At 50.5% G+C, this 139,709-nt stretch overlaps 1 protein-coding gene across 3 annotated transcripts; it reads right to left on the bottom strand.

The window, feature by feature from the left end:
• Positions 1-12,899: 12,899 nt before the first annotated feature.
• Positions 12,900-108,511, bottom strand: CSPG5 (chondroitin sulfate proteoglycan 5). Of its 3 annotated transcripts, XM_075315838.1 has the most exons (6): positions 108,279-108,511; positions 97,974-99,444; positions 41,153-41,341; positions 36,592-36,748; positions 15,924-15,972; positions 14,884-14,947 (listed from the first exon to the last, which is right to left on the bottom strand). In XM_075315838.1, exons 1-5 carry the CDS (start codon positions 108,349-108,351, stop codon positions 15,970-15,972), a joined length of 1,893 nt encoding a protein of 630 aa, XP_075171953.1. In that variant the 5' UTR covers positions 108,352-108,511; the 3' UTR covers positions 14,884-14,947; positions 15,924-15,969. The 3 variants fall into 3 exon arrangements, with proteins under 3 accessions (XP_075171952.1, XP_075171951.1, XP_075171953.1); XM_075315837.1 differs by lacking the exon at positions 15,924-15,972 and having other exon boundaries at positions 12,900-14,947; positions 36,673-36,748; XM_075315836.1 differs by lacking the exon at positions 15,924-15,972 and having other exon boundaries at positions 12,900-14,947.
• Positions 108,512-139,709: the final 31,198 nt, after the last annotated feature.

The raw sequence follows: 139,709 nt of genomic DNA on the forward strand, positions 1-139,709 counted from the left end.
AGTGCCCCAGTCCCTGGTGTCTAGTGGTTTAGTGCCCCAGTCCCAGGTGTCTGGTGGTTTAGTGCCTCAGTTCCTGGTTTCTACTAGTTTAGTGCCCCAGTCCCTGGTGTCTAGTGGTTTAGTGCCCCAGTCCCAGGTGTCTGGTGGTTTAGTGCCTCAGTTCCTGGTTTCAACTAGTTTAGTGCCCCAGTCCCTGGTGTCTAGTGGTTTAGTGCCCCAGTCCCAGGTGTCTGGTGGTTTAGTGCCTCAGTTCCTGGTTTCTAGTGGTTTAGTGCCTCAGTCCCTGGTCTCTAGTGGTTTAGTGTTCCACTCCCTGATGTCTGGTGGTTTAGTGCCCCAGTCCCTGGTGTCTGGTGGTTTAGTGCTCCAGTCCCTGGTGTCTAGTGGTTTAGTGTTCTAGTCCCTGGTGTCTAGTGGTTTAGTGTTCCAGTCCCTGGTGTCTAGTGGTTTAGTGTTCCAGTCCCTGGTTTCTAGTGGTTTAGTGTTCCAGTCCCTGGTGTCTAGTGGTTTAGTGTTCCAGTCCCTGGTTTCTAGTGGTTTAGTGCTCCAGTCCCTGGTGTCTGGTGGTTTAGTGCTCCAGTCCTTAGTGTCTAGTGGTTTAGTGCTCCAGTCCCTGGTGTCTGGTGGTTTAGTGCTGCAGTCCCCGGTGTCTAGTGGTTTAGTGTTCCAGTCCCTGGTGTCTAGTGGTTTAGTGCTCCAGTCTCTGGTGTCTAGTGGTTTAGTGCCCCAGTCCCTGGTGTCTGGTGGTTTAGTGCTCCAGTCCCTAGTGTCTAGTGGTTTAGTGCCCCAGTCCCCGGTGTCTAGTGGTTTAGTTCCCCAGTCCCTGGTGTCTAGGGGTTTAGTGTTCCACTCCCTGGTGTCTGGTGGTTTAGTGCCCCAGTCCCTGGTGTCTAGTGGTTTAGTTCTCCAGTCCCTGGTGTCTAGTGGTTTATTGCCCCAGTCCCTGGTTTCTAGTAGTTTAGTGCCCCACTCCCTGGTGTCTAGTGGTTAGTGTTCCAGTCCCTGATGTCTGGTGGTTTAGTGTCTCAGTCCCTGGTGTCTGGTGGTTTAGTGCTCCAGTCCCTGGTTTCTAGTGGTTTAGTTCCCCAGTCCCTGGTGTCTAGTGGTTTAGTGCCTCAGTCCCTGGTGTCTAGTGGTTTAGTGTTCCAGTCTCTAGTTTCTAGTGGTTTAGTGTTCCAGTCCCTGGTGTCTAGTGGTTTAGTGTTCCGGTCCCTGGTGTCTAGTGGTTTAGTTCCCCAGTCCCTGGTGTCTAGTGGTTTCGTGCTCCAGTCCCTGGTGTCTAGTGGTTTTGTGCTCCAGTCCCTGGTGTCTAGTGGTTTAGTGCTCCAGTCCCTGGTGTCTAGTGGTTTAATTCCCCAGTCCCTGGTGTCTAGTGGTTTCGTGCTTCAGTCGCTGGTTTCTAGTAGTTTAGTTCCCCAGTCCCTGGTGTCTAGTGGTTTAGTGCTCGAGTTCCTGGTGTCTGGTGGTTTCGTGCTCCAGTCCCTGGTGTCTAGTGGTTTAGTGCTCCAGTCCCTGGTGTCTAGTGGTTTAGTGCTCCAGTCCCTGGTGTCTAGAGCTTAGTGCTCCAGTCCCTGGTGTCTAGTGGTTTAGTGTCCCAGTCCCCGGTGTCTGGTGGTTTAGTGCTCGAGTCCCTGGTGTCTGGTGGTTTGGTGCTCCAGTCCCTGGTGTCTAGTGGTTTAGTGCTCCAGTCCCTGGTGTCTGGTGGTTTAGTGCTCGAGTCCCTGGTGTCTGGTGGTTTCGTGCTTTAGTCCCTGGTGTCTAGTGGTTTAGTGCTCCAGTCCCTGGTGTCTGGTGGTTTAGTGCTCCAGTCCCTGGTGTCTGGTGGTTTAGTGCTCCAGTCCCTGGTGTCTGGTGGTTTAGTGTTCCAGTCCCCGGTGTCTAGTGGTTTAGTGCTCCAGTCCCTGGTTTCTAGTGGTTTAGTGCTCCAGTCCCTGGTGTCTGGTGGTTTTGTGCTCCAGTCCCTGGTGTCTAGTGGTTTAGTGCTCCAGTCCCTGGTGTCTGGTGGTTTAGTGTTCCAGTCCCCGGTGTCTAGTGGTTTAGTGCTCCAGTCCCTGGTTTCTAGTGGTTTAGTGCTCCAGTCCCTGGTGTCTGGTGGTTTCGTGCTCCAGTCCCTGGTGTCTAGTGGTTTAGTGCTCCAGTCCCTGGTGTCTGTTGGTTTTGTGCTCCAGTCCCTGGTGTCTAGTAGTTTAGTGCTCCAGTCCCTGGTGTCTAGTGGTTTAGTGTCCCAGTCCCCGGTGTCTAGTGGTTTAGTGATCGAGTCCCTGGTGTCTGGTGGTTTAGTGTCCCAGTCCCCGGTGTCTAGTGGTTTAGTGTTCGAGTCCCTGGTGTCTAGTGGTTTAGTGTCCCAGTCCCCGGTGTCTGGTGGTTTCGTGCTCCAGTCTCTGGTGTCTGGTGGTTTCGTGCTCCAGTCCCCGGTATCTGGTGGTTTAGTGCTCCAGTCCCTGGTGTCTGGTGGTTTCATGCTTCAGTCCCTGGTGTCTGGTGGTTTCGTGCTCCAGTCCCCGGTGTCTGGTGGTTTAGTGCTCCAGTCCCCGGTGTCTGGTGGTTTAGTGCTCCAGTCCCTGGTGTCTGGTGGTTTCGTGCCCCAGTCCCTGGTGTCTAGTGGTTTAGTAGCACAGTGCCTGGTATCTGGTGGTTTAGTGCTCCAGTCCCCGGTGTCTGGTGGTTTAGTGCTCCAGTCCCTGGTGTCTAGTGGTTTAGTGCTCCAGTCCCTGGTGTCTGGTGGTTTAGTGCTCCAGTCCCCGGTGTCTGGTGGTTTAGTGCTCCAGTCCCTGGTGTCTGGTGGTTTAGTGCTCCAGTCCCCGGTGTCTGGTGGTTTATTGCCCCAGTCCCTGGTGTGTGGTGGTTTAGTAGCACAGTGCCTGGTGTCTGGTGGTTTCGTGCTCCAGTCCCTGGTGTCTAGTGGTTTAGTGCTCCAGTCCCCGGTGTCTGGTGGTTTATTGCCCCAGTCCCTGGTGTGTGGTGGTTTAGTAGCACAGTGCCTGGTGTCTGGTGGTTTTGTGCTCCAGTCCCCGGTGTCTGGTGGTTTCGTGCCCCAGTCCCTGGTGTCTGGTGGTTTCGTGCTCCAGTCCCTGGTGTCTGGTGGTTTCGTGCCCCAGTCCCTGGTGTCTGGTGGTTTCGTGCCCCAGTCCCTGGTGTCTAGTGGTTTCGTGCTCCAGTCCCTGGTGTCTGGTGGTTTCGTGTTCCAGTCCCTGGTGTCTGGTGGTTTCATGCCCCAGTCCCTGGTGTCTGTTGGTTTCGTGTTCCAGTCCCTGGTGTCTGGTGGTTTAGCGCCCAAGTCCCTGGTGTCTAGTGGTTTAGTGCCCCAGTCCCTGGTGTCTGGTGGTTTCGTGCCCCAGTCCCTGGTGTCTGGTGGTTTCGTGCTCCAGTCCCTGGTGTCTAGTGGTTTCGTGCTCCAGTCCCTGGTGTCTGGTGGTTTCATGCCCCAGTCCCTGGTGTCTGTTGGTTTCGTGTTCCAGTCCCTGGTGTCTGGTGGTTTCGTGCTCCAGTCCCTGGTGTCTAGTGGTTTAGTGCCCCAGTCCCTGGTGTCTAGTGGTTTAGTGTTCCAGTCCCTGGTGTCTGGTGATTTAGTGCCCCAGTCCATGGTGTCTAGTGGTTTAGTTCTCCAGTCCCTGGTGTCTGGTGGTTTCGTGCTCCAGTCCCTGGTTTCTAGTGGTTTAGTGTCACAGTCCCTGGTGTCTAGTGGTTTAGTGTTCCAGTCCCTGGTGTCTAGTGGTTTAGTGTTCCAGTCCCTGGTTTCTAGTGGTTAGTGTTCCAGTCCCTGGTGTCTGGTGGTTTCGTGCTCCAGTCCCTGGTGTCTAGTGGTTTCGTGCTCCAGTCCCTGGTGTCTGGTGGTTTCATGCCCCAGTCCCTGGTGTCTGTTGGTTTCGTGTTCCAGTCCCTGGTGTCTGGTGGTTTCGTGCTCCAGTCCCTGGTGTCTAGTGGTTTAGTGCCCCAGTCCCTGGTGTCTAGTGGTTTAGTGTTCCAGTCCCTGGTGTCTGGTGGTTTAGTGCCCCAGTCCATGGTGTCTAGTGGTTTAGTTCTCCAGTCCCTGGTGTCTGGTGGTTTCGTGCTCCAGTCCCTGGTTTCTAGTGGTTTAGTGTCACAGTCCCTGGTGTCTAGTGGTTTAGTGTTCCAGTCCCTGGTGTCTAGTGGTTTAGTGTTCCAGTCCCTGGTGTCTAGTGGTTAGTGTTCCAGTCCCTGGTGTCTGGTGGTTTCGTGCTCCAGTCCCTGGTGTCTAGTGGTTAGTGTTCCAGTCCCTGGTGTCTGGTGGTTTCGTGCTCCAGTCCCTGGTGTCTAGTGGTTAGTGTTCCAGTCCCTGGTGTCTAGTGGTTAGTGTTCCAGTTCCTGGTGTCTGGTGGTTTCGTGCTCCAGTCCCTGGTGTCTGGTGGTTTCGTGCTCCAGTCCCTGGTGTCTAGTGGTTTAGTGCCCCAGTCCCTGGTGTCTAGTGGTTTCGTGCTCCAGTCCCTGGTGTCTAGTGGTTTAGTGCCCCAGTCCCTGGTGTCTAGTGGTTTCGTGCTCCAGTCCCTGGTGTCTAGTGGTTTAGTGCCCCAGTCCCTGGTGTCTAGTGGTTTAGTGTTCCAGTCCCTGGTGTCTAGTGGTTTCGTGCCCCAGTCCCTGGTGTCTAGTGGTTTAGTGCTCCAGTCCCCGGTGTCTGGTGGTTTATTGCCCCAGTCCCTGGTGTGTGGTGGTTTAGTAGCACAGTGCCTGGTGTCTGGTGGTTTCGTGCTCCAGTCCCCGGTGTCTGGTGGTTTCGTGCCCCAGTCCCTGGTGTCTGGTGGTTTCGTGCTCCAGTCCCTGGTGTCTGGTGGTTTCGTGCCCCAGTCCCTGGTGTCTGGTGGTTTCGTGCCCCAGTCCCTGGTGTCTAGTGGTTTCGTGCTCCAGTCCCTGGTGTCTGGTGGTTTCGTGCTCCAGTCCCTGGTGTCTGGTGGTTTCATGCCCCAGTCCCTGGTGTCTGTTGGTTTCGTGTTCCAGTCCCTGGTGTCTGGTGGTTTAGTGCCCCAGTCCCTGGTGTCTAGTGGTTTAGTGCCCCAGTCCCTGGTGTCTGGTGGTTTCATGCCCCAGTCCCTGGTGTCTGGTGGTTTCGTGCTCCAGTCCCTGGTGTCTAGTGGTTTCGTGCTCCAGTCCCTGGTGTCTAGTGGTTTCGTGCTCCAGTCCCTGGTGTCTGGTGGTTTCATGCCCCAGTCCCTGGTGTCTGTTGGTTTCGTGTTCCAGTCCCTGGTGTCTGGTGGTTTCGTGCTCCAGTCCCTGGTGTCTAGTGGTTTAGTGCCCCAGTCCCTGGTGTCTAGTGGTTTAGTGTTCCAGTCCCTGGTGTCTGGTGGTTTAGTGCCCCAGTCCATGGTGTCTAGTGGTTTAGTTCTCCAGTCCCTGGTGTCTGGTGGTTTCGTGCTCCAGTCCCTGGTGTCTAGTGGTTTAGTGTTCCAGTCCTTGGTGTCTAGTGGTTTAGTGTTCCAGTCCCTGGTGTCTAGTGGTTAGTGTTCCAGTCCCTGGTGTCTGGTGGTTTCGTGCTCCAGTCCCTGGTGTCTAGTGGTTAGTGTTCCAGTCCCTGGTGTCTGGTGGTTTCGTGCTCCAGTCCCTGGTGTCTAGTGGTTAGTGTTCCAGTCCCTGGTGTCTGGTGGTTTCGTGCTCCAGTCCCTGGTGTCTGGTGGTTTCGTGCTCCAGTCCCTGGTGTCTAGTGGTTTAGTGCCCCAGTCCCTGGTGTCTAGTGGTTTCGTGCTCCAGTCCCTGGTGTCTAGTGGTTTAGTGCCCCAGTCCCTGGTGTCTAGTGGTTTCGTGCTCCAGTCCCTGGTGTCTAGTGGTTTAGTGCCCCAGTCCCTGGTGTCTAGTGGTTTAGTGTTCCAGTCCCTGGTGTCTAGTGGTTTCGTGCCCCAGTCCCTGGTGTCTAGTGGTTTAGTGTTCCAGTCCCTGGTGTCTAGTGGTTTAGTGTTCCAGTCCTTGGTGTCTAGTGGTTTCGTGCCCCAGTCCCTGGTGTCTAGTGGTTTAGTGCTCCAGTCCCTGGTGTCTAGTGGTTAGTGTTCCAGTCCCTGGTGTCTGGTGGTTTAGTTTTCCAGTCCCTGGTGTCTGGTGGTTTCGTGCCCCAGTCCCTGGTGTCTGGTGGCTTCGTGTTCCAGTCCCTGGTGTCTAGTGGTTTAGTGCTCCAGTCCCTGGTGTCTAGTGGTTTCGTGCCCCTGTCCCTGGTGTCTGGTGGTTTCGTGCTCCAGTCCCTGGTGTCTAGTGGTTTAGTGCTCCAGTCCCTGGTGTCTGGTGGTTTCGTGCTCCAGTCCCTGGTATCTGGTGGTTAGTGCTCCAGTCCCTGGTGTCTGGTGGTTTCATGCTCCAGTCCCTGGTGTCTAGTGGTTTCATGCTCCAGTCCCTGGTGTCTAGTGGTTTAGTGCCCCAGTCCCTGGTGTCTAGTGGTTTCGTGCTCCAGTCCCTGGTGTCTAGTGGTTAGTGTTCCAGTCCCTGGTGTCTGGTGGTTTAGTTTTCCAGTCCCTGGTGTCTGGTGGTTTCGTGCCCCAGTCCCTGGTGTCTGGTGGCTTCGTGCTCCAGTCCCTGGTGTCTAGTGGTTTCGTGCTCCAGTCCCTGGTGTCTAGTGGTTTCGTGCTCCAGTCACTGGTGTCTGGTGGTTTCGTGCCCCAGTCCCTCGTGTCTGGTGGCTTCGTGCTCCAGTCCCTGGTGTCTAGTGGTTTAGTGCTCCAGTCCCTGGTGTCTAGTGGTTTCGTGCCCCTGTCCCTGGTGTCTGGTGGTTTCGTGCTCCAGTCCCTGGTGTCTAGTGGTTTAGTGCTCCAGTCCCTGGTGTCTGGTGCTTTCGTGCTCCAGTCCCTGGTGTCTGGTGGTTAGTGCCCCAGTCCCTGGTGTCTGGTGGTTAGTGCCCCAGTCCCTGGTGTCTGGTGGTTAGTGCTCCAGTCCCTGGTGTCTGGTGGTTAGTGGTCCAGTCCCTGGTGTCTAGTGGTTAGTGCTCCAGTCCCTGGTGTCTAGTGGTTTCGTGCGCCGTCCTTTGTGTGCTGAATCCTCCAGGTGTTTTGCTCTTCACATCGCGGTCGGTTTTATCTCTTCTGGACCAAAAGTTCTGATAAAATATTTCCTGTCTTATAGGAACAAGCAGTGAAAATATCAGAACATGATGGGACTTGTAGTCCACCTGGTGGCGGCAATGATGAGGCACGTGCTGTGCTGGTCCTGTAGAGTGTCAGCTCTTGGGGTGACACATTAGTGCACGTGATATTATCTATTTTTTCTTGGTGTCTCCTCCCGCGCAGGGCTATCGGGGGTCTCCTTCTGCTCGGGTCTGTCGAGGGTAGCACCTGTTTGGGGGGATGCCGCAGTCGGGGGTCGTCCTGTCACCTCACATTATGGCTCAGTCCCCATTATAATGTCCTCTGGTCCTGATGCAGGAAGCGCGCGGCTGCACCGGCTCCAGCTGCGCTCATCCACATCTCCTGCCTGTCGCCATGGAAACTTGGTATTTGTCCGACCTTGAAACAGCCCCATTTATGCAAACGGCAGCGCAAACCCCGAGCAATGGATGAGGCTGGAATACCAGAAAGACCCCAAAAGCGGTGACCCCCCCACACGAAGCCGCGTACCCCGAGCAATGGATGAGGCTGGAATATCAGAAAGACCCCAAAAGCGGTGACCCCCCCACACACGAAGCCGCGTACCCCGAGCAATGGATGAGGCTGGAATATCAGAAAGACCCCAAAAGCGGTGACCCCCCCACACACGAAGCCGCGTACCCCAAGCAATGGATGAGGCTGGAATATCAGAAAGACCCCAAAAGCGGTGACCCCCCCACACACGAAGCCGCGTACCCCGAGCAATGGATGAGGCTGGAATATCAGAAAGACCCCAAAAGAGGTGACCCCCCACACACGAAGCCGCGTACCCCGAGCAATGGATGAGGCTGGAATATCAGAAAGACCCCAAAAGAGGTGACCCCCCACACACGAAGCCGCGTACCCCGAGCAATGGATGAGACTGGAATATCAGAAAGACCCCAAAAGAGGTGACCCCCCACACACGAAGCCGCGTACCCCGAGCACACCCCAACACGAAGCCGCGCACCCTCACACCGCATATAGGGTCAGCAGTCCAGTGACCCCGCACACACTGATCCTTTACTCAGTGACCCCGCACACGCTCGCCCCGCACACACTGACCCCGCACACACTGACCCCGCACACACTCGCTCCGCACACACTGACCCTGCACACGCTCTTCCCGCACATGCTGACCCGGTACACGCTCGCTCCGCACACAGTCACCCCGGACACGCTCGCCCCACACACTGACCACGCGCACACGCTCGCCCCGCACACACTGACCACGCACATGCTCGCCCTGCACACGCTTTCCCCCGCACACACTCGCACCGCACACGCTCTTCCCGCACACGCTGACCCCGCACACGCTGAACCTGCACACGCTTGCTCCACACACGCTCGCCCCACACACTGACCCTGCGCACACGCTCACCCGGCACACGCTGACCCCGCACATGCTCGCCCTGCACACACTGACCCTGCACATGCTCACCCTGCACACAATGACACCGCACACGCTCGCCCTGCACACAATGACACCGCACACGCTCGCCCTGCACACTCTCTTCCCGCACACGCTGACCCCGCACACGCTTGCTCCGCACACACTTACCCCGTACACGCTCGCCCCGCACACGCTGAGCCCGCATATGCTCTTCCCGCACACGCACTTCCCGCACACGCTGACCCCGCACACGCTGACCTTGCACACGCTCGCTCCGCACACGCTGACCCCGCGCACACGCTCGCGCCACACATGCTTGCCCCGCATGCGCTGACCCCGCACACGCTCACCCTGCACAGTGACCCCGCACACGCTGACCCCGCACACGCTCTTCCTGCACACGCTGACCCGCACACACTGACCCCGCGCACACGCTCGCGCCACACACGCTCGCCCCGCATGCGCTGACCCCGCACACGCTCGCCCTGCACACAGTGACCCCGCACACGCTCGCCCTGCACACGCTGACCCCGCACACGCTGACCCCGCACACGCTCGCCACGCACACGCTCGCCCCGCACACGCTCGCCCCGCACACGCTGACCGCGCACACGCTCGCCCCGCACATGCTGACCCCGCACACGCTCGCCCCGCACACGCTGACCACGCACACGCTCGCCCCGCACACGCTGACCCCGCACATGCTCGCCCCGCACACGCTGACCACGCACACGCTGACCGCGCACACGCTCGCCCCGCACACGCTGACCCCGCACACGCTCGCCCCACACACTGTAGTGCCCGCACACGCTCGCCACTCACACGCTGACCCCGCACGCGCTCGCCATGCACACGCTCACCCCGCACAGTCGCCTTATTGCTGTGTCGTCCGGTGATTAGTGAATTCATGGAGTCATAAGTTTAAAAACATTTTATTTTGATTGAATTTTTCTTTTATTCTTTTTATTTTACAATATTTCCAAAAAAAGTTGGGTGAAAGTACAAAAAAATTTGGCTGCGCACAGCGAAGGTTTCATTGTTTTATCATCTTAAAAATCACACATGGCAGTAATACAAGGGCCGACTCAAGCGGAAAAACGGAACACGCAGGGCACACGCACACCGACAACACTCCTCACATGTCCAATGCCCGTCTACGTCTCTGAGGGTGCGGGACGGGGGCCGGGCCGGGGGGCCAGGACGGGGGGCTGGGACGGGGGGCTGGGCCGGGGGGCTGGGACGGGGGGCCGGGACGGGGGGCCAGGACGGGGGGCCGGGACGGGGGGCCGGGACGGGGGGCCGGGACGGGAGGCCGGGACGGGAAGGCCGGGGGGACGGGACGGGGGGCCAGGACGGGGGCCGGGACGGGGGGCGAGCCGCTGGAATAGCGCTGTCTTACTGGGCTCCCCGTCACATTGTGTCATAAGAGGAAACGTTACTAAGGGGCATTCTGGGCCAGTCCTGGCGTCTCACCCGCACAGTGCCCTCTGTGAGGAGAAGATACGCTGGAGATCACTAATCGAGGCTTCAAACTAATCAATTAATGTCCTGCCCAACAGCCAATCACCAGCAGGGATCTCAACCCATTGTTAGGCCAATTATCAGCAGTGATCACTACCTATTGTCCTGTCCTGTGGCCAATCACAACCATAGATCACTACACAATGTCCTGCCCAGCCACCAATCACCAGCAGTGATCTTATCCCAGTGTTAAGTCCAGAAGCCAATCACCAGGAGTGATCGCTGCCCAACAACCAACAGTGAATCACGATCAATCAACACAATCCTTTCTGGTAGCCAATCACCAGCGGTAATCATTACCCAATGTCCATGCACCAATCCATTCAGTTGCGATCATTGACCACTACCCCATGCCCACTGGCCAATCATCAACCCAACCATTACTAAAGTCCTATCAACAAGCCGATCATTGATGATGGTCACTACTAGTGATGAGCGGGCACTACCATGCGCGGGTGCTTTGTACACGTAACTAGTGATGAGCGGGCACTACCATGCTCGGGTACTGAGTACTCGTAACTAGTGATGAGCGGGCACTACCATGCTCGGGTACTGAGTACTCGTAACTAGTGATGAGCGGGCACTACCATACTCGGGTACTGAGTACTCGTAACTAGTGATGAGCGGGCACTACCATGCTCAGGTGCTCAGTACTGGTAACTAGTGATGAGTGGGCACTACCATGCTCGGGTACTGAGTACTCGTAACTAGTGATGAGCGGGCACTACCATGCTCAGGTGCTCAGTACTGGTAACTAGTGATGAGCGGGCACTACCATGCTCGGGTGCTCAGTACTCGTAACTAGTGATGAGCGGGCACTACCATGCTCAGGTGCTCAGTACTGGTAACTAGTGATGAGCGGGCACTACCATGCTCAGGTGCTCAGTACTGGTAACTAGTGATGAGTGGGCACTACCATGCTCGGGTGCTCTGTACTCGTAACTAGTGATGAGTGGGCACTACCATGCTCAGGTGCTCAGTACTGGTAACTAGTGATGAGTGGGCACTACCATGCTCAGGTGCTCAGTACTGGTAACTAGTGATGAGCGGGCACTACCATGCTCAGGTGCTCTGTACTCGTAACTAGTGATGAGTGGGCACTACCATGCTCTGGTGCTCAGTACTGGTAACTAGTGATGAGTGGGCACTATCATGCTCGGGTGCTAAGTACTCGTAACTAGCGATGAATGGGCACCACCATGCTCGGGTGCTCTGTACTCGTAACTAGTGATGAGTGGGCACTACCATGCTCAGATGCTCAGTACTGGTAACTAGTGATGAGCGGGCACTACTATGCTCGGATGCTCAGTACTGGTAACTAGTGATGAGCGGGCACTACCATGCTCAGTACTGGTAACTAGTGATGAGCGGGCACTACCATGCTCGGGTGCTAAGTACTCGTAACTAGTGATGAATGGGCACTACCATGCTCGGGTGCTCTGTACTCGTAACTAGTGATGAGTGGGCACTACCATGCTCAGATGCTCAGTACTGGTAACTAGTGATGAGCGGGCACTACTATGCTCGGGTGCTCAGTACTGGTAACTAGTGATGAGCGGGCACTACTATGCTCGGGTGCTCAGTACTTGTAACTAGTGATGAGTGAGCACTACCATGCTCGGGTGCTCGTTCCCCATTGACTTTAATTATACTCGAGTACTCAAGTTGCGCCCATCGGAGCATGCAACTGCTCTTAACAAGTACTGAGTACCCGAGCATGGTAGTGCTCACTCATCACTAGCTACGAGTACCGAGCACCCGAGCATGGTAGTGCCCGCTCATCATTAGTTGCGAGTACTGAGCACCCGAGCATGGTAGTGCCCGCTCATCACTAGTTACCTGTACTGAGCACCCGAGCATGGTAGTGCCCGCTCATCACTAGTTACCAGTACTAAGGACCTGAGCATGGTAGTGCCCGCTCATCACTAGTTACCAGTACTGAGCACCCGAGCATGGTAGTGCCCGCTCATCACTAGTTACCAGTACTGAGCACCCGAGCATGGTAGTGCCCACTCATCACTAGTTACCAGTACTGAGTACCTGAGCATGGTAGTGCTCACTCATCACTAGTTACGAGTACAGAGCACCCGAGCATGGTAGTGCTCACTCATCACTAGTTACGAGTACTGAGTACCTGAGCATGGTAGTGCCCGCTCATCACTAGTTACCAGTACTGAGCACCTGAGCATGGTAGTGCCTGCTCATCACTAGTTACCAGTACTGAGTACCCGAGCATGGTAGTGCCCGCTCATCACTAGTTACCAGTACTGAGCACCTGAGCATGGTAGTGCCCACTCATCACTAGTTACGAGTACTGAGTACCTGAGCATGGTAGTGCCCGCTCATCACTAGTTACCAGTACTGAGCACCCGAGCATGGAAGTGCCCGCTCATCACTAGTTACGAGTACTGAACACCCGAGCATGGTAGTGCCCGCTCATCACTAGTTACCAGTACTGAACACCCGAGCATGGTAGTGCCCACTCATCACTAGTTACAAGTACTGAACACCCGAGCATGGTAGTGCCCGCTCATCACTAGTTACGAGTACTGAACACCCGAGCATGGTAGTGCCCGCTCATCACTAGTTACCAGTACTGAGCACCCGAGCATGGTAGTGCCCGCTCATCACTAGTTACCTGTACTGAGCACCCGAGCATGGTAGTGCCCGCTCATCACTAGTTACCAGTACTGAGCACCCGAGCATGGTAGTGCCCGCTCATCACTAGTTACCTGTACTGAGCACCCGAGCATGGTAGTGCCCGCTCATCACTAGTTGCGAGTACTGAGCACCCGAGCATGGTAGTGCCCGCTCATCAGTAGTTGCGAGTACTGAGCACCCGAGCATGGTAGTGCCCGCTCATCACTAGTTGCGAGTACTGAGCACCCGAGCATGGTAGTGCCCGCTCATCACTAGTTACCAGTACTGAGCACCCGAGCATGGTAGTGCCCGCTCATCACTAGTTACCTGTACTGAGCACCCGAGCATGGTAGTGCACGCTCATCACTAGTTGCGAGTACTGAGCACCCGAGCATGGTAGTGCCCGCTCATCAGTAGTTGCGAGTACTGAGCACCCGAGCATGGTAGTGCCCGCTCATCACTAATCACTCAGTACCAATCTTCATGTCAATCAATAATATTGATCACTTGTAGACTTCATATCATTAGTCCCTACTAATCCCTACCTATCATGGCCACTATCAGCATGCACAGTAGCCCGAGCCTCCTCCTCTCCAGTCCGGTAGACACTCACTTCCCGAATCCTGATAATGCCCGGTCCTAATATAAGGCCATAAAATACCCGGCCACAGACTCCCAGCTTACAAGTCTCTGCTGGAGGAACAGACTGACCCCTCTTATCTGTCCCAATCCAGAAAAGAGGATTAGCCGGAAATAGGAGCGGTCACCTCAACACTCTGCACTCCTTAAGGTAACATGGTCGCCGGCTGCAGATTACGGCTTATCCTCGTCTCTGCAGTCAGACATATCTTGTGTGGACCATAAGCCGCCTTCCCGTAGAGCATTAGTCTCCGACCTGTGACCGCAGGCGCTCAGCATGCTGGAAATTATAGTTCTACAACTGCAAAGCTACAGGTTGGCCAACACTGCTATAGACTAAGGATGAGCCATATACAGGATAGATCCTGGGGCCACATGCAGCTTTTCTGGGGCCCCCAGCATCAGAACATAACACTTCTGGGGCCCCTGCTATCATAAGCCACTTCACGCTTCCCATTTTCAGCTGGGGGCCCATGAAAAGGACAGAGGGTTGGGGAAGCCAAGTACGACTGGACCCTGTTGTCCCAGAATGGTAGGTACAAGGGTGGGGTAGTCTTTGGGCCCATTGCAGCCCCTGCACCCCCTATAGCTTTTCCTCTAAATCACATAAAAACAAAAGGCTGATGGTAGGCCTAACTCCCTCCTCTAATGTAAATGGGGCTAGGAAGGCCAAGAACTGGACCCTGCTGTCCCGGGATGGTAGGCACAGGGGTAAAGTAGCTTTGGGCCCTATTGTAACCATTGCAGCGCCTTTAGCAATGCACCTGTGGGCCCATAATAAGGAAAGGCTCGGGATAGCTCACAATCCATTCTGTACTGGAAAGGAGGTCAGGAAGGCCAAGGGAAACCCAACCCTAAGGTTTGGGGATAATAGGCACAAGGGTAGTGTAGCCTTTGGATCCAAATGCAACCTCTGCACTCCCTATAGCTTTGCACCTGGGGCCCATGAAAAGGAAAAGCAGAACTCACTGAGATTCCACTGTAAACTCCAATTACCTAAAAAGCAAACATTGCAGCTGCGCCATAAGTCACCGGACGAAGCGATGATGGGGTTAGTGCATGTGATCAGATCATGTAAGCGCACATGCTGGATGCACTGTGATGTCATTGGGGACGGTGACATCACAGACGTCAGTCTTGTATTGGATCTACTTTCACATTTAGTGTATTAGTAATGTCATCAGATCTTGGAGACAATGACGTCATCATGGGAGCGGGATGCACCGTCATCTACATCAGTTTCCATCTTGTATGATTTCTCCAGTCTACACCCGTTCATCACACACTGGGATCGTTCCTTAAAAATCACAGTTCCATCTTTTTTTTTTGTTTTTTTGCATATCTCTGTACAAAATACACCAAAGCATGCCAAGGAATGGGGGGGCACATTAGAGGGGCGGCGTGGTTATGAATCATGTAACCCCTGTCAGTGCTGGAGGAGACGCTGATCAGCTTCATTCACCAGCTCCTCCAGCACTGGAGAGGTTCAGAGAAGATGACTCTCGCATCTTCTAGGTCCTGTCTCTCCATTCGACTCTCCTCATGTTAGATTGTTAAGGACACAGTTGACATCCACAATATCCGGATCTCCTTTACCACTCTCGTGTTTGGGTGATAGAGAGTTCTGTATGTTGAAAGGTTCCTCATCCTTCAGGCAAGCCTTGGGCAGATCCTGCACCTTCTGAGGAACATTGGGATCCTCCTGTAAAACAGACACATTCTGTAAGTTGAAATATTGAAGAAAGTGGGGTTGGGTTTGAACCCATGGCGGTCCCCACAAATCATTGAAGGAAGTGGGGTTGGGCTTGAACCCATGGTAGTCCCCACAAATCATTGAAGGAAGTGGGGTTGGGCTTGAACCCATGGCGGTCCCCACAAATCATTGAAGGAAGTGGGGTTGGGCTTGAACCCATGACGGTCCCCACAAATCATTGAAGGCAGTGGGGTTGGGATTGAACCCATGGCGGTTCCCACAAATCAGATATTCTCATGTGCTGAACGTGATACAAAATCAGCTCAAAACAATGATACATTTTACTTATACGTGGAAATCTAAGTAAAGCTACAATGTGATATCTGATATACAGTGTATCTTGTGATATGTGAGTTATAATGTGGTATCTAACATATAATGTATCATATATGGGTTCTATCACTGACACTAATGGTCCAGCCGTAAACCAGTGTAACCAGTAAAAGTAGAGTTCATAGAAGGATGATTGAATGATCCTTGAAGAGGAAACCAATCTAAAGGAGGCAGAAATGTATCATTAATAGTTATGATGTTTCTATTTCAGAGATGCCAGCACCAGTCTGATGGTTACAGGTCTCCTTTACCATGGACAGAATTTGCATGCTATTTTGATAAAGAGGAGATAAGCAGCTGCCAGATAGACACGAGCCACTCATCTGGTACTTTACTGCCAGTTCTCATTTCTTCCTCCTCAGCCAAGGATCCTTGGATTGACCTATAGGGGCAATAGAATTAGGAGGCAGAGACCCCCAGGGCCGTCCGTGGAGTGTTAGGAGTGAGGACTTAAAGGGATTCTCCTCTTAAATCCAAGCTGTATTTTACATGGCAGTGGGGGAGGGGGGCATGCAATGAATCAACCACAATGTGGGCAATCACACGATGACGCCGCTTATCTCTAGCATACAGTTTGCCGGTGTGTACTTACTTTCCATAAGAATTTTTTTATTTTTTTTCTTGCTGGATATGAAAATTTACTGCAGTCAATAAGAAAAACAATTTGTGAGCAAATAGTACAATGTCACCGGCGCAGAAGCTGGGGGGGAGGGGAGCGGCCATCTACAAAGCCCACACTATAGAGCAAGCAGCGGAGGAGAAACAAGCAGAGATTGGCACCTCTCCTAATCGGGGGGCAGCTGCCTCTATACATGACCCCCTCCCCGATACAGACCATCACATTAGGCTATTATCAGGGTGGTCAATAGATGGGACGCAGCCAATGGGAACGTCACGCACAGCGGCGCGCCCTGCGGAATATCAATAGTAAAGCCATTGTGTGATCCGGACTGGAGAGCTAATCTATAAAGTATGAAGGACTTAAAGGGGAAGTCCACGGAAGAGTCAGCCGGCATACAATGTAACCAACACCGAAGCCTCCAATACTTACAGCCTTTAAAATATTACCACTGTGCTGTCAGGTTTTTTCATCCCTGCACTTGAAATGTCCCTTCGGGGATCTCTTACTGATACTGCTCATGCGCAGACTTACGTGGATTTCCGTATGTACAAAGTGACTTGCGTTACTTATCTAGCACATATGTACTACCTGTTTCGCAGGCATAGTGTACAATACATATGTCTTTTGTATACCTATTTTACTATACCAAGGGTTTGTTAATCGTGCTTGTGGCGCTGATATTACTGCGCTTGCGTTCGGGCTGTGACGTTTGCCTGCAAAAAGGGACCACATGATTTGATCACATGATTTACAATGGCGGCGCCCATCGGCGTCTTCAGGTTGCATAGCGACCTTGCACAGGAGTTTGCGTTTGGGCTGTGACGTTTGCCTGTAAAAAAAAAAAAAAAAAAAGGGATCACATGATTTAATCACATGACTCACAATGGCAGCGCCCATCGGCATCTTTAGGTTGCATAGCGACCTCTCCCTCCTCCTCCTTGCCCATGCTGGTAAGCAATCTTCTTTGATTATAATGGCTATTTAAGACATACCTACCATAGTGTGCCTCACTTTCCCCTGAGGAAGCTACAACTCCTTGTAGCGATACGCGTGGGGTTTCCACCCCACCCTTCTCATGATATTTGCTCTGCCATTTACCCCGTGCAGGACCCCTGGGTATGTGATTTGCCTTATACTGGTTCCAGACATTTGTTTTCAGGGCAGATTACTTTCATGCGGCTTTGAGGTACTTGGATGCAGCAATTGTCCTTCTGCCTGCTATTGTCTCATTTAGCATGCCGTGTTCACTGCCTGTCATTGATTGAACAAGGTTTTTTGGCTATCACACTCACTCTGACTTATCATGTGGGGTTTCTCTTTGGCTTGCTGAGAGGGTGGGGTGTATTTTGGTGGCTCATATTATTGGCACCAAATGTATGTACAAGCTTTTTGCTTTTTTAATTGTTTTTAATGAACATCTGTGTGTTTGTATGTCCTTTTTGATTAATAAATTGATATTACATGGTCATTTCTGGTGATCCCACTTGTTGCACATTTTCTTTTTCTCTTGTGTACCTAATAGCCGGCATACAATGTAACCAACACCGAAGCCTCCAATACTTACAGCCTTTATAAAGCCTAGAAACCCCCTTTAATATAGAGCGGACCCCCCAAATCATTCTGGACCCCTATACTGTCTGGTGTTTGTTGGGGGAATCTGTGAAGGAGGCTTCAATGCAGATTAATCCGCTCCGGACCCCAGACTTTAGACCCCATTAACTGCTTCCCTCCCCAATCCGGGCCCTTCTTCTGTGCTGCTGGGTCCTCCTTGGCCCTGGTCCCCTCACACATGTCCTGGCAGCTGTGCATGCACCTAACGTCACATGATCTGACATCACACTCCTGATTGGCTGCTCAGACCGGCACGTGTCACAGATAAAAGAAATGCAAACATGCACTAGGACCCAGGACGGCGGTGCACGGACCCTAAGGAACAGGTGGCTCATAGAAGGTATATGCCTCACGTCACATGATCTGACACCACACTCCTGATTGGCTGCTCAGACCGGCACCTGTCACAGATAAAAGAAATGCAAACATGCACTAGGACCCAGGACGGCGGTGCACGGACCCTAAGGAACAGGTGGCTCATAGAAGGTATATGCCTCACGTCACATGATCTGACACCACACTCCTGATTGGCTGCTCAGACCGGCACCTGTCACAGAAGAAAGAAGTGTATTGGAATGTACCACTTCAGTCATTAATAGGGGGAGGTATAAAGGGCTGTTTTTCTGCTTTACAAAATAGAAATCTTTTGGGGGAACAAAAATAAAATTATTGATAAAAAATAATCTGCAGCCGGGACTTTCACTCGCCACAAAGTAAAAATTCCAGAAATGAGCTGAGATTCCGCCAAAGCCAGAGCGGCGGATTAATGCGGCCAGTTCACTCAGACGGTAATTGTTGTCCCTGGGCCTTTTTCCCGCCTGGAGCCCGGATCTGGTTGCCTAGCAACAGCCGTCTCGGCACACAACGGTCCAGTGAGCATCCCTCGCACAGCGCGAGCCCCCCGGAGTCACCGCCATGGAGGGATATTCATCCCGACCACACTGCAGGATTACAGGGCGGACGCGCTCTCAGGACCCACCGCGGCTTAGTAACAACACAATTCACCCCCCTGTACTGATACACTGTGACGAGGCTTCAGCTGTGTGAGCAGCACCAGGTGATATTACCCTCCTGTCCTGATACACTGTGACGAGGCCTCAGCTGTGTGAGCAGCACCAGGTGATATTACCCTCCTGTCTTGATACACTGTGACGAGGCCTCAGCTGTGTGACTAGCACCAGGTGATATTACCCTCCTGTCCTGATACACTGTGACGAGGCCTCAGCTGTGTGAGCAGCACCAGGTGATATTATCCTCCTGTCCTGATACACTGTGACGAGGCCTCAGCTGTGTGAGCAGCACCAGGTGATATTACCCTCCTGTCCTGATACACTGTGACGAGGCCTCAGCTGTGTGAGCAGCACCAGGTGATATTATTCTCCTATCCTGATACACTGTGACGAGGCCTCAGCTGTGTGAGCAGCACCAGGTGATATTACCCTCCTGTCTTGATACACTGTGACGAGGCCTCAGCTGTGTGAGCAGCACCAGGTGATATTATCCTCCTGTCTTGATACACTGTGACGAGGCCTCAGCTGTGTGAGCAGCACCAGGTGATATTACCCTCCTGTCCTGATACACTGTGACGAGGCCTCAGCTGTGTGAGCAGCACCAGGTGATATTACCCTCCTGTCTTGATACACTGTGACGAGGCCTCAGCTGTGTGACTAGCACCAGGTGATATTACCCTCCTGTCCTGATACACTGTGACGAGGCCTCAGCTGTGTGAGCAGCACCAGGTGATATTACCCTCCTGTCCTGATACACTGTGACGAGGCCTCAGCTGTGTGAGCAGCACCAGGTGATATTATTCTCCTATCCTGATACACTGTGACGAGGCCTCAGCTGTGTGAGCAGCACCAGGTGATATTACCCTCCTGTCTTGATACACTGTGACGAGGCCTCAGCTGTGTGACTAGCACCAGGTGATATTACCCTCCTGTCCTGATACACTGTGACGAGGCCTCAGCTGTGTGAGCAGCACCAGGTGATATTACCCTCCTGTCCTGATACACTGTGACGAGGCCTCAGCTGTGTGAGCAGCACCAGGTGATATTACCCTCCTGTCCTGATACACTGTGACGAGGCTTCAGCTGTGTGAGCAGCACCAGGTGATATTATTCTCCTGTCCTGATACACTGTGACGAGGCCTCAGCTGTGTGAGCAGCACCAGGTGATATTACCCTCCTGTCCTGATACACTGTGACGAGGCCTCAGCTGTGTGAGCAGCACCAGGTGATATTATTCTCCTGTCCTGATACACTGTGACGAGGCCTCAGCTGTGTGAGCAGCACCAGGTGATATTATTCTCCGGTCCTGATACACAGTGACGAGGCTTCAGCTGTGTGACTAGCACCAGGTGATATTACCCTCCTGTCCTGATACACTGTGACGAGGCCTCAGCTGTGTGAGCAGCACCAGGTGATATTACCCTCCTGTCTTGATACACTGTGACGAGGCCTCAGCTGTGTGACTAGCACCAGGTGATATTACCCTCCTGTCCTGATACACTGTGACGAGGCCTCAGCTGTGTGAGCAGCACCAGGTGATATTACCCTCCTGTCCTGATACACTGTGACGAGGCCTCAGCTGTGTGAGCAGCACCAGGTGATATTACCCTCCTGCCCTGATACACTGTGACGAGGCTTCAGCTGTGTGAGCAGCACCAGGTGATATTACCCTCCTGTCCTGATACACAGTGACGAGGCTTCAGCTGTGTGAGCAGCACCAGGTGATATTACCCTCCTGTCCTGATACACTGTGACGAGGCCTCAGCTGTGTGAGCAGCACCAGGTGATATTACCCTCCTGTCCTGATACACAGTGACGAGGCTTCAGCTGTGTGAGCAGCACCAGGTGATATTACCCTCCTGTCCTGATACACTGTGACGAGGCTTCAGCTGTGTGAGCAGCACCAGGTGATATTATCCTCCTGTCCTGATACACTGTGACGAGGCTTCAGCTGTGTGAGCAGCACCAGGTGATATTACCCTCCTGTCCTGATACACAGTGACGAGGCTTCAGCTGTGTGAGCAGCACCAGGTGATATTACCCTCCTGTCCTGATACACTGTGACGAGGCCTCAGCTGTGTGAGCAGCACCAGGTGATATTATTCTCCTGTCTTGATACACTGTGACGAGGCCTCAGCTGTGTGAGCAGCACCAGGTGATATTACCCTCCTGTCTTGATACACTGTGACGAGGCCTCAGCTGTGTGAGCAGCACCAGGTGATATTATTCTCCTGTCCTGATACACTGTGACGAGGCCTCAGCTGTGTGAGCAGCACCAGGTGATATTACCCTCCTGTCCTGATACACTGTGACGAGGCCTCAGCTGTGTGAGCAGCACCAGGTGATATTACCCTCCTGTCCTGATACACTGTGACGAGGCCTCAGCTGTGTGAGCAGCACCAGGTGATATTATTCTCCTGTCTTGATACACTGTGACGAGGCCTCAGCTGTGTGAGCAGCACCAGGTGATATTACCCTCCTGTCCTGATACACTGTGACGAGGCCTCAGCTGTGTGAGAAGCACCAGGTGATATTACCCTCCTGTCCTGATACACTGTGACGAGGCCTCAGCTGTGTGAGCAGCACCAGGTGATATTACCCTCCTGTCCTGATACACTGTGACGAGGCCTCAGCTGTGTGAGCAGCACCAGGTGATATTACCCTCCTGTCCTGATACACTGTGACGAGGCCTCAGCTGTGTGAGCAGCACCAGGTGATATTATTCTCCTGTCCTGATACACTGTGACGAGGCCTCAGCTGTGTGAGCAGCACCAGGTGATATTATCCTCCTGTCCTGATACACTGTGACGAGGCCTCAGCTGTGTGAGCAGCACCAGGTGATATTACCCTCCTGTCCTGATACACCGTGACGAGGCCTCAGCTGTGTGAGCAGCACCAGGTGATATTACCCTCCTCTCCTGATACACCGTGACGAGGCCTCAGCTGTGTGAGCAGCACCAGGTGATATTACCCTCCTGTCCTGATACACTGTGACGAGGCCTCAGCTGTGTGAGCAGCACCAGGTGATATTAGGCTGCTTTCACACCTCCGGTTTCTGCAATGCGGCACACTCCGGCACTTTGCAGGAAAATCGCAACCGTTTTTTTTTGCTGCCGGTTGCGTTTTTTCTGCATAGACTTTAATTAGTGCCGCATTGTGCCGCATGGCCTTGCGTTCCATCCGGTTTTTGCCGCATGCGTCAGATTTAGCCGATGCGGCGGCCGGATGGAACGTTGCCTAGCACGTTTTTTCGTGCGGCAAAAAAAAACCGCATCGCGCCGCATTCGGCCGATGCGGCGCATTGTTCAATGCATGCCTATGGTGGCCGGATGCGGCGCGATGCGGCAAAAACCGCATCTGGCTGCTGCATGCGGTTTTTGCCACTGCGCATGCTCAGTAGCATGCCGCAAGCGGCAAAAACCAGACGGGCCGCAAGGGAAAAACTTATGCAAAGGATGCGGTGTTTTCACCGCATCCGTTGCATAGCTTGCACAGCCGGATTGAGCCACAGAGCTCAAGCTGGATGTGTGAAAGCAGCCTTACCCTCCTGTCCTGATACACTGTGACGAGGCCTCAGCTGTGTGACTAGCACCAGGTGATATTACCCTCCTGTCCTGATACACTGTGACGAGGCCTCAGCTGTGTGAGCAGCACCAGGTGATATTATCCTCCTGTCCTGATACACTGTGACGAGGCCTCAGCTGTGTGAGCAGCACCAGGTGATATTATCCTCCTGTCCTGATACACTGTGACGAGGCCTCAGCTGTGTGACTAGCACCAGGTGATATTACCCTCCTGTCCTGATACACTGTGACGAGGCCTCAGCTGTGTGAGCAGCACCAGGTGATATTATCCTCCTGTCCTGATACACTGTGACGAGGCCTCAGCTGTGTGAGCAGCACCAGGTGATATTATCCTCCTGTCCTGATACACTGTGACGAGGCCTCAGCTGTGTGAGCAGCACCAGGTGATATTATCCTCCTGTCCTGATACACTGTGACGAGGCCTCAGCTGTGTGAGCAGCAGCAGGTGATAAGCCCTTTGGTGGGAGGTACAGTGTGGCTTCCACTGCTGAGGGTTTGTTACAATGTATCAGTGCCCCCCCCTCTGGTGTTGGCGGTCCTCGGGTTATTCCAGGATGCCGGCCGCGGCGCCCAGCTGCTTCCAGTCGCGTGAAGGGATAAATGTCGGCTTTAAGCGCAGACTTGGCAGGAGGCCGCGGACGCCGTCTTTTCTACTGTAACCATATTGCTGCATGCAGAACTTTCTTAACCCTTCACGCTCCGCCGCTATTTACAGCAGAAACGGTTAAAAAATACAGAAATCTGCCTCTGGTCTCGTCAGTCATGTTCCATGTCCTTGACATGCTTTACAATGCAGCTTTGCTCTCCTTGACTCCCATGTCTTATCAAACAATTGGCAAGCTTTTCTGTCCTGTTCATGCTTTACACTGCAGCTTTGCTCTCTTTCAGTCAGCTATGTTCAGGGTCTATTGGAGTAATGTGTAGTCTGTACTCTTGTCTGTAGGTGCTGCTATTTCCCCCTTGCTTTACACTGCAGCTTTGCTCTTTTTGGCTCAGGTAAGTTCAGTGTTTATTGGAGCAATGTGTAAGTTGTACTCTAGTCTGTAGGTGCTGCTCTTTCCCCCCTTGCTTTACACTGCAGCTTTGCTCTCTTTCAGTCAGCTATGTTCAGGGTCTATTAAAGCAATGTGTAGTCTGTACTCTTGTCTGTAGGTGCTGCTCTTTCCCCCTTGCTTTACACTGCAGCTTTGCTCTTTTTTGCTCAGCTAAGTTCAGGGTCTATTGGAGCAATGTGTAGTCTGTACTCTTGTCTGTAGGTGCTGCTATTTCCCCCTTGCTTTACACTGCAGCTTTGCTCTTTTTGGCTCAGCTAAGTTCAGTGTTTATTGGAGCAATGTGTAAGTTGTACTCTAGTCTGTAGGTGCTGCTCTTTCCCCCCTTGCTTTACACTGCAGCTTTGCTCTCTTTCAGTCAGCTATGTTCAGGGTCTATTGGAGCAATGTGTAAGTTGTACTCTAGTCTGTAGGTGCTGCTCTTTCCCCCCTTGCTTTACACTGCAGCTTTGCTCTCTTTCAGTCAGCTATGTTCAGGGTCTATTGGAGCAATGTGTAGACTGTAATCTTGTCTGTAGGTGCTGCTCTTCCCCCCTTTGCTTTACACTGCAGCTTTGCTCTCTTTCAGTCAGCTATGTTCAGGGTCTATTGGAGCAATGTGTAAGTTGTACTCTAGTCTGTAGGTGCTGCTCTTTCCCCCCTTGCTTTACACTGCAGCTTTGCTCTCTTTCAGTCAGCTATGTTCAGGGTCTATTGGAGCAATGTGTAGACTGTAATCTTGTCTGTAGGTGCTGTTCTTCCCCCCTTTGCTTTACACTGCAGCTTTGCTCTCTTTCAGTCAGCTATGTTAAGGGTCTATTGGAGCAATGTGTAGACTGTAATCTTGTCTGTAGGTGCTGTTCTTCCCCCCTTTGCTTTACACTGCAGCTTTGCTCTCTTTCAGTCAGCTATGTTCAGGGTCTATTGGAGCAATATGTAGTCTGTACTCTTGTCTGTAGGTGCTGCTCTTTCCCCCTTGCTTTACACTGCAGCTTTGCTCTCTTTCAGTCAGCTATGTTCAGGGTCTATTGGAGCAATATGTAGTCTGTACTCTTGTCTGTAGGTGCTGCTCTTTCCCCCTTGCTTTACACTGCAGCTTTGCTCTTTTTGGCTCAGCTAAGTTCAGGGTCTATTGGAGCAATGTGTAGACTGTAATCTTGTCTGTAGGTGCTGCTCTTTCCCCCTTGCTTTACACTGCAGCTTTGCTCTCTTTCAGTCAGCTATGTTCAGGGTCTATTGGAGCAATGTGTAGTCTGTAATCTTGTCTGTAGGTGCTGCTCTTTCCCCTTTGCTTTACACTGCAGCTTTGCTCTCTTTCAGTCAGCTATGTTCAGGGTCTATTGGAGCAATGTGTAGACTGTACTCTTGTCTGTAGGTGCTGTTCTTCCCCCCTTTGCTTTACACTGCAGCTTTGCTCTCTTTCAGTCAGCTATGTTCAGGGTCTATTGGAGCAATGTGTAGTCTGTAATCTTGTCTGTAGGTGCTGCTCTTCCCCCCTTTGCTTTACACTGCAGCTTTGCTCTCTTTCAGTCAGCTATGTTCAGGGTCTATTGGAGCAATGTGTAGACTGTAATCTTGTCTGTAGGTGCTGCTCTTCCCCCCTTTGCTTTACACTGCAGCTTTGCTCTCTTTCAGTCAGCTATGTTCAGGGTCTATTGGAGCAATGTGTAGACTGTACTCTTGTCTGTAGGTGCTGCTCTTCCCCCCTTTGCTTTACACTGCAGCTTTGCTCTCTTTCAGTCAGCTATGTTCAGGGTCTATTGGAGCAATGTGTAGACTGTAATCTTGTCTGTAGGTGCTGCTCTTCCCCCCTTTGCTTTACACTGCAGCTTTGCTCTCTTTCAGTCAGCTATGTTCAGGGTCTATTGGAGCAATGTGTAGACTGTACTCTTGTCTGTAGGTGCTGTTCTTCCCCCCTTTGCTTTACACTGCAGCCCTGATTATTCTGATTAGTTGTGTATAAACATAAGCAAATACAATTCTATAAAAACAGAATATTTTACACTAACAGTAACAAAACCATCAGTGTGACAACGGAAAAAAACAGAAACTGCAGCGATAGCATAGGGGAGGAGCCTCAAGGGGAGGGGCTTAAATAAGAGGAGGGTCTCAAAAAAGGGGAGGGGATTCAACTTCAGCTGTTTTCTAGACTGTACATCGGACACTTGATAATGTCTGGACCGGTCTCTAAACAAACTGTTCCCATAAATGAAGCCGAAACCCTGAACCAGGGAACAGCAATAAATAATGTCACATAAAGTCCATTGTGATCACTGATAAACTCCAGAACAGACATAAAGGAAAACCGGTCACTGATAATCCACAATAGAGCCCTGAGTCACATGCTCCATAAATAAGGAATAACGTTTGGAACTCCATTCTAAGTCTGAACTGGGTGCAAAAACCTAAAAAAACATCACTATATGGAGATAAGGTATGCACACCAGTGACTATGGAAGAATGAAATGGGTACGTTTTTTAACTGCATGAGAGGACACACACAAGCTCGGGACCCCAACGTGGAGAAATACTTTGGCGTAGTGTTGGGCTCTATTGCATTGATCAATTCAGTAGCTAAATTTCTCTTTATTCATATATTCAAGGCAGTAATGCAGGTTCCATTTTTCCCATTTCATTCTTACATATAGCTATTGAATTTTAATGTCAGTATTCACACAGCAGTTTCTGCTATTACATGTATTCCCCTTACATAGTCACTGGTGTGCATACATGCTCCATAAAGGCATACTCCGGAGCTGCACTCACTATTCTGCTGGTGCAGTCTCTGTGTACATACATTACATTACTGATCCTGAGTTACCTCCTGTGTTATACTCCAGAGCTGCACTCACTATTCTGCTGGTGCAGTCACTGTGTACATACATTACTGATCCTGAGTTACCTCCTGTATTATATTCCAGAGCTGCACTCACTATTCTGCTGCTGCAGACACTGTGTACATACATTACATATCCTGTACTGATCCTGAGTTACCTCCTGTATTATACTCCAGAGCTGCCTCACTATTCTGCTGCTGCAGTCACTGTGTACATACATTACTGATCCTGAGCTATATCCTGTATTATACTCCAGAGCTGCACTCACTATTCTGCTGGTGCATGTTCTTGCTGCCTGTATTGTTGCTGGCCATGTAGTGATTATTCCATACAGTGGGACACACACGGTGATGATGATCCTGATATTGATGGGTGACAGGAGGGTGTGGGACATAGAGAACATCAAGCAGAGAGCGGTGCAGCGGGGACATCACTGTGGAGGGGGGTTCAGAGGGCTCCCGTATATATCAGTGTATACAGCTCAGTCCCGGCTGCAGGAGGACGTGAATGTGAATCCCCGACACTGTGCACTGCATTGTGTCTCCGAATAATAGCACGCTGTGTATACTGTCTGCAGTGCGAGGACGCGGCAATGACGCGGAGGAGGTCGGGGTCGGTATAAGCGTTCTACACAACAGAGATCACAATACAGCAGAGGAAAACAATAACAAACATCACAGACGGAGCAAAGAGATCGAGGAGATGAGGAGACAAAAGAATACGAGACAGGCGATAGAGACGAGGAGACACAGGAGATGGAGACGAGGAGACACAGGCGATAGAGACGAGGAGACAGGAGATGGAGACGAGGAGACACAGGAGATGGGAGACGAGGAGACACAGGAGATGGGAGACGAGGAGACGCAGGAGATGGAGACGAGGAGACACAGGAGATAGAGACGAGGAGACGCAGGAGATGGAGACGAGGAGACACAGGCGATAGAGACGAGGAGACAGGAGATGGAGACGAGGAGACACAGGAGATGGAGACGAGGAGACGCAGGAGATGGAGACGAGGAGACACAGGCGATAGAGACGAGGAGACACAGGAGATAGAGACGAGGAGACCCAGGCGATAGAGACGAGGAGACAGGAGATGGAGACGAGGAGACACAGGAGATGGGAGACGAGGAGACACAGGAGATGGGAGACGAGGAGACACAGGAGATGGAGACGAGGAGACACAGGCGATAGAGACGAGGAGACAGGAGATGGAGACGAGGAGACACAGGAGATGGGAGACGAGGAGACACAGGAGATGGGAGACGAGGAGACACAGGAGATAGAGACGAGGAGACACAGGAGATGGAGACGAGGAGACACAGGCGATAGAGACGAGGAGACAGGAGATGGAGACGAGGAGACACAGGAGATGGGAGACGAGGAGACACAGGAGATGGGAGACGAGGAGACACAGGAGATGGAGACGAGGAGACACAGGAGATGGAGACGAGGAGACACAGGAGATGGAGACGAGGAGACACAGGAGATGGAGACGAGGAGACACAGGAGATGGAGACGAGGAGACACAGGAGATGGAGACGAGGAGACACAGGAGATGGAGACGAGGAGACACAGGAGATAGAGACGAGGAGACAGGAGATGGAGACGAGGAGACACAGGAGATGGAGACGAGGAGACACAGGCGATAGAGACGAGGAGACACAGGAGATAGAGACGAGGAGACAGGAGATGGAGACGAGGAGACACAGGAGATGGAGACGAGGAGACACAGGCGATAGAGACGAGGAGACACAGGAGATAGAGACGAGGGGACAGGCGATAGAGACGAGGAGACACAGGCGATAGAGACGAGGAGACACAAGAGATGGAGACGAGGAGACACAGGAGATGGAGACGAGGAGACACAGGAGATGGAGACGAGGAGACACAGAAGATGGAGACGAGGAGACACAGGCGATAGAGACGAGGAGACACAAGAGATGGAGACGAGGAGACACAGGAGATGGAGACGAGAAGACACAGGCGAAAGAGACGAGGAGACACAGGCGATAGAGACGAGAAGACACAGGCGAAAGAGACGAGGAGACACAGGCGATAGAGACGAGAAGACACAGGCGAAAGAGACGAGGAGACACAGGAGATGGAGACGAGGAGACACAAGAGATGGAGACGAGGAGACACAGGAGATGGAGACGAGGAGACACAGGAGATGGAGACGAGGAGACACAGGAGATGGAGACAAGGAGACACAGGCGAAAGAGACGAGGAGACACAGGAGATGGAGACGAGGAGACACAGGAGATGGAGACGAGGAGACACAGGAGATGGGAGACGAGGAGATGGAGACGAGGAGACACAGGAGATGGAGACGAGGAGACACAGGAGATGGAGACGAGGAGACACAGGAGATGGGAGACGAGGAGACACAGGAGATGGGAGACGAGGAGACACAGGAGATGGAGACGAGGAGACACAGGAGATGGAGACGAGGAGACACAGGAGATGGGAGACGAGGAGACACAGGAGATGGAGACGAGGAGACACAGGAGATGGGAGACGAGGAGACACAGGAGATGGAAACGAGGAGACACAGGAGATGGAGACGAGGAGACACAGGAGATGGGAGACGAGGAGACACAGGCGATAGAGACGAGGAGACACAGGAGATGGAGACGAGGAGACACAGGAGATGGAGACGAGGAGACACAGGAGATGGAGACGAGGAGACACAGGAGATGGAGACGAGGAGACACAGGAGATGGGAGACGACGAGATGGGATACGAGGAGACACAGGAGATGGAGACGAGGAGACACAGGAGATGGGAGACGAGGAGACACAGGAGATGAAGACGAGGAGACACAGGAGATGGAAACGAGGAGACACAGGAGATGAAGAAGAGGAGACACAGGAGATGGAGACGAGGAGACACAGGAGATGGAGACGAGGAGACACAGGAGATGGGAGACGAGGAGACACAGGAGATGGGAGACGAGGAGACACAGGCGATAGAGACGAGGAGACACAGGAGATGGAGACGAGGAGACACAGGAGATGGGAGACGAGGAGATGGGAGACGAGGAGACACAGGAGATGGAGACGAGGAGACACAGGAGATGGAGACGAGGAGACACAGGAGATGGGAGATGAGGAGACACAGGAGATGGGAGACGAGGAGACACAGGAGATGGGAGACGAGGAGACACAGGAGATGGAGACGAGGAGACACAGGAGATGGGAGACGAGGAGACACAGGCGATAGAGACGAGGAGACACAGGAGATGGAGACGAGGAGACACAGGAGATGGAGACAAGGAGACACAGGAGATGGGAGACGAGGAGATGGGAGACGAGGAGACACAGGAGATGGAGACGAGGAGACACAGGAGATGGAGACGAGGAGACACAGGAGATGGGAGACGAGGAGACACAGGAGATGGGAGACGAGGAGACACAGGAGATGGAGACGAGGAGACACAGGAGATGGGAGACGAGGAGACACAGGAGATGGGAGACGAGGAGACACAGGAGATGGAGACGAGGAGACACAGGAGATGGACAAGAGGAGACACAGGAGATGGAGATGAGGAGACACAAAAAATGGGAACGAAGAGACATAAGAGGTGAAGAAGAGGAGACACAAAAGATGGAGACGAGGAGACTCCAGAGATGGACAAAAGGAGACAGAGGAGATGGAAACTAGACACTACAGAACAGAAGAAAGACCGGGGGATTCTGGTTACAAATAAGCTGAGCAGCAGCACTCAATGTCAGGCAGCAGCTGCTAAAGCAAACAAGATTTTAGGGTGTATAAAAAGAAAGATTAGATCCAGCGATCCCAACGTATTGTTACCCCTCTATAAATCACTTGTAAGGCCACATCTAGAATATGGGATCCAGTTTTGGGCTCCACATTTTAAAAAAGGACATTCAGAAGTTAGTCCGTTCTATGGTGGGCATATGGAGCCACCCATACGATGAGAGGCTGGAAAAGTTGGGCTTGTTTAGCTTAGAGAAAAACAAAAACATCTCAGAGGAGATCTCATTTATATGTATAAATACATGTGTGGTCAATATAAAGGACTGGCACATGACTTATTTCTTCCAAAGACAATACTAAGGACCAGGGGGCACTCACTGCGAGTGGAAGAAAAGCGATTCCGGCAGCTAAATAGGAAGGGTTCTTTACAGTTAGAGCAGTCAGACTGTGGAATGCGACCACAAGAGGTAGTAATGGCAGATGCTATAACAGCTTTATATCAGGGCTGGAGGATTTCCTCACACAACATAGTCTGTTATAGATAATTTAGTGACAAAAAATGTATAATTGGTGGTTGAGTGTGATGGACCTCAGTCTTATTAAAACCTTTGCAACTATGAGGTACAAGAGAAAAAAATAGATACAAGAGATGGAGACGAGAAAGCAGAGATGGAGATGAGATGCAAGAGATGGAGATGAGGAGACACAAGAGATGGAGACGAGGAGACACAGGAGATGGAGACGAGGAGACACAGGAGATGGAGACGAGGAGACACAGGAGATGGAGACGAGGAGACACAGGAGATGGAGACGAGGAGACACAGGAGATGGAGACAAGGAGACACAGGAGATGGAGACGAGGAGACACAGGAGATGGAGACGAGGAGACACAGGAGATGGGAGACGAGGAGACACAGGAGATGGAGAGGAGGAGACACAGGAGATGGAGACGAGGAGACACAGGAGATGGAGATGAGATGCAAGAGATGGAGATGAGGAGACACAGGAGATGGAGACGAGGAGACACAGGAGATGGAGACGAGGAGACACAGGAGATGGAGACAAGGAGACACAGGAGATGGAGACGAGGAGACACAGGAGATGGAGACGAGGAGACACAGGAGATAGAGACGAGGAGACACAGGAGATGGAGACGAGGAGACACAGGAGATGGAGACGAGGAGACACAGGAGATGGAGACGAGGAGACACAGGAGATGGAGACAAGGAGACACAGGAGATGGAGACGAGGAGACACAGGAGATGGAGACGAGGAGACACAGGAGATGGAGACGAGGAGACACAGGAGATGGAGACGAGGAGACACAGGAGATGGAGACGAGGAGACACAGGAGATGGAGATGAGGAGACACAGGAGATGGAGACGAGGAGACACAGGAGATGGAGACGAGGAGACACAGGAGATGGAGACAAGGAGACACAGGAGATAGAGACGAGGAGACACAGGAGATGGAGACGAGGGGACACAGGAGATGGAGACGAGGAGACACAGGAGATGAAGACGAGGAGACACAGGAGATGAAGACGAGGAGACACAGGAGATAGAGACGAGGAGACACAGGAGATGAAGACGAGGAGACACAGGAGATGGAGACGAGGAGACACAGGAGATGAAGACGAGGAGACACAGGAGATGGAGACGAGGAGACACAGGAGATAGAGACGAGGAGACACAGGAGATGAAGACGAGGAGACAGGAGATGGAGACGAGGAGACACAGGGGATGGAGACGAGGAGACACAGGCGATGGAGATGAGGAGACACAAGAGATGAAGACGAGGAGACAGGAGATGGAGATGAGGAGACACAGGAGATGGAGACGAGGAGACACAGGAGATGGAGACGAGGAGACACAGGAGATGGAGACGAGGAGACACAGGAGATGGAGACGAGGAGACACAGGAGATGGAGACGAGGAGACACAGGAGATGGAGACGAGGAGACACAGGAGATGGAGACGAGGAGACACAGGAGATGGAGACGAGGAGACAGGAGATGGAGACGAGGAGACACAGGAGATGGGAGACGAGGAGACACAGGAGATGGAGACGAGGAGACACAGGCGATAGAGACGAGGAGACACAGGAGATAGAGACGAGGAGACAGGAGATGGAGACGAGGAGACACAGGAGATGGAGACGAGGAGACACAGGCGATAGAGACGAGGAGACACAGGAGATAGAGACGAGGGGACAGGCGATAGAGACGAGGAGACACAGGCGATAGAGACGAGGAGACACAAGAGATGGAGACGAGGAGACACAGGAGATGGAGACGAGGAGACACAGGCGATAGAGACGAGGAGACACAAGAGATGGAGACGAGGAGACACAGGAGATGGAGACGAGAAGACACAGGCGAAAGAGACGAGGAGACACAGGCGATAGAGACGAGAAGACACAGGCGAAAGAGACGAGGAGACACAGGCGATAGAGACGAGAAGACACAGGCGAAAGAGACGAGAAGACACAGGCGAAAGAGACGAGGAGACACAGGAGATGGAGACGAGGAGACACAGGAGATGGAGACGAGGAGACACAGGAGATGGAGACGAGGAGACACAGGAGATGGAGACAAGGAGACACAGGCGAAAGAGACGAGGAGACACAGGAGATGGAGACGAGGAGACACAGGAGATGGAGACGAGGAGACACAGGAGATGGAGACGAGGAGACACAGGAGATGGAGACGAGGAGACACAGGAGATGGAGACGAGGAGACACAGGCGATAGAGACGAGGAGACACAGGAGATGAAGACGAGGAGACACAAGAGATGGAGACGAGGAGACACAGGAGATGGAGACGAGGAGACACAGGAGATGGAGACCAGGAGACACAGGAGATGAAGACGAGGAGACACAGGAGATGAAGACGAGGAGACACAGGAGATGGAGACGAGGAGACACAGGAGATGGAGACGAGGAGACACAGGAGATGGAGACGAGGAGACACAGGAGATGGAGACGAGGAGACACAGGAGATGGAGACGAGGAGACACAGGAGATGGGAGACGAGGAGACACAGGAGATGGAGACGAGGAGACACAGGAGATGAAGACGAGGAGACACAGGAGATGGAGACGAGGAGACACAGGAGATGGAGACGAGGAGACACAGGAGATGAAGACGAGGAGACACAGGAGATGGAGACGAGGAGACACAGGAGATGGAGACGAGGAGACACAGGAGATGGAGACAAGGAGACACAGGAGATGGAGACGAGGAGACACAGGAGATGGAGACGAGGAGACACAGGAGATGGAGACGAGGAGACACAGGAGATGGAGACGAGGAGACACAGGAGATGGAGACGAGGAAACACAGGAGATGGAGACGAGGAGACACAGGAGATGGAGACGAGGAGACACAGGAGATGGACAAGAGGAGACACAGGAGATGGAGACGAGGAGACACAGGAGATGGGAGACGAGGAGATGGAGACGAGGAGACACAGGAGATGGAGACGAGGAGACACAGGAGATGGAGACGAGGAGACACAGGAGATGGGAGATGAGGAGACACAGGAGATGGGAGACGAGGAGACACAGGAGATGGAGACGAGGAGACACAGGAGATGGAGACGAGGAGACACAGGAGATGGGAGACGAGGAGACACAGGAGATGGAAACGAGGAGACACAGGAGATGGAGACGAGGAGACACAGGAGATGGAGACGAGGAGACACAGGAGATGAAGACGAGGAGACACAGGAGATGAAGACGAGGAGACACAGGAGATGGAGACAAGGAGACACAGGCGAAAGAGACGAGGAGACACAGGAGATGGAGACGAGGAGACACAGGAGATGGAGACGAGGAGACACAGGAGATGGGAGACGAGGAGACACAGGAGATGGAAATGAGGAGACACAGGCGATAGAGACGAGGAGACACAGGAGATGGAGACGAGGAGACACAGGAGATGGAGACGAGGAGACACAGGAGATGGAGACAAGGAGACACAGGAGATGGAGACAAGGAGACACAGGAGATGGAGACGAGGAGACACAGGAGATGGAGACGAGGAGACACAGGAGATGGGAGACGAGGAGACACAGGAGATGGAAACGAGGAGACACAGGAGATGGAGACGAGGAGACACAGGAGATGGAGACGAGGAGACACAGGAGATGGAGACGAGGAGACACAGGAGATGGACAAGAGGAGACACAGGAGATGGAGACGAGGAGACACAGGAGATGGGAGACGAGGAGATGGAGACGAGGAGACACAGGAGATGGAGACGAGGAGACACAGGAGATGGAGACGAGGAGACACAGGAGATGGGAGACGAGGAGACACAGGAGATGGGAGACGAGGAGACACAGGAGATGGAGACGAGGAGACACAGGAGATGGAGACGAGGAGACACAGGAGATGGGAGACGAGGAGACACAGGAGATGGAGACGAGGAGACACAGGAGATGGGAGACGAGGAGACACAGGAGATGGAAACGAGGAGACACAGGAGATGGAGACGAGGAGACACAGGAGATGGGAGACGAGGAGACACAGGCGATAGAGACGAGGAGACACAGGAGATGGAGACGAGGAGACACAGGAGATGGAGACGAGGAGACACAGGAGATGGAGACGAGGAGACACAGGAGATGGAGACGAGGAGACACAGGAGATGGAGACGAGGAGACACAGGAGATGGGAGACGAGGAGATGGGAGACGAGGAGACACAGGAGATGGAGACGAGGAGACACAGGAGATGGGAGACGAGGAGACACAGGAGATGAAGACGAGGAGACACAGGAGATGGAAACGAGGAGACACAGGAGATGAAGAAGAGGAGACACAGGAGATGGAGACGAGGAGACACAGGAGATGGAGACGAGGAGACACAGGAGATGGGAGACGAGGAGACACAGGAGATGGGAGACGAGGAGACACAGGCGATAGAGACGAGGAGACACAGGAGATGGAGACGAGGAGACACAGGAGATGGGAGACGAGGAGATGGGAGACGAGGAGACACAGGAGATGGAGACGAGGAGACACAGGAGATGGAGACGAGGAGACACAGGAGATGGGAGACGAGGAGACACAGGAGATGGGAGACGAGGAGACACAGGAGATGGGAGACGAGGAGACACAGGAGATGGAGACGAGGAGACACAGGAGATGGGAGACGAGGAGACACAGGAGATAGAGATGAGGAGACACAGGAGATAGAGATGAGGAGACACAGGAGATAGAGATGAGGAGACACAGGAGATGGAGATGAGGAGACACAGGAGATGGAGATGAGGAGACACAGGAGATGGAGATGAGGAGACACAGGAGATGCAGATGAGGAGACACAGGAGATGGAGATGAGGAGACACAGGAGATGGAGATGAGGAGACACAGGACATAGAGATGAGGAGACACAGGAGATAGAGATGAGGAGACACAGAATATGGAGATGAGGAGACACAGGAGATGAAGACGAGAAGACACAGGAGATGGAGACAAGGAGATACAGGAGATAGAGATGAGGAGACACAGGAGATGGAGATGAGTAACTAAAAGAGATGGAGACGAGGAGACACAGGAGATGGAGACGAGGAGACACAGGAGATGGAGACGAGGAGACACAGGAGATAGAGATGAGGAGACACAGGAGATGGAGACGAGGAGACACAGGAGATGGAGACGAGGAGACACAGGAGATGGAGACGAGGAGACACAGGAGATGGAGACGAGGAGACACAGGAGATGGAGACGAGGAGACACAGGAGATGGAGACGAGGAGACACAGGAGATGGAGACGAGGAGACACAGGAGATGGAGACGAGGAGACACAGGAGATGGAGACGAGGAGACACAGGAGATGGAGAGGAGGAGACACAGGAGATGAAGATGAGGAGACACAGGAGATGGAGACGAGGAGACACAGGAGATGGAGACGAGGAGACACAGGAGATGAAGACGAGGAGTCACAGGAGATGAAGACGAGGAGACACAGGAGATGAAGAAGAGGAGACACAGGAGATGGAGACGAGGAGACACAGGAGATGGAGACGAGGAGACACAGGAGATGGAGATGGGGAGACACAAGATGGAGATGAGGAGACAAGAAGGAGAAGAAGAGACACAAGAGGAGACACACAAGATGGAGATGAGGAAATGTAGAAGATAGAGATAAGGCGACAAGGAGACGCAGGAGATGGAGATGAGGAGTAGAGAGGATACAAGAGGTGGAGAGGGGGAGACGCATGAGATGAAGATGACTTATAGTAGGAGACACGAGATGGAGACAAGGAGTTACAGGAGATGAAGACAAGGAAACACAAGAGAGTGAGACGAGGAGACACCAGAAATGGAAGTGAGAGGATACAAGAGATGGAGACAAAGAAACACAAGAGATGGAGATGAGGAGATAAAAGAGATGGAGATGAAGAGACACAGAAATAGAGATGAGATTGAAGAGATTGAGACAAGGAGACACAAGAGATGGAGACACAAGAGATGGAGACACAAGAGATGGAGACACAAGAGATGGAGATGAGGAAACAAAGGAGAAGACACAAGAGTTGGAGACAAGAGGATACAAGAGATTGAGTCAAGGAGACACATGGAGCAGACGCGCTCTTGGAGTTTCGCAGTCATCATGCAGCATTCACGGCTCCATCGCAGGCAGGGAGACCTTTACTCCGGCTTTGTTCCCTTGTCTATCAGTGTATTTGGTGATTGCCCAGGTGGAGTCATGCTGGGGGGGTTTTGGGGTCCCGGCATACAGTGGGGTGTCGTGTCCCTGCTCTCTGAACCCTCCCTGCTCAGTGCGGGAAGCTTGCAGCATGCAGAAGGGTAGACATGAAACAGACGAGTTACCTGACAGATAACGTTATCATAGTAAGCCATTGCACGGACATGGGGGGACAGTTTAGATGGAGTGTCGCATAGTTTTCTTACATTTGGGTGTGACCCTTCCGCAATGGTGGAGAGCGAGAAATTATCATTGTGGAGCTCAGAGGGAGTCCGGTACCTGCTGCAAGAGAAGAGGCCACAGATTAATACAGGGTGTTTATATCATCACTACACAGCTATTACTCTCTGTTATCAGCCAGCTGTGATCACTCCACTACAAAATCGCTGAAAATCCTCTTAAAGGGGAAGTGTGGGGGAAGGAAATCGATTACTTAATGCAATGTGACGGCTCCAGACTAACGAGCCCTTGGGCCGCATCATGTCGATGGCCCTTTAGAGACCTCTCCATGAAGAACCGCCACACTGTGCAGATCACACGGTGCAAATGGAACAATGGTGCAGTGGCTCTTTAAGATGCCAGCAGGGCGCATCATTCCGGTGCAGGTTGGGTTGGCACAGGGTCATCGGGTCCCTCTGAAGCTTGTGATGCAGCCCCCACCGCCCGCACATCGGTTACCTCCGCCTGACAGATCACCCACAATACAAGTGTACGCCCCCCACATTCAGCGGATCTGTAAAGCCCGCGGACAGCTGCTGCCCGGCGGGGGCTCCTTATTCCTGCGCCCGACAGATGGGGCTTTGTCCGGAGCAGCCATGAAAAAGTCACAGCAACAACCAGCGGACACAGCGGACTACAAAGACCAGAACGGCCACCACCGAGGAAAACTCCACTGCCCTAGCTACAGGATGGGGGTACTACTGGATCAGATATAGGACCGGGGTACTGCTGGATCAGATATAGGATGGGGGGGTGCTGCTGGATCAGATATAGGATGGGGGTAATGCTGGATCAGATACAGGATGGGGGTACTGCTGGATCAGATACAGGATGGGGGGGTACTGCTGGATCAGATATAGGATGGGGGGGTGCTGCTGGATCAGATATAGGATGGGGGGGTGCTGCTGGATCAGATATAGGATGGGGGGGTACTGCTGGATTAGATACAGGATGGGGGTACTGCTGGATCAGATACAGGATGGGGGTACTGCTGGATCAGATATAGGATGGGGGGGTGCTGCTGGATCAGATATAGGATGGGGGTACTGCTGGATCAGATATAGGATGGGGGTACTGCTGGATCAGATACAGGATGGGGATACTGCTGGATCAGATATAGGATGGAGGGGTGCTGCTGGATCAGATACAGGATGGGGGTACTGCTGCATCAGATATAGGATGGGGGGTACTGCTGGATCAGATATAGGATTGGGGGTATAGCTGGATCAGATATAGGATGGGGGGTACTGCTGCATCAGATATAGGATGGGGGTACTGCTGGATCAGATACAGGATGGGGGGTACTGCTGGATCAGATACAGGATGGGGGGGTACTGCTGGATCAGGTATAGGATGGGGGGTACTGCTGGATTAGATACAGGATGGGGGGGTACTGCTGGATCAGATACAGGATGGGGGGGTACTGCTGGATCAGGTATAGGATGGGGGGTACTGCTGGATCAGATATAGGATGGGGGTACTGCTGCATCAGATATAGGATGGGGGTACTGCTGGATCAGATACAGGATGGGGGGTACTGCTGGATCAGATACAGGATGGGGGGGTACTGCTGGATCAGATATAGGATGGGGGGTACTGCTGGATCAGATATAGGATGGGGATACTGCTGGATCAGATACAGGATGGGGGGTACTGCTGGATCAGATACAGGATGGGGGGGTACTGCTGGATCAGATATAGGATGGGGGGTACTGCTGGATCAGATACAGGATGGGGGGGTACTGCTGGATCAGATATAGGATGGGGGTACTGCTGGATCAGATACAGGATGGGGGGTGTCACAAACCACCGGGGGGGTCACTCAGAAATCCCCCGCGCTGGCTACCAGTACGTCACAATCGGGGGGTAACAAGTGGGGGTCACCCCTCCTTTATACCTCCCGACCGACAGACAGAGCACGTGACGCGCTCTCTAGCGCCCCTCTTATAGTCAGGCCAATTATGGAATTGCCCGACCATAAGCAAGGAGGCCGCTATACTACTTATGCCGATTATTGAAGGGTCCCCGGTGAGAGTAAGGTATATATTCCCCCGACCTCCGCGGGCGGAATATATAAAATCTCCCCGAATCTCACTGGCCTCCCCACAATAATCCTTGGCACAATTCGCTGCCACCAACCGATTTACGGTAACTATTAGCCGAACACACAGACGTGGGATTCAAGATCGAGATAACAGAACAGCCCAAGATTAATTATATAATTTAATCAGCCTAAAGCACACTAGAACTACAATATATACAATAGGGAATCTACAGAATATACATATGTCAGAGTACAGTTACAATCAAAGCATGGGTTACAAACAGGCATACACAGTTCCAGCAGTTACCTTGTTGCGTCTGGCCACAGGGGGGCGCTGTAGACCAGGTTTCCAGGAACTCCCTCACAGGTCTTTCCCAACCAGGCCCCCGAGCAGAAGAACACTGGAAAATGGCCGAAGTAGGGTTATCAACCTGGGCAGATCCAGGTCCCCTCCTACCTTAGTGACCTCACAGGGAAGCACTGCCACTCCCCCTGCATGGATCAGAATTATCCAGCAAGGGGATATTGGCCATAACTTTGCCTGGGAGCGTCGTAGGCGGACGCCAATGCTCTCATTGTGACAGTTATGAATTTAGCTACAGAACGAGGGGACTCATGACCTGTCTGCCAGTTCCCCATTGGCTGATATCACGCCTGGGGCATTTCCCAATGTCCTGCTCCCATAAAAAGGGGGTGCCGGCATCGTCCACATGCGGAGACACCATTTTTATGGTTGCCATATTTATCGGAAATATGGCTTGCGAGATATGAACCATTTTTTACTGGAGTCGTTCTGTCTGGCTATTTCCATAGCCTTGCTAACTAGCTAGCAGCTCCTACTACAGGGTGACGGCAGGGAGTCATCCTGTGTCCATTGTTCCCACACCACCTAATTTCCATATCACAGGACATGGCCATGGGATTTGTTGCTAAACCAGTTGTGTGAAGGAAAGGGGGGGTGACACCAGGAGAGGGCTTCCTGACATACTTGAATATCATGATTTATCGTCATATCTCCGGATTTACCTCACAGGGGGGGTGCTGCTGGATCAGATATAGGATGGGGGTACTGCTGGATCAGATATAGGATGGGGGGTACTGCTGGATCAGATATAGGATGGGGGGTACTGCTGGATCAGATATAGGATGGGGGGTACTGCTGGATCAGATATAGGATGGAGGTACTGCTGGATCAGATATAGGATGGGGGTACTGCTGGATCAGATATAGGATGGGCAGTACTGCTGGATCAGATATAGGATGGGGGGTACTGCTGGATCAGATATAGGATTGGGGGTATAGCTGGATCAGATATAGGATGGGGGGTACTGCTGGATCAGATATAGGATGGGGGGTACTGCTGGATCAGATACAAGATGGGAAGTACTGCTGGATCAGATACAGGATGGTGGGTACTGCTGGATCACATACAGGATGGGGGTACTGCTGGATCAGATATAGGATGTGGGTACTGCTGGATCAGATATAGGATGGGGGGTACTGCTGGATCAGATACAGAATGGAGGTACTGGCGGATCAGATACAGGATGGAGGTACTGCTGGATCAGATACAAGATGGGGGGTACTGCTGGATTAGATATAGGATGGGGGGTACTGCTGGATTAGATACAGGATGGGGGTACTGCTGGATCAGATATAAGATGGGGGGTACTGCTGGATTAGATACAGGATGGGGATACTGCTGGATCAGATACAGGATGGGGGGTACTGCTGGATCAGATACAAGATGGGGGGTACTGCTGGATCAGATACAAGATGGGTGGTACTGCTGGATCAGATATAGGATGGGGGGTACTGCTGGATCAGATATAGGATGGGAGTACTGCTGGATCAGATACAGGATGGGGGGTACTGCTGGATCAGATATAGGATAGGAGTACTCCTAGATCAGATACAGGATGGGGGGTACAGCTGGATCAGATATAGGATGGGGGTACTGCTGGATCAGATATAGGATGGGGGGTACTGCTGGATCAGATATAGGATAGGGGTACTCCTAGATCAGATACAGGATGGGGGGTACAGCTGGATCAGATATAGGATGGGGGTACTGCTGGATCAGATATAGGATGGGAGTACTGCTGGATCAGATACAGGATGGGGGGTACTGCTGGATCAGATATAGGATAGGGGTACTCCTAGATCAGATACAGGATGGGGGGTACAGCTGGATCAGATATAGGATGGGGGTACTGCTGGATCAGATATAGGATGGGGGGTACTGTTGGATCAGATGCACAGCTCTGCAGTTAGAACCACACAGAAACAATTAGATACACAACTAAGGAAACAGTATCACACAGGATAGGATTGGATACACGGCTCAGTGGTCAGCATCACACGTCATGCTTAGATACACTGGTTATACAGGACAGACATTCACCTTGCAGGGGGTCACTTACTTTCTTTTGCGCAGTTTGTAGTTCTCGGTTTTGAGCAGATAGAGTTTTTTGGCAAAGAAGACGGTCATCATAAAGAGGAGGAGGACGACGAGCGCGGCGGTGCCGACTGCCACACACATCACCTGGAAGTCGGTGATGATGGACTCGCAGCGCAGACCCTTGTGCCATATGTAGTCCTGTGTGTTACACCTGCAAAGAGGACAAGAGCGTGAGTGACAGCTGGATGGACGAAGTGAGGAGAGGTGAGGGGTCTGTGCAGGGAGGCAGGACCCCCATTGATCACCAATGACAGCCACTGACCACCAGGGCCGCCATCAGGGCATTACAACCGTGACTCCTGTAAGGGGCCCCGTGAGCAGAAGCCAGGAGGGGGGCCTGGCCCGTCTCATTCCTCTGCTCACCGGACCCCAGGGGGTGGGTCCGCCATCACAGCAATGAGGGGGCCCAGGTCGCTCATAGAGAGCTGCTCTGCACTGATTTATGTGATCGGTCCTACAGAGCAGGACAGTAAATGTACTACAGAGGCTGAGGTGAAGGACCTGTCAGGTCATCTGACTAATCATGTGCCTGATCACATGACCGGTAAAGTGGCAGGTCCTGTTGTTCAGCTGCTGCAGCCTCCGTGCAGGTCCCAGCGGCTCCTCTCCTGCTCTGCACCGATCAAGAGCTGCAAGATGAGGTAATGTATAGTGTGTGTAACTGTACATGTAGTCTGTCTCTCCCATTCCGTCAGTCTCGCTCTCTTTCCCTGTCTCTCTCTCTTTCCCTGTCTGTCTTTCTCTCTCTTTCCCTGTCTGTCTTTCTCTCTCTTTCCCTGTCTCTTTGTCTCTCTCTTTCCCTGTCTCTCTCTCTTTCCCTGTCTGTCTTTCTCTCTCTTTCCCTGTCTCTTTGTCTCTCTCTTTCCCTGTCTGTCTCTCGCTCTCTTTCCCTGTCTCTTTGTCTCTCTCTTTCCCTGTCTGTCTCTCTCTTTCCCTGTCTCTCTCTCTTTCCCTGTCTGTCTTTCTCTCTCTTTCCCTGTCAGCCTCCCTTTCCTGTCTCTCTCTCTCATTCCCTGTCTGTCTCTGTCTCCCCACCAACATCATATTACCTCACACATAAGCTTCTTATACTATGAATGACCTTCCTTGCCTATAGCAACCAATCACAGCTCTTATTAATGACCTGCAATTCGCAGCTCCATTGACTTTAATGTAAACAGGTTTTTTGGTGAATAACTGTAAAGTGTGGGGTTAAATTTTCCCATCAAAACATAGTCTATGACGTTCCCTGAGACACATGAGGCGTCTGTGCAAAATTTTGTGATTGTAAATGAGACGGTGCAGATTTCTTTAGCGGACACATACATACACACATACTCAGCTTTATATATTACTAACTGTAGTACCCAGGCGTTGCCCAGGATAGTAACTGTCACTGTGTCTCTCCCAGTCTGTCTGTGTGTCTCTGTCTGTCTCTTTCCTTCTCTGTCTGTGTCTATGTTTCTATTTGTCTGTTTCTATCTCTCTGTCTCTGTATCTGTATCAGTCTGTCTGTCTCTATCTCTGTGTCTGTCTGTCTCTCTATCTCTGTGTCTGCCTCTGTCTTTCCCCGTCTGTCTCTTGCCCCATCTGTCTCTTGCCCTGTCTGTCTCTTGCCCTGTCTGTCTCTTGCCCTGTCTGTCTCTTTACCTGTCTGTCTCTTTACCTGTCTGTCTCTGTCTTAGTCTGTTTCTTTCCCCATCTGTTTCTGTCTGTCTCTTTCCCAGTCTGTCTCTTTCCCCATCTGTCTCTGTCTGTCTCTTTCCCCATCTGTCTCTTTCCCCGTCTGTCTCTTTCCCCGTCTGTCTCTTTTCCCGTCTGTCTCTTTTCCCGTCTGTCTCTTTTCCCGTCTGTCTCTTTTCCCGTCTGTCTCTTTTCCCGTCTGTCTCTTTCCCCGTCTGTCTCTTTCCCCGTCTGTCTCTTTCCCCGTCTGTCTCTTTCCCCGTCTGTCTCTTTCCCCGTCTGTCTCTTTCCCCGTCTGTCTCTTTCCCCGTCTGTCTCTTTCCCCGTCTGTCTCTTTTCCCGTCTGCCTCTTTTCCCGTCTGCCTCTTTTCCCGTCTGCCTCTTTTCCCGTCTGCCTCTTTTCCCGTCTGTTTCTTTTCCCATATGACTCTTTTCCCGTCTGTTTCTTTTCCCATCTGTCTGTCTCTTTCCCCATCTGTTTCTTTCCCCATCTGTCTCTGTCTCTTTCCCCGTCTGTCTGTCTGTCTGTCTCTTTTACCGTCTGTCTCTGTGTCTGTCTCTGGCTGTCTGTTTCTTTCTGTCTCCCCACTGACATCATATCACCTCACACATAAGCTTGTTATACTATGAATGTCCTTTGTTCCTATTGTAACCAATCACAGCTGCTATTAAAACCAGTAGTTCCAGGCTCCATTCACTTTAATGTAGGCAGGTTTTTTGAAGAGTAAGTGTAAAGCGCAGGGTTAAATTTTCCCGGCCAAACATAGTCTATGACGTTCCCTGAGTCACATGAGGCATCTGTGCAAAATTTCGTGATTGTAAATGCGACAGTGTGGATTCCTTTAGCGGGGACACACACACACACACACACATACATACACACATACATACACACACTCAGCTTTATATATAACTAGCTGTAGTACCCGGGCATTGCCAGTGATAGTAACTGTCTCTCTGTCTCTGTCCAAGTCTCTGTCTGTGTGTCGCTGTCTGTCTGTCTCTCTGTCTGTCTCTTTCCTTGTCTGTCTGTGTCTATGTCTCTGTCTGACTATTTGTGTGTGTCTGTCTGTGTCTTTCCCCGTCTGTCTCTTTTCCGTCTGTCTTGGTCTGTCTCTTTCCAGGTTTGTCTCTTTCCCTGTCTGTCTCTTTCCCCGTCTGTCTCTTTCCCCGTCTGTCTCTTTCCCCGTCTGTCTCTTTCCCCGTCTGTCTCTTTCCCCGTCTGTCTCTTCCCAGGGCTGTCTCTTTGCCCGTCTGTCTCTTTACCGTCTGTCTCTTTCCAGGACTGTTTCTTTCCAGGGCTGTCTTTTTCCAGGTCTGTCTCTTTCTCCGTCTGTCTCTTTCCCGGTCTGTCTCTTTCCCAGTCTGTCTCTTTCCCAGTCTGTCTCTTTCCCAGTCTGTCTCTTTCCCAGTCTGTCTCTTTCCCAGTCTGTCTCTTTCCTGGTCTGTCTCTTTTCCGGTCTGTCTCGTTCTCGGTCTGTCTCTTTCCCCGTCTGTCTCTTTCCCCGTCTGTCTCTTTCCCCGTCTGTCTCTTTCCCCGTCTGTCTCTTTCCCCGTCTGTCTCTTTCCCCGTCTGTCTCTTTCCCCGTCTGTCTCTTTCCCCGTCTGTCTCTTTCCAGGGTTGTCTCTTTCCCCGGCTGTCTCTTTCCCCGTCTGTCTCTTTCTAGGCCTGTTTCTTTCCAGGTCTGTCTCTTTGCCCGTCTGTCTCCTTCTAGGTCTGTCTCTTTCCCCGTCTGTCTCTTTCCAGGGCTGTCTCTTTCCAGGTCTGTCTCTTTGCCCGTCTGTCTCTTTCCAGGGCTGTCTCTTTGCCCATCTGTCTCTTTCCTGGGCTGTCTCTTTGCCCGTCTGTCTCTTTTCAGGTCTGTCTCTTTCCAGGTCTGTCTCTTTCCAGGTCTGTCTCTCTGACCGGCTGTCTCTTTCTAGGTCTGTCTCTTTGACCGTCTGTCTCTTTCCAGGTCTGTCTCTTTGCCCGTCTGTCTCTTTCCAGGTCTGTCTCTTTGCCCGTTTGTCTCTTTCCAGGGCTGTCTCTTTGCTCGTCTGTCTCTTTCCAGGTCTGTCTCTTTGCCCGTCTGTCTCTTTCCCCGTCTGTCTCTTTCCAGGTCTGTCTCTTTCCAGGTCTGTCTCTTTCCAGGTCTGTCTTTTTGCCCGTCTATCTCTTTCCAGGTCTGTCTCTTTGCCCATCTGTCTCTTTCCAGGGCTGTCTCTTTCCAGGTCTGTCTCTTTGCCCATCTGTCTCTTTCCAGGGCTGTCTCTTTCCCCCTCTGTCTGTGTCTCTGTCTGTCTTTTTCTGTCTCTCTATCCGTCTCACCACTGACCTCATATAACCTCACGCATAAGCTTCTTATACTAACAGTTTATTTTGTTCATATAGCAACCACTGACAGTTGCTATTAATAACCTATAGCTCCCACCTCCATTCAGTTTAATGGCGGCAGGATTTTAGAGACTAACTGTAAAGCACGGGGTTAAATTTGTCTGTCAAAACATTGTCTACGACGCTCCCTGGGTCCCATGGGGCGTCTGTGCAAAATTTCGTGATTGTAAATGCGATGGTGCGGATTCCTTTAGCGGACATACATACATACACACACACATACAGACACACACACATACACACACATACACACACTATATACATACACACACATACAGACACACACATACACACACATACACACACACACACACACACACACACACACACACTATACACACACACACACACACACATACACACATATACACACACACACACATACACACACATACACACACACATACACACACATACACACACACACACACTATATACACACACACACACACACACACACCGTCTCTGGGGGACGGTGCAGGGGGGTCAGCTCCATGTTCAAAGAGGCAAAGTCCAGCAATAAAAAAAAGTAGTTTGCAGCGTCACATCCAAGAAATAAGGTGAAAAACCAATTTTATTCCATAATATGCAAATCTAAAAGGATATGTCTAAGACTAATGTGCCCACGGGACTCTGTACCCGGGAATATATACGCAGGTACGGCCGCAGTTTTCCCGCAGCTGATCCCTGGAACCCGCAGCTATACATTGCTGCGGGATTCCAGCGAAATACAGTACAGACCAAAAGTTTGGACACACCTTCTCATCTCTAGAACAGCTGTTAAGAGGAGACTTTGTGCAGCAGCCTTCATGGTAAAATAGCTGCTAGGAAACCCCTGCTAAGGACAGGCAACAAGCAGAAGAGACTTGTTTGGGTAAAGAGCACAAGGAATGGACATTAGACCAGTGGAAATCTGTGCTTTGGTCTGAGGAGTCCAAATTTCAGATCTTTGGATCCAACCACCGTGTCTTTGTAGAAAAGGTGAACGGATGGACTCTACATGGCTGGTTCCCACCGTGAAGCATGGAGGAGGAGGTGTGATGGTGTGGGGGGGGGCTTTGCTGGTGACACTGTTGGGGATTTATTCAAAATTGAAGGCATACAGAACCAGCATGGCTACCACAGCATCTTGCAGCGGCATGCTATTCCATCCGGTTTGCGTTTAGTTGGACCATCATTTATTTTTCAACAGGACAATGACCCCAAACACACCTCCAGGCTGTGTAAGGGCTATTTGACTAAGAAGGAGAGTGATGGGGTGCTACGCCAGATGACCTGGCCTCCACAGTCACCAGATCTGAACCCAATCGAGATGGTTTGGGGTGAGCTGGACCGCAGAGTGAAGGCAAAAGGGCCAACAGGTGCTAAGCATCTCTGGGAACTCCTTCAAGACTGTTGGAAAACCATTTCCGGTGACTACCTCGTGAAGCTCATCAAGAAAATGCCAAGAGTGTGCAAAGCAGTAATCAAAGCAAAAGGTGGCTACTGTGAAGACCCTAGAATATAAGACATATTTTCAGCTGTTTCACACTTTTTAAGTATTTCATTCCACATGTGGTAATTCATAGTTTTGATGCCTTCAATGTGAATCTACAATTTTTAGAGTCATGAAAATAAAGAAAACTCTTTGAATGAGAAGGTGTGTCCAAACTTTTGATCTGTACTGTATCTGCGGTAAACCTGTGGCCGTACCTGTGGAAGTCACGGCCTCTATCTCCATAGTGGAGGGCCGGGATTTCCGCAGGTATTTCCGCAGGAATAATTGACATGCAGTTACGTGCGGCTGCGGGACATCCACAGCATTGATACAGCACTCCCCAAATCCCATAGGGTAACATGGGGAGTGTCTGTGCTTAGCGTAAACCTGCAGATTTATCTAGAAAATCCAGATAAATCTGCAGGTTTTCTGCGGCAAAATCCGCGGGTACAGAGTCCCGTGGGAACATAGTCTAAGAACCTCTTTTAGGTGTGAAACGCGTCAGCCTTTGTCTTATACTCTGTGGACGTCCATCCAGCCTAGTGTTGGTTTTAACCTTAGGGAATAAAATTGGTTTTTAACCTCATTTCTTGGACGTGATGCTGGAAACAACTTTTTTCTATTGCCAAAGGTTCGAGGGATAGAAGTGGAGCTGTGGGCGGAGCTGTAGTGGAGGCGGAGTCTGAATGGGGCCCGAAAATTTTGGCAGTATGGGGCCCTGAAATTCCTGGTGGCAGCCCTGCTGATCACCACTGACACCCACTCACCACCAATGACCACCACTGACCACCATTGACCATCACTAGCACCACACACTGCAATACTCCCGGATTCTAACCATTAACAGCGGGCAGATTACGTCCAGCACATGAAAGGTTAATACTGCACTATCACTGGGGTCACTGCTGAGCATGTGGGGGCAAAATGTCCACATAGAGGAACTGTACAGGTACAACAAGCAGAAGATCACATACACAGTGTGTTTGACTTCCTGAGCTGAAATACTTTGTGCTGCTGTGAATCTGATAATCTGTGTTATTTGGGGTGTGCGGCATTGTGACCCCAGATCATCCCCCGTACAGCCTTTCTCATGAATGCAGCAGGTTCAGGAGATCAATGGACAGCGCCCTCTGACTGCATTGGTGGAGGATCAGGAGGAGATCCCTGCGGAGAATCCGACGTCTCTTATCCCGGTCAGTGGGAGATCCCTGCGGAGAATCCGCCGTCTCTTATCCCGGTCAGTGGGATCCCTGCGGAGAATCCGCCGTCTCTTATCCCGGTCAGTGGGACATCCCTGCGGAGAATCCGCTGTCTCTTATCCCGGTCAGTGGGAGATCCCTGCGGAGGATCCGCCGTCTCTTATCCCGGTCAGTGGGATCCCTGCGGAGAATCCGCCATCTCTTATCCCGGTCAGTGGGAGATCTCTGCGGAGAATCCGCCATCTCTTATCCCGGTCAGTGGGAGATCCCTGCGGAGAATCCGCTGTCTCTTATCCCGGTCAGTGGGAGATCCCTGCGGAGAATCCGCTGTCTCTTATCCCGGTCAGTGGGAGATCCCTGCGGAGAATCCGCTGTCTCTTATCCCGGTCAGTGGGAGATCCCTGCGGAGAATCCGACGTCTCTTATCCCGGTCAGTGGGAGATCCCTGCGGAGAATCCGCCGTCTCTTATCCCGGTCAGTGGGATCCCTGCGGAGAATCCGACGTCTCTTATCCCGGTCAGTGGGAGATCCCTGCGGAGAATCCGCCGTCTCTTATCCCGGTCAGTGGGACATCCCTGCGGAGAATCCGCTGTCTCTTATCCCGGTCAGTGGGAGATCCCTGCGGAGGATCCGCCGTCTCTTATCCCGGTCAGTGGGATCCCTGCGGAGAATCCGCCATCTCTTATCCCGGTCAGTGGGAGATCTCTGCGGAGAATCCGCCATCTCTTATCCCGGTCAGTGGGAGATCCCTGCGGAGAATCCTCTGTCTCTTATCCCGGTCAGTGGGAGATCCCTGCGGAGAATCCGCTGTCTCTTATCCCGGTCAGTGGGAGATCCCTGCGGAGAATCCGCTGTCTCTTATCCCGGTCAGTGGGAGATCCCTGCGGAGAATCCGCTGTCTCTTATCCCGGTCAGTGGGAGATCCCTGCGGAGGATCCGCCGTCTCTTATCCCGGTCAGTGGGATCCCTGCGGAGAATCCGCCATCTCTTATCCCGGTCAGTGGGAGATCTCTGCGGAGAATCCGCCATCTCTTATCCCGGTCAGTGGGAGATCCCTGCGGAGAATCCGCTGTTTCTTATCCCGGTCAGTGGGAGATCCCTGTGGAGAATCCGCTGTCTCTTATCCCGGTCAGTGGGAGATCCCTGCTCTTCAGGAGAAGTTTTTGCCTCTTGAATAAATCATACTGTCACATAAGGAAGGAGAGAAAGATGGAGGCCGCTCGGCTCAGTCATGCATGGTATGGTTGGCCGGCGCGCTCGCACGGAACAGCAACAGCCATTAAATATGAAGAAGATGAAGACATCCTACAGTATGCTGTATACTCATATATATACATCAGCCCGTATTCTGGGGACACCCAAGAAGACCAGCAATATACCGGGAACACCCCACAAGACCCTCCGTATACCGGGAACACCCCACCAGACCTGCCGTATACAGGGAACACCCCACAAGACCCTCCGTATACAGGGAACACCCCACAAGACCCTCCGTATACCGGGAACACCCCACCAGACCTGACGTATACCGGGAACACCCCACAAGACCCTCCGTATACAGGGAACGCCCCACAAGACCCTCCGTATACCGGGAACACCCCACAAGACCCTCCGTATACCGGGAACACCCCACCAGACCTGCCGTATACCGGGAACATCCCACAAGACCCTCCGTATACCGGGAACACCCCACAAGACCTGCCATACACCGGGAACACCCCACAAGACCCTCCGTATACCGGGAACACCCCACAAGACCCTCCGTATACAGGGAACGCCCCACAAGACCCTCCGTATACCGGGAACAGCCCACCAGACCTGCCGTATACCGGGAACACCCCACAACACCCTCTGTATACCGGGAACACCCCACAAGACCCTCCGTATACAGGGAACGCCCCACAAGACCTGCCGTACACCGGGAACACCCCACAAGACCCTCCGTATACCGGGAACACCCCACAAGACCCTCTGTATACCGGGAACACCCCACAAGACCCTCCGTATACCGGGAACACCCCACAAGACCCTCTGTATACCGGGAACACCCCACAAGACCCTCTGTATACCGGGAACACCCCACAAGACCCTCCGTATACCGGGAACACCCCACAAGACCCTCTGTATACCGGGAACACCCCACAAGACCCTCTGTATGCCGGGAACAGCCCACAAGATCCTCCGTATACAGAGAACACCCCAGAAGACCCTCCGTATACAGAGAACACCCCACAAGACCCTCCGTATACCGGGAACACCTCACAAGACCCGCCGTATGCCAGAAACACCCCACAAGAACTGCCATATACCAGGAACACTCTACAAGACCCTCCGTATACGAAGAATACCCCACAAGACCTGCAGTATACCGGAAACACCACACAAGAGCCGCCGCATATCAGGAAGACTCCACAAGACCCTCCATATACCGGGAACACCCCACAAGACCCTCCGTATACCGGGAACACCCCACAAGACCCTCCATATATTTCGGGAACACCCCACAAGACCCTCCGTATACCGGGAACACCCCACAAGACCCTCCGTATACCGGGAACACCCCACAAGACCCTCCGTATACCGGGAACACCCCACAAGACCCGCCGTATGCCAGAAACACCCCACAAATCTCACCATATAGGGAGAACACCCCACAAGAACTGCCATATACCAGGAACACTCTACAAGACCCTCCGTATACGAAGAATACCCCACAAGACCTGCAGTATACCGGGAACACCCCACAAGACCCTCCGTATACCGGGAACAGCCCACAAGACCCTCCATATATTTCGGGAACACCCCACAAGACCCTCCGTATACCGGGAACACCCCACAAGACCCTCCATATATTTCGGGAACACCCCACAAGACCCTCCGTATACCGGGAACACCCCACAAGACCCTCCGTATACAGGGAACACCCCACAAGACCCTCCGTATACAGGAAACACCCCACAAGACCCTCCGTATACAGGGAACACCCCACAAGACCCGCTGAATACCGGGAACACCTCACAAGACCCGCTGAATACCGGGAACACCCCACAAGACCCGCTGAATACCGGGAACACCTCACAAGACCCGCTGAATACCGGGAACACCCCACAAGACCCTCTGTATACAGGGAACACTCCATAAGAGCCGCTGCATACTGGGAACACTCTATAAGACCCTCTGTATGCCAGAAACACCCCACGAGACCCTCCGTATACCGGCAACACTCTACAAGACCTGCTGTATACCGGGAACACCCAACAACACACGCTGTATACGGGGAACACTCTACAAGACCTGCTGTATACCGGGAACACCCAACAACACACGCTGTATACGGGGAACACTCTACAAGACCTGCTGTGTACAGGAAACACCTCACAAGAGCCCCCATATAATGGGAACATCTCACAACACTCTCCATATACTGAGAACACCCCACAAGAGCCGCCATATTTCGGGAACACTCTACAAAACCCACCGTACACCGGGAGCACCTCACTAGATCCTCTATATACCGGTAACACCCCACCAGACCCACTGTATACCGGAGGCACCCCACCTGTCGCATAAGGCCCGCCATTTTTGGAGGCGCTGTGACAACTCTGGCTGCTCAGATCATTACATTTCCCTTTTTCCTGATTCCTTTCTGACTGAGCCCAAGCTCAGTGACTGGAAGGGGGCTACGTACCCAGAAATACTCACAGCCAAGGACCCCCATTACACAGGGTCCAGAGTGAGGCAGATACCATGAGAGGGACCCCCAGACCACTACGGCCCTATTGGTGCACAAGCAACTTCTGCTCAAGGAGGACACTGCTGGGGGAAAGGTGGAAGACGTCCGACATCCACTCTGCAATGCTTGTATGATGTATAAAGGGCCGGTGTGCAGACTACAGGAGAATCTACGAATCCGGTAGGCGCAGGCAGTCTCTGCTATAGCACCAGGCTCAATAGGAAGCCATACACATATCTGCCAAAAGATGATGGTACGTGGGAGCCCATAAAAGCAAGACCACCACCTTGGTTGCGCTGCTGACAGGCACAGCCTGGATTTGGGGAGGGATGTTCCTCCAGACTCTCCTCCTGGCACTTAATAAATGACCCAACAAGTAATAAAAGCCGCACAGACTCGGCACCGCACGCGGCACAGCCGGACCCCCGATCACCCAGATTGCGGCTCTGCCAAAGCAAACTGCTTCTATAAAAAGATTCTGCTTCCTCTGCAGGAACCTCGCAACCCAAACCCGTGTGTTTTGCATCATGAATATTTATGGCGACGTTCACACAGGAAACCGAGGAGGAGCGGAGACTCGATAAGAGATTCAGAAGACCCTCAAGGTGATTGCGATGAGAAAACAAACTGATTTATCCAGGGAGGGAAGGAAAGAAGATGAAAAGACAAGGGCAGGAGGAAGACGGGAGGGGTCCTGCTTCATCCTCCGCAAAACCAACACCACGTCCTCGTAATGTCCCCGAGTGACCCTCAGTGATCACCCCCCCGATAATTACACAGATATCTGCACCTTCCCGAATACTCAGATACCCAGGAAGAAGATACATGGCCAGAGAGTAAGGAGTGTGATACACAATACAAGGAAGGCAGTATTATAGCAGTTATATTCTTATACATAGCGGGCAGTATTATAGTAGTTATATTCTTGTACACAGAGGCAGTATTATTGTAGTTATATTCTTGTACATAGGGGCAGTATTATTGTAGTTATATTCTTGTACATGGGGCAGTATTATAGCAGTTATATTCTTATACATAGCGGGCAGTATTATAGTAGTTATATTCTTGTACATAGGGACAGTATTATAGTAGTTATATTCTTGTACATAGGGGGCAGTATTATAGTAGTTATATTCTTGTACATAGCGGGCAGTATTATTGTAGTTATATTCTTGTACATAGGGGGCAGTATTATAGTAGTTATAGTCTTGTATGTAGGGGCAGTATTATAGTAGGTATATTCTTGTACATAGGAGCAGTATTATAGTAGTTATATTCTTGTACATAGGGGGCAGTATTATAGTAGATATATTCTTGTACATAGGGGCAGTAATATAGTAGTTATATTCTTGTACATAGGGGGCAGTATTATAGTAGTTATATTCTTGTACATAGGGGGCAGTATTATAGTAGATATATTCTTGTACATAGGGAGCAGTATTATAGTAGTTATATTCTTGTACATAGGGGGCAGTATTATAGTAGTTATATTCTTGTACATAGGAGCAGTATTATAGTAGATATATTCTTGTACATAGAGGGCAGTATTATTGTAGTTATATTCTTGTACGTAGGGGGCAGTATTATCGTAGTTATATTCTTGTATATAGGGGCAGTATTATAGTAAGTATATTCTTATATATAGGGGCAGTATTATAGTAGGTATATTCTTGTACATAGGAGCAGTATTATAGTAGGTATATTCTTGTACATAGGGGCAGTATTATAGTAGTTATATTCTTGTACATAGAGGGCAGTATTATTGTAGTTATATTCTTGTACGTAGGGGGCAGTATTATCGTAGTTATATTCTTGTATATAGGGGCAGTATTATAGTAAGTATATTCTTATATATAGGGGCAGTATTATAGTAGGTATATTCTTGTACATAGGAGCAGTATTATAGTAGGTATATTCTTGTACATAGGGGCAGTATTATAGTAGTTATATTCTTGTACATAGGGAGCAGTATTATAGTAGTTATATTCTTGTATATAGGGGCAGTATTATAGTAGTTATATTCTTGTACATAGGAGCAGTATTATAGTAGTTATATTCTTGTACATAGGAGCAGTATTATAGTAGGTATATTCTTGTACATAGGGGCAGTATTATAGTAGTTATATTCTTGTACAAAGAGGCAGTATTATAGTAGTTATATTCTTGTACATAGAGGCATTATTATAGTAGTTATATTCTTGTACATAGGGGCAGTATTATAGTAGTTATATTCTTGTACATAGGGGCAGGGCCGTATTTACCATTAGGCACCCGTAGTCCCGTGCCTAGGGCGGCAGGATGCAGGGGGCGGCACCTTCTAGCAGTAAAAAAAAAAATTTTTTTTTACACATTCATTAAATCCGCTGTATTTTCGGAGGGGGAGAGGCGCACCTTTATTTATTTGTATCCGCGTCAATTAAGACGCGAATGCAGACAAACTGCGGCGGCCGGGCACAGAGAGCTGATTGACCCCGGAACTGCCGGCGCCTGCACTTCCGGGGTCACAGGCGCACCAATCAGCTCCTTCATCTGTGCTGCGTCCAATGCTGTGTGGATTTCACATGCAGAGCTCACAGCAGGACGCCGCGATGGAAGCCGGTGTCAGAAGAGGATACTCACGTGAGCCAGGAAGATGACGGCGGGCCCTGGATCAGGTAAGTGCTCGCAGAGCTGAAGATTCATAAGGAGCGTGGGGGTGTCTCTAATGCAGACTGGAGATCTGCGTATGGGGTGGGAGGAGAGAGGCTGATACTGTGGGAGACTTGGGGGAAGAGAAGCTGATACTGGGGGAGGCTGGGAGGAGAGAGTCTGATGCTGGGGGAGGCTGGGAGGGGGGAGGCTGATGTTGCGGAAGGCTGGGATGGGGGGAGGCTGATGCTGGGGGAGGCTGGGAGGAGGGAGGCTGATGCTGAGGGAGGCTGATGCTGGGGGAGGCTGGGAGGAGAGAGGCTGATGCTGGGGGAGGCTGGGAGGAAAGAGGCTGATGCTGGGGGAAGCTGATGCTGGGGGAGGCTGGGAAGAGGGAGGCTGATGCTGAGGGAGGCTGATGCTGGGGGAGGCTGGGAGGAGAGAGGCTGATGCTGAGGGAGGCTGATGATGGGGGAGGCTGGGAGGAGAGAGGGGGAGGCTGGGAGGAGAGAGGCTGATGCTGGGGGAGGCTGATGCTGGGAGAGTTTGGGAGGAGAGAGGAGGAGGCTGGGAGGAGAGAGGCTGGTGCTGGGGGAGGCTGATGCTGGGGGAGGCTGGGAGGAGGGAGGCTGATGCTGGGGGAGGCTGGGAGGAGGGAGGCTGGGAGGAGAGAGGCTGATGCTGGGGGAGGCTGGGAGGAGAGAGGCTGATGCTGAGGGAGGCTGATGCTGGGGGAGGCTGGGAGGAGAGAGGCTGATGCTGGGAGAGGCTGGGAGGAGAGAGGCTGATGCTGCGGGAGGCTCGGAGGAGAGAGGCTGATGCTGAGGGAGGCTGATGCTGAGGGAGGCTGGGAGGAGAGAGGCTGATGCTGGGGGCGGCTAGGAGGGGGGAGGCTGATGCTGAGGGAGGCTGATGCTGGGGGAGGCTGGGAGGAGAGAGGCTGATGCTGGGGGAGGCTGGTGCTGGGGGAGGCTGATGCTGGGGGAGGCTGGGAGGAGGGAGGCTGATGCTGAGGGAGTCTGGGAGGGGGGAGACTGGGAGGAGAGAGGCTGATGCTGGAGGACGCTGGGAGGAAAGAGGCTGATGCTGAGGGAGGCTGATGCTGGGAGAGGCTGATGCTTCGGGAGGCTGGGAGGAGAGAGGCTGATGCTGGGAGAGGCTGGGAGGAGAGAGGCTGATGCTTCGGGAGGCTCGGAGGAGAGAGGCTGATGCTGAGGGAGGCTGATGCTGGGGGAGACTGGGAGCAGAGAGGCTGATGCTGGGGGAGGCTAGGAGGGGGGAGGCTGATGCTGGGGGAGGCTGGGAGAAGAGAGGCTGATGCTGGGGGCATAGAGGCTGATGCTGGGGGAAGCTGGGGTGGAGAGGCTGATGCTGTGATGCTGAGGGAAGCTGGGGGAGAGAGGCTGATGCTGGGGGAAGCTGGGAGAGAGAGGCTGATGCTGGGGGAAGCTGGGGAAGAGAGGCTGAGGCTGGGGGAGGCTGGGGGGAGAGAGGCTGAAGCTGGGGGACGCTGGGGGGGGAGAGGTTGATGCTGGGGGGGCTGGGGGGAGAGAGGCTGATGCTGGGGGAGAGGCTGCTGGTGAAGGCAGGGGAGAGCGGCTGCTGCTGGGGGAATGGGAGAGAGGGGCCAATCCTAGAGACAGAGGACAAGGGTTGAGGGATAGTGCAATGACAAAATTGATAGGGGGAGTATAAGGACTCAGAATGAGAGGGGGGCAGCATTGGGAGCTCATTATGGAGAAGGAGCAGCATGTGTGGGCTCAGTATGGAGTGGAGCAATGTAGGGGAGTCAATATCAAGAGTGGGGTAGTGTGTGTGTGTGTGTGGGGGGTGCCTCAGCATAAGCGTTAGTGTGGTGGTCTTAGTATGATGAATGGGGCAGCATGGAGGTGTCATTATGGAAAAGAGGAAGGCAGCATTAGGAGCTCATGGAGAGGGGCAGCATGCATGGGACATTGTGAGGAGGGGGCAGCATGCATGGGAAACTGTGAGGAGGGAGCAGCATGCATGGGACATTGTGAGGAGGGGGCAGCATGCATGGGAAACTGTGAGGAGGGAGCAGCATGCATGGGACATTGTGAGGAGGGGGCAGCATGCATGGGACATTGTGAGGAGGGGGCAGCATGCATGGGACATTGTGAGGAGGGGGCAGCATGCATGGGAAACTGTGAGGAGGGAGCAGCATGCATGGGACATTGTGAGGAGGGGGCAGCATGCATGGGAAACTGTGAGGAGGGAGCAGCATGCATGGGACATTGTGAGGAGGGGGCAGCATGCATGGGACATTGTGAGGAGGGGGAAGCATGCATGGGACATTGTGAGGAGGGGGCAGCATGCATGGGACATTGTGAGGAGGGGGAAGCATGCATGGGACATTGTGAGGAGGGGGCAGCATGCATGGGAAACTGTGAGGAGGGAGCACCATGCATGGGACATTGGGAGGAGGGGCAACATGCATGGGACATTGTGAGGAGGGAGCAGCATGCATGGGACACTGTGAGGAGGGGGCAGCATGCATGGGACATTGTGAGGAGGGGGCAGCATGCATGGGACATTGTGAGGAGGGGGAAGCATGCATGGGACATTGTGAGGAGGGAGCAGCATGCATGGGACATTGGGAGGAGGGGCAACATGCATGGGACATTGTGAGGAGGGAGCAGCATGCATGGGACACTGTGAGGAGGGGGCAGCATGCATGGGACATTGTGAGGAGGGGGCAGCATGCATGGGACACTGTGAGGAGGGAGCAGCTTTCATGGGACATTGTGAGGAGGGGGCAGCATGCATGGGACATTGTGAGGAGGGGGCAGCATGCATGGGACACTGTGAGGAAGGGGCAGCATGCATGGGACATTGGGAGGAGGGGGCAGCATGCATGGGACATTGTGAGGAGGGGGCAGCATGCATGGGACATTGTGAGGAGGGGGCAGCATGCATGGGACATTGTGAGGAGGGGGCAGCATGCATGGGACACTGTGAGGAGGGGGCAGCATGCATGGGACATTGGGAGGAGGGGGAAGCATGCATGGGACATTGTGAGGAGGGGGCAGCATGCATGGGACATTGTGAGGAGGGGGCAGCATACATGGGACATTGTGAGGAAGGGGCAGCATGCATGGGACATTGTGAGGAGGGGGCAGCATGCATGGGACATTGTGAGGAGGGGGCAGCATGCATGGGACATTGTGAGGAGGGGGCAGCATGCATGGGACACTGTGAGGAGGGGGCAGGATGCATGGGACATTGTGAGGAGGGGGCAGCATGCATGGGACATTGTGAGGAGGGGGAAGCATGCATGGGACATTGTGAGAAGGGGGCAGCATGCATGCGACATTGTGAGGAGGGGGCAGCATGCATGGGACATTGTGAGGAGGGGGAACCATGTATGGGACATTGTGAGGAGGGGGCAGCATGCATGCGACATTGTGAGGAGGGGGCAGCATGATGTGAGGTCAATGTGCAGATCATATTTCATAATTGAGGAAGGTGTGGGGGGTATAATTTATAAGGGAGGGCAGTGTGTAGTTTATTAGGGGCAGTGTGACAGTCACAGTATATAAGTGGGGACGGTGTGGTGGGAATATTTTATACTCATGCTATGTTTTGATGTGCCCGTGGTGATCCCCATTGGGGGGGGGGGGTTAGTGCCCTTCGTTGCTCATTGATACTTTTTCAAGTGTTTTACAGAGTAGATCTGCCTTAAACAGATGTCGTGTGCGAAAACTCAGTGTTACGTTGTCACTAAGGGGCGCGACCACTTAAAGTGCCTAGGGCAGCACGAAGGCAAAATACAGCCCTGCATAGGGGACAGTTTTATAGTAGTTATATTCTTGTACATTGGGCAGTATTATAGTGGTTATATTCTTGTACATTGGGCAGTATTATAGTGGTTATATTCTTGTACATAGGAGCAGTATTATAGTAGTTATATTCTTGTACATAGGGGCAGTATTATAGTAGTTATATTCTTGTACATAGGGACAGTATTATAGTAGTTATATTCTTGTACATTGGGCAGTATTATAGTGGTTATATTCTTGTACATTGGGCAGTATTATAGTGGTTATATTCTTGTACATAGGAGCAGTATTATAGTAGTTATATTCTTGTACATAGGGGCAGTATTATAGCAGTTATATTCTTGTACATAGGGGGCAGTATTATAGTAGTTATATTCTTGTACATAGGGGCAGTATTATAGTAGTTATATTCTTGTACATAGGGGCAGTATTATAGTAGTTATATTCTTGTACATAGGAACAGTATTATAGTAGTTATATTCTTGTACATAGGAACAGTATTATAGTAGTTATATTCTTGTACATAGGGGCAGTATTATAGTAGTTATATTCTTGTACATAGGGGCAGTATTATAGTAGTTATATTCTTGTACATAGGGGGCAGTATTATAGTAGTTATATTCTTGTACATAGGGGCAGTATTATAGTAGTTATATTCTTGTACATAGGGACAGTATTATAATAGTTATATTCTTGTACATAGGGGGCAGTATTATAGTAGTTATATTCTTGTACATAGGGGCAGTATTATAGTAGTTATATTCTTGTACATAGGGACAGTATTATAGTAGTTATATTCTTGTACATAGGGGCAGTATTATAGTAGCTATATTCTTGTACATAGGAGGCAGTATTATAGTAGGTATATTCTTGTACATAGGAGCAGTATTATAGCTGTTGTATTCTTGTACATAGGGGGCAGTATTATAGTAGTTATATTCTTGTACATAGAGGGCAGTATTATAGTAGTTATATTCTTATACATAGGGTCAGTATTATAGTAGTTATATTCTTGTACATAGGGGGCAGTATTATAGTAGTTATATTCTTGTACATAGGGGCAGTATTATAGTAGTTATATTCTTGTACATAGGGGCAGTATTATAGTAGTTATATTCTTGTACATAGGGGCAGTATTATAGTAGTTATATTCTTGTACATAGGGGCAGTATTATAGTAGTTATATTCTTGTACATAGGGACAGTATTATAGTAGTTATATTCTTGTACATAGGAGCAGTATTATAGTAGTTATATTCTTGTACATAGGGGCAGTATTATAGTAGTTATATTCTTGTACATAGGGGCAGTATTATAGTAGTTATATTCTTGTATATAGGGGCAGTATTATAGTAGTTATATTCTTGTACATAGGGGCAGTATTATAGTAGTTATATTCTTGTACATAGGAGCAGTATTATAGTAGTTATATTCTTGTACATAGGGGCAGTATTATAGTAGTTATATTCTTGTATATAGGGGCAGTATTATAGTAGTTATATTCTTGTACATAGGGGCAGTATTATAGTAGTTATATTCTTGTATATAGGAGCAGTATTATAGTAGTTATATTCTTGTACATAGGCGCAGTATTATAGTAGTTATATTCTTGTACATAGGGGGCAGTATTATAGTAGTTATATTCTTGTACATAGGGGGCAGTATTACAGTAGTTATATTCTTGCACATAGGCGCAGTGTTTCTTCTCGTGCCTATGTCCCCACCCTGCATTAATACTGACATCACTTGTTGCTCATTAATATTTATCATACTGTGCTTGCTGGGACTTGTAGTTCTCCAGCGGTGAATTCCCCATTGATCACACTTTCTATCCCAGGATGATTTCTGGTTCTCGGTGATTCAGATGCCTCTTGTGTAATGGGGGAGGGGTGGTGATTTGCATTACAAAACTTCCGGAGCCTCTTGCAGTTGGAGCTGGGACTCTCCTGTGTTTCATGGCGGCTCCTGTTACAGGGAGGGATGAGCGGCCGGGGTCTTGCCAAATGCGATTAGTGTGTTGGCAGCGGCAGTGGTGAGAGCTCTGGGGTCAGGGTAAATCTGCACTGATTAGCTGGCTTTGAGGCCGCCATCCCCACAATGCCGGTCTGTCTCCGGTACAATGCCGCTGGGACCCCTTTCATTCCGCGGCCCCCGTGTAGTCGGAACAAGTCCAAAGTGACCCGCGCTATCACCAGGGAGAAAAAGGCTCAGCGACAAAACAGAGACCGCGGAGAAGAGGACAGACGATGAGGGGACGAGGACGAGGCGTAGACCATGGACCGCGCGGACATGAGAATGTTACATGGAGCGGTATGGCCATATCACTGGTCCCAACCACCGACACCCACTGACCGGCTGCGGTGCCAGCATCACTGGTCCCAACCACCACCACCACCACCCACTGACCGGCTGCGGTGCCAGCATCACTGGTCCGAACAACCACCACCCACTGACCAGCTGCGGTGCCAGCATCACTGGTCCCAACAACCACCACCCACTGACCAGCTGCGGTGCCAGCATCACTGGTCCCAACAACCACCACCCACTGACCGGCTGCGGTGCCAGCATCACTGGTCCCAACAACCACCACCCACTGACCAGCTGCGGTGCCAGCATCACTGGTCCCAACAACCACCACCCACTGACCGGCTGCGGTGCCAGCATCACTGGTCCCAACAACCACCACCCACTGACCAGCTGCGGTGCCAGCATCACTGGTCCCAACAACCACCACCCACTGACCAGCTGCGGTGCCAGCATCACTGGTCCCAACAACCACCACCCACTGACCAGCTGCGGTGCCAGCATCACTGGTCCCAACAACCACCACCCACTGACCAGCTGCGGTGCCAGCATCACTGGTCCCAACAACCACCACCCACTGACCAGCTGCGGTGCCAGCATCACTGGTCCCAACAACCACCACCCACTGACCGGCTGCGGTGCCAGCATCACTGGTCCCAACAATCACCACCCACTGACCGGCTGCGGTGCCAGCATCACTGGTCCCAACCACCACCACCACCCACTGACCGCCTGCGGTGCCAGCATCACTGGTCCCAACAACCACCACCCACTGACCAGCTACGGTGCCAGCATCACTGGTCCCAACCACCACCACCCACTGACCAGCTGCGGTGCCAGCATCACTGGTCCCAACAACCACCACCCACTGACCGGCTGCAGTGCCAGCATCACTGGTCCCAACAACCACCACCACCCACTGACCGGCTGCGGTGCCAGCATCACTGGTCCCAACCACCACCCACTGACCGGCTGCAGTGCCAGCATCACTGGTCCCAACAACCACCACCCACTGACCGGCTGCAGTGCCAGCATCACTGGTCCCAACAACCACCACCACCCACTGACCGGCTGCGGTGCCAGCATCACTGGTCCCAACCACCGGCACCCACTGACCGGCTGCGGTGCCAGCATCACTGGTCCCAACCACCGGCACCCACTGACCGGCTGCGGTGCCAGCATCACTGGTCCCAACCACCGGGACCCACTGACCGGCTGCGGTGCCAGCATCACTGGTCCCAACAACCACCACCCACTGACCGGCTGCGGTGCCAGCATCACTGGTCCCAACAACCACCACCCACTGACCGGCTGCGGTGCCAGCATCACTGGTCCCAACAACCACTACCCACTGACCGGCTGCGGTGCCAGCATCACTGGCATGTCTTATTTAATTTCAGTTACTGATGAAGGCCATGTTTGGGCCGCAACGCTTAACTGCACTGAATAGTGAATAAATTAATTATTTTCACTTAATCTGGGAGTGCCTCGTGTGGAGACACGGGGGTCAGTGGGTGCTCTCTTGTGGAGACATGGGGGTCAGTGGGTGCTCTCTTGTGGAGACACGGGGGTCAGTGGGTGCTCTCTTGTGGAGACACGGGGGTCAGTGGGTGCTCTCCTGTGGAGACATGGGGGTCAGTGGGTGCTCTCGTCCGCTGGTCCGGCCGCCTTTAGAAAGACAGCGTGGCTCAGGGCTCATCCCAACTGAATGCCGGCCTCCTTAACCGTGGGTGTAACACTACTCAGACAACACAGGGTGAGGGAACCACAATAATTAGACTTTATTGGATCCCCAAACAAGTAACGGCACATAACACATAACCAGCAAAACACACAAATGTAACCGGCAACAGAGTCTCCCCCTTCCGCTGCTCACCAGGGATTAGAAGGTCCATGCCTCAGAGGTTCCAGGGCTACTTACTCCAATCCAGCAGCACCCCGCTTTCGGCGGGCACCCACCGAGACTGGAATAACACCAGATTTAGGAAGCTGGCTGAGGTCTGCAAAGTCTGTAGCCAGGTGACCAAATTGTCCCAACCTGGGTTTCTTCCTTAAGTAGTCTCTGGTATGATGATGTGATATAATCCTGGCAGCCGGAGTCGAAATCCCTAGACTGTGATACGGTCTCCAATCGGAATCGGAATCCCTAGACTGAAGCCATGTAGCCAAGTGATCCTCTAATCGGAGCCAAAGTCGCTAGACCGAGTCCACAAGGCATCCTGATTCTGATCCCCTAGCCAGCTCCTAAGAGCTTAGACTGGATCATGCAGCATCCATCAACAACCTGGTGACTCCAAGAAGTCCCCTTTTATAGCCATGGCCTTCCCTTAGGATATACTGTGCCCTTATCGGATTGGTTGTACAAGATTGCTTCTCTTATTGGATGAATTTCAAGCTATATTTAAATATCCAGAGACAAGGGTGAGACAGGTAAGTTACATCACATCTAGCAATTCACTTAGTAATACAATGGGAAGTTGGCATAATTGAGTTATCTGGGTGTCTGGCCTTCAGTGGCCAAAACAATTACATGAGTCAACAAAAACTTCAATACTAAACTCCCAAGAGTCTTGTAGACCAATGAGGGATTATCCCCCATCTATAAACAAACTGTCTTCATGTCTGGCTGAATGTTAAAAAAGTTAACCCATGCCAGGCACTCAGAGTCCATGTCGTCACACCTCGTATCTATTATTACTACATATGGTTTGGAAACCTACGTGAGCACCCAAGCAACGGAACTCTGTGGAAGTGCCTTATCCTATTGGACAACATCACTGGTCCCATCCATCAGCACCTACTGACAAGCTACGGTGCCAGCATTACTGATCCTATTTACTGACTGACTGCGGTGCCAACCCCATGTGCCCCGTGGTCGACACTGATAGGGAGAAGAGAACGGACGACGGGAGGATGATGACGAGTCGTAGACCATGGACCACGCGGACATGAGAATGTTACATGGAGTGGTACGACCGTATCACTGGGGTGTATCTGGCTGACAATGCTAAGTATTGGGGGATACAGACAGGGGCCCGATGCAGGGAGGGAACATTGGTGTCTACACAGTGTGCAGAATTATTAGGCAAGTTGTATTTTAGAGGATTTTTTTATTATTGATCAACAACTATGTTCTCAAGTAACCCAAAAGACTCATAAATATCAAAGTTAATATTTTTGGCAGTTGGAGGGGTTTTTAGATTTGGCGATCTTAGGAGGATCTGTTTGTGCAGGTCACTATTACTGTGCAGAATTATTGGGCAACTTAATAAAAACCAAATCTATTCCCAGCTCACTTGTTTATTGTCACCAGGTAAACCAATATAACTGCACAACATTTAGAAATAAAACATTTCTGACATGCAAAAACAAAACCCAAAAAAATGAGTGCCCAATATCGCCCCCTTTCTTTCTGATGACACTCAGCAGCCACCATCCATAGATTCTGTCATTGCTTGATCTGTTTACGCTCAGCATTGCGTGCAGCAGCCACCACAGCCTCCAGACACCACAGCCTCCAGACACTGCTCCCAGAGGTGACTGTTTTCCCTCCTTGTAGATCTCACATTTTACGAGGGACCACAGGTTCTCTATGGGGTTCAGATCAGGTGAACAAGGGGGCCATGTCATTATTTTTACATCTTTTAGACCTTTACTGGCCAGCCACGCTGTGGAGTAGTTGGATGCATGTGATGGAGCATTGTCCTGCATGACAATCATGTTTTTCTTGAGCGATAGCGACTTCTTCCTGTACCACTGCTTGAAGAAGTTGTCTTCCAGAAACTGGCAGTAGGTCTGGGAGTTGAGCTTCACTCCATCCTCAACCCAAAAAGGTCCCACAAGTTGATCTTTGATGACCCCAGCCCATACCAGTGCCCACCTCCACCTTGCTGGCGTCTGAGTCGGAGTGGAGCTCTCTGCCCTTTACTGATCCAGCCTCTGGCCCATCCATCTGCCCATCAAGAGTCACTCTCATTTCATCAGTCCATAAAACCTGTGAAGAATCAGTCTTAGATATTTCTTGGCCCAGTCTTGAGGTTTTATCTTATGTTTCTTGGTCAGAGGTGGTGGTTTTCAGCCTTCCTTACCTTGGCCTGTCCCTGAGTATGGCACACCTTGTGCTTCTTGATACTCCAGTAACGTTGCAGCTCTGAAATATGGACAAACTGGTGGCAAATGGCATCTTGGCAGCTTCACGCTTGATTTTCCTCAATTCATGGGCAGTTATTTTGCGCCTTTTTTGCCCAGCACGCTTCTTGCGACCCTGTTGGCTATTTGCCATGAAACGCTTGATTGTTCGGTGATCACGCTTCAAACGTTTGGCAATTTCAAGACTGCTGCGTCCCTCTGCAAGACATCGCACAATATGGACTTTTCAGAGCCCGTCACATCTCTCTTCTGACCCATTTTACCAAAGGAAAGGAAGTTGCCTAATAATGAAGCACCCCTTATATAGGGTGTTGATGTCATTACACCGCACCCCTCCTCATTACAGAGAGGCACATCACCTGATTTACTTCATTGGTAGTTGGCTCTCAGCCCATACAGCTTGGAGTAGGACGACATGTATAACAAGCATCATGTGATCAAAATACTCATTTGCCTAATAATTCTGCACACAGTGTATAGGATGTAAAGTGCCACCAGCCCTGGAGATGGAGGTGACCACTCACCCTGGGCCCTATGCGGCTGCTCCAATGGTGGGTCTGCTGCTGCCAGTACGGGGCGCTATGACTTTTAGGTGGGCGGCGTGGCTGGCACTTTATAGGAGCACATTTTATAGGGACATGAGACCGACCCTATTACAGGGGGGTCGCTATGACTTTTTAGTGGGCGGTGTAGCTGGCACTTTATAGCAGCACATTGTATAGGAACATGAGACCAACCCTGTTATGGGGCGTTATGACTTTTTGGCTGGCGGCGTGGCTGGCACTTTATAGGAGCACATTGTTAGCGGCATGGTTTCTGGCACTGTTGTAGGGGGTGTCTGTGACAATGTTATGCTGTTTGGTGACTATAATGAGCAGGATTCTATTATGGTGGGTGTTTTACAGCGACGCTTTATTAGAGAACATTAGGGGAATCGTGGCTGGAAGTGTTATAGGGGCTTTGAGGACGGCACTATTGTGCACACCAAGGCTGACACTAGGGTCCATCTGGAGACCTCGGGGCAGAACATCTGCAGGGGCCCGCATACACGAGCTGGCGCTGAATAGCGGGTGGCTGTGTATATCCTCTGTGCGGCTGTGTGTATCCCCGTGCGGCTGTGTGTATCCCCTGTGCGGCTGTGCGTATCCCCTGTGCGGCTGTGCGTATCCCCGTGCGGCTGTGTGTATCCCCTGTGCGGCTGTGTGTATCCCCGTGTGGCTGTGTGTATCCCCTGTGAGGCTGTGTGTATCCCCGTGTGGCTGTGTGTATCCCCTGTGCGGCTGTGCGTATCCCCTGTGCGGCTGTGCGTATCCCCTGTGCGGCTGTGTGTATCCCCTGTGTGGCTGTGTGTATCCTCTGTGCGGCTGTGTGTATCCCCGTGTGGCTGTGTGTATCCCCTGTGTGGCTGTGTGTATCCTCTGTGGGGCTGTGCGTATCCCCTGTGCGGCTGTGCATATCCCCTGTGCGGCTGTGCATATCCCCTGTGCGGCTGTGTGTATCCCCTGTGCGGCTGTGTGTATCCTCTGTGCGGCTGTGTGTATCCCCATGCGGCTGTGTGTATCCCCTGTGCGGCTGTGTGTATCCCCTGTGCGGCTGTGTGTATCCCCTGTGCGGCTGTGTGTATCCCCTGTGCGGCTGTGTGTATCCCCTGTGCGGCTGTGTGTATCCCCTCTGTGGCTGTGTGTATCCTCTGTGCGGCTGTGTGTATCCTCTGTGCGGTTGTGTGTATCCCCTCTGCAGCTATGTATATCCTCTGTGCGGCTGTGTGTATCTCCGTGCGGCTGTGTGTATTCCGTGCGGCTGTGTGTATCCTCTGTGCGGCTGTGTGTATCCTCTGTGCGGCTGTGCGTATCCCCTGTGCGGCTGTGCGTATCCCCTGTGCGGCTGTGCGTATCCCCTGTGCGGCTGTGTGTATCCCCTGTGCGGCTGTGTGTATCTCCTGTGTGGCTGTGTGTATCCCCTGTGTGGCTGTGTGTATCCCCTGTGTGGCTGTGTGTATCCCCTGTGCGGCTGTGTGTATCCTCTGTGCGGCTGTGTGTATCCCCTGTGCGGCTGTGTGTATCCCCTGTGCGGCTGTGTGTATCCTCTGTGTGCGGCTGTGGGTATCCTCTGCAGTTGTGTGTATCCCCTCTGCAGCTATGTATATCCTCTGTGCGGCTGTGTGTATCCCCTGTGTGGCTGTGTGTATCCCCTGTGCGGCTGTGGGTATCCTCTGCAGTTGTGTGTATCCCCTGTGCGGCTGTGTGTATCCCCTGTGCGGCTGTGCGTATGCCCTGTGCGGCTATGCGTATCTCCTGTGCGGCTGTGTGTATCCTCTGTGCGGCTGTGTGTATCCCCTGTGCGGCTGTGCGTATCCCCTGTGCGGCTGTGGGTATCCTCTGCGTGCGGCTGTGGGTATCCTCTGCAGTTGTGTGTATCCCCTCTGCAGCTATGTATATCCTCTGTGCGGCTGTGTGTATCCCCTGTGTGGCTCTGTGTATCCCCTGTGCGGCTGTGGGTATCCTCTGCAGTTGTGTGTATCCCCTGTGCGGCTGTGTGTATCCCCTGTGTGGCTGTGCGTATGCCCTGTGCGGCTATGCGTATCTCCTGTGTGGCTGTGTGTATCCTCTGTGCGGCTGTGTGTATCCCCTGTGCGGCTGTGCGTATCCCCTGTGCGGCTGTGGGTATCCTCTGCGTGCGGCTGTGGGTATCCTCTGCAGTTGTGTGTATCCCCTCTGCAGCTATGTATATCCTCTGTGCGGCTGTGTGTATCCCCTGTGTGGCTGTGTGTATCCCCTGTGCGGCTGTGTGTATACCCTGTGCGGCTGTGGGTATCCTCTGCAGTTGTGTGTATCCCCTGTGTGGCTGTGTGTATCCCCTGTGCGGCTGTGCGTATCTCCTGTGCGGCTGTGCGTATCCTCTGTGCGGCTGTGCGTATCCCCTGTGCGGCTGTGTGTATCCCCTGTGCGGCTGTGTGTATCCCCTGTACGGCTGTGTGTATCCCCTGTGCGGCTGTGTGTATCCCCTGTGCGGCTGTGTGTATCCTCTTGGTGATGTACGGCTCGGCATTGTGCTTGGTGATGTACGGCTCAGCATTGTGCTTGGTGATGTACGGCTCGGCATTGTGCTTGGTGATATATGGCTGGACATTGTGCTTGGTGATGTACGGCTCAGCATTGTGCTTGGTGATGTAAGGCTCAGCATTGTGCTTGGTGATGTACGGCTCAGCATTGTGCTTGGTGATGTACGGCTCGGCATTGTGCTTGGTGATGTACGGCTCAGCATTGTGCTTGGTGATGTACGGCTCGGCATTGTGCTTGGTGATGTACGGCTCAGCATTGTGCTTGGTGATGTACGGCTCGGCATTGTGCTTGGTGATGTACGGCTCAGCATTGTGCTTGGTGATGTTCGGCTCGGCATTGTGCTTGGTGATGTATGGCTCGGCATTGTGCTTGGTGATGTATGGCTCAGCATTGTGCTTGGTGATGTATGGCTCAGCATTGTGCTTGGTGATGTGTGGCTCGGCATTGTGCTTGGTGATGTATGGCTCGGCATTGTGCTTGGTGATGTATGGCTCAGCATTGTGCTTGGTGATGTACGGCTCAGCATTGTGCTTGGTGATGTGTGGCTCGGCATTGTGCTTGGTGTTGTACGGCTCGGCATTGTGCTTGGTGATGTATGGCTCGGCATTGTGCTTGGTGATGTATGGCTCGGCATTGTGCTTGGTGATGTATGGCTCAGCATTGTGCTTGGTGAAGTACGGCTCAGCATTGTGCTTGGTGATGTACGGCTCGGCATTGTGCTTGGTGATGTACGGCTCGGCATTGTGCTTGGTGATGTACGGCTCAGCATTGTGCTTGGTGATGTACGGCTCAGCATTGTGCTTGGTGATGTACGGCTCGGCATTGTGCTTGGTGATGTACGGCTCAGCATTGTGCTTGGTGATGTATGGCTCAGCATTGTGCTTGGTGATGTATGGCTCGGCATTGTGCTTGGTGATGTACGGCTCGGCATTGTGCTTGGTGATGTACGGCTCGGCATTGTGCTTGGTGATGTACGGCTCAGCATTGTGCTTGGTGATGTACGGCTCGGCATTGTGCTTGGTGATGTATGGCTCAGCATTGTGCTTGGTGATGTATAGCTCAGCATTGTGCTTGGTGATGTACGGCTCAGCATTGTGCTTGGTGATGTACGGCTCGGCATTGTGCTTGGTGATGTACGGCTCAGCATTGTGCTTGGTGATGTACGGCTCGGCATTGTGCTTGGTGATGTACGGCTCGGCATTGTGCTTGGTGATGTACGGCTCGGCATTGTGCTTGGTGATGTACGGCTCAGCATTGTGCTTGGGGATGTACGGCTCGGCATTGTGCTTGGTGATGTATGGCTCAGCATTGTGCTTGGTGATGTACGGCTCGGCATTGTGCTTGGTGATGTACGGCTCGGCATTGTGCTTGGTGATGTACGGCTCGGCATTGTGCTTGGTGATGTACGGCTCGGCATTGTGCTTGGTGATGTACGGCTCGGCATTGTGCTTGGTGATGTACGGCTCGGCATTGTGCTTGGTGATGTACGGCTGCAGCTGCTCGGCCACGAAGCTCCTGGCAGGAGGTATGGACTTTGCAGTTATGGGGTCAGCAGAGCGGTGGGGACATTTTGTTGCCCTCTGCTCCTCAGCACTCGCTCCCCGCTCTGTAACATTACGGGGTCTCCACTTAGTGGCAGAAGTTGCTGCGATTCTTTCCACTTCTCAATAATATCACTCACATGTGATGGGGAAGATTCAGGAGGAGAAATATATAAAAAACGGATTTGTTACCCCGGTGGCTCCTATTACAGAACTATAGGGACTACAGGGATGGGAATAAAGGGCTGATGAGTGATTGAACAGTAATGGACTTCCAGGAGGACCTGGCACCGGTGGAGAGCGACAATCTGACATCTTAGAAGCTGCGCAGCTCAAAAGTGACACGAGAGGCGGAAGGAAATCTGGTTATAATCGCTGGCAGAGGACGGGCATAAAACGTGCAGCCAGAGAGCAGCGTGACCACGGAAATCCTCCACATCCGGGGGAATAATACATAACACATGACGACAGATACACGAGGATCATCTGCGTCTGACCCAAATATACGAGATCAGCGGTGACATCACTGAGAACACCTCCTATCCATCACCAGAGATCAGCGGTGACATCACGGAGAACACCGCCTATCCATCACCAGAGATCAGCGGTGACATCACTGAGAACACCTCCTATCCATCACCAGAGATCAGCAGTGACATCACTGAGAACACCGCCTATCCATCACCAGAGATCAGCAGTGACATCACTGAGAACACCTCCTATCCATCACCAGAGATCAGCGGTGACATCACTGAGAACACCTCCTATCCATCACCAGAGATCAGAGGTGACCTCACCGAGAACACCTCCTATCCATCACCAGAGATCAGCGGTGACATCACTGAGAACACCGCCTATCCATCACCAGAGATCAGCGGTGACATCACTGAGAACACCACCTATCCATCACTAGAGATCAGAGGTGACCTCACCGAGATCACCTCCTATCCATCACCAGAGATCAGCAGTGACATCACTGAGAACACCTCCTATCCATCACCAGAGATCAGCGGTGACATCACTGAGAACACCTCCTATCCATCACCAGAGATCAGCGGTGACATCACTGAGAACACCGCCTATCCATCACCAGAGATCAGCGGTGACCTCACCGAGAACACCTCCTATCCATCACCAGAGATCAGCGGTGACATCACCGAGAACACCACCTATCCATCACCAGAGATCAGCGGTGACATCACTGAGATCACCGCCTATAAATCACCAGAGATCAGCGGTGACCTCACAGAGAACACCTCCTATCCATCACCAGAGATCAGCAGTGACATCACTGAGAACACCTCCTATCCATCACAAGAGATCAGCGGTGACATCACTGAGAACACGACCTATCCATCACCAGAGATCAGCGGTGACATCACTGAGAACACCGCCTATCCATCACCAGAGATCAGCAGTGACATCACTGAGAACACTGCCTATCCATCACCAGAGATCAGCAGTGACATCACTGAGAACACCGCCTATCCATCACCAGAGATCAGCAGTGACATCACTGAGAACACCTCCTATCCATCACCAGAGATCAGCGGTGACCTCACTGAGAACACCACCTATCCATCACCAGAGATCAGCAGTGACATCACTGAGAACACCGCCTATCTATCACCAGAGATCAGCAGTGACATCACCGAGAACACCGCCTATCCATCACCAGAGATCAGCGGTGACATCACTGAGAACAACGCCTATCCATGACCAGAGATCAGCGGTGACATCACTGAGATCACCGCCTATCCATCACCAGAGATCAGTGGTGACCTCACCGAGAACACCTCCTATCCATCACCAGAGATCAGCAGTGACATCACCGAGAACACCTCCTATCCATCACCAGAGATCAGCGGTGACATCACTGAGAACACCACCTATCCATCACCAGAGATCAGCGGTGACATCACTGAGATCACCGCCTATCCATCACCAGAGATCAGCGGTGACCTCACCGAGAACACCTCCTATCCATCACCAGAGATCAGCAGTGACATCACCGAGAACACCGCCTATCCATCACCAGAGATCAGCGGTGACATCACTGAGAACACCACCTATCCATCACCAGAGATCAGTGCACTCAGAACCCCGCCTATCCATCACCAGAGCTCAGCGGTGACATCACTGAGAACACCGCCTATCCATCACCAGAGATCAGCGGTGACATCACTGAGAACACCTCCTATCCATCACCAGAGATCAGCAGTCACATCACTGAGAACGCCGCCTATCACCAGGGATCAGCAGTGACATCACTGAGAACACCTCCTATCCATCACCAGAGATCAGCGGTGACATCACTGAGAACACCTCCTATCCATCACCAGAGATCAGCAGTCACATCACTGAGAACGCCGCCTATCACCAGGGATCAGCAGTGACATCACTGAGAACACCTCCTATCCATCACCAGAGAACAGCGGTGACATCACTGAGAACACCTCCTATCCATCACCAGAGATCAGCATTAACATCACTGAGAACACCGCCTATCCATCACCAGAGCTCAGCAGTGACATCACTGAGAACACCGCCTATCCATCACCAGAGATCAGCAGTGACATCACTGAGAACACCTCCTTTCCATCACCAGAGATCAGCGGTGACATCACTGAGAACACCGCCTATCCATCACCAGAGATCAGCGGTGACATCACTGAGAACACCTCCTATCCATCACCAGAGATCAACGGTGGCATCACTGAGAACGCCGCCTATCACCAGAGATCAGCGGTGACATCACTGAGAACACCTCCTATCCATCACCAGAGATCAGCAGTGACATCACTGAGAACGCCGCTGTCACAAACCACCGGGGGGGTCACTCAGAAATCCCCCGCGCTGGCTACCAGTACGTCACAATCGGGGGGTAACAAGTGGGGTCACCCCTCCTTTATACCTCCCGACCGACAGACAGAGCACGTGACGCGCTCTCTAGCGCCCCTCTTATAGTCAGGCCAATTATGGAATTGCCCGACAATAAGCAAGGAGGCCGCTATACTACTTATGCCGATTATTGAAGGGTCCCCGGTGAGAGTAGGGTATATATTCCCCCGACCTCCGCGGGCGGAATATATAAAACCTCCCTGAATCTCACTGGCCTCCCCACAATAATCCTTGGCACAACTCGCTGCCACCAACCGATTTACGGTAACTATTAGCCGAACACACAGACGTGGGATTCAAGATCGAGATAACAGAACAGCCCAAGATTAATTATATAATTTAATCAGCCTAAAGCACACTAGAAACTACAATATATACAATAGGGAATCTACAGAATATACATATGTCAGAGTACAGTTACAATCAAAGCATGGGTTACAAACAGGCATACACAGTTCCAGCAGTTACCTTGTTGCGTCTGGCCACAGGGGGGCGCTGTAGACCAGGTTTCCAGGAACTCCCTCACAGGTCTTTCCCAACCAGGCCCCCGAGCAGAAGAACACTGGAAAATGGCCGAAGTAGGGTTATCAACCTGGGCAATCCAGGTCCCCTCCTACCTTAGTGACCTCACAGGGAAGCACTGCCACTCCCCCTGCATGGATCAGAATTATCCAGCAAAGGGGATATTGGCCATAACTTTGCCTGGGAGCGTCGTAGGCAGACGCCAATGCTCTCATTGTGACAGTTATGAATTTAGCTACAGAACGAGGGGACTCATGACCTGTCTGCCAGTTCCCCATTGGCTGATATCACGCCTGGGGCATTTCCCAATGTCCTGCTCCCATAAAAAGGGGGTGCCGGCATCGTCCACATGCGGAGACACCATTTTTATGGTTGCCATATTTATCGGAAATATGGCTTGCGAGATATGAACCATTTTTTACTGGAGTCGTTCTGTCTGGCTATTTCCATAGCCTTGCTAACTAGCTAGCAGCTCCTACTACAGGGTGACGGCAGGGAGTCATCCTGTGTCCATTGTCCTAAAGCCACCTAATTTCCATATCACAGGACATGGCCATGGGATTTGTTGCTAAACCAGTTGTGTGAAGGAAAGGGGGGGTGACACCAGGAGAGGGCTTCCTGACATACTTGAATATCATGATTTATCGTCATATCTCCGGATTTACCTCACACCTCCCCCCTTTTGAGGGCGCTAGGGGGCAGCACACTCCGGTGTTCCCCCGTGCGCCCGTCCGCGACCTCTCCTTGTCGGGACAGCCCGTCTGCGTTACCGTGGTCACGGCCCCTTTTGTGGCGAATGGTGAAGTTGTATTGCTGGAGCGCAAGGCTCCATCGCAACAATCTCCCATTCGTCCCAGAGACGGTGTGCAACCAGCTGAGGGGATTGTGGTCCGTCTCCACGATGAAGTGGCGCCCGTATAGATAGGGTTGCAGACGCTGCAGGGCCCACACTATGGCCAGGCACTCCTTCTCCATCGTGGAATAGGCAACTTCCCTTGGTAACAGCTTCCTGCTCAGGTACAAGACCGGGTGCTCTTGGCTCGCAGAGTCCACCTGGCTGAGCACCGCACCGAGGCCGAAGTCACTGGCGTCGGTCTGTACTACAAACGGCCGCGTGAAGTCGGCTGCCTGTAGCACGGGCGGGCTGGACAGGGCGTCCTTTAGGGCCCGGAAGGCTGTCTCGCAGTCCATTGTCCAATCGACTGCAGAGGGCAGCTTCTTCTTGGTGAGGTCCGTCAAGGGCTTTGCCAGGCTACTATAGCATGGAACAAACCTCCTATAGTACCCAGCGGTCCACAAGAAGGACATCACCTGCTTCTTGGTCCTGGGGGTGGGCCAGGATGCGATGGCTTCCACTTTCTCAGGCTCGGGCTTCAGTGTTCTCCCACCTACCCGGTGACCGAGGTACTGGACCTCGCTCATGGCCAGCTGACACTTTCCCGGCTTGATGGTCAAACCTGCCCGGTGGATCCGCCTGAGCACCTGTGCTAGATGCTCTAGGTGGTCCTCCCAGGTGGGACTGAAGACGGCAATGTCATCCAGGTACGCGGCCGCGTACCCTTCAAGTCCCTTGAGCAGGGTGTTGACCATCCGCTGGAAAGTGGCAGGGGCATTCCTCATCCCGAATGGCATCACCGTGGACTCGTACAGTCCAAATGGGGTAATAAAGGCAGAGCGTTCCCTGGCCTTGCGAGTCAGGGGGATCTGCCAATATCCCCGGCTCAGATCCATGATGGTCAGGTACTGAGCCCCGGCCAACTGATCGAGCAGGTCATCGATGCGTGGCATTGGGTACGCATCGGCGACCGTGACCGCATTGAGCCCCCTGTAGTCCACGCAGAACCGAGTGGTTCGGTCCTTCTTAGGGACGAGGACTACCGGCGAGGCCCAAGCGCTGTTGGATGCCTGGATCACCCCCAGCTTCAGCATCTCGTCAATCTCCTGGCGCATGTGTTGCTGCACCTCCAGGGAGACCCGATATGCTGAACGCCGGATCGGGGGATGATCCCCAGTGTCCACGTGATGGACAGCCAAGTCAGTCCTTCCGGGCTGGTTGGTAAACAACCCCCGGAAGGGGTGTAGGGTGGCCCACAGCTGGGACCGTTGGTCCTCCAAGAGCTGGTGGCCAACCTCCACATCCTCAATGGATCCGCCTGCCCTAACCTGGGCTAGCATATCCAAGAGGGTTTCCGCTTCTCCCTCCTCGGGCAGGTTGCACACGGGGAGCGCACATGCTTCCCGCTCATGATGTGCCTTCATCATGTTCACATGGAAGGGCTTCCGCCTTCCACGGGCAGGGTCCAGGGTGACCAGGTACGTCACAGGGTTGAGCTGCTGGTACACGAGGTATGGGCCTTCCCAGGCTGCCTGAAGCTTGTCCTGTGGTACGGGGACCAGTACCCACACCTTTTGACCCACTTGGTAGGTCCTCTCACAAGCGTTCTGGTCGTACCAACGCTTCTGATCGGCCTGGGCTTGAGCCATATTGTCGTGTACCAGTTGCGTCAAGGCCTGCATTTTGTCCCGGAAGCGCATGACATACTCGATAACCGACACTCCAGGGGTGGCCAAATCCCCTTCCCAAGCCTCTTTCACCAGAGCCAGGGGGCCCCGCACACGTCGCCCGTACAGGAGCTCAAACGGTGAGAATCCTGTTGAGGCCTGTGGAACCTCCCGGTAAGCAAATAACAGGTGTGGGAGATACCGCTCCCAGTCACGCCCATGGGAGTCGACCAACATCTTAAGCATCTGCTTTAAGGTGCCATTGAACCGCTCGCACAGGCCATTAGTCTGTGGATGGTACGGGCTGGCCACCAGATGTCGCACCTGGACTTGCTTACAGAGGGCCTCCATCAGCTGGGACATGAATTGGGTCCCCCGGTCAGTGAGCATTTCCTGGGGAAAACCCACTCGGGAGAAAATCTCCAGCAATGCGGTGGCCACCTTGTCAGCCCGAATGGACGACAAGGCCACTGCTTCTGGGTACCGGGTGGCATAGTCCACTACCGTCAGTATGAAGCGTTTCCCGGAGCTGCTGGGGATGGCCAGCGGGCCGACCAGATCCACAGCCACCCTCCTGAAAGGCTCATCGATGATTGGCAGAGATACCAGTGGGGCTTTGGGGCGTGGCCCCGCCTTCCCCACTCTCTGGCAGGTTTCACACGAACGGCAGTAGGCAGCCACATCGGCCCCCATTTTTGGCCAGTAGAAATGCTGGTTTAACCTGGCCTTGGTCTTAGCGATCCCTAGGTGTCCGGCCATCGGAATCTCATGTGCGATCCGCAACAACTCCATCCGGAACGGATAGGGTACCACCAACTGTCGGTCCCTGGGCCACGCCTCCGGTGAACCCTGCTGGACCGTGGCCCGGTACAGCCGTCCTTGGTCCCAGACCACTCGCTCCGGGTCCGAGTCCGAGGGAGGCTGTGCCGCCTGCTCCTTAAGAGCTTTCAGGCTGTCGTCAGCTTCTAACGCTGCCTGAAACCCCTGACTAGATGTGGCCAGAATCGACGAGACTGTCACATCTTCAGTCAGTACCCCGGGACCTGTGTCCTGGCCTCCACCTGACTCGGCTGCCACTTGGTCAGAAGGGGAAGAGCTATCGGACCTCCGGGAGGCCCCTTGGCTCCCAGCACTCCCACTGCGGGTGACAGCGGCCACAGCCGCTGCGACCGTGGGTCGTGCCTGCTCCTCCTCCGTTCCTGACCAAGTCGCCGGTTCAGGCAGACCTACCTGGCTTCCTGACACCCCGGTTGTGGGGGAACCATGCACCGAGATCTTACCTGGGAGCACTTCCGCTCCTGGACCGGCCCCAATCTCACCTGCCTGTTCCCCTCCTGCAGCAACAGAACCCCGCTGTGAAATCTCTGGGGACCCCACATTTGCTGTGGTAGCCCCCACCCCACACACTGGTCCTCCCCCTGCAGCACCCTGCTCTCTGCTTATCCCTGCAGAGGGCAACAGATCCCAGCTCACAGGCTGGTTACTTGTAGAGGCATTGTCACACCTTTCTCTGACCCCCTCCCCTGTCACAGCTGCAGCTGAGTGTGTGTCTAGGGTGTCTATGCAAGCAGAAATATCAGAGTTCACTCCCTCCTCCCTTACATCATTCATAGATAACACATTAACATTGTCCGGAGGCATGTCAGTACTGGCTGAAGGTTCAGCCCTTGGTTGGGGCCCAAACTGGGAGGTTATCTGCCCCAAATCTGTCCCAAGTAGCACGTTTGCGGGGATCCGATCAGTTACCCCCACCTCCCTCACCCCTCGCCCTGCGCCCCAGTCCACATAAATGTCAGCAACAGGCAGCGCCGGGTCAATGCCTCCAATCCCGGAGACAGCGAGGGTTTTTCCAGGGATCAAGTCTTGGGGGGACACCATCTCAGGCCGCACCAGAGTCACCTCCGAGGCGCTGTCTCGCAGTCCTATGGTCACAGACCGGCCGACGGTGACAGGTTGGAAGCTGTCCAGGGACCTACCACCACCCCCACCCACACAATACACCTTGGGCGGCCCTTGGGACGGGGACGGAGCCGGGGCCTTGGGACGCTGAGGGCACATGGCCTTGAAGTGTCCAGGTAGGTTGCACTGGTGGCACCGTCTTGGTTCTGCCACGGGCCTGGAGAGGGGAGTTGAGGGGGACACCCCCTGCAGTCTAGGGGCAGGTGGGGCAGTCGCAGAGTTCATCTTACCCCCTCTCCAGGTGCTGCTGGTGGCTGCTCTCCTGGCTTCAGGAGCCCGATTGTTGGTGTAGTCATCGGCCAGGGCAGCTGTAGCCGTGGACCCCTTTGGCTTCTGGTCTCGGATGAACTGGCGGAGATCCTCAGGGCAGTTCCACAAGAGTTGCTCCGTGATGAACAAGTCCAGGATCTCCGGTCCGGTGGAAAGCTGCAGGCCTTGGGTCCAGTGGTCGGCAGCTCGGGCAAGTGCCCGCCGGTGGTCAGCCCAGGAGTCCTTTGGTCCCTTCTGTAGGCTCCGGAACTTCTTGCGGTAGGACTCTGGAGTGAGGTTGTACTGTTGGATCAGGGCCCGCTTGATGGTGTCGTAGCCCTGATCTGCCTCAGCAGGCAAGTCCCCAAGGACATCTAGGGCCTTACCCCTTAAACGGGGGGTCAGGTATTTGGCCCACTGGTCCTTGTCCAGATGGTGCTGCAAGCAAGTCCGTTCAAAAGCAGTCAAGAAAGAGTCCAAGTCTCCATCCTTCTCCAGCACTGGGAAGTCCTCAACACGGACCTTTGGAAGTTTGGTGTCTCGAAGGTCACGTGTGGCTGATGAGGGCCGGAGCTGAGCTAGCTGCAGCTGGTAGTCACGGTCTGCCTGTCGCTCTCGCTCTTCACGCGCTGCCTGCCGCTCTCGCTCCGCAGCCTCACGCTCTGCGTGCCGCTCCGCAGCCTCAGCGTCACGCGCTGCCTGCCGCTCTGCCCTGCGCTCTGCCAGGAGTTCCTTGTAGCCCTTCTGGTCTCCAGCCTGGAGAAGGGCCATAGCCATTTGAAGAAGGCTATCCGAGCCTCCCAGGCTCGGTGGAATGGCACGTGGTGATCTGCGGCACGCTGCAGAGCTAGGCGATTCACTGTCCCTTTCAGAGCGGAGGGCTGGCATCTGGCTCGTTGAGGAACCTTGGGTGAGCTCCTCCTCATCTTGTCCAGCAGTGCCAGGTTGCGCAATGTCCTCGGCAGAACGGTTTTCTGGCGTCGAGCTCCTGGAGGACTCGTGGGCAACCTCCTCATTGCTGTCCACAGCACCGTCCTCCCTCTCTTCGGCTCCTGCCTTAGCATTGGCCAGTTGCATAGCTCTGCTCCTGGTGCCATCAGCCATTCTTGCAGACTTTTGGTCACTGACACAGAACTGACACCTGATGCCTCCACACACCTTACAGTATCTGCACTCTGACACTCTAGTGTTGAGCTAGTCTGAAGACCCCAGCAGCCACAGCTGCTGCAGGCAGTCTTTAGTGTCTGGGAGTATGGGTCTCACACTCACACACACTATTATCTCGATCCCACCGCTATGCCACCAATATGTCACAAACCACCGGGGGGGGTGTCACTCAGAAATCCCCCGCGCTGGCTACCAGTACGTCACAATCGGGGGGTAACAAGTGGGGTCACCCCTCCTTTATACCTCCCGACCGACAGACAGAGCACGTGACGCGCTCTCTAGCGCCCCTCTTATAGTCAGGCCAATTATGGAATTGCCCGACAATAAGCAAGGAGGCCGCTATACTACTTATGCCGATTATTGAAGGGTCCCCGGTGAGAGTAGGGTATATATTCCCCCGACCTCCGCGGGCGGAATATATAAAACCTCCCTGAATCTCACTGGCCTCCCCACAATAATCCTTGGCACAACTCGCTGCCACCAACCGATTTACGGTAACTATTAGCCGAACACACAGACGTGGGATTCAAGATCGAGATAACAGAACAGCCCAAGATTAATTATATAATTTAATCAGCCTAAAGCACACTAGAAACTACAATATATACAATAGGGAATCTACAGAATATACATATGTCAGAGTACAGTTACAATCAAAGCATGGGTTACAAACAGGCATACACAGTTCCAGCAGTTACCTTGTTGCGTCTGGCCACAGGGGGGCGCTGTAGACCAGGTTTCCAGGAACTCCCTCACAGGTCTTTCCCAACCAGGCCCCCGAGCAGAAGAACACTGGAAAATGGCCGAAGTAGGGTTATCAACCTGGGCAATCCAGGTCCCCTCCTACCTTAGTGACCTCACAGGGAAGCACTGCCACTCCCCCTGCATGGATCAGAATTATCCAGCAAAGGGGATATTGGCCATAACTTTGCCTGGGAGCGTCGTAGGCAGACGCCAATGCTCTCATTGTGACAGTTATGAATTTAGCTACAGAACGAGGGGACTCATGACCTGTCTGCCAGTTCCCCATTGGCTGATATCACGCCTGGGGCATTTCCCAATGTCCTGCTCCCATAAAAAGGGGGTGCCGGCATCGTCCACATGCGGAGACACCATTTTTATGGTTGCCATATTTATCGGAAATATGGCTTGCGAGATATGAACCATTTTTTACTGGAGTCGTTCTGTCTGGCTATTTCCATAGCCTTGCTAACTAGCTAGCAGCTCCTACTACAGGGTGACGGCAGGGAGTCATCCTGTGTCCATTGTCCTAAAGCCACCTAATTTCCATATCACAGGACATGGCCATGGGATTTGTTGCTAAACCAGTTGTGTGAAGGAAAGGGGGGGTGACACCAGGAGAGGGCTTCCTGACATACTTGAATATCATGATTTATCGTCATATCTCCGGATTTACCTCACAGCCGCCTATCACCAGAGATCAGCGGTGACATCACTGAGAACACCGCCTATCCATCAACAGAGATCAGCGCACTTAGAAGGCCGCATATCCATCACCAGGGATCAGCGGTGACATCACTGACAACACCGCCTATCCATCACCAGAGATCAGCAGTGACATCACTGAGAACACCTCCTATCCATCACCAGAGATCAGCGGTGACATCACTGAGAACACCGCCTATCCATCACCAGAGATCAGCAGTGACCTCACTGAGAACACCACCTATCCATCACCAGAGATCAGCGGTGACATCACTGACAACACCTCCTATCCATCACCAGAGATCAGTGCACTTAGAACCCCGCCTAATCATCACCAGAGATCAGCGGTGACATCACTGAGAACACCGCCTATCCATCACCAGAGATCAGTGCACTTAGAATCCCGCCTATCCATCACCAGAGATCAGCGGTGCCATCACTGAGAACACCGCCTATCCATCACCAGAGATCAGCGGTGACATCACTGAGAACACCTCCTATCCATCACCAGAGATCAGCGGTGACATCACTGAGAACACCTCCTATCCATCACCAGAGATCAGCGGTGACATCACTGAGAACACCGCCTATCCATCACCAGAGATCAGCAGTGACATCACTGAGAACACCACCTATCCATCACCAGAGATCAGCGGTGACATCACTGAGAACACCTCCTATCCATCACCAGAGATCAGCAGTGACATCACTGAGAACACCTCCTATCCATCACCAGAGATCAGCGGTGACATCACTGAGAACACCTCCTATCCATCACCAGAGATCAGCGGTGACATCACTGAGAACACCTCCTATCCATCACCAGAGATCAGCGGTGACATCACTGAGAACACCGCCTATCCATCACCAGAGATCAGCGGTGACATCACTAAGAACACTGCCTATCCATCACCAGAGATCAGCGGTGACATCACTGAGAACACCTCCTATCCATCACCAGAGATCAGCGGTGACATCACTAAGAACACTGCCTATCCATCACCAGAGATCAGCGGTGACATCACTGAGAACACCGCCTATCCATCACCAGAGATCAGCGGTGACATCACTGAGAACACCACCTATCCATCACTAGAGATCAGAGGTGACCTCACCGAGATCACCTCCTATCCATCACCAGAGATCAGCAGTGACATCACTGAGAACACCTCCTATCCATCACCAGAGATCAGCGGTGACATCACTGAGAACACCTCCTATCCATCACCAGAGATCAGCGGTGACATCACTGAGAACACCGCCTATCCATCACCAGAGATCAGCGGTGACCTCACCGAGAACACCTCCTATCCATCACCAGAGATCAGCGGTGACATCACCGAGAACACCACCTATCCATCACCAGAGATCAGCGGTGACATCACTGAGATCACTGCCTATAAATCACCAGAGATCAGCGGTGACCTCACAGAGAACACCTCCTATCCATCACCAGAGATCAGCAGTGACATCACTGAGAACACCTCCTATCCATCACAAGAGATCAGCGGTGACATCACTGAGAACACGACCTATCCATCACCAGAGATCAGCGGTGACATCACTGAGAACACCGCCTATCCATCACCAGAGATCAGCAGTGACATCACTGAGAACACTGCCTATCCATCACCAGAGATCAGCAGTGACATCACTGAGAACACCGCCTATCCATCACCAGAGATCAGCAGTGACATCACTGAGAACACCTCCTATCCATCACCAGAGATCAGCGGTGACCTCACTGAGAACACCACCTATCCATCACCAGAGATCAGCAGTGACATCACTGAGAACACCGCCTATCCATCACCAGAGATCAGCAGTGACATCACCGAGAACACCGCCTATCCATCACCAGAGATCAGCGGTGACATCACTGAGAACACCGCCTATCCATGACCAGAGATCAGCGGTGACATCACTGAGATCACCGCCTATCCATCACCAGAGATCAGTGGTGACCTCACCGAGAACACCTCCTATCCATCACCAGAGATCAGCAGTGACATCACCGAGAACACCTCCTATCCATCACCAGAGATCAGCGGTGACATCACTGAGAACACCACCTATCCATCACCAGAGATCAGCGGTGACATCACTGAGATCACCGCCTATCCATCACCAGAGATCAGCGGTGACCTCACCGAGAACACCTCCTATCCATCACCAGAGATCAGCAGTGACATCACCGAGAACACCGCCTATCCATCACCAGAGATCAGCGGTGACATCACTGAGAACACCACCTATCCATCACCAGAGATCAGTGCACTCAGAACCCCGCCTATCCATCAACAGAGATCAGCGGTGACATCACTGAGAACACCGCCTATCCATCACCAGAGATCAGCGGTGACATCACTGAGAACACCTCCTATCCATCACCAGAGATCAGCAGTCACATCACTGAGAACGCCGCCTATCACCAGGGATCAGCAGTGACATCACTGAGAACACCTCCTATCCATCACCAGAGATCAGCGGTGACATCACTGAGAACACCTCCTATCCATCACCAGAGATCAGCAGTCACATCACTGAGAACGCCGCCTATCACCAGGGATCAGCAGTGACATCACTGAGAACACCTCCTATCCATCACCAGAGAACAGCGGTGACATCACTGAGAACACCGCCTATCCATCACCAGAGATCAGCGGTGACATCACTGAGAACACCTCCTATCCATCACCAGAGATCAGCATTAACATCACTGAGAACACCGCCTATCCATCACCAGAGAACAGCAGTGACATCACTGAGAACACCTCCTATACATCACCAGAGATCAGCGGTGACATCACTGAGAACACCTCCTATCCATCACCAGAGATCAGCATTAACATCACTGAGAACACCGCCTATCCATCACCAGAGATCAGCGGTGACATCACTGAGAACACCGCCTATCCATCACCAGAGCTCAGCAGTGACATCACTGAGAACACCGCCTATCCATCACCAGAGATCAGCAGTGACATCACTGAGAACACCTTCTTTCCATCACCAGAGATCAGCGGTGACATCACTGAGAACACCGCCTATCCATCACCAGAGATCAGCGGTGACATCACTGAGAACACCTCCTATCCATCACCAGAGATCAACGGTGGCATCACTGAGAACGCCGCCTATCACCAGAGATCAGCGGTGACATCACTGAGAACACCTCCTATCCATCACCAGAGATCAGCAGTGACATCACTGAGAACGCCGCCTATCACCAGAGATCAGCGGTGACATCACTGAGAACACCGCCTATCCATCAACAGAGATCAGCGCACTTAGAAGGCCGCATATCCATCACCAGGGATCAGCGGTGACATCACTGACAACACCGCCTATCCATCACCAGAGATCAGCAGTGACATCACTGAGAACACCTCCTATCCATCACCAGAGATCAGCGGTGACATCACTGAGAACACCGCCTATCCATCACCAGAGATCAGCAGTGACCTCACTGAGAACACCACCTATCCATCACCAGAGATCAGCGGTGACATCACTGACAACACCTCCTATCCATTACCAGAGATCAGTGCACTTAGAACCCCGCCTAATCATCACCAGAGATCAGCGGTGACATCACTGAGAACACCGCCTATCCATCACCAGAGATCAGTGCACTTAGAATCCCGCCTATCCATCACCAGAGATCAGCGGTGCCATCACTGAGAACACCGCCTATCCATCACCAGAGATCAGCGGTGACATCACTGAGAACACCTCCTATCCATCACCAGAGATCAGCGGCGACATCACTGAGAACACCTCCTATCCATCACCAGAGATCAGCGGTGACATCACTGAGAACACCGCCTATCCATCACCAGAGATCAGCAGTGACATCACTGAGAACACCACCTATCCATCACCAGAGATCAGCGGTGACATCACTGAGAACACCTCCTATCCATCACCAGAGATCAGCAGTGACATCACTGAGAACACCTCCTATCCATCACCAGAGATCAGCGGTGACATCACTGAGAACACCGCCTATCCATCACCAGAGATCAGCGGTGACATCACTAAGAACACTGCCTATCCATCACCAGAGATCAGCGGTGACATCACTGAGAACACCTCCTATCCATCACCAGAGATCAGCGGTGACATCACTGAGAACACCGCCTATCCATCACCAGAGAACAGCAGTGACATCACTGAGAACACCGCCTATCCATCACCAGAGATCAGCGGTGACATCACTGAGAACGCCGCCTATCCATCACCAGAGATCAGCAGTGACATCACTGAGAACACCTCCTATCCATCACCAGAGATCAGCGGCGACATCACTGAGAACACCTCCTATCCATCACCAGAGATCTGCGGCGACATCACTGAGAACACCTCCTATCCATCACCAGAGATCAGCGGTGACATCACTGAGAACACCTCCTATCCATCACCAGAGATCAGCGGCGACATCACTGAGAACACCTCCTATCCATCACCAGAGATCAGCGGTGACATCACTGAGAACACCTCCTATCCATCACCAGAGATCAGCGGTGACATCACTGAGAACACCTCCTATCCATCACCAGAGATCAGCGGTGACATCACTGAGAACACCTCCTATCCATCTCCAGAGATCAGCAGTGACATCACTGAGAACACCGCCTATCCATCACCAGAGATCAGCGGTGACATCACTGAGAACACCTCCTATCCATTACCAGAGATCAGCAGTGACATCACTGAGAACACCTCCTATCCATCACCAGAGATCAGCGGTGACATCACTGAGAACACCTCCTATCCATCACCAGAGATCAGCAGTGACATCACTGAGAACACCTCCTATCCATCACCAGAGATCAGCAGTAACATCACTGAGAACACCGCCTATCCATCACCAGAGATCAGCGGTGACATCACTGAGAACACCACCTATCCATCACCAGAGATCAGCAGTGACATCACTGAGAACACCGCCTATCCATCACCAGAGATCAGCAGTGACATCACTGAGAACACCTCCTATCCATCACCAGAGATCAGCGGTGACATCACTGAGAACACCTCCTATCCATCACCAGAGATCAGCAGTGACATCACTGAGAACACCTCCTATCCATCACCAGAGATCAGCAGTGACATCACTGAGAACACCTCCTATCCATCACCAGAGATCAGCGGTGACATCACTGAGAACACCTCCTATCCATCACCAGAGATCAGCAGTGACATCACTGAGAACACCGCCTATCCATCACCAGAGATCAGCGGTGACATCACTGAGAATACCGCCTATCCATCACCAGAGATCAGCGGTGACATCACTGAGAACACCTCCTATCCATCACCAGAGATCAGCGGTGACATCACTGAGAACACCTCCTATCCATCACCAGAGATCAGCGGTGACATCACTGAGAACACCGCCTATCCATCACCAGAGATCAGCGGTGACATCACTAAGAACACTGCCTATCCATCACCAGAGATCAGCGGTGACATCACTGAGAACACCTCCTATCCATCACCAGAGATCAGCGGTGACATCACTGAGAACACCGCCTATCCATCACCAGAGATCAGCGGTGACATCACTGAGAACACCGCCTATCCATCACCAGAGATCAGCGGTGACATCACTGAGAACACCTCCTATCCATCTCCAGAGATCAGCAGTGACATCACTGAGAACACCGCCTATCCATCACCAGAGATCAGCGGTGACATCACTGAGAACACCTCCTATCCATTACCAGAGATCAGCAGTGACATCACTGAGAACACCTCCTATCCATCACCAGAGATCAGCGGTGACATCACTGAGAACACCTCCTATCCATCACCAGAGATCAGCAGTGACATCACTGAGAACACCTCCTATCCATCACCAGAGATCAGCAGTAACATCACTGAGAACACCGCCTATCCATCACCAGAGATCAGCGGTGACATCACTGAGAACACCACCTATCCATCACCAGAGATCAGCAGTGACATCACTGAGAACACCGCCTATCCATCACCAGAGATCAGCAGTGACATCACTGAGAACACCTCCTATCCATCACCAGAGATCAGCGGTGACATCACTGAGAACACCTCCTATCCATCACCAGAGATCAGCAGTGACATCACTGAGAACACCTCCTATCCATCACCAGAGATCAGCAGTGACATCACTGAGAACACCTCCTATCCATCACCAGAGATCAGCGGTGACATCACTGAGAATACCTCCTATCCATCACCAGAGATCAGCAGTGACATCACTGAGAACACCGCCTATCCATCACCAGAGATCAGCGGTGACATCACTGAGAATACCGCCTATCCATCACCAGAGATCAGCGGTGACATCACTGAGAACACCTCCTATCCATCACCAGAGATCAGCGGTGACATCACTGAGAACACCTCCTATCCATCACCAGAGATCAGCGGTGACATCACTGAGAACACCGCCTATCCATCACCAGAGATCAGCGGTGACATCACTAAGAACACTGCCTATCCATCACCAGAGATCAGCGGTGACATCACTGAGAACACCTCCTATCCATCACCAGAGATCAGCGGTGACATCACTGAGAACACCGCCTATCCATCACCAGAGATCAGCAGTGACATCACTGAGAACACCGCCTATCCATCACCAGAGATCAGCGGTGACATCATTGAGAACGCCGCCTATCCATCACCAGAGATCAGCGGTGACATCACTGCGAACACCTCCTATCCATCACCAGAGATCAGCGGTGACATCACTGAGAACACCGCCTATCCATCACCAGAGATCACCAGTGACATCACTGAGAACACCTCCTATCCATCACCAGAGATCAGCGGTGACATCACTGAGAACACCTCCTATCCATCACCAGAGATCACCAGTGACATCACTGAGAACACCACCTATCCATCACCAGAGATCAGCAGTGACATCACTGAGAACACCTCCTATCCATCACCAGAGATCAGCGGTGACATCACTGAGAACACCTCCTATCCATCACCAGAGATCAGCAGTGACATCACTGAGAACACCTCCTATCCATCACCAGAGATCAGCGGTGACATCACTGAGAACACCTCCTATCCATCAGCAGAGATCAGCGGTGACATCACTGAGAACACCTCCTATCCATCACCAGAGATCAGTGGTGACATCACTGAGAACACCGCCTATCCATCACCAGAGATCAGCGGTGACATCACTAAGAACACTGCCTATCCATCACCAGAGATCAGCGGTGACATCACTGAGAACACCTCCTATCCATCACCAGAGATCAGCGGTGACATCACTGAGAAAACCGCCTATCCATCACCAGAGATCAGCAGTGACATCACTGAGAACACCGCCTATCCATCACCAGAGATCAGCGGTGACATCACTGAGAACGCCGCCTATCCATCACCAGAGATCAGCGGTGACATCACTGAGAACACCTCCTATCCATGACCAGAGATCAGCGGTGACATCACTGAGAACACCGCCTATCCATCACCAGAGATCACCAGTGACATCACTGAGAACACCTCCTATCCATCACCAGAGATCAGCGGTGACATCACTGAGAACACCTCCTATCACCAGAGATCAGCGGTGACATCACTGAGAACGCCGCCTATCCATCACCAGAGATCAGCAGTGACATCACTGAGAACACCTCCTATCCATCACCAGAGATCAGCGGTGACATCACTGAGAACACCTCCTATCACCAGAGATCAGCGGTGACATCACTGAGAACACCTCCTATCCATCACCAGAGATCAGCAGTGACATCACTGAGAACACCTCCTATCCATCACCAGAGATCAGCAGTGACATCACTGAGAGCACCTCCTATCCATCACCAGAGATCAGCGGTGACATCACTGAGAACACCTCCTTTCCATCCCCAGAGATCAGCGGTGACATCACTGAGAACACCTCCTATCCATCCCCAGAGATCAGCGGTGACATCACTGAGAACACCCCCTATCCATCACCAGAGATCAGCAGTGACATCACTGAGAACACCCCCTATCCATCACCAGAGATCAGCGGTGACATCACTGAGAACGCCTCCTATCCATCACCAGAGATCAGCGGTAACATCACTGAGAACACCGCCTATCCATCACCAGAAATCAGCAGTGACATCACTGAGGACACCTCCTATCCATCACCAGAGATCAGCAGTGACATCACTGAGAACACCGGCTATCCATCACCAGAGATCAGCGGTAACATCACTGAGAACACCGCCTATCCATCACCAGATATCAGCAGTGACATCACTGAGAACACCTCCTATCCATCACCAAAGATCAGCGGTGACATCACTGAGAACACCTCCTATCCATCACCAGAGATCAGCGGTGACATCACTGAGAACACCGCCTATCCATCACCAGAGATCAGCGGTGACATCACTGAGAACACCGCCTATCCATCACCAGAGATCAGCGGTGACATCACTGAGAACACCTCCTATCCATCACCAGAGATCAGCGGTGACATCACTGAGAACGCCGCCTATCACCAGAGATCAGCAGTGACATCACTGAGAACACCTCCTATCCATCCCCAGAGATCAGCAGTGACATCACTGAGAACACCGCCTATCCATCACCAGAGATCAGCGGTGACATCACTGAGAACACCGCCTATCCATCACCAGAGATCAGCGGTGACATCACTGAGAACACCGCCTATCCATCATCAGAGATCAGTGGTGACATCACTGAGAACACCGCCTATCCATCACCAGAGATCAGCAGTGACATCACTGAGAACACCGCCTATCCATCACCAGAGATCAGCGGTGACATCACTGAGAACACCACCTATCCATCACCAGAGATCAGCGGTGACATCACTGAGAACACCTCCTATCCATCACCAGAGATCAGCAGTGACATCACTGAGAACACCACCTATCCATCACCAGAGATCAGCGGTGACATCACTGAGAACACCGCCTATCCATCACCAGAGATCAGCGGTGACATCACTGAGAACACCGCCTATCCATCACCAGAGATCAGCGGTGACATCACTGAGAACACCACCTATCCATCACCAGAGATCAGCGGTGACATCACTGAGAACACCGCCTATCCATCACCAGAGATCAGCGGTGTCTTCAGTCGAGCTTCTTATGTGTCTCTTATGTAACAAGTTCCACTCCAGATATTCCAGTTTTCCTTGAAAAGTCAGCTTCTTCTGTGGAGATCCAGCGCTCGCTGACACCGTGGCCTGCCAGGAGAAGTCAGCGCACAAGAAATTCTTTCCACGTGAAGTAGACAATTCTCCCGCAGGGAACTCAGGAGAAAGATGGAAATGTATTACGCTTTACGCTCTAATAGCTCTTCCCTCAACACCATACAGATGACAGGAAAGCTGTCAACTTCACAGCAGCACAGAGTATGTAAGGAATATATCAATGAAACTATTTAGGGATCTGTTGACCAAATATGTAAAAGATTTGGGGTTTAGTTAGAAATTAAACAACTGACACACACACACATATATATATATATATATATATATTGTGAGACTGTGACCGGGGTTATCTATGACGGCCGGTATGTCTCACCCCGGTTGTGCTCACTCCATGATAGAAAGTAAATCCACTCTAGGGTTAATGCTGTTTCCCTACAGGCTGAAGGAAGGGTTAAATAGAATCAGGAACAAGGGCAGGAGTGCCGGGTGTGGGGGAGTGAACACAACTCCCTGAGCTCTCTGCTGGAGAGGCACATGTATATTGTTATGGACTTTTGTTTGGACATTAAACCGTGTGCTGTGAACCTTAATGCCTGGATCCCGTGTCTTCTGCTGCGCAGCCGACCGTGCTACCTCACAATATATCTATCTATCTATCTATCTATCTATCTATCTATATATATATAATACACAGTTGTAACCAGAAATTTCCCTCCGCTCTCTATAAAGACACATCTGTAGGTTTTTCCCTCCGCTCTCTATACAGACACATCTGCAGGTTTTTCCCTCCGCTCTCTATACAGACACATCTGCTGGTTTTTCCCTCCACTCTCTATAAAGACACATCAGCAGGTTTTTCCCTCCGCTCTCTATACAGACACATCTGCAGGTTTTTCCCTCCGCTCTCTATAAAGACACAATGGCAGGTTTCTCCCTTCACTCTCTATAAAGACACATCAGCAGGCTTTTCCCTCCGCTCTCTATACAGACACAGCTGCAGGTTTTTCCCTCCGCTCTCTATAAAGACACATCTGCAGGTTTTTCCCTCCGCTCTCTATAAAGACACATCTGCAGGTTTTCCCTCCGCTCTCTATCAAGACACATCTACAGGTTTTTCCCTCTGCTCTCTATACAGACACATCGGCAGGTTTTCCCTCCACTCTCTATAAAGACACATCTGCAGGTTTTTCTCACTATCTGATATGAAATCAGAATAAACCTTTCTCATTTTAGGTCAATTAGGAACCAAAATTATTTCTATTTGCCAAATGCCAGAATAATGAGAGCGAGAGAATGTTTTCAGGCATTTTCAAAAGTTTCCATACACTAAAGGAGGCTTTACACGCAGCGATATCGCTGGTGAAAGCACCCGCTCCCGTCTTTTGTGCGTCACGGGCAAATCGCTGCCCGTGGCGCACAATATCATTAGGAGCCGTCACACGGACTTACCTGCCTAGCAACGTTGCTGTTGCCGGCAAACCACCTCCTTTCTCAGGGGGAGGGACGTGCGGCATCACAGCGAAGTCACTAAGCAGCCACCCAATAGAAGCGGAGGGGCGGAGATGAGCGGCCGTAACACCCCGCCCAACTCCTTCCTTCCGCATTGCCGGCGGCCGCAGGTAAACTGTGTTCATCGTTCCCGAGGTGTCACCCATAGCGATGTGTGCTGCCTCGGGAACGACGAACAACCTGCGTCCTCAACAATCAACGATTTTTTGAAAATGAACGACGTGTCAACGATGGACGATTTGGTGAATATTTTCCATCGTTAACGGCCGCTCGTTGGTGTCACACGCAATGATGTCGCTAACGATGACGGATGTGTGTCACGGAATACGTGACCCCGGCGATATATCGTTAGATACGCCGTTGTGTGTAATGGGGCCTTAAGAGTACTGTGCCTTTAAACAATATGGGACCGCCCATATGATGATGTCATGTCTTTTGAAGCTTCTGATAGGATTATTGGCAACATCTGAGTTAATTAGAGACACACCTGTGGATGTATTGTAATGCTCACCTGAAACACACGGCTTCTTTGTGTAACATCATGGGAAAGTCAAAAGAAATCAGCCAAGATCTCAGGAAGAGAATTGTGGATTGGAACAAGTCTGGTTCATCCTTGGGTGCAATTTCCAGATACCTGAAGGTGCCTCGTTCATCTGTACAAACAATTATACACAAGCACATACAAGATGGTAATGTCCAGCCATCATACCTCAAGAAGGAGACGGGTTCTGTGTACCAGAGATGAACGTGCTTTGGTCAGACATGTGCAGATCACCCCAAGAACAAAAACAAAAGACCTTGTGAAGATGCTGGCGGAAGCTGGTAAGATTGTGTCACTATTCACAATGACACGGGTACTGTATCAACATGGGCTGAAAGTCCACTCTGCCGGGAAGAGGCCATTACTCCAAAAGAAACAGAAAAAAGCCAGAGTAATGTTTGTAAATTCACACAGGAACACACACCTTAATTTTTGGAGACGTCCTGTGAACTGATGAAACTAAAATTGAACTGTTTGGCCATAATGACCATCGTTATGTTTGGAGGAATAGAGAGAAGCTTTGAAGCCTAAGAACACCACCCCAACTGTGACACACGGGGGCGGCAGCATCATGCTGGGGGGTTGTTTTGCTGTAGGAGGGATTGGTGACTTCACACAATAGATGACATCATGAGGAAAAAAGATTATGTAGCCATACTGAAGAAACATCTCAAGACATCAGCCAGGAACTGCTTGGGAACAAATGGGTCTTCCAAATGGACAATGACCCAAAGCTACTGCCAAACTGGCTACAAAGTGGCTTAAGGAGAACAAAGTCAATGTTTTGGAGTGGCCATCACAAAACCCTGATCTCAATCCTATGAAAAATGTATGGGCAAAGCTGAAAAGGCCGGAGCGAGCGGCGACCTCCAAACATGGCTCAGCTACACCAGATCTGTCAGGAGGAATCGGCCCAAATTCCACCAACCATTGTGAGAAGCTGTGGAAGGATCCAACACGTTCCCCCCAAGTCACACAGTGTAAGGGCAACGCCACCAAATACTAATGACCTGGAGGAAACTGCACTGTGCAGAAAGGAAGGAAAATGCCTGAAAACATTCTCTCTCTCTCATTATTCTGGCATTTGGCAAATAGAAATAACTCGCTGTAGCACCCGGTGTTACCCGGTATAGTATCTGTCACCCGCTCTGCCATCCTCACCACTGATATCATATTACCTCACATATAAGCTTCTTATACTATGAATGGACTTCGTTGCCTATAGCAACCAATCACAGCTCCTAATATTGACCTGTAGCAAAATAGAAGCAGAGCTGTGATTGGTTGCTATAGGCCACGTGATAACTATCCAGGCTAACTGTCAAAACAGCCAATATATTACCTCATAAAACTCCACACAATTAGTATACAGGTAGGGTCATGTGACTTACATCAGCCTCTACAACAACGTTGACTAAGTGTCACCACCAAAATCATATTACCTCACACATAATATGTCCTATACTAACAATGTCCTTCGTTGCCTATAGCAACCAATCAGAACTCCTTGACCGCTAACAAAACAGAAGCAGAGCTGTGATTGGTTGCTATAGGCCACCTGATAAACATCCAGGGTAACTGTCATAACAGCCAATATATTACTTCAAACATCCAAACAGTTTCTGTGTATGCGTCGCTTTCTGTGTATGCGCCTCTTTCTGTGTGTGTCTCTTTTTGTGTCTCTTTCTGTGTATGCGTCTCTTTCTGTGTATGCGTCTCTTTCTGTGTATGCGTCTCTTTCTGTGTATGCGTCTCTTTCTGCGTATGCTTCTCTTTCTGTGTATGCGTCTCTTTCTGCGTATGCGTCTCTTTCTGCGTATGCGTCTCTTTCTGCGTATGCGTCTCTTTCTGTGTATGCGTCTCTTTCTGTGTATGCGTCTCTTTCTGTGTATGCGTCGCTTTCTGTGTATGTGTCGCTTTCTGTGTATGTGTCGCTTTCTGTGTATGCGTCTCTTTCTGTGTATGTGTCTCTTTCTGTGTATGCATCTTTCTGTGTATGCGTCTCTTTCTGTGTATGCGTATCTTTCTGTGTATTCGTCGCTTTCTGTGTATGCGTCGCTTTCTGTGTATGTGTCTCTTTCTGTGTATGTGTCTCTTTCTGTGTATGTGTCTCTGTGTATGTGCCTCTTTTTGTGTGTCTCTGTCTGCGTCTCTTTCTCTGTGTGTCTTTCTGTGTCTGTCTTTTTCTGTGTATGTGTCTCTTTCTGTGTGTCTCTTTCTGTGTCTTTCTGTGTATGTGTCTATTTCTGTGTCTCTCTGTGTATGTCTCTTTCTGTGTGTGTCTCTTTTTGTGTGTCTCTCTGTCTGTGTCTCTTTCTGTTTTTCTGTGTATCTTTTTCTGTCTGTGTGTCTGTCTTTCTGTGCAAAATTTCGGAATTGTAAATGTGACGATGCGGATTCCTTTAGCGGAAATACACACACAAACACACAAACAATTGGTTCCTAATTGTCCTAAAACGGGGAAAGGTTTACTCTGATTTTATGTCAGATGGTGAGGAAAAACCTGCAGATGTGTCTTTATATACAACTAGCTGTACTCCCCGGCTTCGCCCGGGTTAATAACTGCTGTCAACAAAATAGAATGTATTAACAAAAATGTATTCTGCACACAAAAGCCACAAAACAAATAGATAGAAATGTAATTATTAAAAGGCAAAAACTAAGCTAATAGAAGCATTTCACAACATATGTTTCAACACCACAGATATTCCACACAGATTTAACATCCTATGACCTCACACAAGCTTTGTTATACTGAGAATGTCCTTTGTTGCCTACATTGACCAATCAGAGCTCAGATTAATTAACTGTAGCAAAATGGAAGCTAAGCTGTGATTGGTTGCTATTGGCAGCCTGATAAATCTCCAGGCAACAGAAAGCCCTCCCCCTGACAGTGTATATTAGCTCACACATACACATATAGACAGGTCATGTGACTGACGGCTGCCGGATTTCCTATGTGGTACATTTGTTGTTCTTGTAGTTTGGTGCTTATTAATCAGATTTTTATTTGTGAAGGATAATCCCAGACTTGTGTGTGTTTAGGGTGATTATGTGGTGAGGTTGGTGTATGTGTGGTGAGATGTGTGCTGAGGGTGGTATATGTGGTCAAGCACGTGGCAGTGTGTGGCGCATTGTGTGTGTGTTCATATCCGCGAGTGTGGTGAGTATCCCATGTCGGGGCCGCACCTTAGCATCTGTACGGTATATACTCTTTGGCGCCATCGCGCTCATTCTTTAAGTCCCCCTTGTTCACATCTGGCAGCTGTCAATTTGCACCCAACACTTTTCGTTTCACTTTTTCCCCATTATGTAGATAGGGGCAAAATTGATTGGTAAATTGGAAAGCGCGGGATTAAAATGTTGCCTCACAACATAGCACCCGGCGCTGCCCGGGATAGTAACAGTCTCTCTGCTTCTCTCCCATTCTCTGTCTGTCTCCCCCTCTGTATATATCTCTCTGTCTCTCTATCTCTTTGTCTGTCTCTTTCCCTGTCTGTCTCTTTCTCTGTCTGTCTCAATCTCTTTTCCTTTCTGTCTATCTATCTCTTTCCTTGTCTGTCTATCTATCGCTGTCACTTTCCCTGTCTGTCTCTTTCCCTGTCTATCTCTTTCCCTCTCTTTCCCTGTCTCTCTTTCCCTCTCTTTCCCTGTCTGTCTCTTTCACTATTTCCCTCTGTCTCTTTCCCTGTGTCTTTCTCTTTGTCTGTCTCTTTACCTGTCTTTGTCTGTCTCTTACCCTGTCTGTCTCTTTCCCTCTCTTTCCCTGTCTGTCTGTTTCCCTGTGTCTGTCTGTCTCTTTGTCTGTGTTTGTCTCTTTACCTGTCTGTATCTGTCTCTTAACCTGTCTGTATCTGTCTCTTAACCTGTCTGTATCTGTCTCTTAACCTGTCTGTCTCTTTCCCTGTCAGTCTGTCTCTTTGTCTGTGTCTGTATCTTTGTGTCTGTCTCTTACCCTCTCTGTCTGTTTCTTACCCTGTCTGTGTATGCCTCTTTCCCTGTCTGTGTCTGCCTCTGTCCCTGGCTGCATTGTGACACACCAACATTCCATATAAGGGCGTGGCTGCGCATTTTTCTGAAGTTCTGGCTGCACTGTGGCTCCCAGCTCCATTCACTTTAATGGAGGAAGGTTTTTTGTCGAATAACTGTAAAGAGCAGGGTTAAAATTTCCCCTCGAAAAATAGCCTATGACGCTCTCGGAGTCCAGAAGTGTGAGTGTGCAAAATTTTGTGGCTGTAGCTGCGATGGTGCGGATGCCAATCCCGGACATACATATTCAGCTTTATATATTAGATATACAATATCTGTATTATTCTGCATATACACTGCACAGTACCACTTCTGTCCTGTATACTGGGTATAATCCTCAGTATCTGTATTATTCTGTATATATACACTGCACAGTACCACTTCTCCAGTCCTGTATACTGGGTTTAATCCTCAGTATCTGTATTATTCTCTATATATACACTGCACAGTACCACTTCTCCTGTACTGTATACTGGGTATAATCCTCAGTATCTGTATTATTCTGTATATATACACTGCACAGTACCACTTCTCCTGTCCTGTATACTGGGTGTAATCCTCAGTGCCTGTATTATTCTGTATATATACACTGCACAGTACCACTTCTCCTTTCCTGTATACTGGGTGTAATCCTCAGCATCTGTATTATTCTGTATATATACACTGCACAGTACCACTTCTCCTTTCCTGTATACTGGGTGTAATCCTCAGTATCTGTATTATTCTGTATATATACACTGCACAGTACCACTTCTCCTGTCCTGTATACTGGGTGTAATCCTCAGTATCTGTATTATTCTGTATATATACACTGCACAGTACCACTTCTCCTGTCCTGTATACTGGGTGTAATCCTCAGTATCTGTATTATTCTGTATATATACACTGCACAGTACCACTTCTCTTGTCCTGTATACTGGGTGTAATTCTCAGTATCTGTATTATTCTGTATATATATACACTGCACAGTACCACTTCTCCTGTCCTGTATACTGGGTGTAATCCTCAGTATCTGTATTATTCTGTATATATACACTGCACAGTACCACTTCTCCTGTCCTGTATATTGGGTGTAATCCTCAGTTTCTGTATAATTCTGTATATACACTGCACATTACCACTTCTCCTGTCCTGTAAACTGGGTGTAATCCTCAGTATCTGTATTATTCTGTATATATACACTGCACAGTACCACTTCTCCTGTCCTGTATACTGGGTGTAATCCTCAGTACCTGTATTATTCTGTATATATACGCTGCACAGTACCACTTCTCCTGTCCTGTATACTGGGTGTAATCCTCAGTACCTGTATTATTCTGTATATATACACTGCACAGTACCACTTCTCCTGTCCTGTATACTGGGTGTAATCTTCAGTATCTGTATTATTCTGTATATATACACTGCACAGTACCACCTCTCCTGTCCTGTATACTGGTGTAATCCTCAGTATCTGTATTATTCTGTATATATACATTGCACAGTACCACTTCTCCTGTCCTGTATACTGGGTGTAATCCTCAGTATCTGTATTATTCTGTATTTATACACTGCACAGTACCACTTCTCCTGTCCTGTATACTGGGTGTGATCCTCAGTATCTGTATTATTCTGTATATACACTGCACAGTACCACTTCTCCTGTCCTGTATACTGGGTGTAATCCTCAGTATCTGTATTATTCTGTATATATACATTGCACAGTACCACTTCTCCTGTCCTGTATACTGGGTGTAATCCTCAGTATCTGTATTATTCTGTATTTATACACTGCACAGTACCACTTCTCCTGTCCTGTATACTGGGTATAACCCTCAGTATCTGTATTATTCTGTATATATACACTGCACAGTACCACTTCTCCTGTCCTGTATACTGGGTGTAATCCTCAGTATCTGTATTATTCTGTATATATACATTGCACAGTACCACTTCTCCTGTCCTGTATACTGGGTGTAATCCTCAGTATCTGTATTATTCTGTATATATACACTGCACAGTACCACTTCTCCTGTCCTGTATACTGGGTGTAATCTTCAGTACCTGTATTATTCTGTATATATACACTGCACAGTACCACTTCTCCTGTCCTGTATACTGGGTATAATCCTCAGTATCTGTATTATTCTGTATATACACTGCACAGTACCACTTCTCCTGTCCTGTATACTGGGTGTAATCCTCAGTATCTGTATTATTCTGTATATATACACTGCACAGTACCACTTCTCCTGTCCTGTATACTGGGTGTAATCCTCAGTACCTGTATTATTCTGTATATATACACTGCACAGTACCACTTCTCCTGTCCTGTATACTGGGTGTAATCCTCAGTATCTGTATTATTCTGTATATATACACTGCACAGTACCACTTCTCCTGTCCTGTATACTGGGTGTAATCCTCAGTATCTATATTATTCTGTATGTACACTGCACAGTACCACTCCTCCTGTCCTGTATACTGGGTGTAATCCTCAGTATCTGTATTATTCTGTATATATACACTGCACAGTACCACTCCTCCTGTCCTGTATACTGGGTGTAATCCTCAGTATCTGTATTGTTCTGTATATATACACTGCACAGTACCACTTCTCCTGTCCTGTATACTGGGTGTAATCCTCAGTATCTGTATTGTTCTGTATATATACACTGCACAGTACCAATTCTCCTGTCCTGTATACTGGTGTAATCCTGAGTATACACAGTTGCAGGGATCCCTCGCAGTAACATAAACCATTTGAGAATAGCGTCTGATATCAGTCACATCTTATTACAGGATAGCAGTGTTATATCAGGGGCGGCTGATATTACAATACACTAGTAACAGTTTGATACCTGCAGAAGGCGCCGGTGTTCTCCACGATGTAGCACTGGCCACCATTGTAGCAGTAGGTTGGGTAGATGTCGCACACAGACTTGCACGAGTTGTTGCGTCGCACGTAGCCGCTCCGGCACTCCGTGCTGTTTTCCTGTGTTTGGTCTCGGTTACTGTCAGGACTGGACTTAGGTGACAGCTCTCCAGGGTAGAAGACATCTTGTCTCCCAGTCAGCTTTGTATCGACCACCGGAGTCTGTATCTTCGGAGTTAAGGTTGCAACTTTAGGGATGTCCCCAACTCCCCTCGCAGTGATGTCGTCGTCATCATCCACTTCCTCCAGATCTTCGTCTTCATCGTCATCCTCAATGCCCACTTCTTCATACCCATCTGCATAGAAGGAAGGTGTGGGGTAAAAGAATGTGTCATCAAAAGGAGGAAAGTCATCGTAGTGGACCGCCTTGTGCCATGGAGAAAGTTTATCATGATTGGACTTAGTAGAATCGCTACCAGCCACGGGCGATCCTGGAAAATGAGGAAGCCGCCAGTGGTCCTCTATCTCAGAGCGTTCATTATAGTCTATGTCTAGTTGGTCAGACGGAGTCTCAGAGGGTCTGAAATTTTCATTATGGGGGATGTTAGTGGGAGAGTAGTCTTCTTGTGATTTTTCACCGAGAAGAGTCTTATCTGTGTCACCTTGGGCTCCTTGGGGAGTTGACTGCCCGGATGTGCCAGGTCCTTGAGATCTTCCAGCCTCAATATTGACCTCTTTCCTTGACATATTTGGGCTACGAGCATCCGAGCCTGAAAAAGCTGGCGGTTGAATGACCGTCTCTTTGGAGACTTGCAGAAGATGATCGATCTCGGCAGAGTCTGGGCTGATGGCTTTTTCCGTAGACGGGACAAGGGGGGTGATGTTACCAGTTGTGGATGTTTGGGACGGAGTGGAAGTGTCCAAGTCCATGAATTCAGATCCAGAACGTGTGACTTGACCACTTCCAGAATCTTCTTGGCTCTCGGTCACAGATGGTCGATCTCCTTTGACCAAACTTTTTCTAAAGTCCAAGTCAATAGTTCCTTGGCCCAGAGGCCATACTAGACTGGTCACCGGTTCCACATTGTCAAGGTCATGCTCAGATAGTAATGACCGGGACGGAGGTTTCTCATTAAAGGTTTCCCCAAGAGTCAAAGAGTCATTCTTCTCCTGTACTCCAGCAGAACGGTGGGTCAATGGACCTGCTGTAGAGGAGACCTCTTTAACTTCACCAGTAGGACCCTCTGAAGACTTCTGACTTGATGGCTTTTTTGGAGACTTTTTGGACTGTCTCGAAGATTTAAGGTCTATGAATGAGGTTTCTCCATCAGATCGAAGTCTCCGAGCTGCCGACTGCACATCTAAGACTCCAGTCTTAAGAAGAGAATGAAGGACTCCAGCAGCTGATTTGGAGAATTTCTCCTCAACGCTGAGGCTCAGGCTTCCATTTTTTCCATCTGAAGTTGAAGAAAAGGGATAAAAAGCAAAAAAGAGAAAGAAAAAGTCAAAAAATGGTATTGAGAGTGAGGGTGAGAGTCAACTACTGTGCCCTCAATACATGATACCCCACCACCCAGGAGAAGACGTTATTCCACCCACAGGGTCGTTAGTCTTCAGCCATATTTTGGAAAGTAGGTCATGTGAATTCCCCTGTATGATAATGAGACACAATGAATGCGGCTCTTCTTAAAGGGGCAGTAACCTGTATTCTTTTGTTCTGAAGGCAGCAGTGAAGCCTTCTCCCTTATTTCCACATCAAGTTAAAAAATAAAATTTTTGTGTGACGTGAAAAATGCAAAATTAAAGAATATAAGTGATGGGTGGATGATTGGTGAAGGTCCATAATTTAGTGGCCCATGTGCATGAACGTTACCTCTATTCATTTTACTCCTTTGAGCACCTGATGTAGTCAGTATGTAACTAAATATATATATATATATATATATATATATATATATATATAGTGTATACCCATGTAGATTAATGTTTTCTGCATGTATGTCTGCATTGTATGTAATAAGTATATTACATTATTATTATATTATATATGCATCCATAACTCTCCTGTGTGTGTTCTGTGTATACTCATATTTGTGTCTTTCTATACTGAAGAGCAAAAGGGTAACAATGTTTTGCACTTTTGACTTTCAGGCTCCATCTCTTCATCCTTTACAGCTCTGAGCGAGAGACGACCTTCATTTTATAGGCAATCATCTTGGCTTCTCATACATAAATGTGACTTATAGCTATACAACATATGATTAGTTATGCAGATTCTCGTCAGGTCACTGCATTGTTACTGTTTTGCTCCTAAAAATCTAAAGTTTAATTTTTATTATTTTATTAGTATTTTGTAAATCCACCTTTAGCTTTGAACTCTGCCTGAATCTTTCACATTAAACCATGTCTCCACTGAAATCTGATCCCAGGTCTCCACTCCACGTTGCCAGTGTTGGTCTATACTGGTCAGGTCTCTTCTACATGTTCCCAGTGTTGGTGTATATTGGTCGGGTCTCTTCTCCACGTTCCCAGTGTTGGTGTATACTGGTCAGGTTTCTTCTACACGTTCCCAGTGTTGGTGTATACTGGTCAGGTCACTTGTCCACGTTCCCAGTGTTGGTGTATACTAGTCAGGTCTCTTCTCCACGTTCCCAGTGTTGGTGTATACTGGTCAGGTCTCTTGTCCACGTTCCCAGTGTTGGTGTATACTGGTCAGGTCTCTTCTCCATGTTCCCAGTGTTGGTGTATACTGGTCAGGTCTCTTCTCCACATTCCCAGTGTTGGTGTATACTGGTCAGGTCTCTTCTCCACGTTCCCAGTGTTGGTGTATACTGGTCAGGTCTCTTCTCCATGTTCCCAGTGTTGGTGTATACTGGTCAGGTCTCTTCTCCACATTCCCAGTGTTGGTGTATACTGGTCAGGTCTCTTCTCCACGTTCCCAGTGTTGGTGTATACTGGTCAGGTCTCTTCTTCATGTTCCCAGTGTTGGTGTATACTGGTCAGGTCTCTTCTCCACGTTCCCAGTGTTGGTGTATACTGGTCAGGTCTCTTCTCCATGTTCCCAGTGTTGGTGTATACTGGTCAGGTCTCTTCTTCATGTTCCCAGTGTTGGTGTACACTGGTCAGGTCTCTTCTCCACATTCCCAGTGTTGGTGTATACTGGTCAGGTCTCTTCTCCACATTCCCAGTGTTGGTGTATACTGGTCAGGTCTCTTCTCCACATTCCCAGTGTTGGTGTATACTGGTCAGGTCTCTTCTCCACATTCCCAGTGTTGGTGTATCCTGGTCAGGTCTCTTTTCCACGTTCCCAGTGTTGGTGTATACTGGTCAGGTCTCTTCTCCACATTCCCAGTGTCGGTGTATACTGGTCAGGTCTCTTCTCCACATTCCCAGTGTTGGTGTATACTGTCCAGGTTTCTTCTTCACTTTTGCAGTGTTGGTGTATACTGGTCAGGTCTCTTCTCCATGTTCCCAGTGTCGGTGTATACTGGTCAGGTCTCTTCTCCACATTCCCAGTGTTGGTGTATACTGTCCAGGTTTCTTCTTCACTTTTGCAGTGTTTGTGTATACTGGTCAGGTCTCTTCTCCATGTTCCCAGTGTTGGTGTATACTGGTCAGGTCTGTTGTCCAAATTCCCAGTGTTGGTGTATACTGGTCCGATCTCTTCTCCACATTCCCAGTGTTGGTGTATACTGTCCAGGTTTCTTCTCAACTTTCGCAGTGTTGGTGTATACTGGTCAGGTCTCTTCTCCACTTTCGCAGTGTTGGTGTATACTGGTCAGGTCTCTTGTCCAAATTCCCAGTGTTGGTTTATACTGGTCAGGTCTCTTGTCCATGTTCCCATTGTTGGTGTATACTGGTCAGGTCTTTTCTCCACGTCCCCAGTGTTGGTGTATACTGGTCAGGTCTCTTCTCCACGTCCCCAGTGTTGGTGTATACTGGTCAGGTCTCTTCTCCACGTTCCCAGTGTTGGTGTATACTGGTCAGGTCTCTTCTCCACATTCCCAGTGTTGGTGTATACTGTCCAGGTTCATTCTCCACTTTCGCAGTGTTGGTGTAAACTGGTCAGGTCTCTTCTCCACGTTCCCAGTGTTGGTATACACTGGTCAGGTCTCTTGTCCATGTTCCCATTGTTGGTGTATACTGGTCAGGTCTCTTCTCCATGTTCCCAGTGTTGGTGTATACTGGTCAGGTCTCTTCTCCACGTTCCCAGTGTTGGTGTATACTGGTCAGGTCTCTTCTCCATGTTCCCAGTGTTGGTGTATACTGTTCAGGTCTCTTCTCCACATTCCCAGTGTTGGTGTATACTGTCCAGGTTTATTCTCCACTTTCGCAGTGTTGGTGTAAACTGGTCAGGTCTCTTCTCCACGTTCCCAGTGTTGGTGTATACTGGTCTGTTTTCTTCTACATGTTCCCATTGTTGGTGTATACTGGTCAGGTCTTTTCTCCACTTCCCCGGTGTTGGTGTATATTGGTCGGTTCACTTGGTGATGTATACAGCTTTTTCTTCACCCACAAGTGTTGGATTGGGTTGAGGTTTGGGGACTGTGGGGATAATCCAGCTCCTCTACTTCATTGTCATTGAGCCATTTCTTCTCCAATCTCGCCGTATGCTTCGGGTCGTTGTCCTCCTGGAACAGTATGTTGTTCTTTTCATACCCATAGTACTCGAGTATATGAAGTAACTCGTCTTGTAGGATCCTCACATATAGCTCAGCATTGAGACCCCCATCCATCCTGGTCAAGTATCCAACGTCTTTGGCTCTGAAACACCCCCGTATCATCAGGCTTCCTCCACCGAACTTGACAGATCCTATAGTTTCTCGATCCGTTCACCTCTTTTTCTTTTGTTTCTTCCAGGCCCATTTGCCCCCATCAGAGCCGTCTATTGACTTTCGTCTCATTACTCAAAATCCCCCGTTTCCAATCTTCCACTTTTCTTACTTCTTTCCAAACACTTCTTATGGTGATATTGGAGTTGCGGCTTCTTCCCCTTTTTTCGGGCCACCATTCCAGACTTGTGTAATGTGCGTCGCTCGCTGTTTGCATGGACGTCTGTGATGTCACTATTCTGGAGCAGACGAGCCGCCTCCACTGCCGGGTGTCACCAGAACTGATAGACCTTGTGATGAGCGACTTGTTGACTCCGATATTTTGCCTAGACGTCACCTCTTAGCTTTTGAATGGATGGATTATTCTCCCCACTGTCATGGCCTCACATGATACAGTTTGACAAGTTTCTTGGCCATGAGACCACTATCGATGAGCTGGATGAAGCTGTGTCTCTTTTCTAGGGAAATCTACTTCATGGCTCCTCGATTCGGACCAGTGACCTTTCGGGAATCAACCTAACAACACACTGAGCTATTAGGGAATGTGAGAACTGGTTGTGATTTGAAGCATACAGTAAGAAAAACATTATTCAACCACCAGGAGCAAAACAGTAACAATGCAGAGACATGACAAGACTCTGCAGAACTAAATATATGCTGAATAGCTGAAAGTCACTTTTATGTATGAGAAGCCAAGATGATTGTCGATAAAATGAAGGTCGTCTCACGCTCAGTATATATATATATATATATATATATATCTCCACACATACACAGTAAGACACATAGGTATATATACTTATGTGTCTAGATCTGTGTATGTGTTCCTCCTTTATATAAGTCTGCATTTACATGTATCTTTGTGTATATTCACATATCTTGGCGTATTAATTTTTTCTGCATATACATGTAAGCACGAGTGTATATGTGTGTTCAGTTATCTTGTGTGTATACTTGTATGTGCTCTACATGTGTCAGTGTATGCGTCCTATATGCATATATGTGTGTGTTCTCAATGTACAGTATGTGTGTATCTCTGCATGTATCTATGTGTCGTCACTATGATTTGGACAGCAGATATAAGGCGCTGTGTATTCTGCTCTTTCTTTCCTCCTCCTCCTCTTCCCCGAGGATTGTAGAAAAACCTCAATATAAGTAAATTCTCAGGGTCATTATATCTACAAAGTTTCCAGTGATGCTGATAACTATGAATGTCATAATGACTGCAGACGACGGCTACAATGTATCAGACCGTGAACTCCAAAAAAACAAGAAATGACATCAGAGAAGTAGAAGATGCTAACCCCTTCGTGATGTCACCGCTGATAACCTCCTTGGATCAGGGACACATGACATCTTCACATATTACACTGGCAACTCATGATGTCACCGCTGATAACCTCCTTGTATCAGGGACACATGACATCTTCACATCTTACACTGACCACTCATCATATCATCACTGAGAACCTCCTTGTATCAGGGACACATGACATCTTCACATATTACACTGGCCACTCATCATATCATCACTGAGAACCTCCTTGGATCAGGGACACATGACATCTTCACATATTACACTGGCAACTCATCATATCATCACTGAGAACCTTCTTGGATCAGTGGTACATGACATCTTCACATCTTACACTCATGATGTCACCACTCATAACCTCCATGAGTTAGTGGTACATGACATCTCAACATGTTATATTGACACCTTGTAATGTCACCACTAATAACCACCTTGGATCAGGGACACATGATATCTTCACATATTACACGGACACCTCATGATGTCACATGATATCTTCACATATTACACGGACACCTCATGATGTCACCATTGATACCCTCCTTGGATCAGAGGTCCAGGACATCTGCACATCCAGCCATATACTGATATTTCGTGGTGTCACCTCCGATAACTTTGTTGGATCGGAGGTTCAGAAGATCTCCATGTTTTACATTAACACCTCGTGATATCACCACTGATAACCTCCTTGGATTAGGGGTACATGACATCTCCACATCTTATATTGACACCTCTTAATGTCACCAATGATAACATTCTTCAGAGGTTCAGGAGATCTCCACACATTATTCTAACACCTTGTGATTTCACTACTGACAACCTCTTTGGATTAGGTGTACATGACATTTCCATGTCTTATTCTGACATCACGTGATGTCACCACTGATAACCTTCTTGGGACAGAGATTCAGGAGACCTCCACATCTTAATCTACCACATCATGGTGTCACCACTGACAAGCTCCTTGGATCAGAGGTCCAGGACATCTCCACATCCGCTGTATACTGATATTTTGTGTCATCACCGATAACCTTGTTGGTTCAGGAGATCTCCGTTTTCCATTAACACCTCATAATATCACCAGCCATAACCTCCTTAGATTAGGGGTACATGACATCTGCACATCTTATATTTACACCTTGTGATGTCACCACTGAAAACCTCCTTTGACCAGAGGTTCAGGATATCTCTACATCTTATTCTGACACCTTGTGATGTCACCACTAATAACCTTCTTGGAACCAGGGCAGATGACATCTCCCCATCCAATTCTGACATCTCGTGATGTCACCACTGATTACCTTCTTGGACCAGAGGTTCAGGAAATCTCCACATCTTATTGTAAAACCTTTTGGTGTCACTACTGATAACCTCCTTGGATTAGGAGCACATAACATCTCCACATCTTATTCTGACATCTCGTGATGTCACCACTGATAACCTTTTTGGACCAGAGGTTCAGGAGATCGGAGCTCTCCACATCTTATACTAACACCTCGTAGTGTCACCACTGACAACCTTCTTGGATCAGTTGTTTGAGATATCTCCACATCTTATTCTGACATATTGTGAAGTCACCACTGATTACCTTCATGGACCAGAGGTTCAGCAGATTTCCACATTTTATTCTAACACCTTTTGGTGTCACCACTGACAACCTCCTTGGATTAGGGATACATGACATTACCACATCTTATTCTGACATATTGTGATGTCACCACTGATAACCTTCTTGGACCAGAGGTTCAGGAGAGAGACACATCTTATTCTAACACCTTTTAGTGTCACCACTGACAAGCTCCTTGGATCAGAGGTCTCGGACATCTTCACATCCTATACTGACACCTCGTGGTGTCACCACCGATAAACTTGTTGGATCGGGGGTTCAGGAGATCTCCTCATCTTATTCTAAAACCTTTTGGTGCCACCACTGACAACCTCCTTGGATTAGGGGTACGTGACATCTCCACATCTTATTCTGACATCACGTGATGTCACCACAGATAACCTTCTTGGACCAGAGGTTCAGGAGATCTTGACATCTTAGTCTAACACCTCGTGGTCTCCCCACTGACAACCTCCTTGGATCAGAGGTCTGGGACATCTCCACATCTTATACAGACACCTCGTGATGTCACCAACGATAACCTAGTTAGATCAGAGGTACAAGACATATTCACATCTTATACTGATAACTCGTGATATTATCTCTGATAACCTTGTTAGATCTGGGGTTCAGGTTATCTCCATGTCTCATATTAAAATCTTACATTGACAACTCATAATGTCACCACCAATAACCTTGTTGGATCGGGGGTTCAGAATATCTCCATATATCTTACAGTAACACCTCGTGATGTCAGCTCCGATAACCTCCTTGGATTAGGGGTACATGACATGTCTACATCTTATCTTGACACCTCGTGATGTCACCACAAATAACCTTCTTTGACCAGGGGTTTGGGACATCTCCACGTCTTATTCTGACATCTCGTGATGTCCCCACTGATAACCTTCTTGGAACAGAGGTTCAGGAGATCTACACATTATTTTAACACCTTGTGATGTCATCATTGAGAACCTCCTTGGATCCGGGGTTCGGGACATCTCTACGTCATATACAAACACTTGACTTCATCACTATTATCCTCTTTGAGTGAAGGGTTCAGGAGATCTCCATATCTTATATTAGCACCTTGTGATGTCACCACTGATAACCTCTTTTGACGAGGGCTCGGGACATCTCCATGTTTTATAAGACTGATAAGTCAGTGAGCCCCTGACTATGAATTAGTGGTTGCCATGGTGACACTCCATTGTTTAATATCCAGTGATACAATGTTTCTGTTCTCCACCTTCTCTGTCCTTGAGGTCTTAGGACAAAGGAGCCATGGCATCAGAAGGCCAATTCAATATAAAGGTTCCAGCCCCGGGTTAGGGGGTGACAACCTGGATAATGCGATTTTATGGACATTGGTGTAATTACAACATTTCGAGAGAGGCAGGCTTGCCCAGCTCGGGGAATACATCCAATTTGCAGATCTTCAGGACACTCGGAGGAACTCATCAATTATTGTGGTAAATGGGGAGAGACTCTAACACCCTGCAGATATGGTGAAAAAGCTCCAGTGATGGGAGCCAGCCTACCCATCCAGGGGCACAGATAATTGGGGGCCAATTGAGAAATGAGCGAGACCAACAAATCACGTCATCTTAGCCAGGGTAATCAGATACAAGGTTGAGGGACGACACTGAACCTTTACCCGAGGTGAGAGAAGCTCTGGAGATGCCACCAAGGAACCACCAACCTAGGTGGACTGGGATGCCCCGCACCAGTCTTGTGCCATGGTCTGGATGATGGATTGGACTCTTTGGTGGCCGCCCTTCATCGTCTGCCATTATCACCCATTGTGATGCACAGAGTATATTTGTAGCATTGGTAGAGGGTGACATTGGGGTACAATGCCCAGTTAAGGGTCCCTCACCCCGATAAGTCATAACGGGGTGTATAAGCTATGCAGGGCACGTGTCGCGCACCTATACACCAGTGACCATGTGATTTACGCCGTCTGCCTAGTTACTGGGGTCTGCACTGCCCCCCAGGACTGAGCGCCGTCCCCTCCCCCATCTAAGGAAGGATAGAAAATTAGCTTCATGATCCAAACCAAGAGGGGGGTGGGGGAGACTGAGGAGGGGGCTACATAACTACAGATCGATGCTCTATATATCCTCGTGCCCCCGCCACCTGGAGGTGGGACGCTTCCATTTTCTGCCATCTTTCCACTGTCTGGAGCACGTTAACCCCTTCTACTCCACACCAGCCAGCGCATGCAACAGTAATCTGGAGACGAGCGCCGTGTTGCTAGGGGCTTGTGGAAAGATAGGGAGTGATCTCAGATGTCTGTGCCCCCCACCATCACTGTGCCCACATCTAATGCAGAGATGGCGCCCATGCCCAGCAGCATACATGGCCACCATAGCAATAAAGGTGCAGAAGCACCTGAACCCCCCAGCACCATCACTGCAGAGCCCCCCACCAGATCCTCCATCTGCCCCCTCCCAGGTGACCCTCTGCAGGGGCCCCCCACCTCCACTGTCAGCCTGGGCCCCCCACCTCCACTGTCAGCAGGTAATGGTCACTCACCTCCTGCGCTGCCCTGGACGAGCAGAGGGCACAGCACGCACAGCACAGTCCAGCACCGCAGCCACGAAGCCATTGTGCGCGATAGCGGGGGTCTGCGGGGGTCTGCGGACGGCGGCGGGGGGAGGTCAGCCCCTCTGCATGGCCGCTCCACTCTGCGCACGGACGGGCTGGGGGCACATGCCGAGGAGCCGCTGCAGCTCCGAGCTCTGCTGCGCTGCCTCTGCTGCCACTGACAGAGGGGGAGGGGAGCGATGGTGGAGGCAGGGGGCGGGGGGCTGACGACCACCACACACCACTCTCACAAATTGCTATTTCATTAACTGCCCATTACAGCAGCAGCAGCGTGCACTGGAGGGTACCGCACTGCCCGGGGGTACACAGCACTGCCCGGGGGTACACAGCATTGCCCGGGGGTACACAGCACTGCCCGGGGGTACACAGCACTGCCCGGGGGTACACAGCACTGCCCGGGGGTACACAGCACTGCCCGGGGGTACACAGCACTGCCCGGGGGTACACAGCAGTGCCCGGGGGTACACAGCACTGCCCGGGGGTACACAGCAGTGCCCGAACCCTGCGCGGTATAACGGGCACCTGAGGGGCAGCAGCTCCACCTGGATGGAAGGAACACTGCACCAGAGGGAGCTGCAGAGGCCCCACATCACCCCGCACAGATATATGTGTTATCCATGTATACACTGCACAGTACCACTACTGCCCTGTATACTGCTGTAATCCGCAATATATGTATTATCTGTATATACACTGCACAGTACCGATATATGTATTATCTATGTATACACTGCACAGCACCGATACATGTGTTATCTGTATATACACTGCACAGTACCGATATATGTATTATCCATGTATACACTGCACAGTACCGATACATGTATTATCTATGTATACACTGCACAGTACCGATACATGTGTTACTGTATATACACTGCACAGTACCGATATATGTATTATCCATGTATACACTGCACAGTACCGATACATGTGTTATCTATGTATACACTGCACAGTACCGATATATGTATTATCCATGTATACACTGCACAGTACCGATATATGTATTATCCATGTATACACTGCACAGTACCGATATATGTATTATCCATGTATACACTGCACAGTACCGATACATGTATTATCTATGTATACACTGCACAGTACCGATACATGTGTTACTGTATATACACTGCACAGTACCGATATATGTATTATCCATGTATACACTGCACAGTACCGATACATGTGTTATCTATGTATACACTGCACAGTACCGATATATGTATTATCTATGTATACACTGCACAGTACCGATATATGTATTATCCATGTATACACTGCACAGTACCACTACTGCCCTGTATACTGCTGTAATCCGCAATATATGTATTATCTGTATATACACTGCACAGTACCGATACATGTATTATCTATGTATACACTGCACAGTACCGATATATGTGTTATCTATGTATACACTGCACAGTACCGATATATGTGTTATCTATGTATACACTGCACAGTACCGATACATGTATTATCTATGTATACACTGCACAGTACCGATATATGTGTTATCTATGTATACACTGCACAGTACCGATACATGTATTATCTATGTATACACTGCACAGTACCGATATATGTGTTATCTATGTATACACTGCACAGTATCGATACATGTATTATCTATGTATACACTGCACAGTACCGATATATGTATTATCCATGTATACACTGCACAGTACCGATATATGTATTATCCATGTATACACTGCACAGTACCGATATATGTATTATCCATGTATACACTGCACAGTACCGATATATGTATTATCCATGTATACACTGCACAGTACCGATATATGTGTTATCTATGTATACACTGCACAGTACCGATATACGTATTATCTGTATATACACTGCACAGTACCGATATAGTATTATCTATGTATACACTGCACAGTACCGATATATGTGTTATCTATGTATACACTGCACAGTACCGATATATGTATTATCCATGTATACACTGCACAGTACCGATATATGTATTATCTATGTATACACTGCACAGTACCACTACTGCCCTGTATACTGCTGTAATCCGCAATATATGTATTATCTGTATATACACTGCACAGTACCGATATATGTATTATCTATGTATACACTGCACAGTACCGATATATGTATTATCTATGTATACACTGCACAGTACCGATATATGTGTTATCTATGTATACACTGCACAGTACCGATATATGTGTTATCTATGTATACACTGCACAGTACCGATATAGTATTATCTATGTATACACTGCACAGTACCGATATATGTATTATCTATGTATACACTGCACAGTACCGATATATGTATTATCCATGTATACACTGCACAGTACCGATATATGTATTATCTATGTATACACTGCACAGTACCACTACTGCCCTGTATACTGCTGTAATCCACAATATATGTATTATCTGTATATACACTGCACAGTACCGATATGTGTATTATCTATGTATACACTGCACAGTACCGATATATGTATTATCTATGTATACACTGCACAGTACCGATATATGTATTATCTATGTATACACTGCACAGTACCGATATATGTATTATCCATGTATACACTGCACAGTACCACTACTGCCCTGTATACTGCTGTAATCCGCAATATATGTATTATCTGTATATACACTGCACAGTACCACTACTGCCCTGTATACTGCTGTAATCCGCAATATATGTATTATCTGTATATACACTGCACAGTACCGATATATGTATTATCTATGTATACACTGCACAGTACCGATATATGTATTATCTATGTATACACTGCACAGTACCGATATATGTATTATCCATGTATACACTGCACAGTACCACTACTGCCCTGTATACTGCTGTAATCCGCAATATATGTATTATCTGTATATACACTGCACAGTACCGATATATGTATTATCCATGTATACACTGCACAGTACCACTACTGCCCTGTATACTGCTGTAATCCGCAATATATGTATTATCTGTATATACACTGCACAGTACCGATATATGTATTATCTATGTATACACTGCACAGTACCGATATATGTATTATCTATGTATACACTGCACAGTACCGATATATGTATTATCCATGTATACACTGCACAGTACCACTACTGCCCTGTATACTGCTGTAATCCGCAATATATGTATTATCTGTATATACACTGCACAGTACCGATATATGTATTATCTATGTATACACTGCACAGCACCGATACATGTGTTATCTGTATATTGGCAGGCACGATACTGATTAAGGAACGTGCCTCTGACTGGGGAGCCCACCTGACCAATCCTAAAGGAAGCAAGGGTCGTGCCCATATCCCCTCTTTCCACCATTCCCTAGGTGAGCCACTAATTGGGATGCCCAGCTGACCAACGGGATGACAAGGGAAAGGGGGGTCCAGCCACACCTACAAGGGTTAAATTCAGTGCCCGGGGTCAGTGACTTCCTCTTTCACTCTGGCTGCCCCCCTAGAAGCTTTTGTTTTACTCAACCTCCTCCGACGAGTCCCGACGCCATTCCCCACATCCCCCTAGAAGGCGATCCCCACATTACCATCGGAGACGCAGCTCCCATAGGAGCCGCCACAGATCGCAGTCCTCCAGATGGCGTTCCCCATCATCATCATCACAATGGTCCGACAAATCCGAGAGTCCCACTAGACTAGCCCGGCCTCTCGACCGACGCCAGCGGTCACGAGCCGCATCCATGGCTGTCAGCCAGGGAGACCGGTCATCTCCCAGGACGCCCGGCGAAATTAACCAGACCATCATCCAAGCAGGAGTCCCTCCAGCACCCGGAGTCGCTCCTCCAGCCATCATCCCAGCGGTAGCCGGAGTCCCTCCAGCACCCGGAGTCGCTCCTCCAGCCATCATCCTAGCGGGAGCCGGGGTCCCTCCATCACCTGGAGTCGCTCCTCCAGCCATCATCCCAGCGGTAGCTGGAGTCCCTCCAGCACCCGGAGTCGCTCCTCCAGCCATCATCCTAGCGGGAGCCGGGGTCCCTCCATCACCTGGAGTCGCTCCTCCGTCCGTCAATAGAGTGGGAGCCGGGGTCCCTCCATCACCTGGAGTCGCTCTTCCTGCATCACACAGCGGTGAGTTCTCCGAAGCCAATGCACACGACACTGTACATGATATCGGGCATAACGCAGTGGGGAACGAGCTAGCGTCAACCATTAAGGCATTAATTCAACAGCTGACGCGCTCTAGCGCTACACCAGAAGATAAAGCGACACCGCAGCTAGCGAGCCTTCACAAGGACGCGTTCTTCTGCGGAATTAGCCCCCTAGGTGCGCACATAGATCAGGAGACAAGAGACAAAATCGGGAACAATGACTATATTGACATATGGTCCTTATTATCCCCCGACCAACTGACTATAGATAAAGAAAGGAGAACAAACGACCGTTCATACGACAGAAATAGACCGAAAATAGCGCAAACGATGAATAATTGGCTACAGGCTTTCGCAGTCTTAGGCTGTATTATGGGCCAGAAGCATCCGGAACGCTGCTCCGAGCTCTATATATATCAGGATCTGATATATAACTCATACAAGGCCCATGGCGGGTCAGCCTGGCGGCGGTATGACGAGGAGTTCCGCAGGCGGCTGGCCCTGCAACCCAGCCTAGGCTGGGGAGTTAAAGCGACAGACGTATGGTTACGACTGATGCTGTCACAGAAGCAGCCCCCCTTTTCATCTACGACCACTAGCTACCCCGCAGCCCAACACTCAGTGGTCGTGCGAAAAAACGGGCCCTGCTGGCAATTTAATGAGGGAAATTGCCGTTTCCACGCGTCGTGCAGATACAGACATGACTGCTCTACTTGTGGAGGAGGACACCCAGCAGCAAGGTGTACCCGTCCAGCAATCAGGGTGCCTACAAGGCAGAACCCCGGTGAGCGTAACCGCAATGGCCCCCTGGTTAAACCTCTACCCTAATAAAGAAGCTGCAAGGCAATTGCACTCCGGCTTTACACACGGTTTCATTATCCCCTTCAAACCTAATAGAACACCAACCCTGGCACATAACCTAAAATCCGCTCGCGAATTCCCCGACATCTTGAAACAAAAAATTCAAAATGAAGTAAACCTAGGCCGAATGGCGGGCCCCTTTGAATCAATCCCTTTCCAAAATATCAGGATATCCCCGCTAGGCATTATCCCAAAAAAGGAACCCGGGAAGTATCGTCTAATCCATCATCTGTCCCACCCAAAAGGCGCATCGGTTAACGACGGAATCCCCCCAGAGGAAGCATCGGTAACATACGCGTCCTTTGACAAAGCAGTAGAATTAGTCCGCGCAGCGGGGCCCGGTGCCCTGCTAGCAAAATCTGACATAGAGGCAGCATTCCGCCTATTACCCGTGCATCCCGACTGCTTCCACCTGCTAGGCTGCAAGGTGAACAAACACTATTATTACGATATGTGTCTGCCAATGGGATGTTCCATCTCATGTCACTACTTTGAGCTGTTCAGTTCGTTCCTGGACTGGGTAGTTCGTTACGAAACAGGCAGCAATTCCCTGATCCATTACCTCGACGATTTTTTATTCGTCGGCCCCGTAAACTCAAAACTCTGCTCCCTCCTCCTCACAAAATTTAAATTTATAGCTCAGCGCTTCGGTGTCCCGCTATCACCCGAAAAAACAGTCGGCCCCTGTAACGTCTTACCTTTCCTCGGCATCGAGATAGACACTAACGCAATGGTTTTTCGCCTGCCAGCAGAAAAAATTCAGAAAACACTGCATATGCTGGAGGGTTTCTGCGAGGCGAAAAAGGTCACCCTCCAACAGATGCAGTCCTTGCTGGGTCTGCTGACATTCGCCAGCCGCGTAATGCCGGTCGGCAGGGCCTTCTCTCGGAGATTATCACTAGCAACAAAGGACATCTCCCAACCAGGCCATAGAATCAGGCTCACTCGCTCGCTGAAGGCAGACTTACTAGTCTGGAAGACTTTCCTTCAATCCTTCAATGGCCATACCTGCGTCATGGCTAAAGAGACGTCAAGCACAGACCTAGGGCTCACTGTAGGAGGACGTAATAAAAAGAGCTTTGCAGCAATCTACAAGAACCAGTGGTGTACCGGCAGCTGGCCGGATCTATGGGCCACATCAAGCTGGGGGAGTGATCCAGCCCTGCTAGAAATATTCACAATAGTATTGTCCGTGGAGTTATGGGGTCACCAGCTGGAAAACTCAAACATTCGATTTCCAACAAAAAATCCGATAACGGCGAAGAGCTTAAATCACATGTCGTCTGCGTCGCTGCCCTTACTGGCTCTGCTACGCAGGCTCGCCCTTCTATGCCTGAGACACAACATCTGGTGCCGAGCTCAAATAACGGCAGACATAGACGATAACCTTGTTAACTCTCTTTTATGTTCCGATTGGCAGGCCTTCACAGACCATCTCCCAATGGCGCATCCAGAGGGTATCCCGTGTCCTCCATCGCTATGGGACACTGTAGCCAATCACTAATGCCTCTAATCCGTGCCTCCGTTACACCGGCTACCTGGCAGGTCTATGGTAAGGCTTGGGAGGAGTGGTGTTCACTAATCCAGGGTAGGCCCGTTCATAACTGCGACCGCGCAAGAAGCGAAGTGACGACGGAATTTTTGCTTCGGCTCAAAGAACAAGGGGCGTCGGGCACGTCGGCACAACGGCATTTATCGGGGATAGCCTTCTTTTTTCAATTAGCAGGGTGGGTGGATGTGACGAAGTTCTTTGTCATTAAGCAAGCCATTAAAGGCTGGAAAAGGCTTCAACCGAGTCAGGAATGTCGTCGCCCCATGTCACTGAAATTACTACACGACATGATTGCAATATCCCCCTCAATATGCAAGTCTCCATACGAGGCATCCCTCATATCAGCAGCCTTCGCTATCGTTTTTTTCGGCGCGCTGCGCATTGGTGAATTGTTACCACGCTCAAAAACAGCATCTGAAGGCGGGTTACTCAACGAGGATGTAGTCATATGCAGCAACGCCCTGCGCATTCGCGTGCGTAAATCCAAATGCGACCCCACCGGGAGGGGCACGTGGGTCCTGGTTAACTCAGCAGATGGCCCAGTGTGCCCACTAAAAACAGTCAAACACTACGCGCTGATCAGACACGCAAGCAGATTTTTTCTTTCCCATACGGACGGGTCCCCGCTTACCAAGTATCAATTTCAAGCAATGTTTAAGCAGTGCTTAGCGAAAGCTGGGGAGAATCCGAAGGAATACGGGACCCATTCCTTCCGAATCGGGGCAGCCACTGAGGCAGCGAGGGCAGGAGTAACGGAGGCTGAAGTGCAGAGAATGGGTCGATGGAAGTCCGCTTGCTTTGCCAGATATATAAGACCGGATTTGCTGAAATAACACGTTTATCTATTACAGGCGACTGCAGACCGGCAGTCTGGGTAGTTGGTCACTCTTATATTTACTGGGCAGAAAAAAGAGCCATGATTCGACCAGGAGGAAAGAACCTTGGCTTCAGAAACGTTGAGGTCAATTGGAGAGGCATCAGAGGGCTAAGATGGCAACAAGTTTTGCCGGAGATGGTGGACATCTCCAGGTCGGCCACGGGGCCGTTGGTAATGGTGATTCATGCTGGTGGCAATGATTTGGTGAAACGCAGTATGGTCGAACTACTAACAGTGATGAAGACGGACATCGAACGTTTGACCTACTTCTTCCCGGATATAGTATGGGTGTGGTCAGAGATAGTACCACGAGCGGTATGGCACGGAGCAAAAAATGCAAATGGCACGGAGCAAAAAATGCAAATGGCATAGAGCGGTCAAGGAGAAAGATCAATGCGAGAATGGCAAAATTCATGACAGAAAGATGCGGTTTCGTGGTGCGTCACCACCAGTTGGAAGGCGATAACTCTGCACTGTTGAGGGCAGACGGAGTGCACCTTACGGACATTGGTCAAGACATCTTGTTGTCCGGGATACAGGACGGAGTGGATCAGGCCCTGAAGGTGATGGGTGGGGTCGGAGTCCTGTGTAGGCGGTACACATGATCCTCCGTGGCGGAAAATGGCGGAGAGGGGACCAAGGTCGTAACAGCTCGTTGGCTGCACGCCGGTCGGTCGCAGACAAGGTTGCGGCGACGAGCTCGTAATGACATGGAAGGCCCCTTCTCTACCTATGAACTTAATAAACTGTGACCGACCTGTTTTCACCCCATCTAGGCCGTCTGTGTTTTCATTTGGGGACTGGGGGGAAGAGGGGAGGGCACCGCTTCAGACATACGGGTCTCCACAGTCACACTGCACAGTACCGATATATGTGTTATCTATGTATACACTGCACAGTACCGATATATGTGTTATCTATGTATACACTGCACAGTACCGATATATGTGTTATCTATGTATACACTGCACAGTACCGATATATGTGTTATCTATGTATACACTGCACAGTACCGATATATGTGTTATCTATGTATACACTGCACAGTACCGATATATGTATTATCTGTATATACACTGCACAGTACCGATATATGTATTATCCATGTATACACTGCACAGTACCGATATATGTATTATCTATGTATACACTGCACAGTACCACTACTGCCCTGTATACTGCTGTAATCCGCAATATATGTATTATCTGTATATACACTGCACAGTACCGATATATGTATTATCTATGTATACACTGCACAGTACCGATATATGTATTATCTATGTATACACTGCACAGTACCGATATATGTATTATCCATGTATACACTGCACAGTACCACTACTGCCCTGTATACTGCTGTAATCCGCAATATATGTATTATCTGTATATACACTGCACAGTACCGATATATGTATTATCTATGTATACACTGCACAGCACCGATACATGTGTTATCTGTATATACACTGCACAGTACCACTTCTCCTGTTCTGTATACTGGGTGTAATCCTAAGTGTCTGTATTATTCTGTATATATACACAGCACAGTACCACTTCTCCTGTCCTGTATACTGGGTGTAATCCTCAGTATCTGTATTATTCTGTATATATACACTGCACAGTACCACTTCTCCTGTTCTGTATACTGGGTGTAATCCTAAGTGTCTGTATTATTCTGTATATATACACAGCACAGTACCACTTCTCCTGTCCTGTATACTGGGTGTAATCCTCAGTGTCTGTATTATTCTGTATATATACACTGCACAGTACCACTTCTCCTGTTCTGTATACTGGGTGTAATCCTAAGTATCTGTATTATTCTGTATATATACACTGCACAGTACCACTCCTCTCCTGTATACTGGGTGTAATCCTCAGTATCTGTATTATTCTGTATATATGCACTGCACAGTACCACTTCTCCTGTCCTGTATACTGGGTGTAATCCTCAGTATCTGTATTATTCTGTATATATACACTGCACAGTACCACTCCTCCTCTCCTGTTTACTGGGTGTAATCCTCAGTATCTGTATTATTCTGTATATATACACTGCGCAGTACCACTTCTCCTGCCCTGTATACTGGGTGTAATCCTCAGTATCTGTATTATTCTGTATATATACACTGCACAGTACCACTTCTCCTGTCCTGTATACTGGGTGTAATCCTCAGTATCTGTATTATTCTGTATATATACACTGCACAGTACCATTACTACCCTGTAAACTGCTGTAATCCACAATATATGTAATATTCTGGTGTAATCCTCAGAATCTGTATTATATTCTTGAACATAGAAACAATATTATAGTAGTTATATTCTTGTACATAGGGGCAGTATTATAGTAGTTATATTATTAATTTTATTATTATTATTTATTATTATAGCGCCATTTATTCCATGGCGCTTTACAAGTGAGAGAGGGTATATGTACAACAATCATTAACAGTACAAGACAGACTGGTACAGGAGGAGAGAGGACCCTGCCCGCGAGGGCTCACAGTCTACAGGGAATGGGTGATGGTACAGGAGGTGAGGACAGAGCTGGTTGCGTAGTGGTGTACTGGACTGAGGGCTATTGTAGGTTGTAGGCTTGTTGGAAGAGGTGGGTTTTGAGGTTCCTCTTGAAGCTTTCGACGGTAGTGGAGAGTCTGATGTGCTGAGGTGAGGTAGAGCGTTCCAGAGTATGGGGGATGCACGGGAGAAATCTTGTACGCGATTGTGGGAAGAGGAGATAAGAGAGGAGCAGAGAAGGAGATCTTGTGAGGATTTGAGGTTGCGTGCAGGTAGGTACCGGGAGACTAGGTCACAGATGTAGGGGGGAGACAGGTTGTGCATGGCTTTGTAGGTCATGGTTACTGTTTTGAACTGGAGTCGTTGGGCGATGGGAAGCCAGTGAAGGGATTGGCAGAGAGGAGAGGTCGGGGTGTAGCGAGGGGAGAGGTGGATTAAGTGGGCCGCAGAGTTTAGGATAGATTGGAGGGGTGCAAGAGTGTTGGAAGGGAGGCCAGAGAGCAGGAGGTTGCAGTAGTCGAGGCGGGAGATGATGAGGGCATGCACTAATGTTTTTGCTGATTCTTGGTTAAGGAAAGCACGGATCCGGGAGATATTTTTGAGTTGTAGTCTGCATGAGGTGAAGAGGGCTTGGATGTGTGGCTTGAAGGATAGAGCAGAGTCGAGGGTCACTCCAAGGCAACGAGCTTGTGAGACTGGGGAGAGTGAGCAGCCATCGAGTTTGATGGAAAGGCTTGTTAGAGGAGATGAGTGAGGAGGAGAAAAGACAATGAGCTCTGTTTTGTCCATGTTAAGCTTTAGGAATCGTGCAGAGAAGAAGGATGAAATAGCAGACAGGCATTGTGGGATTCTGGTTAGTAGGGAGGAGATGTCAGGTCCAGAGAGGTAGATCTGTGTGTCATCGGCATAGAGAGGATACTGGAAGCCGTGGGACTCTATGAGCTGTCCCAGGCCGAAGGTGTAGATGGAGAACAGCAGGGGTCCAAGAACTGAACCTTGGGGGACCCCGACAGATAGGGGGCGAGATGAGGAAGTGGTGTGAGAATGGGAGACGATGAAAGTTCGGTCGGTTAGGTATGAGGAGATCCAAGATAGGGCCAAGTCTGTGATGCCCAGAGATGAGAGAATCTGTAGTGGGAGGGAATGGTCTACTGTGTCGAAGGCAGAGGACAGGTCCAGGAGGAGGACAGAGTAGTGTAGAGGGCAGAGGACAGGTCCAGGAGGAGGAGGACAGCGTAGTGTAGAGGGCAGAGGACAGGTCCAGGAGGAGGAGGACAGAGTAGTGTAGAGGGCAGAGGACAGGTCCAGGAGGAGGAGCACAGAGTAGTATAGAGGGCAGAGAACAGGTCCAGGAGGAGGAGCACAGAGTAGTATAGAGGGCAGAGTACAGGTCCAGGAGGAGGAGGACAGAGTAGTGTAGAGGGCAGAGGACAGGTCCAGGAGGAGGAGGATAGAGTAGTGTAGAGGGCAGAGGACAGGTCCAGGAGGAGGAGCACAGAGTAGTGTAGAGGGCAGAGAACAGGTCCAGGAGGAGGAGCACAGAGTAGTATAGAGGGCAGAGTACAGGTCCAGGAGGAGGAGGACAGCGTAGTGTAGAGGGCAGAGGACAGGTCCAGGAGGAGGAGGATAGAGTAGTGTAGAGGGCAGAGGACAGGTCCAGGAGGAGGAGGACAGAGTAGTGTAGAGGGCAGAGGACAGGTCCAGGAGGAGGAGGACAGCGTAGTGTAGAGGGCAGAGGACAGGTCCAGGAGGAGGAGGATAGAGTAGTGTCGCTTGGCTTTGCCTTGTATATAGGGGGCAGTATTATAGTAGTTATATTCTTGTGTATAGGGGGCAGTATTATAGTAGTTACATTCTTGTATATAGGAGCAGTATTATAGTAGTTATATTCTTGAAACATATGGGCAGTATTATAGTAGTTATATTCTTGTACATAGGAGCAGTATTATAGTAGTTATATTCTTGTGTATAGGGGGCAGTATTATAGCTGTTCTATTCTTGTACATAGGGGCAGTATTATAGTAGTTATATTCTTGTACATAGGGGCAGTATTATAGCTGTTCTATTCTTGTACATAGGGGGCAGTATTATAGTAGTTATATTCTTGTACATAGGGGGCAGTATTATAGCTGTTGTATTCTTGTACATAGGGGGCAGTATTATAGTAGTTATATTCTTGTACATAGGGGGCAGTATTATAGTAGTTATATTCTTGTACATAGGGGGCAGTATTATAGCTGTTGTATTCTTGTACATAGGGGCAGTATTATAGTAGTTATATTCTTGTACATAGGGGGCAGTATTATAGTAGTTATATTCTTGTACATAGGGGGCAGTATTATTGTAGTTATATTCTTGTACATAGGGGGCAGTATTATAGCTGTTGTATTCTTGTACAAAGGGGGCAGTATTATAGTAGTTATATTCTTGTACATAGGGGGCAGTATTATAGCTGTTCTATTCTTGTACATAGGGGGCAGTATTATAGCTGTTGTATTCTTGTACATAGGGGGCAGTATTATAGTAGTTATATTCTTGTACATAGGGACAGTATTATAGTAGTTATATTCTTGTACATAGGGGGCAGTATTATAGTAGTTATATTCTTGTACATAGGGGGCAGTATTATAGTAGTTATATTCTTGTACATAGGGGCAGTATTATAGTAGTTATATTCTTGTACATAGGGGACAGTATTATAGCTGTTCTATTCTTGTACATAGGGGGCAGTATTATAGCTGTTGTATTCTTGTACATAGGGGGCAGTATTATAGTAGTTATATTCTTGTACATAGGGGGCAGTATTATAGTAGTTATATTGTTGTACATAGGGGGCAGTATTATAGCTGTTCTATTCTTGTACATAGGGGGCAGTATTATAGCTGTTCTATTCTTGTACATTGGGGGCAGTAGTTAATAGACTGTAAGCTCCTGAGCCTAGGTAAGTGCTGTGGATCTTTTCATTATAGTGAGATTTGGTGCAGGATTTGGGAGATATTCAATGTTGTGACTTCTGAATATATTGTGCAGATTGTCTGATGTGCGGCGTAAAACAAACCTCCAACGCACCATCTTCAGTCAGGGTCTCCTCCATCCCCCCTGAATCTGCAGCGGAAGCGGCTCCCACGCTGCTGGCCGAGCTCATGGCGGCTCCGTCAGATCCATTCACAAACTCCTCGCACCCCCTCCTTCATGTTGTGTCACTAATATGGAGTGAGGCTCTTGCATATAACGTCTGTGACCACAGAACAACCGATGACAATACTTTACTGTAACATTCAAAAATTGATCATTTTTCTAAAAACTGTTTGTATTATTTGTATGTTCGTCACGAATAGCGAATCTAATGCAAGTCAATGGGAAATGTGAATCACTTTCGGGTGGAGCCTCCTCGGATGTCTGGCGGGGACGGGGGGGGGGGACTGTGAAAATGCTGCAATGGATGGAAAAGTGCTGAAACTGAGTGGGAACAGCGCGGGGAAGACGCCGGGACGCATCTCTGACACCCAGGCCGCTTCCGGGACAATGCTGTCAGTTTGATGTGTAGTTCCCCTCTAATGTGTGATATCCAGCACAAGGCTCCCCCCCCATTCCCCCCCCCCCCCCCCGCTGGACTCAGTGGAACCCACTGTCGATTTGCCGGACTGCTGTTCCCCTGTGTCCCGCAATCCAAAAATTCGGAAACGAATCCAACTGAGTCCACTGAAAGCAGCGGTGCAGCCCCCGAGTGTGAACTGCGGTGACCTGACTGCCGGATTGTTGCTTTGTGGCACACGAGGGCACAGCAGTCCAACAATCCGGCAGTCAGGTCACCGGAGTTCACACTGGGGGGCTGCACCGCTGCTCTCTGTGGGCTACCGGATTGCCGACTGCTGTGCCCTCGTGTCCCGCAATACAAGAGTCTGACAATCCGGCAGCGGGTTCAACTCAGTTTATTGAGGGCAGCAGGGGAGCCCCCAAGTGGGAACTCCGGTGACCTCAGTGCCGTATTGCTGGGCTGTCAGGTTACAAGACATGGCAGTATAGCAGTACGACAATACGGTAGCTGTGAGGACTGGAAACCTTAAAGGAGCCTTTAAGGAAGCCGTTGAGGTTCCTGGAGTTCCCAGCTGTTGGGACTATGGTAAAAGTTCACAGCCTCAAGGTGTCTCCACAGCTGGGAGCTTCAGGAACCTTAAAGTCTCCCTTAAAGTCTTTAACGGGCCATATACTGTTCTTGCACAGGGCCATATACTGTTCTTGCACAGGGCCATATACTGTTCTTGCACAGGGGCCATATACTGTTCTTGCACAGGGGCCATATACTGTTCTTGCACAGGGGCCATATACTGTTCTTGCACAGGGGCCATATACTGTTCTTGCACAGGGCCATATACTGTTCTTGTACAGGGCCATATACTGTTCTTGCACAGGGCCATATACTGTTCTTGCACAGGGGCCATGTACTGTTCTTGCACAGGGGCCATATACTGTTCTTGCACAGGGCCATATACTGTTCTTGCACAGGGCCATATACTGTTCTTGCACAGGGGCCATATACTGTTCTTGCACAGGGCCATATACTGTTCTTGCACAGGGCCATATACTGTTCTTGCACAGGGGCCATATACTGTTCTTGCACAGGGGCATATACTGTTCTTGCACAGGGGCCATATACTGTTCTTGCACAGGGCCATATACTGTTCTTGCACAGGGCCATATACTGTTCTTGCACAGGGCCATATACTGTTCTTACACAGGGCCCATATACTGTTCTTGTACAGGGGCCCATATACTGTTCTTGCACAGGGCCATATACTGTTCTTGCACAGGGCCATATACTGTTCTTGCACAGGGCCATATACTGTTCTTGCACAGGGCCCATATACTGTTCTTGCACAGGGCCATATACTGTTCTTGCACAGGGGCCATATACTGTTCTTGCACAGGGCCATATACTGTTCTTGCACAGGGCCATATACTGTTCTTGCACAGGGGCCATATACTGTTCTTGCACAGGGCCATATACTGTTCTTGCACAGGGCCATATACTGTTCTTGCACAGGGGCCATATACTGTTCTTGCACAGGGGCATATACTGTTCTTGCACAGGGGCCATATACTGTTCTTGCACAAGGCCATATACTGTTCTTGCACAGGGCCATATACTGTTCTTGCACAGGGCCATATACTGTTCTTACACAGGGCCCATATACTGTTCTTGTACAGGGGCCCATATACTGTTCTTGCACAGGGCCATATACTGTTCTTGCACAGGGCCATATACTGTTCTTGCACAGGGCCATATACTGTTCTTGCACAGGGCCCATATACTGTTCTTGCACAGGGCCATATACTGTTCTTGCACAGGGCCATATACTGTTCTTGTACAGGGGCCCATATACTGTTCTTGCACAGGGGTCATATACTGTTCTTGCACAGGGCCATATACTGTTCTTGCACAGGGCCATATACTGTTCTTGCACAGGGGCCATATATTGTTCTTGCACAGGGGCCATATACTGTTCTTGCACAGGGCCATATACTGTTCTTGCACAGGGCCCATATACTGTTCTTGCACAGGGCCATATACTGTTCTTGCACAGGGCCATATACTGTTCTTGCACAGGGCCATATACTGTTCTTGCACAGGGCCATATACTGTTCTTGCACAGGGCCATATACTGTTCTTGCACAGGGGCCATATACTGTTCTTGCACAGGGGCCATATACTGTTCTTGCACAGGGGCCATATACTGTTCTTGCACAGGGGCCATATACTGTTCTTGCACAGGGGCCATATACTGTTCTTGCACAGGGGCCATATACTGTTCTTGCACAGGGGCCATATACTGTTCTTGCACAGGGCCATATACTGTTCTTGCACAGGGGCCATATACTGTTCTTGCACAGGGCCATATACTGTTCTTACACAGGGACCATATACTGTTCTTGCACAGGGGCCATATACTGTTCTTGCACAGGGCCCATATACTGTTCTTGCACAGGGGCCATATACTGTTCTTGCACAGGGCCATATACTGTTCTTGCACAGGGGCCATATACTGTTCTTGCACAGGGGCCATATACTGTTCTTGCACAGGGCCATATACTGTTCTTGCACAGGGGCCATATACTGTTCTTGCACAGGGCCATATACTGTTCTTGCACAGGGGCCTTATACTGTTCTTGCACAGGGGCCATATACTGTTCTTGCACAGGGCCATATACTGTTCTTGCACAGGGGCCATATACTGTTCTTGCACAGGGCCATATACTGTTCTTGCACAGGGGCCATATACTGTTCTTGCACAGGGCCATATACTGTTCTTGCACAGGGGCCATATACTGTTCTTGCACAGGGGCCATATACTGTTCTTGCACAGGGCCATATACTGTTCTTGCACAGGGGCCATATACTGTTCTTGCACAGGGCCATATACTGTTCTTGCACAGGGGCCATATATTGTTCTTGCACAGGGGCCTATATACTGTTCTTGCACAGGGCCATATACTGTTCTTGCACAGGGGCCATATACTGTTCTTGCACAGGGCCATATACTGTTCTTGCACAGGGGCCATATATTGTTCTTGCACAGGGACCCATATACTGTTCTTGCACAGGGGCCATATACTGTTCTTGCACAGGGGCAATATACTGTTCTTGCACAGGGGCAATATACTGTTCTTGCACAGGGCCATATACTGTTCTTGCACAGGGCCATATACTGTTCTTGCACAGGGGCCATATACTGTTCTTGCACAGGGGCCATATACTGTTCTTGCACAGGGGCCATATACTGTTCTTGCACAGGGGCCATATACTGTTCTTGCACAGGGGTCATATACTGTTCTTGCACAGGGCCATATACTGTTCTTGTACAGGGGCCATATACTGTTCTTGCACAGGGGCCATATACTGTTCTTGCACAGGGCCATATACTGTTCTTGCACAGGGCCATATACTGTTCTTGCACAGGGGCATATACTGTTCTTGCACAGGGCCATATACTGTTCTTGCACAGGGCCATATACTGTTCTTGCCCAGGGGCCCTCTTCTGTCTGTGACCACCAGTGACCTGGGATTTCTTGTGGATTTTCCATGGTGGTATATTATGTGCGCTCGATGTCCCGTTCCTTCCATCCGGTGTGTCGGGTGCACCGTCGGCTCGGTTCGCGGTGTGGCACAGCTGCGGAGGACAATGGCGCGTGTCACAGGTCTCCGGATTCCTCCGCACTGCGAGCCCCTGGGAAAGAGACGGCGTGTAAAGGAATCTGTGTCTGGCTGGAAGCAGATGGCTCGTCCTCTCCTTCAAGCGAACAATGGCAGCGGTCCCCCCCCATCACTCCGGGGGCAGCTGTGCCTAAATATTATCACAGGCCCTGGCTGCTCCTGGAAAGAACAAAGCCTCGGGGAATTAAAGGGAATGTTCATCGACCACCTGTTAATTAGGGGAATCATTCAATTACCATGATGGTTATCAGGGCAGAGAAACGCTGGCTACTGAGCAAAATCTATGGCTCGCTGTTATCAGCCAGAGTGAAAAAAAAATAAATTGCAATTGGGCAGTGTCACGAACCACCGGGGGGGTCACTCAGAAATCCCCCGCGCTGGCTACCAGTACGTCACAATCGGGGGGTAACAAGTGGGGGTCACCCCTCCTTTATACCTCCCGACCGACAGACAGAGCACGTGACGCGCTCTCTAGCGCCCCTCTTATAGTCAGGCCAATTATGGAATTGCCCGACAATAAGCAAGGAGGCCGCTATACTACTTATGCCGATTATTGAAGGGTCCCCGGTGAGAGTAGGGTATATATTCCCCCGACCTCCGCGGGCGGAATATATAAAACCTCCCCGAATCTCACTGGCCTCCCCACAATAATCCTTGGCACAACTCGCTGCCACCAACCGCTTCACGGTAACTATTAGCCGAACACACAGACGTGGGATTCAAGATCGAGATAACAGAACAGCCCAAGATTAATTATATAATTTAATCAGCCTAAAGCCACACTAGAAACTACAATATATACAATAGGAGATCTACAGAATATACATATGTCAGAGTACAGTTACAGATAAAGCATGGTTTACAAACAGGCATACACAGTTCCAGCAGTTACCTTGTGCGTCTGGCCACAGGGGGGCGCTGTAGACCAGGTTTTCAGGATCTTTCCCACAGATGTTTCCTACACGTGACCCCCGGCGAAAGAACACTGGAAAATGGCCGAAGTAGGGTTATCAACCTGGGCAAATCCAGGTCCCCTCCTACCTTAGTGACCTCAGAGGGAGCACTGCTCCACCCCTGGCTGGAGTTATGGACAATATCCACAACAGGGGATATGGCCATAACTTGGCCTGGGAGCGTCGTAGGCAGACGCCAACGCTCTCATTGTGACAGTTATGAATTTAGCTACAGAACGAGAGGACTCATGACTTGTCTACTAGTTCCCCATTGGCTGATATCACGCCTGGGGTATTTCCCCAGGTCCTGCTCCCATAAAAAGGGTGTGCCAGCATCGTCCGCATGCGGAGACACCATTTTTATGGTTGCCATATTTATCGGAAATATGGCTTGCGAGATATGAACCATTTTTTACTGGAGTCGTTCTGTCTGGATAGTTCCATAGCCTTATAATGAGATACAACTCTTGTTACAGGGTGACGGCAGGGGGTCATCCTGCGTCCATTGTTCCCAAGTCATCTAATCTCCATATCAGAGGAGATGGCTGTTGGAGGTGTAAGTGGAACACAGACCAGTTCCTTTGACACCTATCTGCTAAACAAACCGTTTATCCCTGTGGTAAATTTTCTGATTGAAGGAGTTGTGTGAAGGAAAGGGGGGGTGACACCAGGAGAGGGCTTCCTGACATAACTTGAATATCATGATTTATCGTCATATCTCCGGATTTACCTCACACCTCCCCCCTTTTGAGGGCGCTAGGGGGCAGCACACTCCGGTGTTCCCCCGTGCGCCCGTCGCGACCTCTCCTTGTCGGGACAGCCCGTCTGCGTTACCGTGGTCACGGCCCCTTTTGTGTCGAATGGTGAAGTTGTATTGCTGGAGCGCCAGGCTCCATCGCAACAACCTGCCATTCGTCCCGGAGACAGTGTGTAACCAGCTGAGGGGATTGTGGTCCGTCTCCACGATGAAGTGGCGCCCGTATAGATAGGGTTGCAGACGCTGCAGGGCCCACACTATGGCCAGGCACTCCTTTTCCATCGTGGAATAGGCCACTTCCCTTGGTAACAGCTTCCTGCTCAGGTACAAGACTGGGTGCTCTTGGCTCGCAGAGTCCACCTGGCTGAGCACCGCACCGAGGCCGAAGTCACTGGCGTCGGTCTGTACTACAAACGGCCGCGTGAAGTCGGCTGCCTGTAGCACGGGCGGGCTGGACAGGGCGTCCTTTAGGGCCCGGAAGGCTGTCTCGCAGTCCATTGTCCAATCGACTGCAGAGGGCAGCTTCTTCTTGGTGAGGTCCGTCAAGGGCTTTGCCAGGCTACTATAGCATGGAACAAACCTCCTATAGTACCCAGCGGTCCCCAAGAAGGACATCACCTGCTTCTTGGTCCTGGGGGTGGGCCAGGATGCGATGGCCTCCACTTTCTCAGGCTCGGGCTTCAGTGTTCTCCCGCCTACCCGGTGACCGAGGTACTGGACCTCGCTCATGGCCAGCTGACACTTTCCCGGCTTGATGGTCAAACCTGCATGGTGGACCCGCCTGAGCACCTGTTCTAGATGCTCTAGGTGATCTTCCCAGGTGGGACTGAAGACGGCAATGTCATCCAGGTACGCGGCCGCGTACCCTTCAAGTCCCTTGAGCAGGGTGTTGACCATCCGCTGGAAAGTGGCAGGGGCATTCCTCATCCCGAATGGCATCACCGTGGACTCGTACAGTCCAAATGGGGTAATAAAGGCAGAGCGTTCCCTGGCCTTGCGAGTCAGGGGGATCTGCCAATATCCCCGGCTCAGATCCATGATGGTCAGGTACTGAGCCCCGGCCAACTGATCGAGCAGGTCATCGATGCGTGGCATTGGGTACGCATCGGCGACTGTGACAGCATTGAGCCCCCTGTAGTCCACGCAGAACCGAGTGGTTCGGTCCTTCTTAGGGACGAGAACTACAGGCGAGGCCCAAGCGCTGTTGGATGCCTGGATCACCCCCAGCTTCAGCATCTCGTCAATCTCCTGGCGCATGTGTTGCTGCACCTCCAGGGAAACCCGATATGCTGAACGCCGGATCGGGGGATGATCCCCAGTGTCCACGTGATGGACAGCCAAGTCAGTCCTTCCGGGCTGGTTGGTAAACAACCCCCGGAAGGGGTGTAGGGTGGCCCACAGCTGGGACCGTTGGTCCTCCAAGAGCTGGTGGCCAACCTCCACATCCTCAATGGATCCGCCTGCCCTAACCTGGGCTAGCATATCCAAGAGGGTTTCCGCTTCTCCCTCCTCGGGCAGGTTGCACACGGGGAGCGCACATGCCTCCCGCTCATGATGTGCCTTCATCATGTTCACATGGAAGGGCTTCCGCCTTCCACGGGCAGGGTCCAGGGTGACCAGGTACGTCACAGGGTTGAGCTGCTGGTACACGAGGTATGGGCCTTCCCAGGCTGCCTGAAGCTTGTCCTGTGGTACGGGGACCAGTACCCACACCTTTTGACCCACTTGGTAGGTCCTCTCACAAGCGTTCTGGTCGTACCAACGCTTCTGATCGGCCTGGGCTTGAGCCATATTGTCGTGTACCAGTTGCGTCAAGGCCTGCATTTTGTCCCGGAAGCGCACGACATACTCGATAACCGACACTCCAGGGGTGGCCAAATCCCCTTCCCAAGCCTCTTTCACCAGAGCCAGGGGGCCCCGCACACGTCGCCCGTACAGGAGCTCAAACGGTGAGAATCCTGTTGAGGCCTGTGGAACCTCCCGGTAAGCAAATAACAGGTGTGGGAGATACCGCTCCCAGTCACGCCCATGGGAGTCGACCAACATCTTAAGCATCTGCTTTAAGGTGCCATTAAACCGCTCGCACAGGCCATTAGTCTGTGGATGGTACGGGCTGGCCACCAGATGTCGCACCTGGACTTGCTTACAGAGGGCCTCCATCAGCTGGGACATGAATTGGGTCCCCCGGTCAGTGAGCATTTCCTGGGGGAAACCCACTCGGGAGAAAATCTCCAGCAAGGCGGTGGCCACCTTGTCAGCCCGAATGGACGACAAGGCCACTGCTTCTGGGTACCGGGTGGCATAGTCCACTACCGTTAGTATGAAGCGTTTCCCGGAGCTGCTGGGGATGGCCAGCGGGCCGACCAGATCCACAGCCACCCTCCTGAAAGGCTCATCGATGATTGGCAGAGATACCAGTGGGGCTTTGGGGTGTGGCCCCGCCTTCCCCACTCTCTGACAGGTTTCACACGAACGGCAGTAGGCAGCCACATCGGCCCCCATTTTTGGCCAGTAGAAATGCTGGTTTAACCTGGCCTTGGTCTTAGCGATCCCTAGGTGTCCGGCCATCGGAATCTCATGTGCGATCCGCAACAACTCCGTCCGGAACGGATAGGGTACCACCAACTGTCGGTCCCTGGGCCACGCCTCCGGTGAACCCTGCTGGACCGTGACCCGGTACAGCCGTCCTTGGTCCCAGACCACTCGCTCCGGGTCCGAGTCCGAGGGAGGCTGTGCCGCCTGCTCCTTTAGAGCTTTCAGGCTGTCGTCAGCTTCTAACGCTGCCTGAAACCCCTGACTAGATGTGGCCAGAATCGACGAGACTGTCACATCTTCGGTCAGTACCCCGGGACCTGTGTCCTGGCCTCCACCTGACTCGGCTGCCACTTGGTCAGAAGGGGAAGAGCTATCGGACCTCCGGGAGGCCCCTTGGCTTCCAGCACTCCCACTGCGGGTGACAGCGGCCACAGCTGCTGCGACCGTGGGTCGTGCCTGCTCCTCCTCCGTTCCTGACCAAGTCGCCGGTTCAGGCAGACCTACCTGGCTTCCTGACACCCCGGTTGTGGGGGAACCCTGCACCGAGATCTTACCTGGGAGCACTTCCGCTCCGGGACCGGCCCCAATCTCACCTGCCTGTTCCCCCCCTGCAGCAACAGAACCCCGCTGTGAAATCTCTGGGGACCCCACATTTGCTGTGGTAGCCCCCACCCCACACACTGGTCCTCCCCCTGCAGCACCCTGCTCTCTGCTTATCCCTGCAGAGGGCAGCAGATCCCAGCTCACTGGCTGATCACTTGTAGAGGCATGGTCACACCTTTCTCTGACCCCCTCCCCTGTCACAGCTGCAGCTGTGTCTGTGCAAGCAGAAAAATCAGAGCTCACTCCCTCCTCCATTGCATCATTCATAGATAACACATCAACATTGTCCGGAGGCATGTCAGTACTGGCTGAAAGTTCAGCCCTTGGGGGGGGGCCCAAACTGGGAGGTTATCTGCCCCAAATCTGTCCCAAGTAGCCCGTTTGCAGGGATCCGATCAGTTACCCCTACCTCCCTCACCCCTCGCCCTGCGCCCCAGTCCACATAAATGCCAGCAACAGGCAGCGCCGGGTCAATGCCTCCAATCCCGGAGACAGCGAGGGTTTTTCCAGGTATCAAGTCTTGGGGGGACACCATCTCAGGCCGCACCAGAGTCACCTCCGAGGCGCTGTCTCGCAGTCCTATGGTCACAGACCGGCCGACGGTGACAGGTTGGAAGCTGTCCAGGGACCTACCACCACCCCCACCCACACAATACACCTTGGGCGGCCCTTGGGACGGGGACGGAGCCGGGGCCTTGGGACGCTGAGGGCACATGGCCTTGAAGTGTCCAGGTAAGTTGCACTGGTGGCACCGTCTTGGTTCTGCCACGGGCCTGGAGAGGGGAGGTGAGGGGGACACCCCCTGCAGTCTAGGGGCAGGTGGGGCAGTCGCAGAGTTCATCTTACCCCCTCTCCAGGTGCTGCTGGTGGCTGCTCTCCTGGCCTCAGGAGCCCGATTGTTGGTGTAGTCATCGGCCAGGGCAGCTGTAGCCGTGGACCCCTTTGGCTTCTGGTCTCGGATGAACTGGCGGAGATCCTCAGGGCAGTTCCACAAGAGTTGCTCCGTGATGAACAAGTCCAGGATCTCCGGTCCGGTGGAAAGCTGCAGGCCTTGGGTCCAGTGGTCGGCAGCTCGGGCAAGTGCCCGCCGGTGGTCAGCCCAGGAGTCCTTTGGTCCCTTCTGTAGGCTCCGGAACTTCTTGCGGTAGGACTCTGGAGTGAGGTTGTACTGTTGGATCAGGGCCCGCTTGATGGTGTCGTAGCCCTGATCTGCCTCAGCAGGCAAGTCCCCAAGGATATCCAGGGCCTTACCCCTTAAACGGGGGGTCAGGTATTTGGCCCACTGGTCCTTGTCCAGATGGTGCTGCAGGCAAGTCCGTTCAAAAGCAGTCAAGAAAGAGTCCAAGTCTCCATCCTTCTCCAGCACTGGGAAGTCCTCAACACGGACCTTTGGAAGTTTGGTGTCTTGAAGGTCACGTGTGGCTGATGAGGGCCGGAGCTGAGCTAGCTGCAGCTGGTGGTCACGGTCTGCCTGTTGCCGTCGCTCCGCAGCCTCACGCTCTGCCTGGCGCTCTTCACGCGCTGCCTGCCGCTCTGCCCTGCGCTCTGCCAGGAGTTCCTTGTAGCCCTCCTGGTCTCCAGCCTGGAGAAGGGCCATAGCCATTTGAAGAAGGCTATCCGAGCCTCCCAGGCTCGGTGGAATGGCACGTGGTGATCTGCGACCCGCTGCGGAGCCTGGTGATTCACTGTCCATTGCAGAGTGGAGGGCTGGCATCTGGCTCGTTGAGGACCCTTGGGTGAGCTGCTCCTCATCTTGTCCATAATTGCCAGGTTGTGCGCTGTCCTCTGCAGAACGGTTTTCTGGCGTCGAGCTCCTGGAGGGCTCGTGGACAACCTCCTCATCGTCTCTGGCCTGAGCCATTCCTTTGGCTTTGCTCCTGGTGCTCTCAGCCATTCTTGCAGACTTTGGTCACTGACACAGAACTGACACCTGATGCACCCACACACCGCACAGTATCTGCACTCTGACACTCTAGTGTTGAGCTGGTCTGAAGACCCCAGCAGCCACAGCTGCTGCAGGCAGTCTTTAGTGTCTGGGAGTATGGGTCTCACACTCACACACACTATTATCTCGATCCCACCGCTATGCCACCAATATGTCACGAACCACCGGGGGGGTCACTCAGAAATCCCCCGCGCTGGCTACCAGTACGTCACAATCGGGGGGTAACAAGTGGGGGTCACCCCTCCTTTATACCTCCCGACCGACAGACAGAGCACGTGACGCGCTCTCTAGCGCCCCTCTTATAGTCAGGCCAATTATGGAATTGCCCGACAATAAGCAAGGAGGCCGCTATACTACTTATGCCGATTATTGAAGGGTCCCCGGTGAGAGTAGGGTATATATTCCCCCGACCTCCGCGGGCGGAATATATAAAACCTCCCCGAATCTCACTGGCCTCCCCACAATAATCCTTGGCACAACTCGCTGCCACCAACCGCTTCACGGTAACTATTAGCCGAACACACAGACGTGGGATTCAAGATCGAGATAACAGAACAGCCCAAGATTAATTATATAATTTAATCAGCCTAAAGCACACTAGAAACTACAATATATACAATAGGGAATCTACAGAATATACATATGTCAGAGTACAGTTACAGATAAAGCATGGTTTACAAACAGGCATACACAGTTCCAGCAGTTACCTTGTGCGTCTGGCCACAGGGGGGCGCTGTAGACCAGGTTTTCAGGATCTTTCCCACAGATGTTTCCTACACGTGACCCCCGGCGAAAGAACACTGGAAAATGGCCGAAGTAGGGTTATCAACCTGGGCAAATCCAGGTCCCCTCCTACCTTAGTGACCTCAGAGGGAGCACTGCTCCACCCCTGGCTGGAGTTATGGACAATATCCACAACAGGGGATATGGCCATAACTTGGCCTGGGAGCGTCGTAGGCAGACGCCAACGCTCTCATTGTGACAGTTATGAATTTAGCTACAGAACGAGAGGACTCATGACTTGTCTACTAGTTCCCCATTGGCTGATATCACGCCTGGGGTATTTCCCCAGGTCCTGCTCCCATAAAAAGGGTGTGCCAGCATCGTCCGCATGCGGAGACACCATTTTTATGGTTGCCATATTTATCGGAAATATGGCTTGCGAGATATGAACCATTTTTTACTGGAGTCGTTCTGTCTGGATAGTTCCATAGCCTTATAATGAGATACAACTCTTGTTACAGGGTGACGGCAGGGGGTCATCCTGCGTCCATTGTTCCCAAGTCATCTAATCTCCATATCAGAGGAGATGGCTGTTGGAGGTGTAAGTGGAACACAGACCAGTTCCTTTGACACCTATCTGCTAAACAAACCGTTTATCCCTGTGGTAAATTTTCTGATTGAAGGAGTTGTGTGAAGGAAAGGGGGGGTGACACCAGGAGAGGGCTTCCTGACATAACTTGAATATCATGATTTATCGTCATATCTCCGGATTTACCTCACAGGCAGAGCTGACAACATCTCACACATGTATGCAGGCTGGGTGTCAGCAGTAGAAAATGAGGGTCTGCTGCTGTATATAAGGGGATAGTGTAGTATTAGGGACATCATGGCGTGCCGACAGAGCGAGGGGACGGTGTGAAGACTATAGTTCATATAGGGGATAGCATGGTGGTCATAGTTCATAAGGGGAGACAGTGTGACAACTTTAGTTCATAAGGAGGGACGGCATGGTATTTCTGACTCGTAAAAGTAGATGGTGTGGCGGTTGTAGTTCATAAAGAGGGACAGCATGGCGGTTGTAGTTCATAAGGGGGGACGGTGTGGCAGCGCGGTAGTTCTAACTTGTCAGAGCAAACGGGTTGCGGATATAGTTCGTAAGTAAAGGACAGCGTGGAGATTTCAGTTCATAAGGGATGACAGTGTGGCAGGTGCTGTTCATAAGTGGGACTATGCGGAGGCAATATTGTGTAGAAAAGGACAATATGCCATATACTGTAAGATGTTTAGTTTTAGGTATAATATTTTGTGTAGAGGGCACAGGTAGTGCAATTATTCAGGAACAGAGGGCAGATATTTTTTTTTATTCAGGGGCACTATAAAAACACTTTTATTTCTAAAGGAACCATGTTGGCATGTGCAGACAAAGACTGGAGAAGATGGAAGTCTGCAGAGACGAGATGTGGATGTGAAAAGTCATCATGGCGGCTGCACCAAATGAAGATAAAAAATGAGAATGACTACAAACAGAGACTATATCACCTGTAAGGTAGTTGGGTGTAAATGTATCTTTTTTGTGTGACAACAACTCCCAGCATCTCCTTAGCATTGTTAAGGACATAGGGAGTTGTAGGTTTCATACCTAGCTTGACTGCTGTACTAAGCTTGATGTATTCATGAACTGATGGTGGTTTAGGTGCATTATTCATGTACTGATTATGCATTTTGTGATGTGTTCATGTAATGATGATGGTTCTAGTGCTGTAGTCTTGTACAATTGATGGTTTAAGTGGTGCATTCATGTCCTGATAGTAGTTCTGGTGCTGTATTCATGTACTGATGAGTGTTCTGGTGTTATATTCATGTACTGGTGATGTATGTGTGCACTAATTATGGTTCTAGTGCTGTATTCATGTGCTGTAGATGGTTCTTGTGCAGTACTCATGTTCTGATGGTGATTCTTGTGCTGTAGTCATATACTGATGGTAATTCTGATGCTGTTTTCATGTAATGACTGTGGTTCTGGTGCTGTATTCATGTACTAATTTTTTGTGCCAAAGTCATGTACTGATGCTGGTTATGGTGCTGTATTTCTGTTACTTGATAGTTCTGGTTATTGATTAATATATAGATGGTTTTCCTGGTGCTATATACCTGTAGTAATAACAGTTTTGGGTTTGTATTTCTGAACTGATAGTAGGATGATGGTTATGGTGTTTTATTCCTTTGCTGATAGTAGCTGTCATAGATTATATTATTATACTTGATGTTGTTTTTTGCTGATGTATTCATGAAGTGATGGTGTCTCTGGTGACATTTCTTGTACTGATACCAGATCTAGGGATGTAGGCATGTACTGATGATGGCTTCGGTGATGTATTCATGTACTGATGGTGGTTATGGTTTCTGTTCTTATACTGATGGTAGCTTTGGTGATGTATTCATGTACTGATGATGGTTCTGGTGACCTATTCATTGACTGATCATGATTCGTGTAATATGTTTATGCACTTATGGTGGTTTTCATTATGCACTCATGTACTGATTGTGGCTATGTATTCCTGTGCAAATGTATTCATGTGCTTTGATATAGTAATCTTGTACTGTTGATGGTTCGGCACTATAATACTGAACTGATGATTCATGAACTGTATTAAAGAACAGATGATGGATCTGGTGATATATTCATGAACTGATAGTGGTTCTAGTGCTGTATTTATATACTGATGCTGTTTCTGGTTATTTATTCATGTACTGATGGTGGTTGTGGTGATCTATTTATATACTGATGTTGTTTCTGGTTATGTATTCATGTGCTGACGGTGGTTGTAGTGATGTTTTTATGAACTCATGGTGGTTGTATTCATGTACTGATGATGATCTTTTAATTCATGTACTGATGAGGATTCTTTAGATGTATTTATGTACAAATGGTGGTTGCGTTCCTGTATTTGTATATTGATGGTGGTTCTGCTGTCTCACTCATGTACTCATGGTGTTTCTTGTGATGTATTCATGTACTGAAAATTGTTCTCGGGCTGTGTTTAATACTGATAGTGGTTCAATATTCATGACTGGATTTGGTGCCGTATTCCTGTACGGATGGTGGTTCTTGTGATATATTCATGTTCTGATATTTTTGGTGATGCACTTATGTGCTGATGACAGACCTGTGCTGTATTCTTGTGATGATGGTGTTTCTGCTGATGTATTCATGTACTTTATGAAAGATCTGGTAGTGTATTCATGTACTGATGGTGGTTGTAGTGATGTATTTATGAACTGATGCTGGTTCCAGTCTTTATTCCTGTGCTGATGGTAAACACAAAATTGTATGATTGTGCTGATTTTTTTTTATGAATTCATGTCCTGATAGTGATTCTGGTGCTGAATTTATGTACATATGGTGGTTGCAGTGCTATATTTATATACTGATGATGGTTCCAGTGATGTATTTATGTAATGTTAGTGGTTCTGGTTTCTTATTCATGTTTTTTCTGGTGATGTAATCAAATATTGATAATGGTTCTTGTGTTGTTTTGGTATTTGTAAATATATACGTAAAAAAATATAAAATGATGAGAAATTAAAAATCTCAAAGTTCTGAAAAAATGGCGTGTCAAACCAAAAATGTATTTACTTGTTTCTAAAAAAAAACGATCTAGTAAAGTTTGGTAATCGAACTGATCTGAAGAATTACGTTCACAGCTCGTTTCCAATATAGAAAGAATACAGTAAATGCAAAACCCAAAAAACAATGGAGGAATTTCGCTCATTCACTGCAGGCCGATGTGGCACTACGAGGACTGGCGACATTTCAATTTTTGCCTTAGGCTGGCTGAGACTGTAGTATAAGGAGTGTTGCCGCCACTGTTGGGATCTGCACAGGTTGGTGCCCACTATGATCTGTATTCCCATCACATGTGGGGGTTTGAGCCCCCTCCTCTGCACCATCATCATCCTCGCCTCCTCTTGCTGCCCCCAGAGCCGCTTCTTTCTATAGAGAACACATGAATGGGATGAATAGAGCTTCTCACGCCCCTCCGAGGCCCCCGCCACCCCACACGTCTCTTATATCAGGAGCAGTTATTCGTGCAACAGAGTTCATAGGAAGCAAATGACAATTATGCTTTTGGCACAAAAAAAGGATCTTCCAGATGTTACATGTGAGCAAATGGGGTCCTGGACCCTTCACACCTCAGATCTGAGCGTCGTCATTGGGTTCAATCCGGATCTGTTACAATTCATCATAGAAAGCATTTTAGGAAACGTTAGATCTTCTCCAGCACGTGGAAGGTGTGGGGATGTCACCTGCAGGAGATGGATCATGGCAGACACTACTGTTCTATAGTCAGGACTGTAAAGATTTTCTGGCAGGATCTGCAATCAGAAACACACAGGTGCATGCTGGAAGTTGTAGTTCACAATCCAGTCTGCCTGTGACACTAGAAAATGGGGTGCCATCTGCTGGTCAAAGTGGGTAATGCTGCTTCGCAGCGGATTGGGCAGCAACAGATTAAGGGTACTTTCACACTTGCGTTGTTTTTTTTTTTTTGGCGCAATCCGCTGTCTTGGGAAACAGCGGAATCCGTTAACGGATTCCGCTGTTTCCCATAGACTTGCATTGATGACGGATTGTGCCAAATGTACCTGCGTTGCTTCCGTTGGCCGACGCTCTGTTGCTTCCGCCGAGCGGAAGCAACGCAGAATGTAACGTTAATTGCTTGCGTCAAAATGATGCCAACCAACGGATTCCGTTGGTTCCGTTAAAATTTATAATGGTTCCCTATGGTAGCGGATTGCGTTGCTAAGTGCTTAACAACGGAATTCGCCGCTGGATTCAGCTAATTTCTACTGAGCATGCCCAGAATGAAAAAAAAATGAAAAAAGAAAAAAAAGAGCCGACAGATTCCATTAGACGGGCGCCTAACGGATCCAACGTTATTTCCGTTATTTCACAGGAATCAGCTAACGGATTACTGTGAAATAACGGATCCGCTGCATCCGTTGACACCACAAAATTAACGGATGCGCCAAAACGATGCAGCAACGGACCCAGCGGATTTCGCCCATTGCAAGTGTGAAACTAGTCTAAGGCGAAGGTCACACTGGTGTTCAGATTTATGCTTTCCTGACTCGTTATAAGTTATTACTGTACCGATGTCCATCCGTCCTTCCCACCACACCCGAGCCTTGTCCATGTTTACTATTATACCCGTGCCTTGGCCATCTTTCCTTCTGTGCCTGAGCCTCATCCTTACTTCATTTCCTGAACCTCGATCCTCCCTCTTATACTCGTCCGCTCTTCCTCCTGCATCTGAGCCTCGTCCCTCTTTCCTCTGTAGCTCAGCCTCGTCCGTTCTTCCTCCTGTAGCTGAGCTTCGTTTGTTCCTCCTCCTCTAACTAAGCCTTGTCCGTTATTCCACCTGTAGCTGAGCCTCGTTCGTCCTTCCTCCTGTAGCTGAGCTTCGTTTGTTCCTCCTCCTCTAACTAAGCCTTGTCCGTTCTTCCTCCTGTAGCTGAGCCTCGTTCGTCCTTCCTCCTGTAGCTGAGCCTCGTCCGTTCTTCCTCCTGTAGCCGAGCCTCGTCCGTTCTTCCTCCTGTAGCTGAGCTTCATCTGTTCTTCTTCCTGTAGCGGAGCCTCATCCGTTCTTCCTCCTGTAGCCAAGCCTCGTCCGTTCTTCCTCCTGTAGCCGAGCCTCGTCCGTTCTTCCTCCTGTAGCTGAGCTTCATCTGTTCTTCTTCCTGTAGCGGAGCCTCATCCGTTCTTCCTCCTGTAGCCGAGCCTCGTCCGTTCTTCCTCCTGTAGCTGAGCCTCGTCAGTTCTTCTTCCTGTAGCTGAGCCTCATCCGTTCTTCCTCCTGTAGCCAAGCCTCGTCTGTTCTTCCTCCTGTAGCTGAGCCTTGTCCGTTCTTCCTCCTGTGGCTGAGTTTCGTCCGTCCTTCCTCCAGTAGCTGAGCTTCGTCTGTTCTTCTTCCTGTAGCTGAGCTTCGTCTGTCCTTCCTCCTGTAGCTGAGCCTCGTCCGCTCTTCCTCCTGTAGCTGAGCCTCGTCCGCTGTTCCTCCTGTAGCTGAGCCTCGTCCGTTCTTCCTCCTTTAGCTGAGCTTCGTCCGTCCTTCCTCCTGTAGCCGAGCTTCGTCCGTTCTTCCTCCTGTAGCCGAGCTTCGTCCGCTCTTCCTCCTGTAGCCGAGCTTCGTCCGCTCTTCCTCCTGTAGCTGAGCTTCGTCCATCCTTCCTCCTGTAGTTGAGCTTCGTCCGTCCTTCCTCCTGTAGCTGAGCTTCGTCCATCCTTCCTCCTGTAGCTGAGCCTCGTCCATTCTTCCTCCTGTAGCTGAGCTTCATCCATCCTTCCTCCTGTAGTTGAGCTTCATCCATCCCTCCTCCTGTAGCTGAGCCTCGTCCGTCCTTCCTCCTGTAGCTGAGCTTCGTCTGTCCTTCCTCCTGTAGCTGTGCCTCGTTTATTCTTCCTCCTGTAGCTGAGCTTCATCCATCCTTCCTCCTGTAGCTGAGCCTCGTCTGTTCTTCTTCCTGTAGCTGAGCCTCGTCCGTTCTTCTTCCTGTAGCTGAGACTCGTCCGTTCTTCCTCCTTTAGCTGAGCTTCGTCCGTCCTTCCTCCTGTAGCCGAGCTTCGTCCGTTCTTCCTCCTGTAGCCGAGCTTCGTTCGCTCTACCTCCTGTA

Source organism: Anomaloglossus baeobatrachus, chromosome 6 (assembly GCF_048569485.1).
Source record: "Anomaloglossus baeobatrachus isolate aAnoBae1 chromosome 6, aAnoBae1.hap1, whole genome shotgun sequence".
NCBI classification, from domain to species: domain Eukaryota; kingdom Metazoa; phylum Chordata; class Amphibia; order Anura; family Aromobatidae; genus Anomaloglossus; species Anomaloglossus baeobatrachus.

Coding starts and splice junctions, on each gene's coding strand:
- CSPG5 (XM_075315836.1), bottom strand. CDS start 108,351: ATGGCTTCGTGGCTGCGGTGCTGGACTGTGCTGTGCGTGCTGTGCCCT. Junction 41,342..97,973: donor AACACCGGCGCCTTCTGCAG/GTATCAAACTGT, acceptor TCCTCTTTGCAG/GTGTAACACACAGGACTACA. Junction 14,948..36,591: donor ATGATAACGTTATCTGTCAG/GTAACTCGTCTG, acceptor TCTGTTTTACAG/GAGGATCCCAATGTTCCTCA.